This window comes from Schistocerca nitens, chromosome 5 (genome assembly GCF_023898315.1).
Source record: "Schistocerca nitens isolate TAMUIC-IGC-003100 chromosome 5, iqSchNite1.1, whole genome shotgun sequence".
NCBI classification, from domain to species: domain Eukaryota; kingdom Metazoa; phylum Arthropoda; class Insecta; order Orthoptera; family Acrididae; genus Schistocerca; species Schistocerca nitens.
Window position 1 is genome coordinate 808764185 of NC_064618.1, and position 144179 is coordinate 808908363.

The following is a 144179-nucleotide window of genomic DNA, read 5'->3' on the forward strand; positions in this document are numbered from 1 at the left end:
AACTGCTGCTACTTCTCAACAGAAACAATCAGTTGTTGAAAGCTTCGACAGAGCCAAGAGAAGGAAACAAGCAAAGGTCATGTCAGATCACCAGTGCTGAAATTTTTGCAAAAGCAACATTCCATTCAGAAAGCTCCATAATCACTTTTTATTTACAGGTGATTTCAAGGTACTAAGCTTTGTCTTCTGGTGGTTAGCATGACAACCTTTTATATTTATATAGCTGATCATTAAAAAAATACAAAAGAAATTAGATGCGAATTTTTCCATAAGTGGAGGCTAAATTTAGATTTATATATCTGATCACTTACAAAAAAAATAGATGCGAATTTTTCCAAAAGTTTTTCAGTTCCCTTATAACACAATTATTATTCATTTGCATGAATGCTAGCTGTCTGTTCTTTTAGACATGTCTGAAAGAACCAATACCATGTGGAATCCACAGCTGATATGTAAACTGATGGTGGATGGGGGGGGGGGGGGACAAGGAAGGGAAGGAGCTATCAATGTCAGTTGTGATGAGGACTTTAAGTGGAATCAGTGGCAATGAGTGAAAAAGAGTGGCACACCAAGGTTTGAACTCAGGATCTCCTGATAACTAGGCAGTTGCATTAACCACTGTGCCATCCAAACACAGTGTTTATCACAATTGCATGGACTATTTCAGCACACCTCTCGACTGACCCATATTCCCATATAGCGCCACCTATCTGCAGTCTCCATCCATGTCCTCCACTTTGAGACTCCCACAGGAGATCAAACTTAATTGTGCACCAGCACTAAAGGTGGTAAAGTCATTGCTCATCAAGGCAAATCAATTATATGAATTTGTGGTGTCTGTTCCTTAGGACATATGCAAAAGAATAGATACCTTATGGAATCTGCAGCTGTAATATATATTAACGAAGTGGAAGGTGGAGGGGGCGAGGAAGGAAAGGGGAGGAACTGTTGATGTCAGCTGCATTGGGGCTTTATGCACATCAGTGGTGATGAGTGAATGTGTGTGCTCGACTGGGATTCGAACCTGAGACCTCCTGCTTACTAGGCATTGTGTTAACCACTGCACCATCTCTGTGTGGATTACCTTGGCATGTCTCATAGCCAACCCACAATCTCACATAGCACCACTTATCCGCAGTCCCCGTCCAGATCCTCCATGATGATGATGTTTGGTTTGTAGGGTGCTTAACTACGCAGCAATCAGCGCTCATACAAAGTCCCAATTTTCGCACAGTCAAATTTTTTCACATTGAAATCTAACCACTGTCACGAATGATGATGATGATGATGATATGATGAGGACAACACAAACACCCAGTCTCTGGGCAGAGAAAATACCCAACCCGGCCAGGAATCGAACCCAGGAACCCGTGATCCACAGGCAGCAATGCTAGACACTAGACCACAAGCTGTGGACCATGTCCTCCATGCTCGCTACTTTGAGTTTACAACAGAAGGTACTGTGGTACATTTTACGTACATTAGCGAGACAAATCGATTATATGAATGTGTATTGTCTGTTTTTCAGAGAGGTTATAAAGAACAAGCAGTATGCATTCATATAACTGGTTGGCTTTGATGGGCAATGATTCCACCACCTGCAGTGCAGTGCACAGTTGTGTAGACCTCCTGCGGCAATCTCAAGATAGCGAGCTTGGAGGACCCAGAAAGCGTCTGCAGATAAGTAGTGCTAGGTGGTAATGCAGGCTGGCCGAGAGGTGTGCCAAGACAATCCACTCAATAGTGATAAACAATGTTTCCAAATGGAGCAGTGGTTAATGGAACTGTACAGTAAGCAGGAGATTCTGGGTTTGAATCCTGGTCTGGCACACATTATCGCTCATTGCCGCTAATTCTGTATAATGTTTTGAATGCAGTTGACATCAATAGTTTTTTCCCTTTCCTTTCCTTCCCTCCCCCCTCCCCTTCCACCTTCAATTTACATAATAGTATTCATTTCCTTTATCTCAAGATAAAACAAGACTGCAAGATTATTCAAAAAGATGGAACCAATTTAATTAACTGGCATTTCACAACATATATATGGAACATGAACAGCCTGTATACTGTAGGGAAGAGGAAGGTCCAATGTTTTTTTGTTTACCACTAGTTGCATAATATAATGCCCTACCCGCAATGTAATAGCGTACTATTTTCTATCCAAGTATTAAGATTTACCGATATAAACTAAGCACAAAGTCAAGAACTGTGCTGGAAGTCAGCGGATATGTACGCCAGCAATAATGTGAGCGGCGTATCATTATTATCTGTGTTTTGTTCAAAGTAAGAATGGGCGCCCGTCTATTCTCTCTTCTTCTTCTTCTTTTTTAATTCTCAATGTTGTGCGCCTTTCCGACAGCATCATACGCTATCAGGCTCCTATTTTCTTCCATTTTGTTCAAATGAACTAAACTTGTATTCCTGTTAGGAATTTATTTAATCATTCCATTATTATCGCCAATTGAGACTAATGATAGGATCTCATTATGAATACTTTATTCTTTCGCTCCAGAGTTGGGCTAAGATTATTGTAATTTCCAAGTATTTCGCCGAAATACGACACAATTCTTTGTTATGTTCAAAACTGTGAGAATTATTCACAAAATGTTAGACTTCAGTACAAAAAACTTATTTTATTAAATAATAATTGTTTAATTTAACATTTCTATTTTCATTTCGTAGTAGGAATCACAAATTCCCATTTTATAAATGTTATAGATTTTTTTACTACATTTTTTGTTACGATGCTGACATGATACTCACGAGATTAAATTAAATCGTTCAAAATCTCTCGCGAGGCGAGAAGCTAGTTAGAGAGTTCCTTGAGGTTACAAAAACACAAATTAAACGCTTTTCAGCACGCTACAAGTCTACTGACCTTCACTTCAAGTAATGAAAGGTAAAAAAGAGTAGAATAAACTAAGAAGTGATCATCTTATGCATTCGATAGTACTGTGCGCATTTTCTGATAAAAATAACTTTTGTTCGAAAAAACTAAAAAGTGGCATGTGTGAAATACTTAATTCGTTTACTTTTAGTTAATGATAAGAAGTGATATGTCTAATTAATCCACATTCTAATAGTTGTGAGAGATATTTAAGTAATAAAAATAACCAGTCTTATGCTCATATTAAAAAAAAGAGTCAAGAATAATTGGGACACATTAAGTTCAACAAATTTTGCTTGGTAATCAAAAAATGCTAATTTGTCCGAATTACGATAAGAGCATGAGATTTCGTCAGTCTGCTATTTCGAGACATAATTAGTTTGAAATATTTATTCAGTTACTGAATTATTACAAATATACTTAAGTTTATTTTACATCAATTACAATTTACGCTAGCTGGAGCCTAAACTTCCTTAATTCCACAATCATATCCACTCATATTTATGAAATACCATAGTTAAAACGTTAGTATATTTGGCGCTCAAAACGAGTGGCCACACGTAAGAATAAATGTACGTAAAAATTTGAATGTCAATTTCTAATATAAAACTTATTTTTTTATTTCATATATCCATCTGATGTACTGTACCACGACGTGGAAACAGTCAACCAATCCTGCTTATGACAAATTGTACATCCTTAAGACAAAAACTCATTCAAATGAATTTTTGTTCTCTCAAGATGGTAACTTTCTCCTATAGCATTCTTTTCCTTTGATTCCCTACAGAAAGTAAAATCGTAGTTAGCTGTAGTTTAGCTCAGTGATTTTGGAATGGTGTGATACGAAAAATCCAATCGATGTAAGATTGTTTTGCGTGTGAAGATAGAGAACATAAAATGGCCGATTTGGCCGCTCAATGATAAAAGAGCATGGTAGTCAGGAAAATCATTTATTGTATTAATATTATTTATTGTTATTTATATATTTATGTTACTGTTAAATATTACTAGACCTCATCAGATCCGAGTTAATGAATACGAAGCAAGGTTATGCACCAATTTTGAGCCAAGTCAATAAACTGGACAGTGATGTTGAAAATCTAAAAACTTCGCATTCGGCAGTGAAGTCGGATGTGGAAGACTTAATATCTGCCGTTACAAATCTCAAAGTAAATAACCAAAAGGTTTAAGACGAACAGCTAGAATCTCACAAAAAGCAAATAAATATTGGAATATCCAATTGGATAACCACTAAGGATGCAAAAAATAATGTTGCCGACGACAACGCTGTGCAGTGCGCAAGAGAAAAAATATGTTCTGCCGTACAAGCGAATTTAGACGCCGCGCACAATGCGCGAGACGAACAAAAAGAAACGAAGAAGTGCCTATGTGGAGACGGGAGATGAACGCTCGCGTCCGAAATTTGGAGAAAGCCGTTTCGACGGACAGCAGAACGGAAATGAATTTTCCTATGCAACCGACGAACGACGACAATGCACCGAAAACGACATTCGGAAATCAAAAATATTCCAAACGCCAGCAAAATGTAATTACGAAGACGAACGTATAATGAATTGAGCGAAGACTGAGCAAAGTCTACTCAAGCATCGCCATTTTCAAACATTTGCCGAGGACAAGAAGTCCATTCATCCAATTGTCTTTATACGTGCATTCAGGAATATCTTACCCAGATACTTGTCTGAATATCAATAAATTCAGTTCGTGATGCCACACATCACCGGTGACACGGCACTATGGGCAAGTGAAACCGCTAACTATGCAATACGCTTGCGAATTCGAGAAAGCTTTCCTCGCAAGATATCGGTCCACATGAAGTTTATACCCCGTAACTGTGCAATCCGAAAAAAAGGGAGTTTGCACAAGTATTTTGAACGATATATTGAGAAAAATAGGTAAAAAGACGAGGGCTAGTAGAAATCCTTGGGTAACAGAAGAAATATTGAATTTAATTGATGAAAGGAGAAAATATAAAAATGCAGTAAATGAAGCAGGCAAAAAGGAATACAAACGTCTCAAAAATGAGATCGACAGGAAGTGCAAAATGGCTAAGCAGGGATGGCTGGAGGACAAATGTAAGGATGTAGAGGCTTTTCTCACTAGGGGTAAGATAGATACTGCCTACAGGAAAATTAAAGAGACCTTTGGAGAGAAGAGAACCACTTGTATGAACATCAAGAGCTCAGACGGAAACCCAGTTCTAAGCAAAGAAGGGAAAGCAGAAAGGAGTATATAGAGGGTCTATACAAGGGCGATGTACTTGAGGACAATATTATGGAAATGGAAGAGGATGTAGATGAAGATGAAATGGGAGATACGATACTGTGTGAAGAGTTTGATAGAGCACTGAAAGACCTGAGTCGAAACAAGGCCCCCAGAGTAGACAACATTCCATTGGAACTACTGACGGCCTTGGGAGAGCCAGTCCTGACAAAACTCTACCATCTGGTGAGCAAGATGTATGAAACAGGTGAAATACCCTCAGACTTCAAGAAGAATATAATAATTCCAATCCCAAAGAAAGCAGGTGCTGACAGATGTAAAAATTACCGAGCAATCAGTTTAATAAGCCACAGCTGCAAAATACTAACGCGAATTCTTTATAGACGAATGGAAAAACTAGTAGAAGCCGACCTCGGGGAAGATCAGTTTGGATTCCGTAGAAACACTGGAACACGTGAGGCAATACTGACCTTACGACTTACCTTACAAGAAAGATTAAGGAAAGGCAAACCTACGTTTCTAGCATTTGTAGACTTAGAGAAAGCTTTTGACAATGTTGACTGGAGTACTCTCTTTCAAATTCTAAAGGTGGCAGGGGTAAAATACAGGGAGCGAAAGGCTATTTACAATTTGTACAGAAACCAGATGGCAGTTATAAGAGCCGAGGGGCATGAAAGGGAAGCAGTGGTTGGGAAAGGAGTGAGACAGGGTTGTAGCCTCTCCCCGATGTTATTCAATTTGTATATTGAGCAAGCAGTAAAGGAAACAAAAGAAAAATTCGGAGTAGGTATTAAAATTCATGGAGAAGAAGTAAAAACTTTGAGGTTCGCCGATGACATTGTAATTCTGTCAGAGACAGCAAAGGACTTGGAAGAGCACTTGAACGGAATGGATGGTGTCTTGAAGGGAGGATATAAGATGAACATCAACAAAAACAAAACGAGGATAATGGAATGTAGTCGAATTAAGTCGGGTGATGTTGAGGGTATTAGATTAGGAAATGAGACATTTAAAGTAGTAAAGGAGTTTTGCTATTTGGGGAGCAAAATAACCGATGATGGTCAAAGTATAGAGGATATAAAATGTAGACTGGCAATGGCAAAGAAAGCGTTTCTGAAGAAGAGAAATTTGTTGACATCGAGTATAGATTTAAGTGTCAGGAAGTCATTTCTGAAAGTATTTGTATGGAGTGTAGCCATGTATGGAAGTGAAACATGGACGGTAAATAGTTTGGACAAGAAGAGAATAGAAGCTTACGAAATGTGGTGCTACAGAAGAATGCTGAAGATTAGATGGGTAGATCACATAACTAATGAGGAGGTACTGAATAGGATTGGGGAGAAGAGTTTGTGGCACAACTTGACCAGAAGAAGGGATCGTTTGGTAGGACATGTTCTGAGGCATCAAGGGATCACCAATTTAGTATTGGAGGGCATCGTGGAGGGTAAAAATCGTAGGGGGAGACCAAGAGATGAATACAGTAAGCAGATTCAGAAGGATGTAGGTTGCAGTAGGTACTGGGAGATGAAGAAGCTTGCACAGGATAGAGTAGCATGGAGAGCTGCATCAAACCAGTCTCAGGACTGAAGACCACAACAACAACAACAACATTGGGAAAACGAGATACTGGTCTGAGCCTATCTCACACAAAGAAGTACTACGTATATTAAAGACAAAACTACCGATCAATCTTAGGAAGAAGTTAATAAATGTACCAGATGAAGATTTGAAGCATTTTCTTTCGGTGATCGACTCTTTAGACCTAATTCAAGAAGACGCAAAGTCCTACAAAGCGTTCATGAATAACTGCAATAGTTGTCACAGCGTTGATAATCCGAGTAGTAATGAACAGAGTAAACGTAATCAGCACAGAAAAGGTCAATACGGCAAAACGAATGTACCTGGTTACAACAACAATCCGAACCATGTTTCGAATGACGCGAATACCAGTTACGTAGCCAATAAACGGAATTACGGTGATGGTAACTCGGCACGAACTGTAAGCGCAAGTTCGGAAATGGAAATAATTACCACGACGCATACTCGCTATGTTGGCAGATTCGCAAATGTAGTCCATTTTCTGAAGTCTGTCTCCTAATTGGCTCACTAATCTGCGTCCATTGTTTTTCATATATTTATTTGAGGATGTGCTATACTATGTTTCTACACTGTGGCATGTGACAACGTATTGTTCTATTAATAAATAATCGCCGATCCGCAGCTATTTCCGATCTTTTGTAATCTCAGTCTACTAGGCCTAATGCGCCAGTTAATTTGTAATCACATTTTAGACATATGCGTATGGCATCCATGTGACATTTTTTTATTTATTTAGTCCTTCAAATCCTATATGTATAGAATATATACAAGGATATTGGACATGGTTAGGTATTTACAAGATAAAATACAGTTTGTATTTCAATCCTAAGGACTAGATATTGAAGTAATTTAGCACAGATTCATAAATACAACAAACATTACAGGCAACATACATATTAATAATGCATCTTTATTTTTGTTGTTTGGCTTTTATATATTCTGTCAGACTGTAAAAGCAATGATCAATTAAATATGCCTTTACTTCAGCCTTAAAACTACAGAGTTTACCTATTGATTTAATATGTTTAGGTACATTATTGAAAATCTTTATCCCAGTGTGTAGTGTGCCTTTTTGGCACAATGATGTTCTCACCTGTTTCACATGAAGGTCAGATTTTTGCCTTGTATTGTGTCCATGCATATCTTCATTTTTTAATAAGATATCTGGGTGTCTATCAATATGTTGTTTGATGAAAACTGACGTTTCATAGATAAAAATGCAAGGAAGAGGGGGAACTGACAGTTTTTTGAATATGGGTCTGCACAATTTCGTATTGTTTACCCCTTCAATAATTCTTAGTATTCTCTTTTGCATTCTCTTTCACGACGATGAGTAATTACTTGTGGCGGTCCGATTTTTTTATTTGCCTCGATACGTTTTATGTTATTATTATTTAGATAGGTCTATGAATAATAATTTTCATAAGTGTTACGAACACAAATTTATTTTATTACTAGAGAGAGGGTGGTGATTACGGTTTCTTGCCTATATATTTTCTCCAATTTGTACAGAGACTACGGATTGTAAGTGCGGTTTATTTCGTAATTTAACAGCTTGTAGTACGGCTCTTGCGCCTGGCAGTGAAACGTAGAAGAAAAGGGACTTTGAAACCGGCAGGCCTTTGTATTGGACTGTGACAGGGGTTGGGGGCGAAGGGGACGAGGGTTTGGAATAGGGAAATCCTGTCGGCGGCCGGTTTAAGGATAACAGCACTGAACAGAACCAAGTGGAAGGCTCTGCCGAAAAGCGAAGCGCGTACTGAGCGGCCAAAAGGGAATTGGACACTGAGCTTTTTCTAGTTTTTTTTTTTTTGTTGAAAAATCCAAGAATTCCCTGACTTTTCCGTGGACACTGGACACTCATTATTATTAATTTACGACTTTCAATATCTGAGGAAGGAAAGGAAGACAGAGGAGCACCAACAAAAATTACGTGTGATCCTGAAATATCCCCACAGCACCAATAAATGGTGGGCTCAATGTTTAACTGTCTTCTTACGGTGATGTGAATGAAAGTATAAAAATTAACTTACAAATTTTCAAACAACAATGAAAACTCCATTCTTACGTTTATTGCGGCTTACAGTCACAGGCACATTTGGGAACAAAAACAGCATTTAGTCAACATAGTGATTTTCAGTAACATATGATTTTTTTATCATATAATACAATATTTTGCAAGACATACATTTAAGTATAAAAATAATATTTTCTTTGTGTTTTCATGTTACTATGGAAATAATTTACAATAAAAAGATAGCTCTGTTATCTCTATTTTATATTTCATACTTGCTTCTTTTCTGGTAACAATTTTTCATATTATCCTAAATTCTGAAAAAAAAAATGCTTTGCATTTAAATTAAATCCACAGAACATAGTTACAAAAAATATTCAAGACGCGACACATTTGTAACTTAAATTTGTAGCAACCTTGTTGCCAATATGGAATAAATAACATTAATAAAATATTTACAAAATAAAACATTTCTGGAAAAAATACTGCTCTACAGGCCTTGTACAAATTTCACTACAAAATTATGGATTGTGAAACAAATACACAGTCTAAGTGATCTTTCAGCTATTAACCTTTCAGTTCAATTCAGCTATTAACCTTTCAGTTCAATCCCATAAATAATTACACAGTGTCAGATCTTACACAAGACTTCTTAGCTGATACCTTTCTTCATAAACTTTGCAAAAGTGATGTAAGAAAAATATATATCTATAAAAACCCAGAACAAGGCAGTAAAAGTTTTCTATCATTTAACATTCAATTACAAATTCCCTACAAGGCCAATTACAAATTAAATTCTTGTGCTGCTACACATTTGGAGTTCTCATTTGTAAACTAATGTATGAAAAATATCTGATATTTTCATTACAATTCTTTCATGGCCAAATTCTCTGCACTGATGACAATCTTAAAAACTCTCTTTTGACTCTCTAAAATGCAAGAACTCTACGACAATCTTACAATTAAGGAATATAGGCATATTTGAGATAAAACCATTCTATACTATTTATGGAACAGTGACTCAAGATTTTACACAGCAAAAACCTTTTGATTAATATCACTACACAGTAAACTGTGTTAGGAGAGCACCCCATGGGAAACTGAGAAATCTAACTCTAGCATTTTTCTAAATTTTCTGGAAATCTTGAAGACATGCAAACAATTGACATGTTGTACAGATTAAGTAGGCCACAAATAGCTGTAGTGTCAAATGATACAAGTAATGCAACAATTTATCAATTCACAAAGCTAACAAGCACAATATGCACATTCTTTAATGATCAAGTGGTGACAAGTATATACAACACAAATTTTCAGCTTCCACACTATATTTTTTATATTTAAGCACCAGTTTAAAAATCAATCTGATAAAAATATACCTTTCTATTGTCATCTTATAAGCAATACAACATTCCTTGCGAAGAAGATAATAGTGCCAGCATAAATATTTTGCAGGCAAGTACTACAAAAGTATCAAAAAAGCAATATTAAAGTTCACTGACACTGTGAGCTCTGGGAAAAAAATTATCGTACAACACAATCTAAAAAAAATTCCCTCTAGAAATTTTGCCTTTTCAACGAAGGCAATACAGAGCAATGTGTGTTGTCTTGGTCACTTCCACAGATTAAAGAGTTCAAAAAATAAGATTGCACTGACAAGGTACTAATTAGTTAAAATGTGATAAATAGGCCACAATTCAGTCAGCATTTCACAGAAATTCTTGCATCCTACAAGTTTAAGCATCCATAAAACAATTTGTTCCACACAGACAGTTATTTTGGTTCTAATACATCAATAGGTCCCATGATACATGGGCATAAATGATATTGCTACGCGAACATAACACATATTGTTATATTCTGAAAATTGTCAGAATTTTCTTAAGCTAACATGAAATAGTTGCACATTAGAAGAACTACTAACACATAATTCATTGTTCATGTATTCTAAAGAAATGTAAAATTGGACAGAAAACTTTCACAAGTTTATTGTGATTAAAACAATGAATAGCTTTAGGCAGTGTTCCCGCCAGACTGCGGCCATGTAATGTCCTCGACAACTGCCAATACTTTTGACAGCTGGACAATACATTTTTGAGGCACAAAAACTAGAGGTTGATGTACATGGCAACTTAAACCCTCAGTGGGCGGGGTTGCAACAACTATATAGAAGAGATGACATATGGAGAAAGACAACACAAACTGTAAACAACTTGCATCAACAAAAATAACAAACACCAAACACTATCAATAGTGAAGTTTTTGCTAAATGGTGCAGAAGTAATGTTACCTCTACTCCTTTGTTCCCTGAACAGGGAGAGAGATGGATTCTGGGCAGAATGTAACCAAAAACCTCTACCTCTATTGATTAAACTGGGAAGTCACCTTAGAAACAGAGGTTTTTGCTTAAATTCACGTAGAATCCTGCTCTCTCCCTGACCAAACAACAGAGGGAATAATTAGCACACTTCCTCATCTGCTGTTAATAAATACTTCACTACAGTAATGTGTGGCATTGGTTATCTATAGTTGCGTGTCGCCCCCAGGTGTTTGCAGTTTGTTTTGTCTTTCTGTACACAGTGTTTTGTTTCCGGCTGACGTAACACCATCCACAGAGGATTTAACCTTCTTTGCGCAGTTTCATCTGTGCCCCGAAAATAGCACGGTGTTCACTTGTTGAAGTATTGGCCTTTGTCAAGCATGTTACCTGGCTGCATTTTTTGTATGTTATGTGAACGTATGATACACTGGGAGATGCTCAAGTTTCACATCCTTCAGCAGTATTGATGACAGATAATGTAATAGTAAAATGAAGTCTTACAGGAAAGATTACTACAGGAAGAAAAAAAAAATTGTTTTCAGCACAGTGAAAATGATTGTGGGCTTTGTAGTGCTTAATTATTGAGTAAACTGCACGGTACACATTCTCAAACTTTTAATATGATGGGTGAGGGAAAGTGGTGAGATAGCACAGAGATTAGTCTTTCATATTTACATACATCTTTGTGACAAAGCATTTTAACAAAAATAAATTGTACATTAAGATAAATGAAAAAGTCTGAGTTAATATGTTTCACTGAATCTGTACAGAAATTTAAATCTGTAAGGACAATTTGGAAGCTCAATGCTTAAAACTGTACAGGAGATTCCTACCACAACAGGAACTCTCATCACATTAGACCAACTTGTCATGTACTATTCATCTATGTTAGAGAAGATAACATAAAACAATTACATCTTTTATCACATAACTTCCTCTTGAAGTACTTCCTTAATGATGTACATTTACTGTGTGAGCAAAAAGAAACCTCATGCATTTAAAATCAGATCACCTACAATACGAAGGAGAAGTGAAGTAATAAAGGAAAGAACAGAAACATTTCACTGCCACAGAAACATATTACACATTATCCATAAACAATGAACACAACCATGGTAGGGGGGAATCAGACATGGATTTCACACAGCTTCTACAAATAACTACACACCAACAATGTAAATAAGCTAATGAGGAGCTTCCTGTGGTTGCGGTAGCTGCTGAGGTACAAATTCTTCAACTTCTTTGTAGACAAGTTCTGGAAGCCAATCACAAACTAGTAAAACAATGTGAACTGCTACATGATGAAACACATATTTCAACAAAACTGATAAGATAATGATCTTTAGTAAGAAAGCCGTAAGTTACCTTTCCATTGTTCAACTGTTAATTCCATATCTTCAAAACTCTGATCATATGGTGCTGAAACAGGCTCATCAGTTGGATCAGCATACTGACTCAAGTACTTGTGACCCAGAGCTTGCTCTGCTGTGATTCTTTTGTCAGCATCCAGCTCCAACATTTTTTCTAATAGGTCAATAGCTTTAAACAAATATATGCTGACATTACTTGACAATAGGGCTATAAATCAGAATGAAAGATTATCTATATCTTTTCTCCACTATTAATTTAAAATCTATGCCTAAACTTCTGAAATCAACAAAATAAGTAATCTATTCCTGTAGTTTCTTCCACACATTTAAAGTTAAGAAACAACTGTACCAATCTTTACACCAACAATCACTGTTATTACACAGCTTCTGAGCGTTTACAGTCCATAAATATTAAACAAGAAACAAAATTCAATGGCATTTGGATACTGATGCTGCACCTGTTGAAATGAAAACAAACATTTAAATAAAATTAAGGTATATAAGGTTTAGGCAATAACGTCACCTTGGTGCTGGGCTCAAACGTCGCAGCACAACAGGAAAAGATTATTGCCGATAAAGAAATACCAGCAACAGACAGAGATCTGGCAATTCGGAAAGTACCAAGTGATACACAGAACATGCAACCAAAGTGGTGAGCAGAATAGACCGTAACTTACACATGACAAAGACCATAGAATAAGAAAAATAATGAGGAAAAAAAGAAATTAAAACTATACAAAGAGAAAGCAAATTTGAAAAACAGATAAATGTCTGGACAAGAATATGGGGGCATGACTTTGGCAGGGATAGATGTGCATGTAGATGTACATCAAGTTTTAAAATTCTATCAACAATGGGGTCAATAGCAATCAAGTAAAACCACTGACAGGGCAAAGACGGAGAAGAATATCAAGCATGTCTTTTCCAAAATAACAGCCTTTTTACCAATATCTAGCTGTTGATGGCAGATAATTGAGAGCCCTCACTGACTTTGTAGATGCCAATAAATGCACTAGAATAACAATACAAACTTTTTTAGTCACAGTAGTAAATGATATTGAAAAATCTTGTGACTTGACGTGCCTGAGATCATATAGAGTTCAATTTGTGAACTCGATTTCCCAGATTTTCTTTCCTTTAATGAAAGATGAATACTAATGACTCCTGACTGCCTCACTGTCCGATTTCCAATGCTGTTTGTGCAGAATTGTAGTGATGAACAAGATTCGAGGTTCATGTACTGCTCTACCTTAAGCTGCCTCACTCTTGCAATTTACGGTCATGCGCCCTTAACGTTGACATTTAAATCACATATACAAATTTAACTTAATACACACAAGATCAGTCTTGGCGTGTTCCAGTAATACTTGTGCGTTGCAGGCAATTGAAAGTGAGAATTGTTTAAAACTCGCCATTCATCCACTTCATTATGTTTTTTACATCATAAGTACCTAATTTATCTTAAAATTTGGACATCCGGCTGCATTCGGTTTCTGCATGACAATGCTCTTGTTAAAGTTCTGGGTATTGTGAAGCTAAGCAGGTTAATGCATATTTGCCAAGCCATTCCACCATTCTTAATTGGATGGTGTGTAGAGACACAGATGTAGCTACTACAACTGTTCCATTTCTTGATCAACTTAAAAGATTCCTGCATTACACTGAAAGCTTTTTGAATATAAAAAAGATGAGATCTTTTTAAAGGACCCCATAACATGTTTCAGAATAAAGGAAACATTTTGTAATAGCATATATTCTGCCAACAGTTCATTGATTTCTTCACCATCACTGTTCTTAGAGGTTACATGCCAAAGATTTTTGATTGGTTGGACATTGCTTCCAAAAAGGACATCCATTCCGCTGGATGTATTTTTAGGGAGATAAGAATCATTAAGATTCCACAAATAACTGGGGGAAATACATGTTGACCCAAGCAAAGTGTAACATACCTGAATAAACATTATATGTCTAGAGTTGGCATGTGCCGCTCAGATAGCTTGGTAACAATTGCTTCATATTAACAATCCTCTACCCAACTGGCACACAACATTCTTTGAATTTGAAGGGTTTTTACCAGCTCTATGATCTCATTGGTACAGTCAAGATCTCTGTTCCCTATGATGGACAACATTACGCTATTACTCTGCATGGTGCTCACTTCCGCCAGCTCAAGGCTATAGTTAGAGAGTATTCACAGAATTTACCACAGTCCAGCTAAGAAATTCTGGTTTCACTAAACTATTGGTTTGATTCATCTCTCCACACTACTCAATCCCCTGTAAAGCTCTTTAATCTATGCATATCTACACCCTACATAAAATTAAACATGCATACTGTACTCGAGCCTTTGTCTTCCATTGCAATTTTAACCCACGACACATCCCTCCATTACCAAATTTACTGTTCCTTCATGGTTCCGAGTGTGTTATCAACCTGGGTTCTTTAAATCAAGTTGTGTCTAAATCTCAAAAGTTCACCTGACTCACAGGGTGAATGGAAATGCTGAAAAATTTAAATTGGCAGACTCCTGAAAATAGGTGTCAGTTATCCCATGAAAGACAATTTACAAAGTTTGCATAACCAGTATTATGTGAACACTAAGAGATATTATTCATCCCGTTATCTATCTCTCCAGTAGGGAATGTGAACATAAGACTAATTACAGCACACATGGAGGCCTTTAAGTCACGATTCTTGTGCTTTATATGGGACTGAAATTGGAAGAAACTCTGAAATGTGGTATCATGCTAAGTGCTCTCTGACATGAACTTCACAGCGGTTTGAAGAGTATTAACGTAGATGCAGACCTACATGCACATCATCCAGTCAAGGAGGGAACCTCTACAAAAGGTTCTTAAGGGCAAGTACAGAAGTAACCAAGAGAAATGATATACAGTACGCAATGGCACGCACTACACTTAGAACATGAACCTAATAATATTTCAAGTCGCAGTTCTGGAAAACAACAAAAATCAAAGAAATTACCTAGTGGATTGGCTCCTTTAAAAACTTCTTTGAAGTCTTTCTTCTTTAATGGTGGTAATGACTGAATATAATTTCTTGCCTAAAATAGAAAAAACACAGGTGAAAAATATATTATACCTACAGAAATAAAGTAAACACAATTTAACCACAAATTACTTAAAACTAGAACAATACAGATGACAGTGGGGCCTCTGATACATGACACAGTATCTATGAATTTCAATGCAGAAACAAAAGATTACAAATCAACGTTCTTAGTTCTTATTTTGTTTCTGCATTGTTAACCATAATTTAAAGAGGCCAATGTCTACTTCATGAAATATAATTCAACTGAATTATTTACCATTTAATTTTTTCAGCTGGCTTTACAGTTTTTAAAAATGTCCCAAAACAAAAGTTAACTTTCTTTAAATTCAAATCCTGAAACGTGAATATTATTTCCCAGTCTGATTCCAAGAATAAATATACAAATCTGTTACAGACAGTGGAGGAACATCAGCTGTGATGTGTACCTCTGGCACCATTGCTATCATACAGTAAAGCAGTGAGACATTGCATGAGAAAATCCCGACCAGCACAGCATGTTAAAAACATGAAGCTGTGAACTGCAAACCTCATTTTTATGTATGCACCACTGTCAGGTACCCATGCTGTACAGACAAATCCATTCATTATTATGTGCACATTTTTGACTTCCTGGATAAAATTTAAGCTCATGCTCTTTGCATGGTTGGAAGGTACCATGTTAATGAGCTGGTTGGTTGGTTGGTTTGTGGGATTAAAGGTACCAGACTGCTACGGTCATCGGTCCCTTTTTCCAAATCCTAAAAACACCCACAGAGAAGAAAAACGACTAACAGAATAGAACACAGATGACACAGAACAAGAGAAACGGAGATAAAGACCAGGCAAAACTAATGAAATCACACAGAGTGTGACGGTGGCTGGCCGACCATAAGAACAAAAAAAGGAAAAGTCAACCACCGAGAACACATTAAAAACCGAGTTTAAAACCGTAGGCCAAAAGCCAGAATCAACACAAAACAATAAAATAAAACACAAACACTTAGATTAAATGATAAAAAACCCCTGCCCGAATAAAACGTAAAACTAAGCCAGCCATAGCAGGATCATCAGATAAAAGGGCAGGGAGCGTGTCAGGCAGTGCGAACGTCCGCCTGAGCACAGCTAAAAGCGGACACTACAATAAAATGTGCACCACAGAGAAAACGGAGCCGCAGCGACACAGAGGTGGGTCCTCACGGCGCAATAAGTGGCCGTGTGTCAGCCGAGTGTGCCCAATGCGCAGCCGGCAGAGGACAACAGACTCCTGGCGGGAGACCCGAATGGACGACTGCCACACAGTCGTCGACGCCTTGATACGACGGAGTTTGTTTGGTACGGGCAGGTTGCGCCATTCAGCGTCCCATAAATCGAAAATTTTGCGGCGTAATAGGGCCCGCAAATCAGTCGCTGGGAGGCCAATCTCCAGAGGTGGTTGACTGGTGGCCTCTTTCGCCAGGCGGTCAACATTCTCATTCCCGGGGATCCCAACATGGCCTGGGGTCCAAACAAAGACCACAGAGCGGCCGCAACGGTCAAGAGTATACAGGGACTCCTGGATAGCCATCACCAGACGAGAACGAGGGAAACACTGGTCGAGAACTCGTAAACTGCCCAGGGAATCGCTACAGATAACGAAGAACTCACCTGAGCAGGAGCGGATATACGCTAGGGCTCGAAAGATGGCGACCAGCTCAGCAGTGTAAATGCTGCAGCCAGCTGCCAAGGAACGTTGTTCGGAATGGTCCCCTTGAGTGAGCGCATAACCGACTCTACCAGCAACCATCGAGCCGTCAGTGTAAACAATGCCAGAGCCCTGATACATGGCGAGGATGGAATAAAAGCGGCGGAGGAAGGCCTCTGGAGGGACTGAGTCCTTCGGGCCCTGTGCCAAGTTGAGCCGAAGGCAAGGGCGGGGCACACACCATGGGGGCGTGCGCAGAGGAGCCCGGAAAGGAGGTGGAACAGGGAAAAACCCAAGCCCAGAGAGGAGCTCTTTGACGCGTACGGCGATCGGACAACCCGACCGGGGCCGACGTTCTGGCAGATGGACGACTGACTGCGGGAACAGGACACGGTAATTTGGATACCCAGGCACGCTAAAACCATGGGCAGCATAAGCAGCCAGTAATTGTTGGTGTCGTAACCGCAGTGGAGGGACACCTGCCTCCACTAGTATGCTGTCCACAGGGCTGGTGCGGAAAGCACCAGTGGCAAGGCGTATCCCGCTGTGGAGAATTGGGTCCAGCACCCGCAACGCAGATGGGGATGCTGAGCCATAAGCCAGGCTCCCATAATCCAGACGGGACTGGATTAACGCCTGGTAGAGCCGCAACAGGGTAGATCGGTCGGCGCCCCAGCGGGTGTGGCTCAAGCATCTCAGAGCGTTTAGATGCTGCCAACACGCCTGTTTAAGCTGCCGGATATGAGGCAGCCAAGTCAACCGGGCATCGAAAACCACCCCCAAAAACCTGTGTGATTCCACCACTGAAAGAAGTTCGCCGGCAAGATAAAGCCGCAGCTCCGGGTGGACAGTACTTCGCCGGCAGAAATGCGTAACGCAGGTCTTGGCTGCCGAAAACTGGAACCCATGAGCTACAGCCCAAGACTGCGCCTTGCGGATAGCGCCCTGTAACTGACGCTCAACAGCTGCAATGCCAGTAGAGCTGTAGTAAAGGCAGAAGTCGTCAGCATACAGGGAAGCGGAGACAGAATTTCCCATGGCCGCAGCGAGCCCGTTAATGGCTATTAAAAACAGGCAGACACTTAAAACAGAACCCTGTGGCACACCGGTCTCCTGGACGTGGGAGGAACTATATGAGGCCGCGACTTGCACGCGGAAGGTACGATACGACAGGAAATTTCTGATAAAGATCGGCAGAGGGCCCCGAAGACCCCATCCATGAAGCGTAGAAAGGATGTGATGACGCCATGTCGTATCGTACGCCTTCCGCATGTCGAAAAAGACAGCGACCAGGTGCTGACGGCGGGCAAAGGCAGTACGGATGGCCGACTCCAGGCTCACCAGATTGTCGGCGGCGGAGCGGCCTTTACGGAACCCACCCTGAGATGGAGCCATAAGGCCCCGAGACTCCAGTACCCAATTCAAGCGCCGGCTCACCATCCGTTTGAGAAGCTTGCAAAGAATGTTGGTGAGGCAAATGGGGCGGTAGCTGTCCACCTCTAAAGGGCTCTTGCCCGGTTTCAAAAATGGGATGACAATGCTTTCCCGCCATTGCGACAGAAACTCACCCTCGACCCAGAGACAGTTGTAAAGGTCGAGGAGGCATCGCTTGCAGTCCACTGTAAGGTGTTTCAGCATCTGACAGTGGAGGCGATCTGGCCTGGGAGCGGTATAGGGCAAGCGGCGAGGGCACTGCGAAATTCCCTCACTGAATGGAGCATTGTAAGATTCTCGGTGGTGGGTGCGAAACGAAAGGCTCCGACGTTCCATCCGCTCTTTAATGGAGCGGAAGGCTAGTGGGTAATTGGAAGCGGAACTAAGAGCAAAATGCTCTGCCAAGCTGTTGGCAATTTCGTCGGAGTCTGTACAAACTGCTCCATTCAGTGAGAGCGCAGGGACGCTGACAGGGGTCCGATAGCCGTAGAGGCGTCGGATCTTAGCCCAGACCTGCGATGGAGAGACATGGAGGCCAAAGGTGGACACATACCGCTCCCAGCACTCCTGCTTGCTTTGGCGGATAAGGAGGCGGGCTCGTGCACGCAGCCGTTTGAAGGCGATAAGGTGGTCTATGGATGGATGTCGCTTGTGACGCTGTAGCGCCCGCCGGCGATCTTTAATCACTTCAGCGATCTCAGGCGACCACCAAGGCACAGTCCGCTGCCGAGGGGAGCCAGAGGAATGCGGAATGGCAGAGTCGGCGGCCGTAACGATGTCGGTGGTGATCGATTGAACCACCGCATCAATGTCATCATTAGAGAGAGGCTCAATAGCGGCAGTGGAGGAGAACAAGTCCCAGTCAGCCTTATTCATAGCCCATCTGCTAGGGCGCCCAGAAGAGTGACGCTGTGGTAGTGACAGAAAGATCGGAAAGTGGTCACTACCACACAGGTCGTCATGCACTCGCCATTGGACAGACGGTAAGAGGCTAGTGCTGCAGATGGAAAGGTCAATGGCGGAGTACGTGCCATGCGCCACGCTAAAGTGGGTGGAGGAACCATCATTTAAAAGCGAAAGATCGAGCTGTGCTAATAAACGCTCAATGGTGGCACCTCGACCTGTCGCCACTGAACCACCCCACAGAGGGTTATGGGCGTTGAAGTCGCCCAGTAGCAAGAAAGGTGGCGGCAATTGGGCTATCAGAGCAGCCAGGACATGCTGCGCAACAGCACCATCCGGTGGAAGGTAAAGACTGCAGACGGTAACAGCCTGTGGCGTCCACACCCGAACAGCGACAGCCTCTAAAGCTGTTTGTAGAGGTACAAACTCGCTGTGAAGAGAGTTAAGGACATATATGCAGACGCCACCAGACACCCTTTCATAAGCTGCCCGGTTCTTATAATAACCCCGATAGCCACGGAGGGCGGGGGTTCGCATTGCTGGAAACCAAGTTTCCTGAAGTGCAATGCAGAAGAAAGGGTGAAGGCTGATAAGTTGGCGGAGCTCAGCTACATGGTGGAAGAAACCGCTGCAGTTCCACTGGAGGATGGTGTTGTCCATGGCTGAGAAAGGTGTGACGGGACTGGGAAGGCAGATTACGCCGTTGGGTCACCTGCTGCCTACGATTGAGCACCTGTGCTAGTGCTATCCATGGCGTCTGAGGGACCGGCGAGATCGAGGTCCTCAGCGGACGCCAGAATCTCCACCTCGTCCTCAGACGCAGAGCTTGTAGGAAGCGGCGGGACGGGTGCCACCGCAATGTCGGTATTCTTGGGGACGTTCTTCTGTTTCTGTTTCTGTTTCCCTCGTTGTGCCTTCGGTGGTTCAGGCTTGGAGGGCTTTACAGTGTCAGCCTCAGGGACGGACGACGACCGTGAGGCCCTACGACCAGGGACTGGTGGTTGTTTGAGCCACTTGCGGGGGTCAGCTTTTCCACTGGTCGGAACTTGCGAAGGGAGGTCCCCAAGGGACCCTTTCCTTGCGAGAGTAGCCGAAGAAGTCTTACGCTTCTCCGGCTGGGAAGGGGGAACTGATGCCCCCGATTGTTGGGGGGGGGTTTTGCTCCTGAAGTAGATGGAGCAGGAGCAACAGGTTGTGAAGTGCCCCCCACAAGCAAGGGGGCTGGTGGATGCTGACCGATCGTAGAGCCGATTCGTGATGGTGGGAGAACCGTCGTTGCAGCAGCGGCGTAGGTTGACGTCATCGCCACAGGATGGAGCCGCTCGTATTTCCGTCGAGCCTCGGGGTAGGTCAGGCGGTCCAGGGTCTTATATTCCATTATCTTCCTTTCTTTCTGGAATATCCTACAGTCCGGCGAGCAGGGGGAATGGTGTTCTCCGCAGTTAACACAGATAGGAGGCGGGGCACATGGAGTATCAGGATGCGAAGGACGTCCACAATCCCGACACGTGATGCTGGAAGTACAGCGAGATGACATGTGCCCGAACTTCCAGCATTTAAAACACCGCATCGGAGGAGGGATATATGGCTTCACATCACAACGGTAAACCATCACCTTAACCTTTTCGGGTAAGACATCACCCTCAAAGGCGAAGATGAAGGCACCGGACCCCGATGGACGCGCCGGACGAAGTGAACACCTCGTCGTTCTAGGTTGGTGCGTAGTTCATCGTCGGACTGCAGAAGAAGATCCCTGTGGAATATAATACCCTGGACCATGTTTAAACTTTTATGGGGAGTGATGGTGACGGAAACATCCCCCAACTTGTCACAAGTGAGCAACCTCCGTGACTGGGAGGAGGATGCTGTTTTGATGAGAACCGACCCAGAGTGCATTTTGGTAAAGCCCTCCACCTCCCCGAACTTGTCCTCTAAATGCTCCACAAAAAACTGAGGCTTAGTTTGCATAAAAGATTCACCATCGACCCGCGTACAGACAAGGTACCGGGGTGAATAATCTCCACTGCTGTCTTTAGTCATGTGTTCCTCCCATGGAGTGGCCAGGGAGGGAAATGATCTTGGATTGAATTGCTTGCCGTTGAGGTTAGACCTCGATCGCTTAGAGACTGCTGGTGGAGGCCCACCAGCGAGAGATGATGTACCACGCTTCATTGCGGGTCATCCGCCCTGATGCCACCCACTCCGACCAGGGGCTCTCCCCACGGGCACCACCCAGCCACAGCAAAGACCACCTGGCAGGATGGCCTTTGCTGGGAGTCCCGATGCCCCACAGGGATAGGCATCTACTCCTCGGCATACGTGGGGAGGTAGCAGCTCAGGCATCAGCAGTGCGATCCCTGTGTAGTCAGGGGCCTACCACCAAGAGGGTACATGACGACCCCACCACAACGGACTGGCTACCGTGCTGGATGTCGGGTGTCGAAATATCCATGTACATTATGAGGGCAAAGATGGAAGAGCACATTGGAGGGAATGTATGCCACCCAGAGCACACTGCAGTGGATGTGGCCGGAAGCTCGATGTAAGTCCAACTCCAAGAAAAATCAGGTGTGCCAGATCTTAGGGCAAGATGGATTTAAGATGCACCACGTAAGGTGTCCTTCCCCAAATGGTACGCACTAACGGAAAAATTTAGAAATGGAGTGGTCAAACCCCTTAGGGGACCATCACATTAAAGGCCGAAACAGTTGAGACTCCTTTTAGTCGCCTCTTACGACAGGCAGGAATGCCGCGGGACTATTCTAACCCCCGAACCCGCAGGGGGGTGTTAATGAGCTGACTATTCCCAGTGCAGTGTTTGGCTTATATCACAAAGACCTGCATAGCAAGTCTAATAGTGTACAGACCCTTAACAGGAATTGTTTTGATATTTATCATGCAATTAGAGATAATATTAATGAGACTTAGTAAAAGTAATTGAGAAGTTGCAGTATTTTGTGGCTTCAATACTGAGTTCATCTCTGACAGTACTAATTGTGGGCATCTAAAGTTACTGACATCCAGCTTTGGTCTGTTTACCACAGTAACACTGACAACAAGATCAGAAGGACATAGTGCAACAGCAGATGATAATTTATTTTTAAATCCAAAAGTGTGTCGTGAAGCATATGTGGTTCCACAACAAATGATCTGCCTGATGATGATGATCAAATAGCAGCAATGGATCACCCTTGTCAACTTAGTTTAGCTAAGAAGGAAGAAGTACAGTTTCATGTGAGCATAAATGCTGATTCTGTAACACTATAGAGAGAGAATTTAGTAGACAGACAATGTAAAGAAGTTAACCACGCGCACATAATAGGAATGTAATACTTTCCTTATAATATTCTGGCAATAGAAAGAACTTCCTTTTACAACAAATCAGGGACAGACAGTGTGTAAGCAGTGAGAAAGTTTGGGTAATAACTGGGATCAAATTATCCTGTGCCAGGAAGATATCAAGCATGAAATGAATCAACTTCATAAGGCTAATGACGTTCAGTTCCCTGATGACAACAATGCTACGACAGATGACATTAGATTCAAATTATTGACCACTAAATTAATTTTTTTCTAACGGTAGTAGAAAGCAATGGGACAAAAATATATCATCAACAATGATTTCATGAGATTTACTAAGGCAGGCCTTGCATATTCCCACAACGGGCATAACTTTTGCGAACTCAACTACTGGAAAGATAACAGAAAGCTTTATGTCACTGAGAAGCTATAGCTCTTCTGGAAGATATATCAACTACAGTACTTGATAGTGCTCTCCTTGAGTTATCTTTGTAATTACTCAATGTGTAAAGGTGTATTTGTTGAAATACTAAACTATGTAATGGTAACACCTAATTATAAAGCTTGGAATAAACAGCGACCTCTTAATTATAAATGTATTCCCCTCCTCCATGTACTCTCAAAATTTTTTAGAGAAGCTAGTTAATAACAGAATACTGAACCACTTTTTTGACAACCTTTAAAAGGTGCACAGTTTTGCTTCGGTAAGGACTTCTCAACAAACAAATCAATAAAAGATCACATGAACTCAGGTCTGGTAGAACTAAAGAAAATTTACCCCAGTACCATTTTCTGTGACATCGCCTAGGTCTTCAATACTCTGTGGATCATAAAACTCTACTAGGCAAATTACAGAATTTTGGCATTAAAGATATCTCCTTTGCTTGGATGGAATCATACTCAAAATGATGATATTAAAAAAAAACACAGCAATAAAAATTAATTTTTACTGGAGTAATGTTAAATAAAGAGTCTGATCTGGCTCACTCCTACAAATACTATTATGCTTGCGGGTGGTAAAATTATATCAATGAAAGACCCAAACACATCCGTACCTGAACAGTCAGGAGAATAGTGAAACAATCTTACAAATGGTTTATGGCAAACATCTGAGCTTTTAACCCTACAAAAACCAATGCTATGCAAAAAGAGAGAGAGAGAGAGAGAGAGAGAGAGAGAGAGAGAGACTGACTTACAGTACCAGACAGAAAGATCGATGGAAACACATTATGTGAAACAAAATGTATGAAACTTCTAGTCATTGAAACAGAAAAAAAAATGGGGTGGCACCAGCACAGGGATACATTAATGGGAAAGCTAAGTCTTACCTGCTTTGTAAATAGAAATCTTTCTCACTACAAAAGATGGGATTACTACCATACTTTTACCTAATAGTGTACTATAGCATAAATCCTTTAGGACAAGAAGCTGATAGCATCTTACAGAAGCCTCTTCATGGGCAGTAGGATTGTTACATTTGTTGACAATGGAATTACTCTGCAGAGGTATTTGTGATTAGTAATAGGAGAAAATTAAAGACAAACTGACTTTCTGCAACTTCTTCAGCAACAACAGCATCAATCAGAACTACAGCAAAAGAAGATCCAAGTGCTGCACAAACTACTGGAAGAAGTGGAATCTGCTCTGCTCCCATAATTTGTGATTAGCAATAATAGTGAATTAAGGATAAACTGAGTTTCTGCAACTTCAGTAACAACAGCACCAATCAGAACTACGATAAAAGATCTAATTCCTGCACAAACTATCTAAAGAAGCGAAACCTGGTCTGGTAACATAACTGCCCCCATTCAATGAAACAGTACCATTTTCACACTTTTCAGGAAATTTCCCTTTAATTGCTAATACCCAGTGACTCAACAATATAACAAGGACTTCTCGATTAGAGAAGTTGGTATTGCCAGACAAAAACATTCACTCCATGGGAATGAAGCTATTCAATACCACCTTGAAAAAGTTCTGACAATCATTTAAGACTCTGAAGTTGCAACATATTGCAAAACGGGGTATGGATGTCAATTACTCATATTGCTAAACAGAATCTACATAATAGTTGGAATGTTATAACACTCCTCATTCACCTACAGCACCTGTTACAACCCACTTATAAATGGACAGGAGTATACCCTCCAGAGGACTTAGGTGTAATATGTGGTACAGTCATGAAGCCACTGTTTAAAACCACACACATACATAGAGTATCCCTCACAGCAAGAACAGCAAAAAAAATTTCTCATCCAAGGTGGCCCTCTTGCCCTGGTCGCTTTTTAAAATACGTACTCCACAACTGACTGAACCATAACAAGGAATATGCATATTGCCACATGATATTTTATTTCTTAGTATCTGCCACACCTACTTTGCAAGATAACATCTGCCTTCCATAGGTGATACACCAACTACAAACATTATCAAGACAAGATGGTACCAGCATCTGAATACCAAACAAGCTCATTATTTATATGCAGATTAATATCTGTCTGTCTCCTACCAAATGGATATGGATGTATCAGGTTCTCTTATGGGCTGGGCAATGTATGTTCATGGATGTTCGAATATTAGTCTTTATAATTACGAGTTAAATTTTGGAAAATAAAATGACATTCAAAACACACATATCATGTAAAAGCCGTTGACAGTGTCTTGTTTTTTCCAAACCTGACTCATTTTGTACACCATTAAGGGCAATGATCAACTAGATCAAATCTAAACAGAGGCCATAACGATTTCCTATAAGGCCTGAAGATCTCAGTTTCCTTTCTGATACCAAATTCCAGCTTGTTCCTGATTTATCTGCTGTTGGCCTTACTCAGCCCCAGAGCTTGCTTGTCATGGAAGACTGATTGCTCAGCAACTATTACAGGGAAACCCCCACAATCCACCTGAAATGAGAACACTAATACATTTTTCAATTTCCCAGAATGGCCAGAACAGCTCCCAAAATGTGTTTTACTTCCAGAATGATGCAGAAGTCTTACATACCCTTGAGGACTTCCTGATTCTGACTGCCCAGATTGGCAACAGTCATAATGAACCAGTGTAATTTCGACAAGGGAACTTCCATTCATGGGACTTGTCAGTATTTTGAAAGAGAATTATATTATTTCTCTGTGAAATACTGCAAACTTTTCCCTCATATTTTGGCAATAACAGCAGACAGCTGAGAACTGCCTCATGTGTAGAATGATCAAACTGATTAGAGGATCAGTAAATATATCTTGATGGATTCTGAGAAGCATATACTGCTTGAAACAGCTTAAAGCAAAACAGCACAGAATCACTAAAGGAAAGCATAAATGGCTGTTTTCTCACACACAAATAATAAATAGACAAATGACTGACAAGCTGAGTATTATTCAAGTACTGGTGCTTTAGGATTCAGGTATGTTAATGCCTGTGCTCCCTTCAACATGATTAAACATCGCACATCACAGCTGGGCAATTTATTGGAATCTGGTACAACAATAGTCAGTCAAAGCATTAGATTAACTAATGTCAATAGTCATGATTGTAGGACTGCTTTCAAATAATTAGAAGCATTAAAACAACAACAGAGTACTGTTGTTTATGAGTAGCAGTTCCTACTTCTTGCTCACATTTCATTAGAACTCTTGCTCACATTTCATTGGAAATATGCCACAGTGAAACTCAACTGCGGTGAGCCTTGCAAACAGTAACATTATAACACTTCATCTCACAGAGCTTAACTGAAGAACAAACTGTGATGTGAGGAGGTTAATATAATGATAAGCATTCTCCCTGAACTGGAATCTTATTGAACATGCCTGTGATTCATTAGGAAGGTGCAGTGTACTACACAACACCTCTAATGATTGTCCCAGAACTTAAGCTACCCCTCTTTGAGAAGTGGTATAACATTCTCCAAAAATTCATCAAATCCTGACAGCAGGTGAGAATCAGTGTTGGCCAGTTATGATCATTGTGAACTATCAGGAAAACGTTAACTTTTGAAGCTTTGCAAGACTGCGAACTATTTAACTAGTCCAAAAACTATCTCACACACTAAGTCATATGGATACACAACAAATATATGAATATATTTCAACATATTCTAAGCATCTCTTCCTACAACGGTTGATACCTCCGCTGAGTTAACTGTTTTCACCACTGTACAATTGTTATGTAATAATGTATGCCAGCAGCATGCACATACTGAAATAAGTTAGAACGTATACCACGTTACTTACATTACTTTACAATTTACAGACAAGAAGCAAACAAAGCATCATGTGATTTACCTGAATTACAAACATATTTACAAAATGCAAAATAAAACTGTAAAAATAGCTATTAAAAATAAGTTAGCTAATGACAGTTACCTCCTCACTTGTTATTTTATCAATTGTCTCCTTAGTTGGAGTTCCACAAAGCACTAGAATGCGTGTTAAATGATCAATGTCTGCAGAAAAACTTTGTTAAGGATTCTAAGCATTACTAGCTACAATGGTTAAATATGTTAAAAATAATCTGATTCATAATGTTTACCAGTTGTAGTATACTCCATACAATGTGTCTGCACCACCTACAATCCTTGAAAGAGCATAATTCTCACACAGTAATTCCAAATATGGTCAGGGAAAACATAAGCCATTTATAAAATTATGCCCAAAGGTTATCGAACACACAAAATCCAATGTAAAACTATGAAATAGAAAATTGATATTGCAAGCTCTTATTAACCATCTACATCTCCACTTGATGGAACAAAAAACCGCAACCAGTGGAATATCTGCACGCAGAGAAAATGTCTAAAAGACTGACACTAGGTGAGTGCTGCCTAGTACAATGCATTTGTCCGAGACACACTAATCTCACCCCAGGCCTTACGGTCTGAGGTGTGATAACAACAACATTCTTTCACTTTTGGTGTTCCTGGAGGGGACACTGACAAGCGCTCGATATGTGCATAATGTTGTCAGACCCGTTCTTTTGCCATTCTTGCTACGGGAAAGTGACGTGTCGTTCCAACACGGTAATGCTCACCCACACAGTGCCTGTGGAACTCCGTGTGATCTGTGCTCTGTAAGACGTGCAGCCACTTTCCTCGCCTGCACCACTATCTCCGGACCTGTCTCTATTGGAATACGTGTCAGAAATGGTGGGACAAGAATTGACTCTTCCATCAAATTTCGGGTGTGCAGCCGCATACATTCCACTTCTTCTGAACACCGACCAGCCGAGGTGACCGCAACCACTGCGCATTCGGCCACAGATATACGAGGTGCCACAGACATTGATCAGCAGCAAAGAGGTATGACACGTGCATGGGATATTTACGCACAAATAGCTGCCACCGTCCTTCGTAGATGATGAGTGTACTCAGAACTCTGGTACACAGAGCACACGTCATTGCTGACGAGCTTCTACACCTCAGAAGAGTTTTTGAAGCCAACGGGTACTCTCCACAGCAGATACATAAGGTACTACAAATGAAACCAACAGTCGAAATAAGAAAAGCAGAAGAAGACATGGAAAGTTTTTAATCCATGACTTTTCTGTTATACGTGGGAAGCCTATTGTCAAAAATAGGACGGATCCTCAGTAAACACAAAGTGAAAGTGATTTTTCACCCTCCACCAAAGACAGCAGCACTGCTGGGTTCCATTAAAGATGATTTGGTGCTTCGGAATCCTGGGGTTTACAAGATCCCCTGTGAGTGCGGCCGTTCAAACATCGGACAAATGACACGTACAGTCCAGGAGAGAGGCACAGGGCACCGCAGGTACACCCAGCTCTTACAACCTAATAAATCTGTAGTGGCAGAGCACTGCACTGTCACTGGGCACTCGTGGTGTACAATAATGTCGAAATTTTAGCCTCAACTTCATCTTTCTCGGACTCAGTAGCGAAAGCAGCAATTGAAATTTGGTTGGCAATGAATTTAATTAATAGAGATAGTGGCTTCAGCTCAGACAAATCATGGAATCCGGAAATTCCATAATAAACTCGCAAAGACATCACGACGGTGCAGCTCGCAGTGATACATTGATATCACTGTATGGATCGACTTCGCAGTCATACAGCTAATTCCATACGTATGTCATACCTCTTTGCCACTGATCAACGTTTCTGGCGCCTCATGTATCTGTGGCCACATAGGCAGTGGTGCGATCTGCGGGTTTAAAAGGATGGAGCAAGTGCTGGAGTGTCATTCACCTCGACTCACTCTGAAGATGGCTGGATGGTATTCAGCCGAAATATTAGAAGATAAAGTCGAATGTATGCGGCTGCACGCCCGAAATTATTGGAACAGTCTTTGCACTGCAAAAATATGAAGATGCACGACAAGAATTGACTTGAGCGACTCATCAACCAACAACTCTTACAGAAACATGTGAACAGGACGAGCAGGCATGGCGCAATGTATCCCACGACAGGATTAGCCACCTGTACAATGCCAGAGTCAGCGTCTGCATTACCACACACGGAGGCTACACCACATATAATATGGGTGTTTCACCATGGGTTGATACCTGGTACATCAGAACTGCTTGTGCTATTGATCTGTAAATGTAATCATTTTATGCACTCCATATGCACCATGCAACAATAAATCTTGAGTGGGTTGGAATCATCTAAAAGGGTGTAATAATTTCTTTTTTGCAATATAGATCAGATCATGCATTTAATAAGTTCTAAAACAGTTACTGTGTGAAGCAGCAATCAGCATACATTAACATGCAAGTGTGTGAAGAACACTAATCGAGTATAGTGAAAAATTAAATTTAAGTGAATTTATGTACTTTAGCTTGATTTGTAACACACTGGAGTTCACATCTTCATTCAGTGCTGCTGCAGATTTTATCCTCTGAAGAAGCAATCACTGTGGATGGTGGACGGAGGGAGAAGGTAAAAGGGGTGGAGTAGGTAATAAATGAACTGCTTCTCACAAAAACACTGACCCAAGTTCTGTTTGTGAAAAACAAAGATGCTGTAACTTACCAAACGAGAAAGCGTGGTATGTTGATAGACACAATAAGAAACACACACACACACACAAATTTCAGGCTTTCGTAATCCAAGGTTGCTTCATCAGGAAAGAGGGAAGGAGAGGGAAAGACGAAAGGATGTGGGTTTTAAGTGAGAGGGTAAGGAGTCATTCCAATCCCGGGAGCGGAAAGACTTACCCTAGGGGGAAAAAAGGACAGGTATGCGCGTGCACACACACACACACACACACACACACACACACACACACACACACACACATCCACCCGCACATATACAGACATAGGCAGACATATGTAAATGCAAAGAGGTTGGGCAGAGATGTCAGTCGAGGTGGAAGTACAGATGCAAAGATGATGTTGAATGACAGGTGAGGTAAGAGGGGCGGCAACTTGAAATTAGCGGAGGTTGAGGCCTGGTGGGTAACGTAGGCAGCACCTATGTTTTATATCAAGAAAATTCTACTATTTGCCCTGTGCATAGAAAAAAATTGAGACCCTGAGAGACAACAGCCTTCTTGAATGATTGAATCAGTGTCATAAACACAAAACAAAGTTACTCCATTGTTAAATAAGAGAGACATAAATTTCTATAAGGAAGATTCTATATTATACGGAAGTGATTATATGGGATCCAGTGGAAATTGTAACTGATACACAAATAACAGCCTCATAATCTTGAAGAGGCACTTTTTTGAGAATTTTGTGTCCATTGCAAATAAAATGGAGGGTTTGATGAAGTAAGAAGCAATACTTCCTTTATGTGGAAAATCCAACGGACACACTGTTCAGTTTTTTGGGATCTGAGAAAGAAGAAAAAGAAGAAGACAAACAAGTTTCATTTTCCAATAAGGTGCATAAACTAAAACATAAATGAAAACTGTCATATCAACTGAATGGGTGTGCATCAAACACAGATAATGCCCGCTGCTAATATGCGCTGTTCCTGCCTGATCTCACTGAGATTTCTTTCTGCAAGCATCTCAGAACTTCTGATGATGGGGTTTAGTGAGAAAGGAATTACTTACATTTAAGGCTGGTGTAAACAATGAAACATATTTTTAAAAAGTCATGGCAGCATAATGTATTTATATTCAATATTGGCGAAAATTGGTCATATGAAATTGTCCCTCAATTTTAATCACTCTGTACAGTATTCTTTTTGATTGCAAATGATGGAATCTCAAGAGAGTAACTACATCAAACAGTTTCATCATTCACAGAAGTCTCATAAGCTATAATGAAAAATAACTGTAGCATAGAATATGTCGCAATGAGCACGAGAGGTGGGTGGCACATACATAGTGATGATAGGGGAAGATTATAAGGACACACCTAAACTACACTTCCAAATACTTACTTTATTCCAAGACTTCGCAGATTTTAGCTCATCACATAAGGATTGCTTGAAAGTTAATCTAGTTACCATTTAGCCAATAATGAATTTCCACTCTGTAGCACAGAGTGCTGCATTGATTTGAAACTTCCTGGCAGATTCAAACTGTGAGCCAGACAGAGGTTTTAATGTAGGGCCTTTACTTTTAACATGCTTGTCTACCACGAGGCCACCAGCAGCAAAACTGCATGCTCAATGCTGTGTGGCTACCACTAGTCGTATCAGAGCCTCATGCTTAGTGCCGTGTGCCTGGCCTGGCAGTTAAACATCCATCACTAAGCATGCAGCAATCAACGTGTTACAGGGCAAGAGCTCCAATGACAGAGCTATCCGAGTGTGACTCCTGACCTGCTCTTACAGCTTTACTTCCATCATTATGTCTGCTATCTTTCAACTGCAAAGCCTTGAGGGGCTATCACTCCAGGAAAGAAAGGATATTGTGGAGAAATTTCAGGAGTGCTACACAAGATATGCACGAGAACTTCTGTGAAGTTTTGAAGGTAAGAGAGATGTACTGGCAGAAGTAAGGCTGTGGGGATGGGTCATGAGCTGTGCTTGGATTGCACAGTCAGTAAAGCAAGTGCCCCTGGCAGGCAAACGTTACAGGTCCACACAGTTTTAATCTAACAAGAAGTTTCATTTTTCACATGTCTGTCTGTGTTTTAGAATGACTGATATTTTGTGGGTAATGACCTAACTTCATTTTAATATTTTGCAGTGAACACACAGTGCGTAGTGGGGCAATCACTCTGATGTAGAAATAATTCAAAAGCCAAGATCGCTTAAATAATGTTTACTGGATAACCGGTTTCAACACATTAAAGGTGCCATCATCGGATCCGAATGGTTTATAAATGTTAATCTACATTCAGATCCGATAATGGCATATTTAGTGTGTTGAAACCGGTTATCCAGTAAACAGTATTTAAGTGATCTTTGCTTTTGAATTATTCCTCAACTTAATATTTAGATTCCATCCAAGATTTCAAACTGATCTGGTTGTTCTTATGAATGACTTGTACAACTGCTGCTTTGGACTTTAAATTATCTGTATGGTGATGTTATCAATAAACACATATGAGATAGATAGTTGAACCCAACCCTTACCTACCACGATCCATGCTCTTACAACTTGAGCTGTCAACATACGACAACCTACAACCAACCTTCACACCCTCACTTCTACCATTACCTCTTTCATACTTTAACTCCACAGAAATTCCTCCGAATTCCTCACTGAAATAGCACTCCTGGGGAAAAGGATGCAGTGGCTTAGCCAAAGCCTAAAGGCCATCCTCAGCTTTAATTTCACAGGAAATATCTTAATAGTGGGTGTCTGTGTGTGTGAACACACATACTTTTGCCAGAAAAAGAGCAGGAGCTCAACAGCTAGTGAGAACGCTGTTTCGTGTTACTTCTTTCTGTGCTCCATGTATCGGTCGAATGTTGGTGAGTGGTTGCCCTTCCTTATTTTACGTATTACATAAAAAAACACAAGATATTGTGCACTAAAACAGCACTGAAAATATTGTAGAACACCCTATAGACTTGTTTTCATTGGTATACGGTAATACTTTGAATACTGCTCTCTTTCCTCCCCAAAACACAAACATTCAAAACCACAACCTCAGCATTACATAATTTATGTAAATGAGTTGAAAATAAAAATGAAAAGAATGCAGCATAGATAAACCTCTTGCAGAATGTGGACAGAGCTGTTGCATCAAGAACCGTAGTTATTTTGAAGGCACATAAGCCCTATGACAATCTTTCCAGGTGAAAAATTATTGTTCTGAGGACTATAGCTAAACCCCTAACAATAAACACCCAGTGAAATATTCCCTCTGTTCAGGTTAATCTTATTTTTACAATAACTAACTCAAGAATGTAATGTATTATGTTATATCTGAAGTTCTCACCGTGATTGTCTGATGATATTTTTCAAGTTTACAATCAAGTTCATAAATCCGTTTTTGTGTACTGTCTTTCAATAACTAACCTAGCTTTATCTTCTTCAGGTGTTGCAAGCTCTGGTTTGTGTTACAATGCCTTCAATTTAAGTGAGACTGCGGATTTGACACCATGTATACGTGGATCTTTCTTGCCTTTTCAACTGTTTGATGTGGAAAAAACGAAGGCGGATGTTTCACAGAACAACAAAGGGCACAGAAAAAATTATCTTTGAAAAGATATAGAAGATGTCAGCAGATAAAAACTGTGATAAGTAGCAGTGCGATGCAAACAATTCACAGTCTCCTTGGAGCCCAGGCATACAAAAGACCATCACTTGCAGCATCTGATCAACCATCCAAATAATGTGCACAACAGAATCATCAACTCAGCTGAAAAACATTGTATCAATCATGTAAAATATGCTGTAGGATTTAAGAGTATGTTTAAAACACATAAATGTATCTGTATTTCAGCAGATTATGAAACAGAAAACTTCGTAATACTCTCCTTAATTCCAACAATATTAGTAAAGGATAAATTGCTACTCTCTGTAAAGATGACATGTTGAGTTGCAGGCAGGCATGATGAAAAGAGAGTTACATATAAGCTTTTGGCCAAAGCCTTCTTCAGAACACACACACACACACATTCACACAACTGAGCACACCTCACACATGCATGATCGTACCTCTGGCTAGACTGCAACAGAAACACAGTAAATAAGAGCATCAATGAGTGTGGCAGGGAAGTGGGAGGGATAGTAGGGTATGGGGGGGGGGAGGAGGAATCGGTGCAGCCTGGTGGTGCATGCAGGGACTAGAGGTGGTGGGACAGGGCTGACAGAGGTGTGGATGGAGCCATCAGACACACATTCCCCACTCCCAAAACCATTCTGGCCTCAACCAATGGTATCCTACTGCCCCACACCCTCCACAAGCAACTGTTTCCGCCTCCTCTGTCCTGTCACCACCTCAAAATTTGCCTCCCTTCATCCTCACTGAGTGCTGCTCTCTACCAGTGCATCAACTTATCTTTCCCCCTTCTCTGCTCTTTTCCTTTCCTTCTCTGCTCCTCTCCTTTCCGTGCCCCATTTTTTCCACCTCCTCTGCCCCCCCCCCCCCCCCCCAAATGCTGTACCTGCCAGCACCATCCTCCCACCTCTAGTCCCTTTATGCCTTTATGCCATGCCATGCCAGGCAGTGCCAATTCCTCTTCCGTCACTCATACACTGCTCTCCTTCCCCCTTTCACACCACACTCTGGATTGTCTTGCTCTGGTTCCAGGCGTTTGTGTTCCAGTGGCTGGAGGTAGTGGTCATGTGTGTGTGAACTGTGCTTGCTTGTGTGAATGTGTTTTCATTTCTCTTTTCTGAAGAAGGCTTGGCTAAAAGGTTATTTGTAACAGTTTTTTCATCGTGCCTGTCAGCAACTCAATGTGTCATCTTGATGGTAAGTAGCAATCTATCCTTTTCTAATATTGTTGATATTCCTACCTGGACTTTTCATTGTTTGTTTTCTTCATTTTAGTAATTCACCGAGCTATTGCTCATCACCCATTATCATTATCTGTACACCATTAGAGAAATCCTAATATCAGGAAACATCATAACTTCCATTCAGACCTCTAAAAGAATTTATCATTCATCACTGAATTTTATTACACATGAAAAGACACAAACTAACTGGAAAAAAAAAATCTAAAGAGCATTGACATATTTAGAAAACTGTGTCCCACGGGCATACTGCTCCTTTTAACTTTCCATTCTGTCTCAATGTGCTCCATCACCTTCTATCAACATAGTGAATCAGACTTTCCACATCCAGTTCAGAATTTTCCTTCTGTTTCAGTACTTTTATGTCTTTCCTTCTCTTTGTTTATTATCTGCTCCTGATAAAAAGAGGTAAAAAATCCTGAGAACTACAGATTAAATTTTGGCATTTTCATTTGTACGCCTGATATTTGCATTTTGCAATAAATATTTAAGTTTTGAGTGAAAATGCAATTTTGTTTCTGTCTGAGGAATGTCGCTTTATACTTGCCCATCTTGATTACTTAGTTTTTTTGTTTAACTGGTGTTACTTCTTGTGGAAATTTGTTACTTTTTAAAGTGTCACTGATTCGATTATTGCCAAGCTAATTCTTTGCTTTCAACCCCTCACCCTCAGTTATAACTGATAAGTTACTGGTGGGCAACCTCTGAAAACTTATCAAAGAACATGGACAGATTCACTCTCTTAAACTTGGCTATTCATTGACGGTTAATGAGAAATGCATGAAGCAAACCTGCAGTATAATTTCAATGCTGTATTTTGTAAATTTCGAAGTGCCATGATATGAAACTGTGGAAAATAGATATCAGTACCATAAAATAAAACTTACAAATGGTTTCCACATTCAAATAAATTGACACCATAGGCACAGAAATTAACTACAATGTATCCTTACGTAATTCTGAATGGACAAAAATCATATTTTCATTTGCTATATCTTCCTGGAAAAATACTGTACCATAATTAACCAAATAATGTGAAGTGAAGTGATTTAATGATTAATTCGTGCCTGAACAACAGCACTGTGTGAGGGGAAGGAACCTAGTGTCTTTGTCCAATATCTAATTTGAGCTAAATCTGGCATTTGCTGTAAGTTGTCACACTTATCTCACAACTTAATAGTCAGGCAGGATCTTGGGATTATTGCACTCATTATACATCACACAGTGCAGAAAGGTGAGGACTCCATTAACTGGTTGATGTTGGAAAGTCATGGGTACATGCTTCACAAGTTGTTGTTTGAACACTACCACACTCAAGTAAGTACACACACATACATGTCAAATTCTAAAGCAAGGTGAGTCTTATTCCCCAATTGTAAAATAGAGTTTTTTTATGGATTATGTGACACAAAATAATAACAAGGTACTTTCAGCTTGATCATAACCCTTAAATTCTGACTGTCGGAAAAACACTAGTAACTGGAAAAGTTTCTGCACCATGAATAGTTCCTGTACACTTCTTATGACAGAATCTGTTGTTTCAGTCCAACCTTAGTTCTACATCAACAGTCACCAAATTTGAATCAGTATAGTCACCCCCCCCCCCCCCCCCCCCAAAGTGAACTGGTAGCTTTCACCTTGAGAAAAAGTTCTTTTACTAGATAAGCTTTTTGGATGTGATACATTAACTGTACAGTCTTACTAGCAGAAAATTTCCCCTTTATCCATTTCTGATTCTATCTGCCCATTTCCTACTGCAATATGTTCAACATTCATCATATGTCACTGCTCTCCAATAAGTATAATACAAGGCCACAGTAAATACCAACTATGGACAGCATGTCAGAACATTCACCTGCTATTCAATGGTAATCTTTCCTCTGTAAGAAAAGCAATGTCAAACTGACAAATACTTTTCAGTTTTCCATTTAGTGCTTTCTATCCTCCAATTACAGCTAATGGCATAAGAATCTTTATGCTAATAAAAGCAAGTCTGCACTGACTAATTTATTCCCCAATTGATTTTTTGCCAGCTCAGAACATATTCCAATGGAGAGTGCTACAAAATAGTACCAATTTTTATTTAGCAATTGTGCCTCAAATCTTTGTTGTGGCAAACTACAGTTTCAACTGGTTTGTTAATCTATGTCTGCTATTTCAATATCTCTCTACAATTTGTCTCATATTAAATTTCAGACTGTGTCACTGTGTTTATTAACACTTTCTCATACCACTCTTACCAATTATGCAATAAAGTGTTAACAACAGTCAGATATTTATATATTTATTTTTTTATTTACTGCTTCACTACCTATCAGTAATTTGTTTGGGTAATGAAGTCTTAACATAAATATTTACAAGTCAATTTTACATGAAGTCTTCTGCAAGAGCATCATCACCACCATTATATCTTACTTCATTTATAACCTTTCGATAAAAACGTTCAAAAATAAATTTTGAGTTTACTCTTTTCACTCTTCTTTAAGCTGGTATATGCCGAAGTTTAACACAGCCCACTTTTATCAAACGTCAATCCTCTAATAAAATATCCATCAAGCTGCTTATATCTACAGACTCTTTCATATTTAATAGTACTGAGTGAAATTTTAACAACTTTTTTGCACTTAAAAAGATTTTAGACTTTGGCCACTTACTTCCTAAAAATCAATAAAATGATAGCAAATGTCTACTGGTACCCAATGGCTCCCAACCCAATTACTGTTAATCTGTCCATAATTATCATGAAAGCAAAACAGCACACTTTGTTGTGTATCGTATCTCCCCTCAGATTGCTTCTACAAACATTTGCCTTTCAATCTTACACAGGCCAAACAAAAATCCTTAAACAATTCACAGACGATATACTCCATGAACAATTGTACTGATGCTACATTCGCTATGAATTTTACATCTTAAATTCTCATTCTTATTCAATCATACTCTGAATTTACTCCTCATATGTTTTAAAAATAGTTTGGAATCAGTAGATCTTTTCTACAGTGCTTGCACTCTTTGCTGGGCACTTTTTGAAAGTCATACGTAACTTTCCCCTGCCTCTCACTTCTTTGATGCTTCATACCTCATTTTATCACAAAGGACCATGCCCATGCTTCTGTAAATCAACTGCCACAGCTAAATACATGTCATCAAAGAATGGTGGCCTCTGAGGCAATACTGACCCTACAATTTATATTACAAGGAAAGAAGGGTGGGGTTGACTTTATGAAATCGGGTATTGCATCCTGCAGACTTTCACCTTGGTGGGCCCTCATTCAGGAGTAATTGATGAAAAAGAATTTCTGAATGTCTTATGATCTTCTACAGCCTTTAAAACAGCACTGAATTAGAGGAAGGTGCCATAGCGTAGTGGTTAAGTTACTGTATTGATGAAGATTGTGGGTTGGAAACCTGTTGAGTACAATCTACTTTTTTATATCCTTATCAAAATAGCTGCAATCACTATTTTTATTTAATTAATTGGTTTAAATACAATATTTTTCATTGCTCATTCTTGACCATATTATTTTAATAATCCTATTAACTTTGTTTCTTTTTATTTCCCTTTATTTTTTTCATTTGAATTTTTGTCCAAGCGATCCTAAATATTTTTATTTAGCTATCGTGAGTCTGTCCCCTACATTATTGAATCTGTATACTGAGCAGCAAACAGTAGGAAATCAAGAAGAAATTTGGAAAGGGAATTAAAGTTCAGGGAAAAGAAATAAAAACTCTTCAGTTTTGCTGGCGAAATTGCAATGGTCAGAGGATTTTGAGCAGCAGCTGAACAGAATGGATAGTGTCTTGAAAAGATATTATATTAGGTTGTTGCATAAGTTCATAGCATCTTTCCTTATGTTTAATAAACACAACACATAATAAAGACTTAAGTCATCGATAATATATTCTCCTCCACTTTTTACATCAGTCTACTAATGCTGGGGTAACTTTTTGATTCCGTGACTTTAGAAATCACTTGGTTTTGAGGAGGAGAACTCAACGAGTTTGGAACATATTTTCACCCATAAAGGAAGTTCCTTGAAGGTTGTTTGATAGAGAATGGAAAAGTTGCAGATCTGAAGGCACAAGGCCAGGTGGATAAGGTGGGTACGGAATGACTTCCCAACCCAACTCCTGTATAGTGTTTTTTGTCAGTCTAGCATATAAATGTCAGCAGCAATGATTACACTCTGGGGAAGCAATTTCTAGAACACCACACCATCACTGTTCAATCAGATGCATAACATTATATTTTGGGGATGCAGTAAGGTCTCTGACGGGGAATTGCTGCTTTGTTTGGGCTCAATCATTCCTCTCTTTTCCTTATGTTAGCATAAAGACACCAGTAATGATACAGGATAGGAATGGTCAGTGTTGTTTGTAAGCCAACTGATGATGAGCAAGCAGAGCTGCACATATGACCATCCACTGATATTTGCAATTTTGGCTTAGTGCATGTGATACTCATACACCCAGTTATTGAACCTTCCCCATTGCATGCAAATGTCACATGATGGAATGATGACAGTTCATCACATTCACCAGTTCTTGAGCACACTGATGTGGATTGTTGTGGATTAAAGTGTTTAAAGCTCTTCATCAGACCCCAAAAGTCTTCTGAATGTGGAGAGTCACTATTGCCAAAACAATCCTCCTTAAAACAAGAAAACAATTTTTTTTGCTATGCCTTGTCCAATGACATTATCTCAATATACTGTGCAAATGTGTGTGACTATCTCCACTGCTGTCACCCCTCTATTGAACTCAAACGGAAGAACAGTTCCAATTCTCCATTTGGCACTCCCTTTTCTAGCATCTACTGCTCCACTCACTATCCCTATGTGACAAAATGAGTATATGTAAACTGAAATAGCAGCAGTGAACCACTAATAAAAATATTACAATTGATAAATGAACCATATCAACCGGAATACCAACATGCAAAACAAAAACACTACCAACTTGTGCACCAACCTATTAAGATGAACACTTAACAAAGTGAAACAAGGGTAATGCAATGTAGTCAAATTAAATCAGGCACTGCTGAGGGATTTAAATTAGAAAATGAGACAATAAATGTAACAGATGAGTTTTGCTATTTGAACAGCAAAATAACTGATGATGGCTGAAGTAGAAAGATCATAAAATGCAAATTGGCATTAGCATGAAAAACATTTATGTAAAGAGAATATTGTTAACAGTGAATGCAAGTTTAAGTGTTAGAAAGTCTTTTCTGAATTTATTTGTCTGGAATGTAGTCTCGTACAGAAGTAAAAACTGGATTATAATTAGATCAGACAAGACGGCAATACAGGCTTTGAAACTTGGTGCTATAGAAAAATGCTGAAGAATACATGGGTAGATTGTGTAACTAATAAGAAAGTACTAAATAGAATTGGAGAAATAAGCAATTACAATGAAATGAATACCCCTAGCTGCACACAGGCATTGAAATACACTGCTGGCCACCGTAAATGCAACACCCTGAAGGAAGCATCCGAATCAAGTGAAATTTACACCATGAGTTTGCAGCGATGAGATATGCAACTGATTAGAATTTCATCCCAGACGCACATCACGCGCGCCTGTGGCGCCACCTCATAGCGCCATTTAAGGCTTGGCGATTTCGACGCGTGTACGTTCGGCACGTGTGTTTACCTTGTGGTTGTTTCACAAGACGATCAGTTATGCCTCGTAGACAACAGCGAACATCTTTTGATCAAGTATCCGAGTTCGACAGAGGAAGGATAGTGGCTTACCGAGATTGTGGATTATCATACAGAGAAATCACTAGTCGTGTTGGACGAAACCAAACAACTGTAATGCGGATATGTGACCGTTGGATGCAGGAGGGTACGACGGACCGACGTGGTCGATCGCATTCACTTCGGTGCACCACAGCACGTGCTGATAGGCAAATTGTGCGCATGGCAGTGACGGATCGCTCAGTGACATCCCGAACCATAGCACAGCACATTGCGTCTGTAACGCATCATCCAGTGTCTGCGCGTACCATTCGACGCCATTTACAGCAGAGTGGTCTGTCCGCAAGACGTCCATTGCTTCGTCTACCATTGACGCAGAACCACAGACGTCTCCGTCACCAATGGTGTGATGACAGACGGATGTGGACGGCAGAATGGAATGACGTTGTCTTTACTGACGAGGCACGCTTCTGTCTGCAGCACCACGATGGTCGGATTCGAGTGTGGAGACACCGTGGAGAGAGGATGCTGGACAGCTGCATTATGCACCGCCACACTGGTCTTGCACCGCGTATTATGGTATGGGGCGGTATTGGATATTACTCTCGCACACCTCTAGTACGCATTGCCGGTACTTTAAATAGCCGGCGCTACATATCCGAGGTGCTGGAGCCAGTTGTCCTTCCTTACCTACAGGGCTCGGCCACAGCCATATTTCAACAAGATAATGCGCGACCACACATGGCACGCATTGTCCAAAGGTTCTTCGTCAATAACCAGATTGAATTGCTTCCCTGGCCGGCTCGCTCTCCGGATCTTTCGCCGATAGAAAACATGTGGTCCATGGTTGCTCAACGAGTGACCCAGATTACATCCCCAGCTGCCACACCAGATGATCTTTGGCAATGTGTGGAAGCTGCTTGGGCTGCTGTACCCCAGGAACACATCCAATGTCTCTTTGACTCAATGCCGAGACCTGTGGCAGCAGTGATCTCCAACAATGGCGGCTACTCTGGCTACTGATTCTGGCAGGAACCACATGTCACAGACGTCTGTAAACGTAATCATTTGATACTTGGTCAACATGTTATCTACAAAATAAATTTTGTTGTGCTACCTCTTGTCTTTCTTGGTGTTGCATTTACGGTGGCCAGCAGTGTAAGTCAACGGGGACAGTTGAAAATGTGTGCCCCAACCGGGACTCGAACCCGGGATCTCCTCTCTATCCATCTCAGCCACCAAGGACACAGAGGATAGTGCAACTGCGGGGACTTATCTCTGACATGCCTCCTGTGAGACCCACATTCCCAACTTATTGTCCCACACTATATTCATAGTGCTCCTGCCCATTATACTCATTACTCGCAGCTTTTTGCTGATTCCCGTAAGATTTCGGGCACTGTTTGTGCATCCCCACAGAAGAAGATGGTCAAATGGCTGGTGAGCCTTTTATATATAGAGACGGTATCTGTTCTTTTGGACATGTCCGAAAAGTTGCAGCAGCTATTCAGACATGATGAGGCTTACACAGGATAGAGTAACATGGAGACCTGCATAAAACCTGTCTTCGCACTGAAGACCACAACAACTCTTCAGTGCTTAATTATTGATAGCCATTTTACATGTTTCTCACTTACTTAGCTGTTGAGTGCATCTCCTGTAGCTCTTTACTTATCAGCAGTCCTTTATTTGCGGAATAATGATGTTTGTATCTGATGATGTACTACTTGCTCACAGCTTCAATCTTGCCATAAACTTTTTCAAGCTATAGTACGCGGGGCCTCCAGGACTGTTGGGTTTATCAATTTTGAGGAGCATGTTGGGTTTGGTGTATGGGGTGATGAGGCAGATGGACTTGGGGGAGAAGCTCTGTGATGACTAGCAATTTCAGAAGGGACTGGAAGTTATGTTAGACTTCTGGGATGGGATCATTATGACAGAGCTTGTATGTAGCTGGAGGAGTCAGAAAGTTGGCAGAAGCCTTCAGTCAGATAGTCACTGTAATTCATCACGACAGTGGTGGAGTCTTTGGCTGCAGGGAGGATGATTAGGCCAGCATCTGTTTTGAGACTGTGTATGTCTGTCCTTTCTTTTGCTGAAAGGTTAGTGTTTGTCACAAGGAACCCTGGGAACGCTTCTGTTATTCGGTGAGTGGTCTCCCTTACTCCTGAATTATTTACATTCCACTAGAACTTTCTTACTATAGTAATCACTTAGACTGTTCTTGCCTTTACAGTATGAGACCGCACTAATCATATTAGTTACAGAGAAATCACAACCATCGTCTGATGGATATGCCGTGGTAACATATAACTGTTATGTGTTAAATATTATATTTATGATACAAATTGGTGTCAAAAGACTGAACACAGAAAAGATTCAGCAAAGACAAAAGAAATAGGTTCACATAAAGCAAGCAAGGTATCGTTCAATCATGTCTCTCAGAACTTACCGATTCACTGGAAATTTTGTTCATAAACTCATCACAAGGGGTTCCAAGTATCTCCATAATAAGATTTAACTGATGGATATCTAAGAAGTGCTAAGGGTACCTCAAAGAAATGGTGCAGTATAAGTCATGCTTAAACAAATTCATATAAGTGCGGAAAAAATAATACTACAAATATACACAAATAAAAATGGACTGGATTCACTACTAGAAATATGAAAACGCTACAAAGCAAACTATAACATAGTTTTAATGAAAAAAAAAGCATTCAAGCTATTTTGAAATTTATTGAATATGTTACTGACGTATTCTGAAATACAGTTCTGCCCACTCCAGGGAGCTGTGAGTGCCTACATTGTGCTATCTATCCAACAGTCCATATCTACAATGAAATATGACTATCATATTCATTACATTGTCCACTACAAAACCTCTAAAAACTGGCCAACACAAAAAAACATTTACACTATAAAATGTGTAACAACATCACTAACATGTATTAAAACTAGCATGAAAATTTTCTACAGTGTAGTCCACACTTATATGAACATTAGTGTCATATGTGCCAAAGCATTAAAGCAATGTTATATAAAAATGAATCAACATGCTTGTAAGTAACAAAACCAATGCTAAATATTAATTAAAGCTGAAAGAAACAAGCGAAAACACCTATACACTGTAAATCCATCAATAGCATGCTGAATTCTTTTTATAGCAGTAAAATGAGGACCATCACATCTACTGAATCTGTATGATTTAACTTCATCAAGATCAGTACAGAATTCTTCATCTATATTCTAAGATTTTGTTGAATGATGGTCAGAATTCTTGCTGCATAGATCGTGATCAATGTAATCTTTAATTCAACAAGCTGACACATGCAAAATTCTTTTTCACACACAAACATCACGCCTCCACCCCTCTTATTGCCAGCAGTATAAGGGCAGATTTTTAAATTACATTGTAATGTTAGATGATGCCAAGAAGAGCCAGAAATAGCTATCGCTAAGTTTAAAACTCTGTAAGAATTGCTTCACAATATGTTAGCCATATGACAGTCTTCCAGTTCTGTATAATCAAAGAGTCACCACAGTTTTCTGCAGCGTAGCATCTGCTATGTAATTAAGTATAATAAAGTAAATCTGCATGTGTCCCACAGTTCATAGTTACTGGAGTACAATGTCGAAATATACCAACTCCTGATAAAAAAAATAAAAAAAAACTAACTTTTACTGAGGGTTCACAGAACAGTATCTGCAGAAACAAAGAGATTCTAATAATAAGAAACAGATAAGTTCACCACATATGTTATTGATACATCAGTCCATTTCCTTTGACATATCGTGTATGTAGCAGAGCACATTTACATTTCCTACAATTGTTTGTAATGAGCCAGTTATGATCATTATTGTTTGCCTCAATACAGTTCCGTCTATTATGGCCATAAGCAAAAAAATAACCTACAATGCAATGTGAGCACGCATTTTGTTGTTATGAAGCAGCCACTTTATGAGACACAATTATTCTTCCTCTTACAACAGGTATCAACAGAGAGGTGTAGTTCAAAAGTTGGCAAGTCCTTTAATTTATTTTTTAGCAGAGAGACAATACATTGCAACCTATTTTTCATTTCTGCTCAATTGTTTGGGATCTGTACCAGGCCAGATTAAAGCAAGAAATTAAGAAATTCAGAGGCGAGCTGCTATACTTGTTACTGGTAGGTTTGAACAACATGTGATACTGTGATGCTTCAGGAACTCAAATGGAAATCCCTGGAGAGAAGGCAACATTCTTTGAGGTATGTTACTGAGAAATTTCAGAAACGCACCTGAAGCTGACTGCAGAATGATTCTGTTGTCTCCTACTTTCACTGCACAAAAGGACCATGAAGATATGATCCGAAAAACTGGGATTCATGTGGAGGCATACAGACAATCATTTTTCCCTCATTCCATTTGTGAGTGGAACACGAAATCAAATGACTGGTAGTGGTTCGGGATACCCTACATCACATGCCATAAGGGGGATTGCAGAGTATCGACGTAGACGCAGATGAACAATCTCAAGTACATACGCAAGATTTCTATGCTCATGTAGCTTCCAGTAATTACATTTACACACTTATGTCCTATTGACATGCATCCTAAATGAAACAAGACACTATGTGTACATTATTAAAAATTAAGTGGACTTATCAGTTTTGAAGTAACATTTTTGGCACTCTTTCACAGGTTTTATGGAAAATTTAAAAATGTATTTTCACTGTGAAGTTAACAATTCTTCAAAATGTTAAAAGAGTCTTTTTTTAAAGAACATGGACTTATAATTCATGTATGTTAATTACTAAGGGAATGAAATGATATCACACAGCAGTGATATTACACTGTCAATTTTCACACCGATCAGCCAGAACATTATGACCACCTGCCTAATAGCTGGTATATCCACTTTTGGCACAGATAACAGTGGTGATGCATTATGGCATGGAAGCAATGAGATCTTGGTAGGCCACAGGAGGGAGTTGGCACCAAATCTGCACACACAAATAACCCAATTCCCATAAATCCATAAATTCCAAGGAGGGATCTTGGGGGGTGGGGGGGACGCAATGAGCTCTGATGCGCCATGTTCAATCACATCCAAGATGTGTTTGAGCAGGTTCAGATCTGGTGAGTTGGGGGGGGGGGGGGGCAGTGCACCAATTGGAACTCGCCACTGTGTTCCTCAAACCCCTCCATCACACTCCTGGCCTTGTGAAATAGCGGATTATCTTGTTGAAAAATGTCACTGCCATTAGGTAACATAATCGTTATGAAGGAGAGTACGTGGTCGGCAACCAGTGTACAATACTTCCTGGTGGTCACGGTGCCTTGCACGAGCTCCACTGGACCCTTCAATGCCCACATAATGAAGCCTTCGCTAGCTTGTCTCCGTCCTGTAGCGCAGGTGTCAAGGAGCTGTTCCCCCGGAAGTGATGGATTCACGTCCTGCCATTGGCATGATGAAGGAAGTATTCATCACACTGTGCAACACTCTGCCACTGCACCAATGTCCAGTGCCGATGGCCACACGACCATTTAAGTCATAGTTGCTGAGATCATGGTGTTAACACTGGCACATGCCTGGGTTGTTGGCTGTGGAGGCCTGTCATTAGGAGTGTTCAGTGCACTGTGTGTACAGGCACACGTGTACTCTGCCCAGCATTAAAGTCTGATGTTAGATGCACCACAGTTCGCTGCCTGTCCTGTTTTACCAGTCTACCCAGCCTACCACGTCCGACACCTATAACGAGGGATGGTTACCCGACCCACAACATCTGGATATGGTTTCATCTTGGTTTTGCCATGTGTTGAAGACACTCACCACAACACCCCTGGAACAACTGACAAGTCATACAGTTTCTGAAATCTCATCCCAAGCCTCCAGGCCATCACAATCTGCCCTCGGTCATACTCAGACAGATCACGTGCCTTCTCCATTCTATACACGGACAGCATACTCACTGATACAGCACACATTGTGCGTGTGTCTGACTAGCAATCATTCCTCGCCAGGTGACACTGCTATTGCCCGGATTGGTTTATATTGATAGGTCAGTGCTCATGATGTTCTGGCTGATCAGTGTATATGTGCTATTATAAGATAATAGTATCTGTCTGGCATGTAGCTGTAAACCTCAAACTCCTTAGTACCCATCACCGACTACAGCTTCTTAATAATACTGTTAAATGTTAGTGGCTTCAAACAAATGAGTAAGCACAACACATTCAGAATATTGTAACAAGATTTTTGTCACAGATATTGAATACTACTTCACACAGTTCCCCGATTCCCTTCGAAAATTCCACAACTGATAACAAATTTTCATTTTGATAATGTTTGATACAATGTGTGTTGAAGATGACATCTGTTACTGCTTCCCCCACCCCAGCCCACAGGTACAAGTGGTAATCATAAATTTCTCACTACTACTTAAAAAGAAAACTGAGTTAATTAATCAATTTATTGTCTGTTTGTGGGCACATGGTGCAGCCCTGACACAGACTGGAATCCTTGCACTACATTAATATAGTATGCTGCCAAGAGCAGCCAATTCAAAATTGTGCAGTCTATTGGTAGTGTGGAGTACTGTGCAGTAATTCATTTCCACTACTGATGAAAATTAATTACCACACAATACTCTGCATTATCGATGGTTTGCACAATTTTGTTTTGAGTGTTCTAGCAGCTTGCTGCAATATTATGGTATGAGGATATCAATATGTACCAGGACTGCAGACAGGCACCTGCAAATAAACCAAACAAAATAATTATACAACCTTTTTTTAAGGTGACAATTAAAACTTTATGAGTAGCCTCCCATAGAAGAAGGGGAGCTTAATTTTTTCTATATTCCGATGTCTATGTTTATAAGGGAAATATTTTTCTGGTCCTTGTTGAAAAGGTGCTTCCTGATATTCCAAAACCAACATTTGTTACGATAATGAGCCTATTTCTTTCAAAGTCTGACCACTTCCACTGCAGATTTTCTGTAAAACACACACACACACACACACACCACAGAGAGTGCATGTTGCATTCAGTAACAGATCCAACAAATGTTCTTATAAGATTCCTTAACAGATTATACCAATACTTTTCTACCTGACATCAAGGTTATTAATTTTCTTGTAGGGAGCAGACTTTGCTTTCGTAAGTCGCTGCGGTAATTTAATTTTCTACTTTTCATATCTGTTAGTGTAACTACAGCTTATAGTTGCACACACAGATTTTAAATACCTTTAATAACTGTAAAGCAACTATAGCCAGAAAATTAAGAACTTTATACTGCTCAATTATTGTAACATAGTGTTAGAGCATTAGGAATGGAGATGATCTTTACATAACTTATATCATTGGTTTATTTTTAAGTGAACTGTGTAATGCAACAACTAATATTTTATATGAAATATGCAAAATGTACAGGTTGCAAGCTGATACTTACAATAAATGCAACATTTTACAACAATTAATTAAAATGAAGCTTCATACACAAGCCAAGGAACAACAGTGCAAACAAGGATTTAATTTTCTCTCACTGCATCAATGAATAAGTAGAACAGGAGGGGCATACAATAGTATTCCAACCTTAAGTTGTGTATTAAAATTCTGGTGGACATGATTATCCTTGCCGTGATGTAGCATTATGACTTGTGCCAGACTTCAAATAATAATTGCTATTTGTAAATCTTTTCCTTTCCTCTAAAAACAAACATACTAGAAACGTACCTACTGAAGTTTCAGTTGCATACAAACAAACAGATCATCACCTGCATAAAAAACACTACTATCATGTAAAACAAAGCAGTAATACTTGCATTCAAGACCATGAACTATTAAATCTTAAAATATGTAATTTTCTGAAAAATACTCAATCTGAGGTATACAAAAATATCACCTCCAAAGCACTAAACACCAGCAACTCCACTATTAATAACAACAAAAAGGGGAGGGTGTTAAGAGTAACCTCTACTTACTGGAATGAGGAAAATTGTATACATCAAATAGCCAACATTTCATTTCACACTTACACAGAAAACAATAGAATGTACAATGGCATCAACAATTATGTACCAGTATGCACTTTTTAAATATAGTTAAATTTATACTATGATAATCCACCCATTCTGAGAAAATCAGTTTTTAAATGTTCATCATTCAATAGCAGTCTCCTAAAAGCAAAAGGGAAATACAAAGACCCACTAAATTTGCTGCTCAAAACTTTTTTTCTGACTGTTGATGAAGCTATGTAACCGTCTTTGACACTGTTAGCTTATGAACTGAGCTGCTTACGAGTAATAATCACTTATCAGAAGTGAAATTAGCATTATTATACTTACCATGCATACCACTCTTTCTCTTTATGCAGGGAATTCAAACTGCCAAATTTTCCAAATCAGCACAATGCAGAAATTAAGAACAAGAAACACAGTTTTAGAAATACTGTATCCAACGTACTTAAAAAATTGAAAGAAGCTGCCACTGCAATACAAATTTGCATAATGAGCAAATGATATTATTGAAAATGCAATGATATGCAAATGATGCTTACTCCATTTTCAAGAAGAAATGCCACATTAAGCTAACTGGCCTTTTGTAGCAGAAATCTTGTTTGGTAATTTGAGTTGAAAGTTAATCTTTCAAATACTTCAAGGGTTCTTTCTCACATGTACATTAGTCTTTCAATTAACTCAACTGAACATAAATTTTATTTAAACAACAAAATTTATTTTTTACCCTCCTGTAATCATTCAAAAGAGTTAGTGTTACACTTCCCACTGGTTCCGTTGTTTTTGTAGTAACTTTCTTTTCTATTTTTTCTTTTTAAGAAATTTTACTGAGGCTTTTCCTTGATACTCTGTTATCTTAAATTGATCTCATCAGTCGCATAACTGTGTAATTACAGTGAAGAGCATGGACGAATAGTATTTTCTTAGAACCTGCCAACCAAGAAATGAAGGAAGATAGCAAATTAACATCCTGTCAACAACAAGGTCAATAGAGACACAGTATGGGCTACGATTTGGGAAGGATGGCAAAGGAAATGGCCGTGTCCTTTCCAAAGGAGCTGTCTAGGTATTTTCTTTTAGCAATTTAAGGAAACCACAGTGAGCCTAAATCTGGCCAGCCAAATGGGGATCTGAACTGCTGTCCTCCTGAGTGCAAGATAGTGTCTTGCCACTAAGTCATCTGGCTCGGTGCTCACCATGGGTCCATAAATAATACATTAGATTGACTGAAGTAACCAGTCCTGGTAATTGTCTCAACACGTGAAATGCAACCTCAAGCCCTCTGCAGGAACCTACAGAAGTTGTAGAAGCTGCAGTCACACATAACTCTGCTCACTCTACTTTTCCAGATGCTGGTAGATAGTGAAACTAGAGCTGAATGCTTTTCCTAATTTCTGGAAACCAAATTACATGGTTCCACAATATCACAAAGTGAACACAAAATGATTTTTTATAGAATTCATACCAGAAGGAAAATAGTATATTGTTCTGAACAAGGAGACGTATCAGAGTGAAACTTGTAAAATACTAAATTCCAAAAAATGTGCTCAGAAAATCACTATGTTATGCAGGACTTTTACATTTGTTTTGATATAAAATCTCTTGTTTTACACAAACTAGTTTCAGCAAGATCTTTGGGTCATCAGTAGATTTACAATTGTTTTCCTTCACCTATCCCATTTATCGCTAAACCATTTAAAAAGCTTGTGTTTCATGATACAGAATCCCGTGTAATTTAGTTTTGTTGGTTGGTGAATAGTCAGTATCTTCACTAAGATGAAATTTTGCTTTTATCGACACGTTCACAAACATAAATGTGTGACTGACTATCCATCACAGCTGCAGCATCAACATGGGAAACACCTTAGGATAAAATCTAAGCATTTTGCAACATAGTAGACAAATCAATAACAACATGTTCTATCGGCCCAGATAACGCAGACAATTCACAATGTCTGTAACAGACTTGGCCTGTTGTACAGTGTGTGTCGACGAATTCTAGCCAATGAACTGAACATCAAATGAACTGCAGAGGAGTTTGTCCTGTGCATTCTCAGCATTGACCAATGAAACCACAAAATTCAGACGTGCACTGAGCTGCAGTAAGATGAATCTTGGGTCTACAGTTATGACCCTGAAACGAAGCAGCAATCCTCACAATAGGAAACGACATCTTCTCCAAGACCAAGAGAAGCTTGATGAGTTCGCAGCAACATGGAGTCAATGCTGAACTTTCAACATTCAGGGAATAGGGCTTAAGCAGTTTGTTTCATCTGATCACACCGCTGATGGGTAGTTTTACTGCACAATATTGAAGTGACTGAGGGAAAATGTTTGGCACAAGTGACTAGAGTTGTGGAAAAAGAAAGACTGGTTGGTGCATCATGACAATGCACCCCTGCACACCTCGCTTGTTTAGAAGGAATTCCTGGTCAGAAACAACATGGCACCGGTCCCCATTGCTCCCTCCTCACCAGATCTAGCCCCGTGCCACTTCTACCTGTTCCCGATGATGAAAATTACATTAAAAGGGTGATGTTTTGACTCAATTGAAGACCTCCAAGTAGAACTGCAATGGGTTCTGAATATCTTTCATCCTGTAGGCTTCCAGGAGTGCTTCCAAAAATGAGAACAACACTTGGATCATTGCATACATGCCCGTGGTTACTAATTTGAACATGGCAGCGGAAATTAGGATGTAAGAACAGTTTTCCGATTTTTACAATGAAATTCTCAGATATTCTGTGTAGCACCTCATACATAAAACAAAGCGTCTCAACAAAATTGAAGGGGTGAAAAGATGCTGCACTCCACCATACTGGTTAGGCCTTAAGAGAAACACAAGGATTCATAACAATAATGGAAATTCTTGGCTGGAACATCACATAAAATAAGGGAAAGGCAACCAGTTACCTACAGCAGACTGGTATGGGACACACAGACGCACATGACAGCAAATAGTATTCACACTAACTTCAAGCTCTTGTTTTTTTTCTAGCAAAAGTGTACACATACATGCACACGCCCCTGGGACACACACACACACACACACACACACACACACACACACACACACACACACACACACAACCAATCTGTCCACTATAGGAGCATGGTGCCTTACCATTGAATCTTTAGTATTATTGCCCCATCTGTGTTCTTCCAGTGTTAACAAAAGAGAGGAAGTTCAATGAAGACCAACATTATTTGCCTCAAGATAGATTAGTGTACAATATTAGACGCTGCCCCAACATATGTCAAATACGTTCAAAATAAGTGAAACCCACTCTTGAAATTCTAAAGCTGATCCTTCTGTCAGTGACAGAAAATACCACTGAACTATGTCTTATATCGAAAGAAATATTTCAGTGGCAAAATTATAGAGTGTAGATCAAATGTTCATAATTCACTATTATAACATACAAAGTTCACTACGGCACATAGGAATGGCAGCCCAGTTTTCATAAACTGGCATCCGTTGGAATTACAGTTTCTTTGGTTCATTTACAACGTAAAGGTTTGCAATGATAAGGTACATTTTTACAATAAATGATATTGCTCAGAGCATAAACTAAATCAAGAACTTTTTGGTAAAGGATACGATCTGTTCCTGGAAATAATGTCCTTCCTGTCAGCAACTCTGCCATTATACAGCCAACAGACCAGATATCAACTGTTAAGATAAATATCATCATTACATTTACATACTTTCTAATATATAAAAAAATAATAAATTTTTGAAAATAAAATATAATTCAATTGATAAAAAACTACTCACCAAGTGGTGGCAGGAGATTAGACAAATAAAAGAACTGTGCAAGGCTTTGGAGCCACTGGTTTCACCTCCTGGCAAGATTGAAGGGGAAAGAAGAGGGAGGAAGGGAAGGAGTGGCGAGGTTTAGGGAATGGGGATAGTTCAGAAAAACTGCCCAGAACCCTGGCTCAGGGAAAACTTACCAGACAGGATGAAAAGGAAAAACTGATAGTTGGTAATTGTACTGGATGAGAGTTGAAAAACTGATAGCTTTACGTTGCAAAATAGGGCAATAAGCAAGACAAGTTACTGACAAAACATCATGCAAGAGTTAATAAAAATGGAAAGCTAAGCGGATCATATGTGGTAGAGGTGGGGGTGAGGGAAAAAAGAAAGGCATAAAATAAAAGATATAGAATGCTGAAAGTGAATAATGAAAGGAATATTTGCTGAAAAACAATTCTGAGGCTTAAGAAATTATTAAAAAATTAATGTAAATTAAGGCCATTTGTGAGGCAAGAACCATGGACATTTGTAATGCCAGTTCCCATCTGTGGAGTTCTGAGAAACTGGTGTCTGGGAGAAGAATCCAGATGGTATATGTGTTAAAATGGGCACCAAGGTTTTGGCTGTCATGTTGTAGAGCTTATTCTGGTAATCCAGTATGTTGCCAGTGTACACCTTCTGTCAATGCCCATTTATCCTAACTAATAACTTGATGGTAGTCTTACCAGTACAGAAGGCTGAACAGCATTTACGTAACAGCTGGTACATGACGAATGTCATTTAACAAGTGGCTCTCCTTTTGATAATATATGTTCTGCCAGTTGCAGGGCTGGTATAGATGGTGGTAGGAAGGTGCATAGGGCAAGCTTACAGCAGTGTGGATCACAGAGGAAAAAGGCATGGGCGCAATAGAAGCACAGGGTCTGAACAGGATAATGTGGAGATGGGGATTTGGGGGGGGGGGGGGGGGGGCGAAAAGCTATTCTAGGTGTGGTGGGAAAAATGCCTGATAGAATGGACCTCATTTCAGGGCATGATTTTCGGAAGTCATAACCTTGTTGAAGTAGGTGACTAATAGATTCAAGACCAGGATAAAACTGAGTGACAAGAAGTGCATTCCCACATTGTTTTTTGGTGGTATCAGCATTACCTGGACTGGATGTAATGGCCTGGGAAGTCTGCTTTTCAATTAAGCCAGTGGGGTAATTATTTGACATGTAAAGGATGGCAACAGTCAAAATGTAAGTACTGTTGTTTGTGTGTAGTTTAATTTGAAGAGAAGCGGGTAGCTGACACTTGGTGCAGATGAGGTCAACATCAAGGAAAGTGGGATGGGATTCAGAACAGGATCTTGTGAAATTTAATTGTGAGAATGTATTAGGAGATTCCAATAATTGTAAAAGGGTTACCCTCACCATGAGTCCATGTGGCAAAGATGTCCTCAATGTATCTATACCAAACCTAAGGCTGCAGGCTTAAGAATCCCAGGAAAGTCCCCTCCAAGTGACCCATTTTAAGGTTGGAATAGGAAGGATCATCATGGTTCCCATGGCTGTGACCTTAATTTGTTTGTAAATCTGCCCCTCAAAAGTAAAGTAGTTGCTGGGAAGTATAAAGTTGATTAAGGTGAGCAGAGAGAACATCATAGGTTTGAAATAAGATGGACATTGGCTGAGGTAATGTTCATCAGCAGACTGACCACATACATGGGGGGATGTTGGAACAGAGAGAGCAATGTGTGTGGTGGGAGTGGGTGGGTGGGCACAGATTTTGGATGATCTCGGAAATGGTTAGTGCCTTTAATGTAGGAGGGAAATCTTTGTAGTGTATGTTGCAGGTGTTGATCAACTAAGGCAGATATACATTCAGTGGATGCTTGGAAGCCAGCAACAATGGGACGACCAGGGTGATTGGGTTTGTGGATCTTAAGAAGAAGGTAAAAGGTGAGAGTGTGTGGTTTGAGTGGGGTAAGTAGTTCTATGGACTGAGGTTTTAGTCCTTGTGAGGGGCCTGAGGTTTTAAGGAAGGACTGTAAGTCAGTGTGTACCACATGGATAGAATCTTGATGGCAGATTCTGTACATACAGGTGCCAGAAAATGGGTGTAGTCACTCACTTACATGCTCCCGTAAAATGTATCACAGTGGTAGATCCTTTGTCCACAAGCAGGCTATAATTGAGTCATCAGATTTTTGTGAACAAAGAGCCTGGAGTTCAGCAGTGGGCAGGATGCACATTTCTTTAGCCCTTATTTGTGTTTTATCCTGCCACCACTTGGCGGTATATTTTTATCTATACAATTATATTATATTTACACACTTCAACAGAAATTGGTGACTCCTACTATTTAAAGACAATTTAACAAGTGTTTTTAGTGTTCTTTGGTGACATGAAACACTTGTGATATATTCTGCATACAAATCACTTAAAACTTCACAGATTAAAAAAAAAAAAGATATCATTAAAGAGAGTTAGAAGAAGTCTTATCAAGAGAACACTATATTACCTGTTTGATTGTAGTGCATCCAATTAAGCATTATCTCTGGTGCTCTGTACCACCGCGTAGCCACATATCCAGTCATTTCACTCTCTGTTGGCCGAGCTAAACCAAAATCTAGTATTTTCAATTCACAGTCTTCATTCACTGCGATATTCGATGGCTTAAGATCCTATTTAAGACCATCACAACAACATTAATTATCTTTTATTTAGTTTTATTATTATTACTTTTTCATAATGAAAAATTCACAATCAAAATTCTCATTCCACATAGGCAACAATATAAGGCAAAACAAATTGTCTCATCTCTTAATATACAGAAGTCATTTATGTTTGTTTGAAGTAAAAATTTGTGGAACTAACACAACACAAAACATGATATCACATGCAATTAAAACTGTATTTCTAACTTAGTAGTAAACTAATGGAAGAGGGTTTGATTACAAAGTAGCATGCACGACAAACCCAGCTGTGAAAAGCAGATCATAAAGTATGGAGAAGTATTGAACAGGCCTATGTCCAGCAGTGGATGATAAATAGTCAATAATGATCTCAGATGAAATGCTATTTTGAATGTGCATATAATTCAAGAATAAGGTACAAAGGAATTTGGCTTTCAGGACCAGGTTTTCTGAGTTTCTGGTAGCTGAAGGCAATGGATTTTTGTCAATAGACATTTTATATTAAAAAAAAAAGGTGTGTGTGTGTGGGGGGGGAGAAGAACTTCATAAGGCCTCATAGAGATATATGATTCAGTACAATTTCAACAATAACACAATTATTTGTTAAGCACAGTGGCAATACTGGTAAACACGATTGTCCGCCTTCATATGCTCCAAATAGTATAGATGAAATTAAGGGGCTTACTGGTATCAAATTATTGAAAGAGTACATGACAAACAACACACTATAATAATCTCTGCAATTTATGCTGTCTACAGCTGCACTGCCACAGCAACTGGCAATTCAGTTACATTTGCTATATTTTGTGAACACTCATTCTTTTTATAGCATCTTTATCAAAATTTGTATTGGAGTTTCCTTTCTTTTGTGCCTGGGGAGGGAGGTATCAGGGGTAAGTGTGCAGAAGATATGGCAAAAAGGCAAGGATCACACCTAATTAGCTTCAGGAGCATTAATAAACTATTGTTTTGTTGTGAGAGTGACTCTGATATTCTTATACTGTGATTTAGGAAATCTCTGTCTAATTGCCTGTCTTTGTCACTATGCAGTCTTCAGAATAACCAGTCTTTCACTGTTAATCTACAAAACTTGATAGGCACGACGATAGTATCTTCTAATTGTCCCATATCAAACTTTATAAGCGTAAAACTATGAATGTTATACATATTGCAAACTACATATGTAATGGAAAGTCCCGTGTGGAAATAGTAAAGGTAGCACCTCACTGTATATTTATATTGAGCCATCAACACACACACACACACACACACACACACACACACACACACACACACACACACACACACTGAAAATGTAGACGTATTTCTCTGGGCCCATGGGACAATACAACAGCCATGCAGGTGTGTGTGTGTGTGTGTGTGTGTGTGTGTGTGTGTGTGTTTTTCTGTCACCAGATCTGAAAAGTGTTCGAAAGCTTAGTAATGTTTTCAGTCTTGTTTATGTGACTATTGATGGACCAAAGCCTCCTCTATATGGTGATTTGTTACCTTTATTCCTTCCATCACATACTGCTAACTCTGCTATATAGACTATCTAGACAGTTAAAGTTGATTACAGAAGTCGGATCTATACCACTATCAAATAATTACAACTGTAAGTACTCATTAAAGAAACAAAATAAGGAAATGTGGAGAAGATTTACATGACATAGTGGGGGGGGGGGGGGGGGTGAGGGGGGGGGGGAGGGGGACTGAGCACACAAAGCCACAAAACTCAAGGGCCATGCAACCATATAAAATAGTGAAAGTAAACTCACCCTATGAATTATTCCAGCGGAATGGATGTATTTCAGACCTCTCAGTATCTGATAAACTAGGAACTGTACGTGGTCATCAGTCAGTTTTTGTGTTCTAACAATATTGTTTAGGTCAGCACCCATTAAATGAGTCACCAAGTAACTAAAACAAAAATCTTATTACAAACTGAATTTCAATATAAAAACATGCAATGTAACATTACATAACATAAAGAAGACAACACGTCACATTACTGCAAACAAAAGATTAAATAGCAATAAGTAAAATAAGGGTAAGGCGGCCACAGATTGATGTGTGGCACATAGACACATCTAACGCACAATTACATTCACATTAGGTTTTGATCTTGTTCTTTTTCTAACAAAAGTACCCACATTCACACTCAACTAGACTGCCACCCAAATGCATGCCCCATAGCAAGACTGTTTATTGATTATTGAGAACAGTTGCCTGGGCAAATAGTAATGGGGGGAGTGTAGTGAACAACACATGAGGCTAGGAGGGGTTAGAGGGATAGTGCGAGACAGGGTTCTTGATGCATGACTTGGCAGCTGCACAACAAGACGAAATGAGTTGATAAGGTAGGGCATATAATACATATAAAGAGGTGGAAGGAAGGGTGGGAATGAGAGGGAGAGGGGGCATGAGAGGGAGAGGGGGCATGAGAGGGAGAGGGGGCATGAGAGGGAGAGGGGGCATGAGAGGGAGAGGGGGCATGAGAGGGAGAGGGGGCATGAGAGGGAGAGGGGGCATGAGAGGGAGAGGGGGCATGAGAGGGAGAGGGGGCATGAGAGGGAGAGGGGGCATGAGAGGGAGAGGGGGCATGAGAGGGAGAGGGGGCATGAGAGGGAGAGGGGGCATGAGAGGGAGAGGGGGCATGAGAGGGAGAGGGGGCATGAGAGGGAGAGGGGGCATGAGAGGGAGAGGGGGCATGAGAGGGGGAAGGAGAGGGGGAAGAAGAGTGAGAGGGGGGAGTAGAGGGAGAGGGAGAGGGGGGAGTAGAGGGAGAGGGAGAGGGAGAGGGGGGAGTAGAGGGAGAGGGAGAGGGGGAAGGAGAGGGAGAGGGAGAGGGAGAGGGAGAGGGGGAAGGAGAGGGAGAGGGAGAGGGGGAAGGAGAGGGAGAGGGAGAGGGGGAAGGAGAGGGAGAGGGGGAAGGAGAGGGAGAGGGAGAGGGGGAAGGAGAGGGAGAGGGAGAGGGGGAAGGAGAGGGAGAGGGAGAGGGGGAAGGAGAGGGAGAGGGGGAAGGAGAGGGAGAGGGGGGAGGAGAGGGAGAGGGGGAAGGAGAAGGAGAGGGGGAAGGAGAGGGGGTAGGAGAGGGAGAGGGGGTAGGAGAGGGAGAGGGGGTAGGAGAGGGAGAGGGGGTAGGAGAGGGAGAGGGGGTAGGAGAGGGAGAGGGGGTAGGAGAGGGAGAGGGGGTAGGAGAGGGAGAGGGGGAAGGAGAGGGAGAAGGAGAGGGGGAAGGAGAGGGAGAGGGGGAAGGAGAGGGAGAGGGAGAGGGGGAAGGAGAGGGAGAGGGGAAGGAGAGGGAGAGGGGAAGGAGAGGGAGTGGGGAAGGAGAGGGAGTGGGGAAGGAGAGGGAGTGGGGAAGGAGAGGGAGTGGGGAAGGAGAGGGAGTGGGGAAGGAGAGGGAGTGGGGAAGGAGAGGGGGAAGTAGAGGGAGAGGGGGAAGTAGAGGGAGAGGGGGAAGTAGAGGGAGAGGGGGAAGTAGAGGGAGAGGGGGAAGTAGAGGGAGAGGGGGAAGTAGAGGGAGAGGGGGAAGTAGAGGGAGAGGGGGAAGTAGAGGGAGAGGGGGAAGTAGAGGGAGAGGGGGAAGTAGAGGGAGAGGGGGAAGTAGAGGGAGAGGGGGAAGTAGAGGGAGAGGGAGAGGGGGAAGTAGAGGGAGAGGGGGAAGTAGAGGGAGAGGGAGAGGGGGAAGTAGAGGGAGAGGGAGAGGGGGAAGTAGAGGGAGAGGGAGAGGGGGAAGTAGAGGGAGAGGGGGAAGTAAAGGGAGAGGGGGAAGTAGAGGGAGAGGGAGAGGGGGAAGTAGAGGGAAAGGGGGTGGGAAAGGGGGAAGGAGAGGGAGAGGGGGAAGGTGAGGGAGAGGGGGGGAAGGAGAGGGAGAGGGGTTGAAGGGGAGGGAGAGGGTGAAGGGGAGGGAGAGGGTGAAGGGGAGGGAGAGGGTGAAGGGGAAAGAGAGGGGGGAAGGGGAAAGAGAGGGTGAAGGGGAGGGAGAGGGTGAAGGGGAGGGAGAGGGTGAAGGGGAGAGAGGGGTCGAAGGGGAGAGAGGGGTCGAAGGGGAGAGAGGGGTCGAAGGGGAGAGAGGGATCGAAGGGGAGAGAGGGGTCGAAGGGGAGAGAGGGGTCGAAGGGGAGAGAGGGGTCGAAGGGGAGAGAGGGGTCGAAGGGGAGAGAGGGGTCGAAGGGGAGAGAGGGGTCGAAGGGGAGAGAGGGGTCGAAGGGGAGAGAGGGGTCGAAGGGGAGAGAGGGGGTGAAGGAGGGAGAGAGAGGGGGGGCGAAGGAGGGAGAGAGAGAGAGGGGGGGGTGAAGGAGAGAGAGAGGGGGGGTGAAGGAGAGAGAGAGAGGGGAGGTGAAGGAGAGAGGGGGGGTGAAGGAGAGAGAGGGGGGGTGAAGGAGAGAGAGGGGGGGTGAAGGAGAGAGAGGGGGGGTGAAGGAGAGAGAGGGGGGGTGAAGGAGAGAGAGGGGGGGTGAAGGAGAGAGAGGGGGGGTGAAGGAGAGAGAGGGGGGTGAAGGAGAGAGAGGGGGGGTGAAGGAGAGAGAGGGGGGGTGAAGGAGAGAGAGGGGGGGTGAAGGAGAGAGAGAGGGTGAAGGAGAGAGAGAGGGGGGGCGAAGGAGAGAGAGAGGGGGGGAAGGAGAGAGAGAGGGGGGGGCGAAGGAGAGAGAGAGGGGGGGAAGGAGAGAGAGAGGGGGGGCGAAGGGGAGAGAGAGGGGGGCGAAGGAGAGAGAGAGGGGGGGGCGAAGGAGAGAGAGGGGGGGCGAAGGAGAGAGAGGGGGGGGGCGAAGGAGAGAGAGAGGGGGGGCGAAGGAGAGAGAGGGGGGGCAAAGGAGAGAGGGGTCGAAGGGGAGAGAGGGGTCGAAGGGGAGAGAGGGGTCGAAGGGGAGAGAGGGGTCGAAGGGGAGAGAGGGGTCGAAGGGGAGAGAGGGGTCGAAGGGGAGAGAGGGGTCGAAGGGGAGAGAGGGGTCGAAGGGGAGAGAGGGGTCGAAGGGGAGAGAGGGGTCGAAGGGGAGAGAGGGGTCGAAGGGGAGAGAGGGGTCGAAGGGGAGAGAGGGGTCGAAGGGGAGAGAGGGGTCGAAGGGGAGAGAGGGGTCGAAGGGGAGAGAGGGGTCGAAGGGGAGAGAGGGGTCGAAGGGGAGAGAGGGGTCGAAGGGGAGAGAGGGGTCGAAGGAGAGAGAGGGGTCGAAGGAGAGAGAGGGGTCGAAGGAGAGAGAGGGGTCGAAGGAGAGAGAGGGGTCGAAGGAGAGAGAGAGGGGTCGAAGGAGAGAGAGAGGGGTCGAAGGAGAGAGAGGGGTCGAAGGAGAGAGAGGGGTCGAAGGAGAGAGAGGGGTCGAAGGAGAGAGAGGGGTCGAAGGAGAGAGAGGGGTCGAAGGAGAGAGAGGGGGCGAAGGAGAGAGAGGGGGCGAAGGAGGGAGAGGGGGCGAAGGAGGGAGAGGGGGCGAAGGAGGGAGAGGGGGCGAAGGAGGGAGAGAGAGGGGGGCGAAGGAGGGAGAGAGAGAGGGGCGAAGGAGGGAGAGAGAGAGGGGGGTGAAGGAGAGAGAGGGGGGTGAAGGAGAGAGAGGGGGGGTGAAGGAGAGAGAGAGGGGGGGTGAAGGAGAGAGAGGGGGTGAAGGAGAGAGAGGGGGGTGAAGGAGAGAGAGGGGGTGAAGGAGAGAGAGAGGGGGGGCGAAGGAGAGAGAGAGGGGGGGCGAAGGAGAGAGAGAGGGGGGGCGAAGGAGAGAGAGAGGGGGGGAAGGAGAGAGAGAGGGGGGGCGAAGGGGAGAGAGAGGGGGGCGAGGGAGAGAGAGAGAGGGGGGGCGAGGGAGAGAGAGAGGGGGGGCGAAGGAGAGAGAGGGGGGGGGCGAAGGAGAGAGAGAGGGGGGGCGAAGGAGAGAGAGAGGGGGGGCGAAGGAGAGAGAGAGGGGGGGCCAAGGAGAGAGAGAGAGAGAGAGAGAGAGAGGGCGAAGGGGAGAGAGAGGGGGGGCGAAGGGGAGAGAGAGGGGGGGCGAAGGGGAGAGAGAGGGGGCGAAGGAGAGAGAGGGGGGCGAAGGAGAGAGAGGGGGGCGAAGGAGAGAGAGGGGGGCGAAGGAGAGAGAGGGGGGCGAAGGAGAGAGAGGGGGGCGAAGGAGAGAATGAGAGGGGGGGCGAAGGAGAGAGAGAGGGGGGGCGAAGGAGAGAGAGAGGGGGGGCGAAGGAGAGAGAGAGAGGGGGGCGAAGGAGAGAGAGAGAGGGCGAAGGAGAGAGAGGGGGCGCAAAGGAGAGAGAGGGGGGGCAAAGGAGAGAGGGGTCGAAGGGGAGAGAGGGGTCGAAGGGGAGAGATGGGTCGAAGGGGAGAGAGGGGTCGAAGGGGAGAGATGGGTCGAAGGGGAGAGAGGGGTCAAAGGGGAGAGAGGGGTCGAAGGGGAGAGAGGGGTCGAAGGGGAGAGAGGGGGGCGAAGGTGAGAATGAGAGGGGGGCGAAGGAGAGAATGAGAGAGAGGGGGGGCGAAGGAGGGAGAGAGGGGGGCGAAGGAGAGAGAGAGGGGAGGGCGAAGGAGAGAGAGAGGGGGGGGCGAAGGAGAGAGAGAGAGGGGGGGCGAAGGAGAGAGAGAGAGGGGGGGCGAAGGAGAGAGAGGGGGGGAAGGAGAGAGAGAGGGGGGAAGGAGAGAGAGGGGGGCGAAGGGGAGAGAGAGGGGGGCGAAGGAGAGAGAGGGGGGGCGAAGGAGAGAGAGGGGGGGGCGAAGGAGAGAGAGGGGGGGGCGAAGGAGAGAGAGGGGGGCGAAGGAGAGAGAGAGGGGGGCGAAGGAGAGAGAGGGGGGGCGAAGGAGAGAGAGAGGGGGGCGAAGGAGAGAGAGGGGGGGCGAAGGAGAGAGAGGGGGGGCGAAGGAGAGAGAGAGAGAGAGGGCGAAGGAGAGAGAGAGAGAGGGCGAAGGAGAGAGAGAGAGGGCGAAGGAGAGAGAGAGAGAGAGAGAGAGAGGGCGAAGGAGAGAGGGCGAAGGAGAGAGAGAGAGAGAGAGAGAGAGAGAGAGAGAGAGAGAGGGCGAAGGAGAGAGAGAGAGAGGGCGAAGGGGAGAGAGAGGGGGGGCGAAGGAGAGAGAGGGGGCGGAGGAGAGAGAGGGGGGCGAAGGAGAGAGAGGGGGGCGAAGGAGAGAATGAGAGGGGGCGAAGGAGAGAGAGAGGGGGCGAAGGAGAGAGAGGGGGGGCGAAGGAGAGAGAGAGAGGGCGAAGGAGAGAGAGAGAGGGCGAAGGAGAGAGAGGGGGGGCGAAGGAGAGAGAGGGGGGCGAAGGAGAGAGAGGGGGGCAAAGGAGAGAGAGGGGGGGCGAAGGAGAGAATGAGAGGGGGGGCGAAGGAGAGAATGAGAGGGGGGGCGAAGGAGAGAATGAGAGGGGGCGAAGGAGAGAATGAGAGGGGGCGAAGGAGAGAATGAGAGGGGGCGAAGGAGAGAATGAGAGGGGGCGAAGGAGAGAATGAGAGGGGGCGAAGGAGAGAGAGAATGAGAGGGGGCGAAGGAGAGAGAGAATGAGAGGGGGCGAAGGAGAGAGAATGAGAGGGGGCGAAGGAGAGAGAGAGGGGGGGCGAAGGAGAGAGAGAGAGGGGGCGAAGGAGAGAGAGAGAGGGGGCGAAGTAGAGAGAGGGGGCGAAGGAGAGAGAGGGGGCGAAGGAGAGAGAGGGTGCGAAGGAGAGAGAGAGGGTGCGAAGGAGAGAGAGAGGGGGGGCGAAGGAGAGAGAGGGGGGCGAAGGAGAGAGAGGGGGGCGAAGGAGAGAGAGGGGGGCGAAGGAGAGAGAGGGGGGCGAAGGAGAGAGAGGGGGGCGAAGGAGAGAGAGGGGGGCGAAGGAGAGAGAGGGGGGCGAAGGAGAGAGAGGGGGGCGAAGGAGAGAGAGGGGGGCGAAGGAGAGAGAGGGGGGCGAAGGAGAGAGAGGGGGGCGAAGGAGAGAGAGGGGGGCGAAGGAGAGAGAGGGGGGCGAAGGAGAGAGAGGGGGCGAAGGAGAGAGAGGGGGAAGGAGAGAGGGGGGAAGGAGAGAGGGGGAAGGAGAGAGGGGGGGAAGGACAGGGTGAGGAGGATGGGGAGGAGTAGTGGGGGAGAGGGAGGAGTAGTGGGGGAGGAGGAGTGGGGGAGGAGGAGTGGAGGGGGAGTGGGGGAGGAGGAGTGGAGTGGCGGAGGGGAGGCGGAGTGGGGGAGGAGGAGGGAAGGGGGAGAGGAGTGGAGGGGGAGTGGGGGAGGAGGACGGGAGGGGGAGAGGAGTGGAGGAGGAGGAGTGGGTGGGAGGAGGGGGAGGAGTGGGTGGGTGGGAGGAGGGGGAGGAGTGGGTGGGTGGGAGGAGGGTGAGGAGTGGGATGGGGAGGGGGAGTGGGAGGGAGAGAGAATGGCAGGAAGGAGGAGGGAGAAGAAAGTGGCGGGAGAAGGCAGTGCATAATCTGGACGGGGAAGGAGTGGTGCACACCAAAGAGAAGGGAAAGTGAGGTTGTGGAAAATAGGCTAGCGGTTAACTAACAGTGAGTAACTTCAATGGTGTGGTTCCAGGTGTTCTGCAGAGTGGTTGTTTTCATTTTATGCACAATATATAACACAATTTACAGCTTGTTTTACAACTCAATCACTACATAAACAGCTGAATTCATTGTTGTAATGATTACACCAATGCCCTCTCAAGATCTTACCTCAACCAGTAAAATATACATAAAATTCAAATACCCAATTTCACAGCCAATCCCACTGTTGAGACACTAGATTTTATGTCATTGGCAGATGGTGAGAAATGGACTAGACTCTTTATTGCAGAGGATGCACCACTTATTATAATAGCAAACACTCACACTTACAATACTCCTCTGAGGGACACACTTCTCCTCCAAAAAAATTACCTGAAAAAGAATTCTTATCCCCATAACAGAATAACTGTGCAGACAGAGACTTTTTTTTTAAATGCCAGCAACAGCCCTCAACCAACTTAACATTGTAGACACCTCAAGAAGTCAAAACACGAGTTTCTTGACTGCCAAAACTGATGTCCACATGCTGTTCCTTCCATAGAGAAAACTCTTGTGCCACAGTTTATATCTGAGTCAGGTTATCAAGAGTTCAATGGTATGGGCATTCAATATGTTACAAATCATTCATCAACATTTAATAAACTGTTGTTATACAGAATTCATCAGAGCATTCAATCATAAAAACATGAGGTGGTGGGAAGAAATTCTCTGTATGTTAAGTAACTGGATACATAAAAAAAATTACTATCCAAGTGGCAGCAGCAGAAAAAACACACAAAAAAAAGGTTTACTTTGCAAGCTTTCAAATCCAGTGGCTCCCTCTTCTGGCAAAAGAGTTGAAAGGGAAGGAAGAGGGGTCAAGGAAAATGACTGGATAGGTTTAGGAAAACGGGTAGAGTTCAGAAAAGTTACCCCTAACCCCAGATCAGGGGACACATACTGGGCGGGATGATAAGGAGAGACTGACTGTTCCTTCTCACCCTGTCCAGTAAGTGTCCCCTGATCCAGGGTTCCGAATTCTACCCCTTTACCTAAGCCTCTCCCATCCTTTTCCTTCATCTCTCTTCCTTCCCCTTCAACCTTTCTGATGGAAGGAAGAGCCACTGGCTTCAAAAGCTTGCAAAATAAAACCTTTTTTTATGCATCAGTTCTCATGCTGCCAATGGTGAATAATTTTTATTTTTTATTTATTCAGTTACATTCTATATTTTTAAGTGTAAAATTTGTTTGCACGATCACAGGTGGCTAGGCTGTATGGTAGGGACTTCTCGGTATGGAATGGGTGGCAGCTGTCAAAGTAGAAGTAGTACTAGTGCTTAGTAGGATTGACATAGACAGAAGAACTGATGTAGCCATCTTTGAGGTGGAGGTCAACATCTAAAAAGGTGGCTTGTTGGGTTGTGTAGGACCAGGAGAAGCAAATGGGGGAGAAGTAGTTGAGGTTCTGGAGGAATGTGAATAGGGTGTCCTCGATCCAGATTGAAAGGATGTCAACAATTAATCTGCACTTCCTTCCAAAACTAAATTTGGTGATCCCTTGCAATGTGTCCTACTAACCGATGCCTTCCTCTAATCAAATTGTGCCACAAATTCCTCTTCTCCCCAATTCTATTCAGTACCTCCTCATTGATTACGTGGTATACCCAACAATTTTCAGCATTCTTCTGTAGACTTCCTGACACACAAATCTATATTTGAAGTTAACAAATTTCTCTTTTTCTCAAACACTTTGCTTGCCATAGCCAGTCTACATTTTACATCCTCTCTAATTCAACCATCATCAGTTATTTTTGCTTCCAAATAACAAAACGTATTTACTACTTTAAGTGTCCCATTTCCTATCTAATTCCCTCAGCATCACCTGATTTAATTCAAGTACATTGCATTCTCCTCGTTTTGCTTTTGTTAATGTTCATCTTTATCCTCCTTTTAAGACACTGTCCATTCCGTTCAGCTGCTCTTCCAGGTCCTTTCCTGTCTCTACAAACCTGAAAGTTTTTATTTCTCCTCAATGGATTTTAATTCCTACTCCAAATTTTTCTTTTGTTTCCTTTACTGCTTGCTAAATATACAGATTGAATAACAATGGAGATAGGCTACAATCCTGTCTCACTCCCTTCTCAACAACTGCTTCCCTTTCATGCCCCTCAACTCCTATAACTGCCATCTGTTTTCTGTACAAATTGTAAATGGCCTTTTGCTCCCTGTATTTTACCCCTGCCACCTTCAGAATTTGAAAGAGAGTATTCCAGTCAACATTGTCAAAAGCTTTGTCTTAAGTCTACAAATGCTAGAAACATAGGTTTGCCTTTCCTTAATCTATTTTCTAAGATAAGTCGTAGGGTCAGTATTGCCTCGCGTGTTCCTACATTTCTACAGAATCCAAACTGAACTTCCCTGAGATCATCTTCTAACAGTTTTCCATCTGTCTGTAAGGAATTTGGATTAATATTTTGCAATCATGACTTATTAAACTGATAGTTCGGTAATTTTCACACCTGCCAATATCTGCTTTCTTTGGAATTGGAATTATTATGTTCTTCTTTAAGTCTGAAGGTATTTCGTCTGTCTCATAATATTGGTCACCAGATGGAAGAGTTCTCTCCAAAGGCTATCAGTAGTTCTAATGGAATGTTGTCTACTCCCGTGGCCATGTTTTGACTTAGATCCTTAATTGCTCTTTCAAATTCTTCGTGCTCTTTCAAATTCTCAAGCAGTGTCATATCTCTCATTTCAACTTCATCTACATCCTTTTCCATTTCCACAATATTGCCCTCAAGTACATTGCCCTTGTATAGACCCTCTACATACTTTCCCTTCTTTGCTTAGGATTGGTTTTCCATCAGAGCTCTTGATATTCATACAGGCGGTTCTCTTTCCTCCACAGGTCTCTCTAATTTTCCTGCAGGCAGTATCTATCTTACTCCAAGTGATATATGCTTCTACATCCTTACATCTATCCTCTAGCCATCCCTGCTTAACCATTTTGCACTTCCTCTCAATTACATTTTTTTAGACGTTTGTATTTCTATTTGCTTGCTTCATTTACTTCACTTTTATGTTTTCTCCTTTCATCAATTAAATATCTCTTCTGTTACCCAAGGATTTCTACTAGCCCTCATCTTTTTACCTACCTGATCCTCTGCTGTCCTCACTATTTCATTCCTCAAGGCTGCCCATTCTTCTTCTACTGTATTTCTTTTCCCTGTTCTTGTCAACTGTTTTCTAATGCTCTCTCTGAAACCCTCTACAGCTTCTGGTTCTTTCAATTTATCCAGGTCCCATCTCCTTAAATTCCTACCTTTTTGCAGTTTCTTCAGTTGTACTCTACAGTTTGTAACCAATAAATTATGGTCAGAGTCCACACCTGCTCCTGGAAATGTCTTACAATTTAAAACCTGATTCCTAAATCTCTGTCTTATCATTATATAATCTATCTGAAAACTTCCAGTGTCTCCAAGCCTCTTCCAAGTACACCACCTTCTTTCCTGTTCTTAAACCAAGTGTTAGCTATAATTAAGTTACGCTATGTGCAAAATTCTACCAGATGGCTTCCTCTTTCATTCCTTAGCGCCCCCCCCCCCCCCAGTCCTTATTCACCTACTACTTTTACCCAAGAGGACGCCATCATCATTTAACCCTCGGGAAAAATTACAGCTGTAGTTTCCTCTCACTTTCAAGCGATTGCAGTATCAGTACAGAAAGATCATTTTGGTTGACATTACAAGGCCAGATCAGTAAATCATCCAGACTGTTGGCCCTGCAACTACTGAAAAGGCTGCTGCCTCTCTTCAGGAACCACACATTTGTCTGGCCTCTCCGTTGTGGTCGCACCTATCTGCATCGCTGAGGCATGCACACCTCCCTAACAACAGCAAGTTCCGTGGTTCATGGGGCCACAGCATATTACCTTGAAAAACAAGTAATGAAAAGGCTTAGGTCACAGAGATTGCTGCTGTTTGATATCACAAGCAAGATCCTACACAGAAATTGTTATGTGCAGAAACATGATTTGTTATAGTCTACAATTATCTGCTACCACAGATCCAATAAGATGACAACACTTCATCACACTAAACCATTAGTGTTCCTGAAAGAAAAACTATTTCCAGTAGTTTGGTATCCTTCAATATAAAAATGAACATGAAATTCTAATGGGAGAATCCCTTGAAATATCATTTCATATAGGCCTCACCAACTTTACAAGTTCAATACTCTCACATAAAACAATTTAGAAATAGATTTTCCAACTGTCAATAATTATCACTGAGCTTGGGCCCGAATTGGCGGTCATGTGTGCGTGAGGTGTGCTTGCTTGTGTGAATGAATGGTGTGTGTTTCTTTATCCGATGAAGGCTGAGGCCAATAGCTTATGTGCAAGTGTCTTAATTGTGCCTGTCTGCCAATCAGCATGTTATCTTTACGGTAAGTAGCACCCTATCCTTGTCTACACTGTTGATATTCATAATGGAGTTTCCTTTCTTCAGTATATCAAATAAGATACTCCAATACATCATTCACATTATCCAACTCAAATACATGTACACCCAATCAAGCTTCAACTATCTGTCAGTGTTTTCTTACAAATCACCTAAAATTCACCACTTGTGCTATTGTATTTCTGCACTATTTTTTGCTTCTGTTGTTTCTCTATACAAGAGCAGTACCTGACTATCACTTCCTAACATCATTTTGTCATTCAAATTTATCTTTTGTCAATTTTCAACACAACTGTTACCTTTCTAAAAATGTATTGTTTCCTTATTTCTAAATATTGTTGCACTTAAATAATAAGCTATGCTCACACACGAAAAAGAAGTGAAAGTACATGATATGGTCAAGAGTGTGATGTTGCTCTTCATTTACAAGACTGTTTAGTAATGATACATCCTGATATGTCAAACAAACATACTAGCTGATATATAGGGTGAAGTGAAATTCGCGCACTTGGGCTTCGCAGGGCGATTCCTCACATGACAGGCGATAAAAAAAATTCTCTCACAAAATTACGTCTGGCACGTATATCCAGTGAAAACGAACATTACATAGTGGCAATCTGGCAACACATATGGTAACTACCTCTGAAAGCACATTTTAATCATGCTGCATAGTTGGCGCAGTGGACAGAGTTTTGGGTTAGCATGCAGGAGGTCCAGGGTTCAATCTTGGGTTGGGGTGCATTTTTTTTTCCTAATTTCATTCTGACATTTCATACTGTAATATACACCGTTTCTTACTTCACATGTACCCTAAATTTAAAACATTTTGTAATGCTGAACAAAACAAATACGTGGTTAGACAAATAAGAAATAGGCAGTTGATACAATTAATGGGACCATAGTAATAACACATACAAATAGTAACCGAGTTTTGACATTATTCGCAAAGCACGTTGCTAGTCCTACTGGTAACGTAAGGTCCTAACGAAATGTAATGGACCTGAATGAGGCAAGAATAACAGTTGGTACTAATCTATGTGACCATTAGAGGAGGGTACAAAGAAAACAGGTTTTGCTTCTAGTAGAGGAAGTGGTGCAAATAAACTCAAGCCCAAAAACATATTCTTGAACCCAGGATCGAACCCTTGACCTCCTGCATGCTATCCACGGCACCAACTGTACAGCACAACCTTGTGTGTTGACTGAGCTAGTTACTATACATGTAGTTACAGTGTTGCCAGATTGTAACTCTTTAATGTCCTTTTCTACCGGATTACTCGAAGGACGAAATTTTGTGACAGACATTTTTATATTGCTGGCATGTGAGGAGTCGCACTGCAAAGCCCGAGTGCGCAAATTTCACTTCACCCTGTATATTACATCTGATTTTACTTCAACCAATACGATATTTCAATAAAATACATCACTGGGTAACACAACTTATGTGTTTAAACAATGCCCCATAATGCCTACACTTTATTTTCCACTTCACTTAATTCTACTGAGTCCACAGGTTCTTACAGGTACTGGACTTTTCCAAGTAATTAATGTAACAAAATTAACAACGTACAATGGTCACAATTAAGATTGTCATGATAATCACAAAAATCTAATTGCAGGCAAGAAAAAATTGTTCAATTCGAATTGTGAACTTACACATGTTGAAAGTCAGTTAAGGAAGTTCCTGGATGAAATACATCGAGAAGCCCAATCACCTGCAAAAGACATTAACAGAGGTTAATGCGAATACTGGAGACGTATTTCAATACTATTGGTAATACTGACAATAAACATATACAACGGTATAAGTATTTTCTAAATGTCAATTTAACGTTTTACTGTTACTTTAACAAAAATGATATTTCTACATCTACATTGATACTCTGCAAATCAACTTAAGTGCCTGATAGTGGGTTCATCGAACCACCTTCACAATAATTCATTATTATTCCACTCTCAAACAGCATGCAGAAAAAATGAACATCTATATCTTTCTGTGCGAGCTCTGATCTTCCCTTATTTTATTATGATGATTGTTTCTCCCTATGTAGGTCAGCGTCAACAAAATATTTTCTCATTCAGAGGAGAAAGTTGGTGATTGAAATTTAGTGAGAAGATTCTGCCACAGCAACAAATGCCTTTGTTTTAATGAAGCCCATCTCAAATCCTGTATCATGTCTGTGACACTCTCTTGCTTATTTTGCGATAATACAAAACGTGCTGCTCTTCATTGAACTTTCTTGAAGCATTCCGTTAATCCCACCTGGTAAGGATCCCAGCCACACAGCTGTACTCCAAAAGAGAATGGATAAGTGCAGTGTAGGCAGTCTCTTTAGTAGATCTGTTACATTTTCTAAGTGTTCTGCCAATAACACGCTGTCTTTGGTTTGCCTTCCCCACAACATTTTCTATGTATTCTTTCCAATTTAAATTGTTCGTAATTGTAATTCCTAGGTATTTAGTTGAATTTGCAGCCTTTAGAATAGACTGATTTATCATGTAATCGAAGTTTAACCAATTCCTTTTCCTTTTATCACCCGTGGATAACCTCACACTTTTCATTATTAAGGGTCAATTGCCAATTTTCACACCGTTCAGATACCTTTTCTAAATCTGTTTCACAATTTGTTTTGATCTTCTTGTGAGTTTACTAGACAATAAATCATCTGCAAGAAACCTAAGACGGCTACACAGATGGTCTCCTAAATCATTTACATAGATGAGCAACTGCACAGGGCCTATAACACTACCTTGGGGAATGCGAGAAATCACTTCTGTTTTACTCGACGACTGTCTGTCAGTTACTACGAACTGCGAGCTCTGACAGAAAATCATCACAAATCCAGTTACAATAACTGAGATGATATTCCATAAGCATGCTATTTCACTACAAGCTGCTTGCGTGGAATGGTGTCAGAGGCATTTTGGAAATCTAGAAATATGGAATAAATTTGAAAGCCCTTGTCAATAGCACTCAACTCTTCGTGTGAGTAAAGAGCTAGTTGTGTTTCACAAGAACAATGTTTTCTAGATCTGTGTTGACTGTGTGTCAATAGACCGTTCTCTTTGAGGTAATTCATAATGTTCCAGCACAATATATGTTCCGAAACCCTGTTGTATATCAACGTTAATGATATGGGCCCGTAATTTAGTGATTTACTTCTACTGCCTTTCTTCAATATTGGTGTGACATGTGCAACTTTCCAGTCTTTGGGTATGGATCTTTCGTCAGGCAAATAGTTGTATATGATTGTTAAGTATGGAGCTATGCACCAGCATACTCTGAAAGGAACATAACTGGTATACAGTCTGGGCCAGAAGACTTGCTTTTAATAAGTGATTTAAGTTGCTTCACTACTCCTACGATATCTACTTCTATGTTACTCATGTTGGCAACTGTTCTTGATTCGAATTATGGAATATTTACTTTGTCATCATGGTGGACGAATTTTGGAAGCCTGTGCTTTTGCAGCACCGTCGTTGATAGTATTTCCATTGCTATCATACGGAGAAGGCATTGACTTTATCTTGCCGCTACCATACTTCACATACAATACAAAATTCTTTGGATTCCCTGCCAGGTTTCGAGATAGAGTTTCGTTGTGGAAGCTATTATAAGCATCTCACATTGATGTCAGTGCTAAATTTTGAGCCTCTGTAAAAGATTGCCAGTCTTGGAATTTTTGCGTTCATTTGAATTTGGCATGCTTTTTTCGTTGTTTCTACAACATGTTTAGTGCACATATCCTGCGGGGAGCATCTTATTACAAGAGTGGTACATCAAATGATTAAAAAAAATCATTAAGAACTTATAGATCATAACAAATCAAAGCAACTGGCAACAAATACTGTTGTTTTAGATGACTGAGGGGACAGAGGTAACAGATAGTATAAATACACATCAATTTGTTCTAAAATGAATTCATTACATAATATTCTGGATATACAATGGCTTCCAAACTTCAGAGATAACAGAAGCCCTTGTGGGAACTGACACTCAATTATAAGTACAGGTAACACACTATAAAAATTAATTATGGTTCTGTAAGTTTTGTTTTCTGATGAGGGGCTAGAGGCGATACTAGCGGAAAATTGGTGCTTCAATGTGCTTCACCTCTTGCTTTTCTGGTTGCAATATCACTCAGCTGAAAAGAATAGGTGATCTGAATTATCAGGTAATGCTTAGTCACACGAGTCAGTTTCTCACGCCCATCATATGGAGATGACGGGAGGAAGCAGTCATGATAGACTTTAAATGTTGTCTATTGGATGTAATATTAAAAACTACTATCAATGAGCAAGGGATGGGAGGGAGGAGTTGGGTTCTCTTAGAGGCCTGTATGTAGCACAAAACCGCTATCCACATCCACAAGTCCTTCACCTGCATCACCAAGTCCCTCACCTATCTTATTCAAATCTGGGGATATCAAGGTCAACATTTGGGAAGATTAAGATATTGTTAATCATTTTAACACGTTAAGTATGAAAATGAACTTAAAAAAAAAGGAGGTATGGGTGACAAAACGGAGAGGCGTATGTATTTAAGTTATCAATAACACTGCTGAATGAAATAAAATGAAAAAAACTTCGCTCACTTTAACAACTTTCTGAGTAAATCATATACTAGTTTCAAACAGCTATATCCTTTTGTACAATAAAAATTTGAAAACAGGACGCAAAAATGCAGAAAGCTGTATCACCAAGAGATGACCTTTTCATTACTCTTTGATTTTTGCAAACAATATTTACTACTTTTATTAGGCAAGTGTAACACATTTATATTTATGTTAACATTAAAAAAATCAGCTAAAATTTAAAGAAATCAATACTGCCAATTCTACTTTCCCTTCTGGTGCAACAAAGTAATCAGTGAATTCATTTTTCACCTCAAACATTGGAAAATCCAGGATGGAATAATGACAATGTTATGAAAAAGTGTAGAGTGCTACTCACCATATAGAGGAAATAAAGAGTTGTAGACAGGCACAACAAAAAGACTGCTAAACAAGAACCCTTTCAGCCAAAAAGCCGACTCCTGAATTTGGCAAAACACATACACACACAAAGTGCAACTTCACATATATGACCACTGTTTCTGGCTGGCGAGACCAGACTGCAAGCAACTGTGCATGATGGGAGAAGCAACCTGGGTGATGGAGGTAAGGAAGAAGCTGGAAGGTGGAGGGATAGCAGGGAAGGGATATGGGATGGTAAAATACTGTTTGTGGGGGGGAGCATACAGGGATGATGTCGTGAGAATGTAGGGCAGCTAGGGGCAGTCGGAAGGTTAGATGGGGGGTGGGATTACAGGAGAGGGGGGGGGGGAGAGAAGTAAAAATACTGGGAACGTGTTTGTGAAGTGAAGGCTGCGTATCTGAGTAATGCTGCAAATGGCAAGAGGGACGGGGATAGGTGGGAAAATGACAATGGCTAATGAGGGTTGAGGCCAGCAGGGTTATGGGAACATAGGATATATTGCAGGGAGAATTCCCACCCACACACTAATGTTAATAGGAAGGACCAGGTGGTACAGGCTGTGAAGCAGACACTGAAATGAAGAATGTCGTATTGGGCAGCAACTATGTGGCCCAGCTGTTTCTTGGCCATAATTTGTCAATGGTCATTCATGAGGACCAACAGCTTGTTGGTTGTCATGACCACATAGAATGCAACAAACCACTGTGTGACAGTTGGGAAGGATAGTGAGTAGGCTCTACCACTGTTTTGAGCACAAGGTTTACCTGGCAGAAGGACTCCGCCAGAAGTCAGATTCGTCCACTTACAAACCCTGCCAACAATGACACATTCCAGACATTCAGCAGGATTCCCAGTCTCTCCTCAAATCCTTAGACCCATCCCAGAACCTCTCCCCAAAGGCCCCCGAGAATCTCTGCTCTCATAAACTATAACATTCAGCCTACTACCCGCAACCTACCCTCCTATGTAGAAGATACCAACCAGTTCCTCTAACAACTCTCCATACTTCCTGTTCCTTTACCACATGGTGCCCTGCATGTCACTACTGATGCCATCTCCATTTACACTAACATCCCTAATGCCCAAAGCTTTGCCACTATTGAACATTACCCTTCCCAACACCCAACAGATTCCAACCCTACAACCTTCATCCTGGTGATCACGACCAACTATGTCCTCATCCACAATTCCTTCCCCTTTGAAGGCATCATCTACAAACAAATCCAGGGTATAGCAATGGGGACCTGAAAGGCAGCATTCTATGCTGACCTATTCATGAGCCATCTAGAGGAATCCTTCCTGACCACCCATAATCTAAACCCCTCACCTGGTTCAGATTCACTAATGACATCTTCATTATCTGGATAGAGGGTAAGGATACCCTATCCACATTCCTCGAGAATCTCAACACCTTCTCCCCCATTCACTTTACCCGGTCCTCCTCAACCCAACAAGTCACCTTCCTTGACGTTGACCTCCACCTCAAAGATGGCTACATCAGTACCTCTGCCCATATCAAACCTACCAAACAGCAATATTTCCACTTTGATAGCTGCCACCTATTCCATACCAAGATTCCTTTCCGTACAGCCCAGCCACCCGCAGCCACGGCATCTGTAGTGATGAGCAGTCCCTTTCAAAAAACACCAAGCATCTCACTGAGGCCTTAACAGACCATAATTACCCTCCCAGTCTTGCACAGAAACATATCTCCCACACCTTATGTCTTCAGTCACCCACCACCTCCCAAAGTCCCACCGTCTGGCCACAGAGTAGCATTCCCCTCATGACTCAGTACCACCCAGGACTGGAGCAACTGAATCACGTTTTCACCAAGGTTTCAACTACCTCTCGTCAAGCACTGAAATGATGAATTTTCCTGCCCAGTATCCTTCCCCACTGTAACAGACGTGGATGCAAGACCTGTCCCATACATTCTCCCACCACAACCTACTCAGTCTGGTTACAATAATCACCTATCCCATAAAAAGGAGGGCTACCTGTGAAGCCAGTCATGTGATCTACAAGTTAAGCTGCAACCACTGTGCTGCATTTTACGTGGGCATAACAACCAATAGGCTATCAGTCTGCATGAATAGCCACCAACAAACTGTGGCTAAGAAACAGCTGGACAACCCAGCTGCTGAGCAGCACTGCCCAACACGACATACTTCATTTCAATTACTACTTCACAGCCTGTGCCGTCTGGATCCTTCCTACTGACACCGTGTTTTCTGAATTGCGCAGGTAGGAATTCTCCATGCACCACTTCTTTAGGTTACCTTAATCCTCCTGGCCTCAATCTTTGTCAGTCATTGTCCATTGCCCACCTATACCTTTCCTTGCTTTCATTCCAGCACTACATAGCTACACAGTCTTCTATTCCACCAAGGCACCCACAGTCTTTTTACTTCTCTCCTTTTTTGCCCTGCCCCCCCCCTCCCCTTTGCCTATCCTCCCACTTGCACCTAGCTGCCCCACCCACTCTCCATCTCATCCCTGTATGCTCCCACAAGTGGCACTTTATCATCCCCCATGCATATCCTGCTATCCCTCCCGCACCCAGTCTCCTCCTTAGCCCCAGCACCCAGAGTGCTTCTACCACCAAGTGCAGTTGCTTGCAGTCCGGCCTCAGCAGCCAGATGCAGTGGTCACATGTGAGATTTGCATTTGTATGAAATGCATGCATATCATTTTTGTTTAATTCAGAAGAAAGCTTTATGGCTGAAAACTTATCTGTTTAACAGTCTTTTTGTTATGCCCGTCTGCAACTCTACATTTCCACTATAAGGTGGATAGCAATCTAACCTTTTCATAATATTGTCGTTTAGCACTTCCTTAGCTTTGATGGCAAATTATAAATGTTTGGAGGTTCCAATGGCACTTTTGTTTCGGCCCATCCACCTTTGCACGTTTCTCCTTTTCAGCATTAACATTTTTGTACCAGTACTGAACACGCTAAACTGTTTCAAGTTTGAAAAAACTTCAATTGACAAGTTTGGCAAGTATTTGCTGAAGACACAAAAAAAAGTTTCCACTAACTTGTGGAATCTACTTCTGCAGCTGACAAAACAGTCATGATCTGAATGAGGAATGAGCAATATGATGCTGCCAGGAGATTATGTGAAAGGAAACATATGATTGATCAACTATTTTTAATCTGTCTGTGAACACTTCAATCACACCGGACTACTGAATGCAGAAGACTTTCACGAATATGTTGCTAATTTTTTATGTTTCCTGTTCTGAGAAGAGATTAATGTTGCAGGCAATGAGTAGCTCATAAAAAGAAATTTTGAAATGTTGGTTTGTTCATTGAACTGGACAGTAATAAAGCATTCCTATTAAAACATGATTGCTATTCACAAGCGAAATTTCTTTTTCAACAGTGAAATGATAATTTGTCTTGAGAAGCTAGTGTAGGTGTCCTAGTTTCTGAGTAACTGAGTGCTCAAAAATTTGGATTCTCCACAACAAAATATTATCTGCTTCATACATTTAACACCTGTGGAAAGACACTTCTGCTGTTTTATAGAAGAGAGTCCAAGGAATCTCCTGGTCCCACTTACTGAGAGTAAATCCCAGCTTCATCTGTACGTGCTAGTGAGTGATACCCTAATTTGACAGTTTTTGTCAGCCAGTAGTCCAGTATTACAATAGGAATTACATTATGATACAGTCTCTGGCATGTATCCTCAAGAGATGTGGCCACTGGGTAAAAGTGAAAATTGTCTGCATATTGATGTGTTTAAGGCATCCTGCCAGAGAAGTATGGATATCAACAGTATATATACAGCACATATTACTGGGCTAACAATAAACTTTTGAATGAAACCATGCGATATTTGATATGGGCCTATTACCTCAATGCTCAATCAATTGTATCCTCATTGAGCATGAAGCAGCCTGTAAGATGCCTGTGGTGCTGGTATCTGTAATTTTAAGAGTATGTAGCATATATGCTATGCTGGAAATAGCACCTAATAATACACAACTGAGATATCAAAGAAAAGTGTGGCGAGATGGCAGAACTGGACAAACACAGTCAAGATGTCAGTCATAAATACTTAATGATTATCGCAAGTCTACTTTCCCTTTCTGGAGCAATTTTGAGTACTAAGAAGTAAGTGCAAAGTCCCAAGTGACTGGAAAAAAGTGCAGGTGACTCCTATTCATAATACGGGTAAAATAAGGGACCCATACAATTACAGACCAAATCCTTAACAATGGTTTGCAGCAGAATTCTTGAACATATTCCAAGATTGAATGTAACAAATCTGCTTCGGGTGCAAAAGCTTCTGTCCACAAATTAGCATGGGCTTACATGCTGACATGGTGCCCCACTGCAAACTATTAACAAAGGTCTAAACACAAAGAACAGGTTCCTTAATATGTGAGTGGATTGAAGACTGTAATAGAGCTGAGTGTGTTGTCCTCGGTGGTGGATGATCATTAGTGACAAGGGTACCTGGATGGAGTGCCCCTGGGAAACATGATAGGACCACTCTTATTCCCTGTATAAATGACCTGACGGACAAGGTGAGCAGCGATCTGCAGTTGTTTGCTGATGAGGCTGCGCTGCACAGGAAGGTGTAGTTGGTGAGTGACTACAGGAGGATACAAGATGACAGAGACAAAACTTCTAGTTGGTGTGATTAACGGCAGCTTGCTCTAAACATAGAAAAATTTAAGTTAATGCTGAAGAGTAGGAAAAGCAGTCCTGTAATATTCAAATACAGCATTAGTAGGGTGTAGCTTGACACAGCCACTTCAATTAAATATCTAGGCTTAATGCTGCAAGGGAATATGAAATTGAATGAGCACTTCTGGTTGGTAGTAGGGAAGTCAGATACTCATCTTCGCTTTATTGGAAGAATCCTGCAACGTTCAAATACAATATAATAGTCACATTGGTTAAATATCTAGGTATAACACTGCAAAGTGACATGAAATAGAACAAGCATGTATTGATGGTAGTAGGGAAGCCAAATACTCATCATCGGTTTACTGAGAGGATTTTAGGAAAATATAGCTCACCTACAACAGAGAATGCTTGTAGAATAGTAGTGTGACATACTCTTTAATGCTGCTAGAGTGTTTGGGATCCCCATCAGGTCAGTTTAAAGGAAGACATCAAAGTAATTCAGAGGCATGCTGCTAGATCTGTTACCAATATGTTCGATCATCATGTGAGTATTACTGAGACGCTTCATGAACTCAAATGGCAATCCCTGGAGGGTTGATGGTGTTCTTTTTGCGCATATTCAATGATGATAACTTCACAATCTGGACTCAGGGCCAAGACAGCCTATCTTTGTTCCTTCACAACCTCAACACCTTCCCTCCCATCCACTTCATATGGTCCTCCTCAAAGCAGCGTGCCACCTTCCTAGATATTGAATTCCTCCTCCGATAGCTCCATCCACACCTCTGTCCACATTAAACCCACCAACTACCAACAGTACCTGCATTTTGACAGCTGTCATCTCTTTCACACCAAACCATCCGTCCCATTCAGCCTGTCCATCCGGCAATAGCATAGCTGCAAGGACAGAAACTCCCTTGCTCAGTATGCAGAGGGTCTCACCAAAGCCTTCACAGACAGGCACTATGCTGCAGACCTAGTCCGCAAACAGATCTTCTGTGTCATTTCCGTTCACACCCCCAATCCTCCCACCAACCCCAAGAACCAGCCACAAAGGAGTGTCCCTTTCATCACCCAATACCATCCCAGACTGGAACAACTGAACAACATCCTTCACCAGGGCTTTGATTCTCTATCATCATGCACTGAAATGAGAAACATCCTATCCGTGATACTTCTCAGCCTCCTAAAGAGGTGCTCTGTCACCCAGCCAATCTCCACAACATAGTCCATCCCTATGCCACTCCCAATCCCAACCCCTTTCCACAAGGATCATATTCTTGTGGCAGACCCAATCCACTCATCCAGCACTTCCAGTCCTGTCACAGTTTTATCCTATCCCATCGGGGGCTGAGCCACTTGTGAAAGCAGCCAAGTCATTTATCAGCTCTGCTGCGACCACTGCACAGCTTTTTATGTTTGTGTTACTACCAACCACCTGTCCACCAGAAAGAACATCCACTGCCAAACTGTGGCCAAGAGCAAGACAAACCACCCTGTGGCACAAAATGCAGCTGAATGTAACACACTACATTCCAATGGCTGCTTCACTACCTGAGCCATCTGGACTCTTCCCTCCACCACCAGCTTTTCTGAACTGTGCAGGTGGGAGTTATCCTTACAACACATTCTCCACTCCCATAATTATCCCAGCCTCAACCTTTGGTAAAATACTGTCCCCAAAACCTCCACCCAACAGTTTCCAACCCCTCTGTCCTACCAGCTCCTCCCCATTCTCATCTCCCACTCCGTTTATTTGCAGCCCCCTGTCAAAGCAACCACATGTCTTTCCCCATTCCTCTCCTTTTTTCCCCACCTCCCACCCCCACAACTTCCTGATGGGATGCCTGTTGACAGTCTAGTCCCTGCACACTCCAACAGACAGCATTCATTTCTCTCTCCACCCGTACACTACATATCTCCCCTTTCTTCACCTCATCCAGATTGCTGCTTGCATCCCAGGTGATAGATGCATTCCGGCCTAAGATGCTGGAGTTGGCAGTCATGTACGCATGAGGTGTGCTTGCTTGTGTGTGTGAATGGTACGTGTTGCTCTTTTACTGATGAAGACTGTGGCCAAAAGCTTTATATAAGTGTCTTAATTGTGCCTGTCTGCAACTTGACAAATTTTTCCTGCACTGTTGATATTCCTGTCTGGAATTTCCATTGTTTGATTATATATATTGTATCAATACTGAGATAAGGAGAAATCTGGTCATACCATATCATATAGTCCTTTCTCCCTAAGCTCCTACATCATCAAAACTCTGAAAAGTATTGTTAAAGCATGACTGATTGGTATACTAGCTGTAACACAGCTATGTTTACATACACACTCTGAAAGCCACTGTATGGTGCATGGTAGAGGGTAAATTTTTTCTATCTGCGAGTGGAACAGGAAAGGAAATCACTACTAGCAGTACAAGGTATCCTCTATAATGCACCAAACAGTGGCTTGGAAAGTATGTATGTAGAAGTAGCTGTGTTCCAGCTAGTATACCAATCAGTCATGTTTTAAAAATACTTTTCAGAGTATTGATGATGTAGGAGCTTGGAGAGAAAGGACTGTAAGATATGGCATGATCAGACTTCTCCTTGTCTCAGTACTGGCCCAATGTCTTTGTGATCTGTGTTGATTACGGAGGCCACATTTCATTGAAGACATGTAGCAGAAGTGTTCAAACTCCTGATGGCACATACGTGAGCATCAGGTAAGAAATGTCAACCCCAGGGGAGATGTTAAATTTTTGCTCAATTTCCAGTTGAAGTTCCTGCATACTAACATTTTAACGGGTGTGCATAAAAATCAATTTTCCACCATGGGACCAAATAAAACTTCTTGCAGGTTAATAGATAAGGGGTGATTATGTCCACAAAGTCTTCTTTTAAACTTGAAACTCCATTTATAATGTTACGAGCATATTTTCTGTTCATAAACCTCTTAAGTTTCCATCATATGTCTTATCATGTTAGAACTGTAGTTTAGTAAGGTACAGAATGACAGCAAACTGTCTCTTTTGGCATTGTTTCAAGAATTACTGCTATCAACATGTTTGTATTTTGGAAAATGTGTGTGGATTGCTGTCTAAATACTCTAAATATTGCTCTAGCCCTCACCATACCAAACAATAAGACTGATTACTGCAGTGCAATGTTTTTGGAATGGTCATAGAAGTTGCTCTCTCTAATGTAAAAATAAAGCAGGTGCCTGTCATACATCTAATGAGTTAGGGAAGGAGATTAGTCATTTTCTTTTAACCATGTCAAATGGCCTTCACTATTCCATTTGTCAACAGTTCATTTGACTGGATCAAGTATCTGGTGCAGGGGAGACAAGTTTGCTATTAATGTGATCGGAATGAAATAATGATTCAATCACATGAGGTTTTTAAAGAGTTCACAGTCACATATCAGAGTGAGAGATGAACAGATAAAAATAGCTGCAACTGAGCTTGTGAAATAATAAGTTGATACCAAAATGTGGAAAATGTCACTTAAGAATAAAGATTTTTGCTTTGTGTTGGTAAGAAAATTAATGAGTCATTAAAGTAACAATATTGTGAGAAGGAAAGTTGCTACTTGCCATATAGTGGAGATGCTGAGTTAGTCAGAATCACAAATGTCTTTCACCTGGCAACCTCCAGCTGTAACATGAGCACTGAGGTTGCTACAAAGTAATTGAGATGGTTGGATCTTTGTTAATATTTTCTGCCATACAAAATTTAATGTAGCTGATCTATGTGGGCTGCTAAGGGTTGAAAATACAGTCTTCTAAATGTAACAAGTGGTGTGGCATTTGGTTCCAGTTACCTCAGTCAGCTTGATACAATAGTCTTAAGCTGAGCTTGCATACATCAAGTCTTGGGAATTATTTTGAGTCAGAGTATTGTCCCTAAGGTGCTCCAAACTTGGCTGATATGTTATGGACAGTGAATAGTTATGGCAACAAATCGAGTACTGTTGAGTTATCTGGAACCATGTTGTTCTCTCCTCCTGCCATTTATGAATAACATGGGCTTGTGGCACCCTCAAAAACATGCTTTTGCCCATCACTTGCAATCTCAGGCAAGGGTAGGCTTTGATGGCTACACTGCCAGGAAGTGTTACTAATCTCACACATTTGATGTGACATCTGGAATTTGCCTACTACTTGTGACATTTGAAGCCGGGAAATAATGTGGACCACTCTTAACTTTCTCACTGTATGGGTAAGAATCTGCCACTCTAGACCCCCTTCTATTCTGGTACTGTGAACTACATTCACATTCTGAGCCATTCTTCCTCTACGATACTCTATGCCCAGTCTGTCTGCGGTGAAATGCATGCCATTTCTCTTAGCACATAGCTGTAGGTTAGCAGGGGAGAAGAAGAGGGGGAGTCTTACCACATTCCAAATGCTCAATTAGGATGTACTCGCTAGCTGATACGTCAAAAGTAGCAATAATTACAGCACAGCCTTAAGGTGGTAAAATGTGTCGATTCAGGTTTTACGTCACTTTTTAAGAAAATGATTTTTGTAATTCTTGTGCATCAACAGTCAATAATATATGTGAAGATCAAAATATGGGTTTGCTTATCTTTCATTGGCTTCTTGGCACATTGCTTTATGCTAACAACAGTAGCAGCTGGCTGTTGATTTAATTCTGTAAGCAGGCTTATTTCTGTCAACATTTTGGAGGACTCCTTGACTGGAGAACCACATGCCTAAGAACATAGGCATCATCAAAATATTTTTCCTGGCATATACTTGCATTCACTAACACGTTAACACTTGCAGATGATTTCATTTCAATGGAATTATGTTCTTGTCAGTGTTATACATGTAAACAATATCATTTATGAAAGGTGACTGAGCCTTAAAATAATTTCCTAATAATCACAGGGTGTAATTTCCCTCAGTTCTTGTCCCTTCCCCCCATCACAAACTTCCATGATCCCACACCCATGACTGCACATGCGCTTCTGAAATGCACTTCAAGGATCAGTATTTGCTATGGGAGTAATCACACTATTCACCATTTCATCCTGGCTATAGGATGAGGCACTGGCTGGAACAACTACTGAGTCCTCATATCTCCTCCATGTTACTTTATTTTGCACTGCGTAGCATGGCAGCATTCTTGCTTGGTCATTTTCAGCACTGGTCAACTTGGATTGGGTCTGACATGGCAATGCCCATGGTGCATCCAATGAAATGATATTGGTAGATGCGACAAATACCGGTGGGTTGAGAATCCGCAGGATATCACATAATTCTTTCGCTAACGAGTTTCCGAGAGTTCCTGCCAATGACTGTAGGTTTGCATCATACCAACAGATTCCAGCTAACATAGTGGTTTGCTGAAAGTATGGGAACATTACTTTAATATTGTAGTATCAAAAAACCTTGGGTGTGAGTAATAATGACTGGTTGCTTTCGTACAAAGCCTTCAAAAGGTGACGGAAATTGGGAAACCTTGAATACGATGATGGGAAGTCAGTCAAGTAATAATGCTCTACTAAGAGAGAGAATTTCAACACCATGTACAGACTTTCATGTGAGTACTGACATTCTTGTTAATATATTATGGGGTACACACTATACTATACTTTCACTGTCACTCTCCCATGAACATGTCTGGACACCTCTTAACCATGTTTCCTTTAATAACAATCTGGAAAGGAGATATTGCTATTCACCACATAGAGGAGGCATTGAGTCATTGACAGGCACAATAAAAAAGAACAATAGAAATATTTCATCTTTCGAACGAACGAACAAACGCGCGCGCGCGCCCACACACACACACACACACACACACACACACACACACACACACACACACACACACACACAGCCATTGACTCTGGACACTAAGGCCAGACTGTGACTGAGTTTAACATGAGCAGCAATCAAGTTGAGCTGAGTAGTGGAGGTAAGGCCAGTATTACACTATCAAATTTCTTTGTCAAAGATTTGATCAAAGATGTGATCAAATATTCCGTCAAATATGTTTGACAAAGAACTTTGACGTATCGCTAGAAAGGGTATTACACTGTCATCAAATTTTTTGTCAAAGTTCAAGATGGCTGACAACAACTTGTTATTAACTGCAGCAGTTGCACATACCGCAATTGCATTGTGTGCACATGCGGAAAAGAAGTGGGGGAAAAAAAGGAACCATACATACGATGTTGACAGTCTTAAATTCCTGTGATTACAACTCGATAATAAATTCAGTTGGGAGGAGCACACCACAGAACTGCAGAAACGCCTTAACAAATCTGTATTTGCAATTTGATTGTTAGCAGACATAGGCAACATAAAAATGAAAAAGCTTGCATACTTTGCCTACTTTCATTCCATAATGCCATATGGTATAATATTTTGGGGTAACTCTTCAAGTCAAACAAAAGTTTTGAGTCCAAAACCGTGTAATACATATTATTTGTGGAGTAAATACATGGACGTCATGCAGAAACCTCTTCAAAGAACCGTGTATACTAACTACTGCCTCTCAGTATATTTACTCCTTAATGAAATTTGTCCTAAATAATATATCTCTTTTTCCAACAAACAACTCAGTTCATACATACAATACCAGGAACAAAAATGATCTGCACAAGGACTTAAAAGCACTTACTTCAGTTCAAAAAGGGGTCCACTACTCAGGAACACTCATCTTCAATAGTTTGCCAGCAAACATAAAAAATTTAGTTACAAATAAAGATCAGTTTAAAAGGAGCCAGAAAGAATTACTAGTGGCCAACTCCTCCTACTCCATTGGCGAAATTTTTAATAGAAACAAATGATGTATTGTATTTGTTCACACTATGAGTATTGTTATTTCAGCTTTAAAAAAATTGACATGTTCCACATCCACGAGGATCTCTTCAGCATGGATCTATGGAATGAAAAACTACTCTAATCTGGGTGAAGCCGTGGGTTTTACGACGACACGATAAAAGCATTCAACAAAACTTGTTACGTGAGCTTACAGTGGAAGACGTCAAGTCGTACATCAATTACTTAAGAATGGATGAGCATACATTTCTGTATGTGCTCAGTGAAGTGTATCCTCATATCACAAAGCACAATATTCACTTAAGAACTGCTACATCTTCAGAAGACAGGCTCACTGTAACACTCCGATTCCTTGCTACAGGAGAGGGTTAGGTCAGGTCAGGTCAGGTCTCCAATCTTCTTAATCTATTTTTGTATTCAGGATGCTAACTTTTTAAAGCACCTCATCAGCTTCATACATCTCCATTAATTTTGTAGTTGTCAGCACACACCAATTGTATTTACCGGCAATGTTTATAAAAACACTACAGACGACAGAACGCTGCAGCGATGCTAGCGCCCCATGTGGTAACATGTCACAACATGTCACATTGCAGTGAACAGAAGACAAGCGATTTCTTTGATCAAATCTACAGCGAGGCCCTAGATTTGATCAAATATTGGACGACATTTGACAAAGTTCCTATTACACCATCAAATATCTTTGACAAAGATTTTTGACAAAGATATTTGACACAGAAATTTGATAGTGTAATACTGGCCTAAGGGAGAGATGTGAGATGTGGAGGGCGAGGGATAGCAGGGTAGTGGCGGCGGAAGGTGCTACTGCTGCCAGTAGAGTGCGCGGGAATATGAGTAATGGTTGACAATTCATAATATGGATCATCATAAGATAAGTTAAAATAATTTTGCAAACACTTCATTTCACTAGAGTAAGACAATAGACCTATAACAATAGGAAGAATACTTTCGGATTAATCTGTAACAACTAACTCACTGCTGTTACGTTGATCTTTGGCCTATAGAGAATACTGATACTGGTTGTGGCACCTTTGGGTTCTTTCACCTGCTGTTCTTTCTTATTTGACTATGTTTATTGATTTATTAAGTGGTGCAGCTCCACAGTTTCATTTGTAGGTACAAAAGCAGATATTAGTAATGATATAAAAGTTTCTGTGCTGGCAATTTTGGAGTGATATGTTTGGCCACTGTTGTCGATGACTTCATACATGCAATGGGCTGTGCTGCTTTGTGTCTCTCTGTGGCATCTGCTGATTATTTAGTAGATTCTCTTTCTGTCCATGAAGGCTGGACACTGTCAAATATGGGCACTGTTTACTTTACTCTTGGTGGGCTTGTGTGCAGCCCCAAATGTAATAACACTGAACCATCTACATCGAGCAATAACAGTCTGGTAGCTTTGTCCACTGGAAGTGAGTATGCTGTTCATTCTTTTCTTTATATTTCTGATATCCACTACTCTATCTTCCTCCACCTTCTGTAGTTCTTTTGTGGTGCTGACCAAAATATCCTTACATTATGTGACTCCTTTATTGGAATTACGTGAGATGTGCTATTGAGGTGGCCAAATTACTTCATCTTTGGGAACTAGATCACTGGAGGCTAGTCTTTCATGGGACCCATTCATTATTATTCATTCATCTTCCCTTTTTATCTAATTGCGCAATAACAAGTCTGTATAAATTTTAATTTATTTTTATATGACTAGTAATTAAAAGTAAAAGACATTATTTCATTAAAAATGTAATTCAGTAATCGGTAATTAACATGTCCATATGTTAATTTATGGATTGGGGGTGAGAAATGAAAGAGGAAGCTGCCTGGTAGAATTTTGCACAGAGCACAACTTAATCATAGCTAACACTTGGTTCAAGAATCATGAAAGAAGGTTGTATACATGAAGAAGCCTGGAGATATTGACAGGTTTCAGATAGATTATATAATGGTAAGACAGAGATTTAGGAACCAGGTTTTAAATTGTAAGACATTTCCAGGGGCAAATGTGGATTCTGACCACAATCTATTGGTTATGACCTGTAGATTAAAACTGAAGAAACTGCAAAAAGGTGGGAATTTAAGGAGATGGGACCTGGATAAACTGACTAAACCAGAGGTTGTAGAGAGTTTCAGGGAGAGCATAAGGGAACAATTGACAGGAATGGGGGAAAGAAATACAGTAGAAGAAGAATGGGTAGCTTTGAGGGATGAAGTAGTGAAGGCAGCAGAGGATCAAGTAGGTAAAAAGACGAGGGCTAGGAGAAATCCTTGGGTGACAGAAGAAATACTGAATTTAACTGATAAAAGGAGAAAATATAAAAATGCAGTAAATGAAGCAGGCAAAAAGGAATACAAAGATCTCAAAAATGAGATCGACAGGAAGTGCAAAATGGCTAAGCAGGCATGGCTAGAGGACAAATGTAAGGATGTAGAGGCTTATCTCACTAGGGTAAGATAGATACTGCCTACAGGAAAATTAAAGAGACCTTCAGAGAAAGGAGAACAACTTGTATGAATATCAAAAGCTCAGATGGAAACCCAGTTCTAAGCAAAGAACGGAAAGCAGAAAGGTGGAAGGAGTATATAGAGGGTCTATACAAGGGCGATGTACTTGAGGACAATATTATGGAAATGGAAGAGGATGTAGATGAAGGTGAAATGGGAGATATAATACTGCGTGAAGAGTTTGACAGAGCACTGAGAGACCTGAGTCGAAACAAGGCCCCGGGAGTAGACAACATTCCATTAGAACTACTGACAGCCTTGGGAGAGCCAGTCCTGACAAAACTCTACCATCTGGTGAGCAAGATGTAGGAGACAGGTGAAATACCCTCAGACTTCAAGAAGAATATAATAATTCCAATCCCAAAGAAAGCAGGTGTTGACAAATGTGAAAATTACCAAACTATCAGTTTAATAAGTCACGGCTGCAGAATACTAATGTGAATTCTTTACAGACGAATGGAAAAACTGGTAGAAGCCGACATCAGGGAAGATCAGTTTGGATTCTGTAGAAATGTTGGAACACTTGAGGCAATACTGACCCTACGACTTATCTTAGAAGCTAGATTAAGGAAAGGCAAACCTACGTTTCTAGCATTTGTAGACTTAGAAAAAGCTTTTGACAATGTTGACTGGAATTCGCTCTTTCAAATTCTGAAGGTGGCAGGGGTAAAATACAGGGAGCGAAAGGCTATTTACAATTTGTACAGAAACCAGATGGCAGTTATAAGAGTCGAGGGGCACGAAAGGGAAGCAGTGGTTGGGAAGGGACGGAGACAGGATTGTAGACTATCCCCGATGTTATTCAATCTGTATATTGAGCAAGCAGTGAAGGAAACAAAAGAAAAATTCCGAGTAGGTATTAAAATCCATGGAGAAGAAATAAAAAATTTGAGGTTCGCCGATGACACTGTAATTCTGTCAGAGACAGCAAAGGACCTGGAAGAGCAGTTGAATGGAATGGATGGTGTGTTGAAAGGAGGGTATAAGATGAACATCAACAAAAGCAAAACGAGGATAATGGAATGTAGCCAAATTAAATCGGGTGATGCTGAGGGAATTAGATTAGGAAATGACACACTTAAAGTAGTAATTGAATTTTGCTATTTGGGGAGCAAAATAATTGATGATGGTCGAAGTAGAGAGGATATAAAATGTAGACTGGCAATGGCAAGGAAAGCGTTTTTTAAGAAGAGAAATTTGTTAACATCACGTATAGATTTAAGTGTCAGGAAGTCATTTCTGAAAGTATTTGTATGGAGTGTAGCCATGTATGGAAGGGAAACATGGACGATACACTGTTTGGACAAGAAGAGAATAGAAGCTTTTGAAATGTGGTGCTACAGAAGAATGCTGAAGATTAGATGGGTAGATCACATAACTAATGAGAAAGTATTGAATACGATTGGGGAGAAGAGAAGTTTGTGGCACAACTTGACTAGAAGAAGGGACCGGTTGGTAGGACATGTGTTGAGGCATCAAGGGATCACCAATTTAGTATTGGAGGGCAGTGTGGAGGGTAAAAATCGTAGAGGGAGACCAAGAGATGAATACAGTAAGCAGATTCAGAAGGATGTAGGTTGCAGTAGGTACTGGGAGATGAAGAAGTTTGCACAGGATAGAGTAGCATGGAGAGCTGCATCAAACCAGTCTCAGGACTGAAGACCACAACAACAACAACAACATGTTAATATATATGGAAATGCAAGTAAAAAGATTACAGTTAGTGAGATCTGAGAAAGTAACTTCACATTTACAAAACTGCTACGCTACACAATCAGCTATTGGTACCTATACAGACAACAAAATTGTTTTAGTATTAACAGAGTCCGATATCTCCCAATTTTCAAAGCCAATTTATTGAGATTTTTGACAATTGCTTAGTGCTGCTTGAGGAAATCTATCTTGGGAACAAACTTTCAAATCCTAAAAGTAAAGCAAATCAAAATACAACAATCTGTAAAGTCCTCTCATTAAATATCATTTGTGCGTTCACCTGAAGACAGAAACCGGAAACAAAAAAAGTTGGAGCAGATTAGAATGGACCTGAGGTAGTCAGACTGCCCTTTAATCCCTTCAAAGGATTACCAGCTCTGCTCAGAAGCTGAAAAGTGAAGGTGACATAGGGAACTGTTTTGATAAATTCACTTAATTTCATGCTCCACTTGCCTGTCCTCGTCCCTGCTCCCATTTTAGTACTACACGTACCTTTCCTGCCAGTGCACCTGCATAGTACTTTCCCCTTCTCTGCTTACCTCCTCCCCCTCTCCTCCTGCACCCCTTCCAAGCAGACCTATCCTGTCTCCACTACATCCCTGCACACTCCCACAAGTAGCACTAACGTCTTTCCCCACCTTACCCTGCCATCCCCCCTCCTCACTGTCCCATACCTCTCACGAACACCTACTATCCACCCCAGCAAACATTGCTGGCCCTCTTAGATGCAATCAGCCCTTAGTGCTGAGGAGTGACAGTGGCCGTATGTGTGTGAGTTGCACTTGTGTGAATGTGTGTAGTGTTCTACATCTGATTTAGGACTTATTCTGACAACTGAATGTTTATGGCATTATTTTTCATTGTGCCTGTCTGTGAGCAAACATATCCTCCATGTGGTGAGTAATAGTTTATCATTTTCATATTGTTGTTATTACAGCCCAGATTTTGCATTGCTTGATTCCAAACTAAAATAAAGTTACAGATAAATGTTATTTGTAAATGCCAAAGTGGCATTTCATTTTCAAAAACATGCACTGGCACATAAAAAATAAAAAAAATGCAATGAATAGTGAATTGTTGTCTTACTTTCAATCAACAATTAAAGCAAAATAATAAATTATCAGTCATGGATGCTGAACAGAGTAAAAGAACTAGACATAATGGTTCTGAGAAAGGTTTGAAATTGAACAAGAATAGGTGAATGCAACGAATGAAATGAGCTGCAATTGAATATAAGAAGTGTGCAGCTAACACTACTAATGAGTGACCACCAAAAAACACGAGACAACAAACAGAACCAAGACGGGAAAAAGGAATGGCAGTGCAGGAACTAGATCAAGACCGACCAAACAAGACCGAAGTGGGAATACGAGGGACCTGAAGGGAATAGGGAACAATCGTTTATTAGAAGTCATTCCTCAGTTCTTCCTTTCAGTTCAGTGAACTGTTCCCTAGTGAATGACCCATCTGTAGTGTGTTACAATGAGTGTGTAGCACACTCCACAGGCTGTTTAGCACCCAAGAACTATGGTACTTGATCGGCCACGTTTTTTTGAATGAGAACATAGGTTTTTCATTCTTTTCAACAATCCCGATACAGTTTCCAAAACTTAGTGCACATTGAAGGGCGACAGTTATTCATAGGTGCCTCTGTCTCTTTTAAGAAAAAGGCAAATGTTCATTACAACTATGGCTGACCTGTTACAACTATTTTTATACATGAAACTTCCTGGCAAATTACAACTGTGTGCCAGATCAAGACTCAAACGTGGGACCAGTGGTAGAACACTTGCCTGCGTAAGGCAAAGGTCCCAAGCTCGAGTCTCAATGCGGCACACAGTTTTAATCTGCCAGGAGGTTTCATATCAGTGCACACTCCGCTGTGAAGTGGAAATTTCATTCTGTATTTTTATACATGTTAAATCTGTTGTCTTGAAGGCTATCTATTTGATCTCATTTTGGTTGCTGGGTGTTGTACTGCTGATAGTAAACTCTTACCATTAACAGTGGTTCTGGCTAGGTTAGTAGAATCCATAGTTATTCCACAAGCAACAGCTGGGGAAAGGGTGTAAAATCTATGCAAAGCCCCACATCTCTGGACAAGCCTAAAGAGAACTGCAATGTGACATACCCTAAAGTTGCACACTAATGACTGTTCCTCCTCAGAGCCATGATCCACATTCGCACACAGCTCACCTTGAGGTTGTGGTTTATATACACCCTCAAGTGTTTACTGAATTAAGCTCAGAGCTTAAGGCAGAAGACAGCTGACAGTTTTGATCTGCAACCCCCTTCCCATCCCCCTCCCCTTTTTTTTGGAAACCCCAGAGCCACCAAATGCAAGCTCCTTGGGGAAAGAGGAAGTAGAGGACAGTCACAAGCTCGAATTATATTGCAGAATAGGTAATACCATTGCGATGGCAAGGGGCTCATGTTCGCCAATCGTGTGCTCACAGTCAAACTGTGAACCCCCTTGCACAAGAATCATTTAGAACTATATGTCTTTTTCTCTTGACAGGGAAAGAGGGAAGGTATGAAAGACAGAGGGGTGATCAATCAGATTATCCCTGCTTCCTTTCACTCACCATCCACCATATTGGGCTTCCTAATCTCTCTGTGAAGATGGAACTGATTCTAACAAAAGTTGGGCTTTCCTTGAGTGTGTCTTGTACACATATTTCTACAGGATGTACTTGAAGTTGAAAATACTGTATTTCTTCATGCAAAATTAACATTTCTGTATTCCAATTTTCTTGTTTCATGAAATTAGCATCTACTACTTACATTTTCATGGTTCATGTGCTTCAACATTCTCAATTCCCTATATGTTCTTTTCGCGTGGATTGCAGACTGGAACGGACGTGCTAGTTTTTTTATAGCAACCTTTATTTGAAGTTTTGTATCAAATGCAGAGCTGAAAAAAAAAAAGAACAATAAATGATTAATTTGCAAGGTGCATCAACCAAAATCACTGATAACACAACCACATATTGGAAGCATAAGAACTGATCAAACAATAAGACTTCTGTCCCATAATTATGCTCACACCAGGGTAATTCCATGAGAAGCAGAGGTTTTATTACATGTGTAACATTTACTGTACGTTTGTTTAGTGGCAAATGAAAACAGCCTGTTTCATCAAACTTTGGCTATACATTGTTCATATTTTGGTCTATCTGTTTATTTTCATGTTAATACATCTTAGTCAATTGACAAATGTAATGTCCATAACCACAGCATCACCCAGCAGCAAATTAAAGCAAAACAAAATGTTAATAAGTGGAATGTGTCACAGTTCAGCAATGTATAAACCCTACAGTCAGAAGATCATGTGTACAACTAAGTTAACACTAATATTACACACTTTTAATAAGAAAATTTGAGTATGTTTTTCGTGCAATTGATTTAAGAACTATGACAACAACAAACTTTCTCAACTTTGATAATATAATTTGCACAACATAAAAGAACTTTGACTGCAAGAAGGTTCAAAACACAGAGCATAGAAATTTTCATTCACTTGTTATCAAGAGAAAGGTGGGTAAAAGTTTCTCAGATGCATGAATCTACAAGAAGTTTGAGGAGTTCTGATATTCAATTATTATTTTGAAACATTGTTTCCTCTCAAAACACAGGGGTTGGGAACAAAAGTCCAAAAGTACAGAGATGGATAACAAGAGGTATAAAAGTCTCAAGCAGCACAAAAAAGAGAACTGCTGAATTTTTAAAAATAAGTACCACAACGTATCCCCTCTCCTTAACAATTATAAAACAAAATATATTCAGATACACAAACAAGTCATACAAAAAACAAAAAGAATGGATAATGATAAGTTTATGTCAGAGTCAGAAAATAAAAGTACTGGAGAGTAATAAAACAGGAAGGAAATAGCAAAAAGGAAAATATCACCCTGAACTGTGACAACAAGAGATTGCAAATCTCTTCATTCAGTACTATGCAGACAAAACAAAAAATCTAATAATCAGAAGTAAGAGAGGTAGTCCACACATCCACCAGAACAAAGTAAATTCTTGCCTCTATGCAATCTATCTCTACGAAACAACCCCAAAAGAAATCATTCACGTAGCAAAAACCATCAAAACATGTCCTCGGGAACTGATGATCTTTCAGATTTATAATTTACAAACTGTAGACCAGTCTCTTTATTATCAGGTTTGGCTAAAATCATTGAAAGAATCATGTGTAACAAGGTTAATGAAATTCCTGGACAAGAACATATTCCTTACTGATGGTCAGCATGGCTTCTAGAAAAATAAATCTATGATTAACGCACTCTATAATTTTTTACAAAACATGCTAGAAGCAATGGACGAAAAACAAAATGCTGCTGGAATTTTCTTAGATCTAAGTGAAGCTTTTGACATTTTGGACTACAAAATCCTGCTGGAAATGCTGGAAAAAAGTATGGCATTACAGGAACTTCATTATAATGGTAAATAACTGATGATGGTCAAAGTAGAGAGGATATAAAATGTAGATTGGCAATGGCAAGGAAAGCGTTTCTGAAGAAGAGAAATTTGCTAACATCGAATATAGATTTAAGTGTCAGGAAGTCGTTTCTGAAAGTATTTGTATGGAGTGTAGCCATGTATGGAAGTGAAACATGGACGATAAATAGTTTGGACAAGAAGATAATAGAAGCTTTTGAAATGTGGTGCTACAGAAGAATGTTGAAGATTAGATGGGTAGATCACATAACTAATGAGGACGTATTGAATAGAATTGGGGAGAAGAGGAGTTTGTGGCACAACTTGACTAGAAGAAGGGATCGGTTGGTAGGACATGTTCTGAGGCATCAAGGGATCACAAATTTAGCATTGGAGGGCAGCGTGGAGGGTGAAAATCGTAGAGGGAGACCAAGAGATGGATACACTAAGCAGATTCAGAAGGATGTAGGCTGCAGTAGGTACTGGGAGATGAAGGAGCTTGCACAGGATAGAGTAGCATGGAGAGCTGCCTCAAACCAGTCTCAGGACTGAAGACCACAACAACAACAATTATAATGGTTCTGCTCATACTTAACAAATAAGAAACAGAAAGTAAAAACAACACATGAAACTAACTGATAGCACTAACAAAATATTTTTCAGATGCAGGAAAAATAAAAAGTAGATCCCTCAAGGATCCACCTTGGGGGCCTAATCTTTTCCCTTCTGTACATAGCCAACTCGGATCTAAGCACTGAATCACAAATAAATACCATGTTAGCAGATGATACTAGCATCTTTGTTACAGTGAAAACGTCCAGACAACTACCAAACATAAATAAAGCTACAGACTGGCTAAATGACTGGATAGATGGAAATAAGCTAACAATAAATACATCCAAAACAACTTTTTTAAACTTCTGTTTAATGGGGGAAGTTGCCATAACTTATGTGACAAATGTCAGCGGAGTGATGACACCCTCATTGGAAACATAATGTTTAGGAATATGGCTTCAACATGATTTTGAATGGTGAATACACTTAACAAAAGCAAATGTGACACTGAAAAAGAGTATGCTCCAACCTACATTTACTTTCACACAAAGCAAGATTCCACACTGTTTCAACTGCATACCTTGCCCAGTTCCACAGAATTCTAAAATATGGGACTACATTCTGGGGTAGTGCAACTGTTAGCTCCATCATCATCTTGAACCAAAAAACAACTACTGTATAAGAGCAATGCACCATGTATGAAAAACAGATTCCTGCAGACCCCTCTTTCAAAAGTCTTCAGTCCTCCCCCTTCCTTGCATCTTTTATTTCAGAAAAACGTAAATAAGTTACAAAGAATTTAAAAGAGACAAATAAAACATAATATCACGCAAAATACAAACTCCATGTCCAGTCAGTAAGGACATCAACCTGGGAAAAACAACTGTCTGTATGCCTCTGTACAAGCTATAATTCTTCTTATGAGCCCCCCACCCCTTTCTATCTAAGCCTGGTACCTAGACTGAAGAAACTGGCAAGTAATGTTGCTAATGCAGATTTACAGATACAAATGTGCACAAATCAGGCAGTTCAAATGGACTTTATATTTATAGCTTGTTTTGATCCAGACTTTCAGCAACATTTACTTCACTTTGCTGTTTCATTCTTCACTTTTCTTAGCTCTCACATCTTTTACCCTCAGCTCTCAACCAAAGAGCTACTGACCAAACAATCAGAGAAAAATAGTGTGGTCACTAATGAGTCATGTCAACATGTGTAAATGATGGAATATTAACAGTGTAACTGTTTTGAGATACACAATTGTGTGGCAAGTATAAACTAAGTTTAAAGAGTATCACAGTTTTTTAAATTTGTTACACTCCTGCAACTTCAACTTCATCATTTTTGAACTATTATAACGAAGTTTTTGGTATCTCAAACAGTGCCCCAGCTAGAACTGTTTCAATACTTCATACATTTTTCACATTGAGAAATAGGTATATATAACTCTGGTAAAACAAAACAAGACATGTAGCAAGTATTCAGATTGGAAATATAAGTCAGGAGGCATAACGCAATAAGCCTGATGGATAAGCAGTATCTACGAGGGGAGACTATCTCACTTATCACTAAATACACAGTAAAAATAAACTCACATACAAACATGAAAGATAACATGTGATTAGCCTACTCAATGCATGTAATTCATACTCTGACACAAGAATAGCATCTTTCCAGTGGACCATTGGGTACTTTAACTAAACATGATTCTGATTTATTCTCTGCCAGGTCTAAAGAATAATCCATAACCCAAACAATGGTTTGTGTCCTAGCATGGTTCAACAAGCAAAGTCTCATTTGAAGTGGTATATAACTGCATTCTCCTAGCAAGTTATGAGAGCACCCCCCCCCCCCCTCTCTCTCTCACTGCTAGGCATCAAAGTTCTATCAAGTGCCTGGAAAAAATTGCCAATGACCTGACAGTCATGTCTTTAACCTTGATTATTACTAATATGACACTTAGCTGACAAAGAACACCAACCGACAACACAGGGCAATTAGTGTAACCAAATATCTGACAATTTGGTGCTGTAAATACAAATTACAACCAGCTTTGCAAATAACATTGTGTCAGGTATTTTTCTCTGAAATCCGCAACTTTGTTCTAGAAGTACAGCTGGTGATATAGCCTAATGCGTGAAAACTTCCGAAATGGAATTTTCAACCCGTAACACAGTGTGAACTGTTGAGTAACTTCCTGATAGATTAAAACTGTGTACCAGACCAAAACTCAAATCTGAAACCTTGCCTTTTGTGAGCAATGCTCTGACTAACACTGTTTGACTATCACACCTGGATGAAAGGCCAACACTGAGAATGGGTTAGGTACAGTCTATGATTTGTTGGTTAGAGCATTGATCACAAAATGCAAGGTTTCAAGTTTGGGTTTTGGCCTGCTACACAGTTTTACCCTGTCAGGAAGTTACTCAACAGTGTGTTTGGGAAATAGCTGAAAAGTTACTGACAGAATTAAAGATGCTGCAGTGGATCATGAGATGTGCTTGTACTGCTCAGATGGTAAGAGAATTGTTGATTCGAGTCTTGGACTATCATACGGTTTTGATCTGTCAATGTTTCATGCTTCTTTTAAAACCTTTACCAAATGTCACTTTGCCACAATAAGTGTGGCAAAATAGTATATCAAAACACCTTTATCTTCTATATGATAAACCATCCAGACTAATGTACTAACTCTCATGTACCAACATCACCCAATCATGACAAAAACTTTCATATCCTCATCACAAAGTTTCAACACATTTGACTAAAAGAACTCCAAGAAGTATGTACTGCATACTGAGAGCTACAATGTTGTACAATTACCTATAACAAGGACAGAGAGATACATGTCCAATATTTGGTAAACAGAATCCTAAGTTGTAAGGTGGGGATGATTTCTAAAATGAGACTTGACATGGAATAACTCATTATGAATGTATTCAGTAGACAAAATCTTAGTCGCACTATCACAATAGTGTATCAGTTGAGAGTAAAGCGTTGCTCAGACCCTGTTAGTACATATAGTAATAAAAAAATACACACACAACCCAGGAAAATATACCCGCAAAAATGTAATTTTGAGTATAAACACTTTAGTGTAAAAATTCCATCTGGGCACCTAGTCTCACTGGAGTGAACATTCATTCCAACCCTGGGTCATTAAATTCATATATGCTCAGCCCAGCACCACGAAGAACTGTTTAGTATGGATTATGATTATAATGGCTGTTCCCCAATAGCAGCTCAAAAAAATAGATAAGCAAGAACACTGACTGGCAACAACAGCAACAGTAATAATATTTTCTAGGTAGTTCTAGTAATGAATTGGTGTCATTGTATTGCAAAATATGGCACTCTAGCCTTAGCACAGCATCTCTCATGATGGGGATCATCTAAATAGTTCAGGTAGATGATTCTTTGCAATTTGTGACTAATACTGCCTTAGCCTATTTTGGAACTGATAAATGCTTTGCAAAGGTTACAGAAGGCTATTCAAATAGGACCAAGACATTATGCACTTTGTTCTTGGATCTGAAATTTGAGAACGACCATTTTAACGTGGGTCCATGGTGGTTGAAACCAGTCAGAAAATTGATGAAAAAATTTTAAATTGGCTAAATTTCACAACCTTTAAAGTGGTATCCACCATACATAATCCAGTTAGGTTTAAAATGCGATGTGGTTGCTTAAAATCTACATGGATTGTTTACTCAGATAAAAGATTAAAATCCACTCTTTTTGGGCCACTCTTCCAACCAAATATTATGAACTTCATTTGATATAACGTAGTTGAAAATGGCTGGATGTTTAACAGAAAAATCAACTACACTCTACAAACTTTTAACAGAGGGTGAAACGCTGTTAGCAGCCATATAAAAACAGATTAAGAGTTTAAACATACACTTGAGGATCAATACTCCCTCACATTAAAATGTGCGACAGCACTTGACATCACCTGCCAGTCCAAGTAATATGCCGCATGAGAAGAATAGAGTAGAGTAAAATGAGTAAGTATCTTGGAAGCCCAATTCATGAAACTATTACAGCATATTACACCTCAAGGCAGTACAGTAAGGTTATTCTAAACACGGGAAAAAACAAACACCAAGATGGAACCCAAAACTAAAGATTTTTTCCTAATCATTAGCAAAAGAGTCAAGTATCAGATGGAGAAGAATATAGTCAAATCTTACAGTGAACAAAACAAATATGATGAGTATTCATTCATGGCTATCATTCTTCCAAACCTCCTCCCCCCCCCCTTAGGTAGCCAAACCAACACTACTATAGCTACAGAGAATCTCATGGTTTTGATGAGCTCTCAGAATGAGGATCAATATTAGCCCCATTGGAATCAAGCTATATCTAACATGAAATTTGTCTCACACACTGAAGCAAAACCCAAGTGGCTTTAGAATGTGGGAGGCATACATGGATTAATGTATTTTGCCTAGCTCTGAAGCTGTCCAAGGATGATACACAGATTCTGGCAGAGGAAGAATGCAAGATTACAGTGTATTACTGTCAATAAAGTCATTAGAGATGAGTAGAAACCCAGTTGTAAAAAGGGTGGTGAAAAATTAGGCATGTATCTTTCAAAGTACCTATTTCAGAATCCATCTCAATCAGTTTAGGAAACTATACAAAACCCAGATGGAAGGATGAGAAATTGGACCAGTGATGTCACCATCTGATTTCTTTTTAAGACTGAGTTGGCAGGACTGATCTGTAGCACAGCTTGAGGTCTGTGTTAGTTGAGAGACAACTGGCTGGGAGTTGGCTAAGCCAACAAATGTGATACAACACTAGGTTATTTCTTTGATGAAGCTTATACTGACACGACTAATAACATAACACAACATAAACCAAAGTCTAGCTTATCTAGAACATGTAGAATAGTTTAAGAATTACCTCTACCACATCTTCTTGGTCTTTTATGATGTAATTTTGTCTTCATAACCCTAAAAGCTGCATGGTTTCTTATTAACTGACTCCACTTGAAACAACTCATAGATGCACATACTTGTCTCTGATTGGCAAGGGATACTCCTTGCTCCAACAATCGAGAAGATGTATTCTGAAATGTCCGAATGATTTTGGAATGTATGCAATAATGGCTTAATCTGTCAAAGCCTCAATATAACCTACCACACACTAGGTACAATCTTTATGCTGAAATACAGGAATCTGCCTATACAGAATCCAGTACGCCTAGCTAAGCATACAGTTTTGCGTTTTATGATGATCCCTTTCCATCACAGCTTAATAAAGAAAAGTGGGTGGTCATTTGAACACAAGGCTTGCTCTGTTCCAAATTGAACAGTGTCCACAGAAGCAGAAGGAGAGATCAACTGTTAATGTCTATCTTTTTCCTATGGATGCATTTCATCTGTTTAATTTAAAAGGTACATATTCTTTAGATGGTCTCTGGGGAAAGGGCAGGGGGGGGGGGGGCGGGGTGGGGGTGGAGAAGGGTGAAGATGATGAGGAGGAGGGCATGCACAAAATGGCATTGTCTTTAATGCCCATGAAATGGATGTGTGATCACTGATATTTTCCAGAGCCCAAGAGAATAATACCCACGTATGTGCCATAAAGCAGAGAGGTGAGAACAGAACATGAAACATGTAAATAACTAACTTAGTCTCCTTTCACTCCAGTGAGACATACTTTTAATATGTCCCTAAATTCGAATGGGCTCATTAAGAATGACATACTGTTACAACTACAGTGGTAATTCCACCTTACTATGGCATGTAAAATACTCTCTACGATTTTGTTAATCACACTTGGAAAATGTACATAGAACATCCTGGTAACTACCCAACAAGCGTCTGCAAGGTATCAACAATGAGTATTAACTGAGAACGTGAGGTGCTGACCATTTGGGTGCATTATGGAGGCATATGTAATCATCACACTCCTCTCTTGTAGTCATTTGTAAATGACACATTTATTTTAAGGAAGCTATGGGAAAAGTTAGTACATCTAATATTTTTATTGACACAATCACACAAAAGTTTTCTACTGTTACTGGTCACCAGTGGCACCATCAGAACAACTGAAGCACATCAGGATTTGGCTTCAGGTAGTGCTTCTAATGGTTAACAGTATAAAATGTTTGTGCGCCTGTGTCAATGAAAATTTCGATTGTACAAAATGAAAGAACCAATCAGTCTCCTGACAAGACATACATATTTTTTCCCCATGGAAAAAAATGTGATGAACATCACAAGGACTTGCACAAACTTTTCACTGCATTTAAAGATACAAATGATATAACCCACCAAAAGAGCCTTTGCAGTTATCATGAAAATGTTTCAAGCACTCAAAGTGCTGATTAAACTAACATAATTGGTGGCAGCCGAAGAGGTAAGTCAGAGGTTTCAAATGAATTGCAAGCTCAGGTGCAGTGATGCGTAAGTTTACTCAATCTAAGGCTGGAAAGGGTCATCAACAACACAGACAGAACTAGTGCAACAGAGTAGAGTTGAAAAAGACATCGTGATCTGTGAATCAACACAGAAAACCATTGTGAGTGTTGAACTAAGACAAAGATAAACTGAAAAGTATGACAGAAAATATTATGCAGCATGCTGCAAAAGTGAAATTATGGACCAATGAATGAGAGACTGTGTGTGTGTGTGTGTGTGTGATGGACTACATTGTCTGAAAGTGGACTAAGGTTAAAATATGGAATAAATTCAGACAACTGGGAGTTTAATTCACCACTTTTACTGAACTGGTCCTTAATTCAGCGCGCGCGCGCACACACACACACACACACACACACACACACACACACACTTTGAGAGAGAGAGAGAGAGAGAGAGAGAGAGAGAGAGAGAGAGAGATACAGTTGAGTTGTACAGAACAACATCAATATCATTCACTCAAATGAAACTAACAAAGATAAGGAAAGTAGCTACTCACCATATAGCAGAGATGCAGAGTCACAGATAGGCACAACAACAAAAACTCGCAATTAAAGCTTTTGGCCATTGGCCTTCGTCAACAATACACACACATAAGAGTGCGCACATGCGCGCACATGCGCGCGCGCGCACACACACACACACACACACACACACACACACACACACACAACTGTAGTCTCAGGCAACTGAAACCACACTGCGAGTAGCAACACCAGTGTATGATGGGCGTGGCGACTCGGCAGTAAAGAGGAGGCTGGGGCAGGGAGAGGGAGGGATAGTATTGTGGGGGTGGCGGACATTGAACTGCTGCAGGTTACACGGAGAGTGGGGGAGAGATGGAGGGAGGGGGAGGGGGAGTAGAGGGAAAGGAGAGAAGTAAAAAGACTGGGTGTGGTGGTGGAATGACGGCTGTGCAGTGCTGGTACTTAGTCGAATCAGTGCCACGCTGGCAAATCATGCTGTAGTCAGTTCTTGAAACTAACCCAGCACATTGAAGATGGTTTTGAACATGGTGAGATTATTGGAGTCACTTTTGTTGATCTAACAGCTGCATAAGACACTGTGAAGCATAAGAAACTGTTAAAGAAATTGTACAACCTTACTAAGGACTACCAACTAACATCCCTTATTAGTACCATCCTTCAGAACAGAAAATTCTAAGTTCATAACAGGATAAGAGGAGTAGATGGTGAACACAGAAGAACAGACTTCCCCACGGCAGTGTGCTTGCTCCAGTACTGTACAATATATACATAAATGATCAGCCAATACCAGCAAGTAATACGCTCTTTCATCTATGCCAATAACACAGCAGTAGCTGTTCAGGGGCCAACCTTTAAAGAAGTAGAGGGAAAACTGTCTCTAACAATGGATGAACTCTCCAAGTTCTATGATGCCAACCACCTGAAGCCCGATCCCAGTAAAACTCAAGTGAGAGCCTTCTACTTACGAAACAGGTAAGAGCAGCGAAAGCCGGACATCACATGGCGAGGAGAGCAACTGAAAAATTGCCCAACACCAGTCTACCTAGGTGTCACACTGGACAGGGCTCTAGCATACAGGCAGCAATGTCTAAACATAAAGTCATTGCTCGCAGTGGGATACTTAAGAAGCTGATTGGCAGCAGCTGGGGAGTTGATCCGCACCTCGTAAGGACTTCAGCACCTGCGCTTCGTGTATCAGTCACTGCGTATGCTGCTCCCATGTGGAACGCTTCAGCTCATGCTAAGCAAGTCGATATTGCGGTCAACAATACTGCAAGGATCATCTCAGGATGCTTGAAGCCAACACCAGTGCAGAAACTGTATCCGATTATTGGAATAACCCCACCCAATATCCAGAGGGCCACTGCTGCAATCCCAGAAGAGTTTCCTTCCTAGGACTGTACCACTGGAGACAATTCGTCTTGCAACATGGAAGAGCTCACTGCCTGTAGATGTATCACCAAAAGAACTAGCTCCTGGTGCAAACCTACAATAGCCCAAGAGTGGGCATCCATCCGATGCAAGACCAATCTGACGAAATGGGGAATCCTTCCAGCGAGTGCAGACACCTCTGCAACTGCGGGGCTGAAGAAGATCCAAGCCACCTACCTGTATGCTCCCTCCTGCACACTGGAAAAACCATGCTCAATACAAGATGTTTACGAAGGAAATGACAAAGCTATCGCAGCTGCTATTTTTTGCAAATGCTGACTGGAAACGGGAATGAATGAATGAATGGATGGATGGATGGATGGATGGATGGATGGATGGATTGATGGATGGATGAGTGCTGGAGCGGGAACAGGGAAGGGACTGGATAGGTAAGGACAGTGACTAACAAAGGTTGAGGCCAGGATGGTTACAGGAATGTAGTATGTATTGCAGGGAAAGTCCCTCCACTTGTTTCTTGGCCACAGTTTGTCAGTGGCCATTCATGTGGACAGACAGCTTGTTGGTTGTCATACTTACATAGAATGCAGCGCAGTGGTTGCAGCTCAGCTTGTAGACCACATGTCTGGTTTCACAGGTAGCCCTGCCTTTGATGGGATAGGTAATGTTAGTGACCGGACTAGAGTAGGTGGTGATGGGACAATGTATGGGGCAGGTCTTGCATCTAGGACACCACTAGTACTAAACTGGTCCTTAATTAAAGGAGGCAAGGCAAATGGAAGAAATACCAGTTTTCAGTCCTGCTGCCCCCACCCCCTTCACATGCTTCCTAAAGTCCATAAACCTCACCACCCAGAACGCCTCATTGTGGCCAGTTACTGTGCTCCCACTGAGAGAATCTCTGCTCTCATAGACCAACACCTTCAACCTATTACCAGGAACCTACCCTCCTATATAAAAAGATACCAACCATTTCCTCCACCAACTTTCCCTTTACCACATGGTGTTCTGCTCGTCACTACTGATGCCTGAATTACATTCTCCACCAGGGTTTCAATTACCCCTTGTCATGCCCTGAAATGAGAAATGTCCAGCCCACTAACCTTCCTACCCCTCCCACAATGGTATTCTGCTGTCCACTGAACCTACACAATATACTTGTCCATCCTTTCACAACTCCTGTTCCCAAACCCTTACCTCTTGGCTCATACCCCTGTAGACCTAGATGCGAGACCTGTCCCATACATCTTCCCACCACCATCTACTCCAGTCTGGTCACTAAAATCATCTATCCTATCAAAGGCAGGGCTACCTGTGAAACCAGTTGTGGTCTACAAGCTAATCTGCAACCACTGTACTGCATTCTATGTAGGCATGACAACCAACAAGCAGTCTGACCGCATGAATGGCCACCGTCAAACTGTAGCCAAGAAACAAGTGAACCACCCTGTTGCTGAACACGCTGATAAACATGATATCCTTCAATGACTGCTTCACAGCCTGTGCCACATGGATCCTTCCCACCAACACCAGCTTTCTTGAATTGCGCAGGTGGGAACTCTCCCTGCAATACATGTTACGTTCCTGTAACCCTCCTGGCCTCAACCTCGTTACTCACCGTTCTCACCCATCCAGCCGCTTCCCTGTTTCCAGTCTATCACTATACAGCCGTCATTCCACTACCAGACCCAGTCTTTTTATTTCTCTCCTTTTCTGCTACTTCCCCTTCTGCTGCCCTCCATCTATCCTGCAGCACCTCACTGTCCGCCACTCCCACCATACTATCCCTCCCCCTCCCTGCCCCAATCTCCTCCTTACCCCACCCAATTGCCACTCCCGTCATGCACTGGTGCTGCTGCTCGCAGTGTGGCTTCAGTTGCCTGAGACTGCAGTCGTGTATGTGAGGTAGGTGTGTGTGTGTGTGTGTGTGTGTGTGTGTGTGTGGTGAAGGCCAATGGCTGAAAGCTTTAATTCTGAGTGTCTTTTTCTTGTGCCTATATGCAACTTGGCATCTCCGCTGTATGGCGAGTAGCTACTTTCCTTCCCATAATGTTGTTACATTCCATCCTGGATTTTTCAAGAGATCTTTTGAAATCTGAAACATCTATGTGTGATGTATATGTGCAGACTGAAGTGACGAATGAAAATTTGTGTCAGGCCAGGTTTCAAACTCAGGTCCCCTGTTCATTAGGTAGATGCACTTACCATTATGCCACCCTGGCACAGTGGCTTTGCACAACTGCACGGATGCCTACCTCCTTAGTCCAAATTCCCATTCGTGTCTCCACCCACATAGTGTTTCCCTTAAAGTCTAACAGCATTTGATCAAATCACCTATGCCCGGTTTCAATCCTCAATTTTGTTCGATGCATAGGCACTATTCCAATACAGTTGGAGAGCCTCTACACTGCTGTTTGAATTTAGGGGGAATATCTAGTGGGCTGAGGTGTGAATGGGAATTTGGGTTGAAGAGGGACGCATGCTAGGGCAGTTTTAGCAGTTGTGCAAAGCCAAGGTGCCAGAGTGGCATAATAGTTAGCATATGTGCCTAGTGAGTAGGAGACACTGGGCTTGGAACGAATTTTCATTTGTCGCTTCAGTCTTCACAGATACACCATTCACCCAATTGTAACCTTGAGCATGAAACTGGCACACCATGAAATTGGATATCTTGGAAATAAGAATGACAAGAACGACCTTCAAACCTAATAAAGACAGAGAAATACTTAGAAAATAGAGAGAAGAAGAAGTTCTGTCACAATGTCATCCACGGCACTGTCACAATATTCGCACTACTGTTAGGAAAAGTAATAATTAACACTAAGGCTGGATTGCAAATAATACCCATTTTGAGTTACTGAAATCCTCAATGTGTTTTGTTACTGAGGTTTCAATAATCGCGGGACAACCATCTAGGTATTAATGCTAATTCTTTGTGGATAAAAAATACATACATTAAACTATGGTGGCAAGAAAATGCATTGAAGTTTCTCTCTAGAAAGAAATCAATCACAACATACAAAAACAGTGCTCTAATTACTACACACCATGTAAAACTTCCATCATTACAGGTAAAATATCCCCATTTGTATTATGGTTTGTGAAAGATATTACCTACCTGTAAGTATGGCCTTGTCATACTGAGAGAGTATTTAAAAATTATATCCATAGACCACAATGGACAATGAGGTCTAAAGTCTAAATTACAGCCTGTGTAAGACACAGCAGTGTTTCTCTACTGCTCACAGGTTGGCAACATCAGTTTTGTGTAGCTGATCGGATAATACTTTCACATACCCAATGAGAGGAAAGGAAAGAGGCAATGAATTTATAGTGACAAAATAGGAACCATTCTCTTCCTAGACTTTTTTCTGGTGAGTTATGAATTATGAGGCTGTGTTTGGCTGGGACCTAATAACACAGTTTAAATAGCTGCGATTTAAAGGAGCAGCAATTCACTGTCACAAACGTGACAGTTTTTTCCAAGCATGTCATGAATTACAACGTTGTGGTAAAGTTGGAACGTGGTAGTTTGGTTGTGAGCTGGTGTAGCCAACAAATGTGAAAGCTAAAAAGCGGTGTGGTGACAAACTGATCTGTAGCTTAGCCTGAGATTTAGAATACATTGGAATGTGAGTTTCGTTGTGAGTTGGCGAAGCTAAAGAATGTGAAAGCTTAAAAACCTGGCTGTGGTGACAGACTGATCAGTATCTTATCCGAAGGCCTAGGTTGGGTTAGAATACAACACTTTCACTTCTCATAAATACCTGACATTGTCATCTGGATAGTGATAAGTTAATTCAATGTAAATAAAACTTCTGATATGAAGTTTTTTGTTGCCTTCTCCATGTGTATGTACACTGGATTACTAGTTCTGACAGGACTAAGTTGCCATCTCAAGATCCACTGAGAACAGGTTATGAAATCATAGTGTGCAATAAACCACACATTTATGTCTGTACCATCATAATGGGTTCATAATAAAAAGTGGGTAGAATATTAAAATAATATAGCTGTGTCTTTATGGCAAGACAGAGTCATAAAAGTGTGACATATCAAGAAGTGCCACATGTGTCTGGCTTGTAGCTGGCAGCCAAACCAGATACACGCAGCACTTCTTGATATGCCACATTTGTATCACTTTGTCTTGCCATGAAGACACAGCTACACTTTTTAATGTTCTGCTCTCTTTTTATCATGAATCTGTTATGATGCTACAAATACAAATGTGCACCTTACCACACAGCATGATTTCATAACCTGTACTCAAGTGTATCTGAAAATGGCAGCTTAGTCCTCTCAGAACTAGTAACCCATGTACATACACAAGGTCAAGGCAATAAAAAAACCTTCATCTCAGAAGCTTATTTTACTTTCACATACATTGGTTTCTGCCATATACATAACAAATTATGAGGTTGTGGTTAGGTTATACCCTAACAGTACATCTTACATTAAATTAATCATCTCAGGTGTCAAATAATATTTACCTGTTCGTTCCCAATGTGTTTACATTTCAGAGGTTGTGATCTACTGCCATGAGAATGTGACAATAACCCTCTAAACACACCGCCTGTCAATCAAAACACAAAGTAATTAATGACATTAGCTGGCAATGGCACTGATTTAAATCAATGTGGAAAGTTGAAAATTTTGTGCCGAACTGGGTAAACAGGAAGTCAGGCTCTGAATCCCACCCTAGCACAAATTTTCAACTTTCCCCATTGATTTAAATCAATGGCCACTGGCAGCTAATGTCATGAGTTCCTTTGTGTCCTGACAGAGTCAAAATCGTGTGTGTTCTTTCGGACATGTCTGAAAGTTGGACATGTCCAAAAGAAAAGGCATCACATATATATCATCCGTCTGCTGTTCTCTCTTTGGCTAGGTAGACCCAGCAGCTGACACTCCCCTTTGCTTCCCATCACAACTCACTAACAGCAAAGACAACATCGCTGTATGAAACAAGCACGCCACTAGCCCTGATGTAGAGTTTAATCAACAATAGGAGTAACAGTAAAGAGAGAAAAGGCAGCTACACATTAGAATAATTAGATAACCATTAATGATTAAAACTAAAGGTACTGGAAATTACATGCCTTTATTCTAATTCAAGGAACTGAATCCATCCCGAAACAGGTTTTGTTAAATACTCACTTTACCTGAACAAAGAGGCTATACTGGGGTGTTCCATGAAAAGCAGCAACCACATGTATACTTTAAAAATATATTTTTGAGTGTTACAAACTGTATTGAAGAGTAATGAAATATACCAACAGCAGTGCCCAACATAATACTTCAGGAATTTTCATTTTATGAGTTGGCAGCATTATGTTAAAGATGGCTGCCCATCAGCTGATTTGTGCATGCTGAATTAGTGTATCTTCATCAAGTCATACAGCTGCATACCTGGGGTGTGAAACACCAAAAGTGGTTCTAGTTTCTGATAATAGAAAGCACGACAATACTCAGCATGCATATTTTATTAACATATCTATAGCTTATGACCACACGATTTTGAGTTCATCCAAAATCAGTTGTTCCGCATGTGACAAAAATGAGGTTATGATTCAAATTGCATCCAGAGAAAAAGTTTAAAAAGGGGCTGGCCCTGTTTCCTAAGACAGAGTGGAAGTACTGACATATGACTACAACAGTTCAATTACGTGTTCATATATATCTTAATTTTACTTTTGTCCCACATGTGACATCATATGCATATGAATGTATGTAAAGGATACTAATTTTACTTAAACAATGCTATAAGAGTATGAATTTACTCCTTTCTATCCATATTTAGCTTCTACCATGGGCAAATAATTTAATTTTAAGATGTTCGTAAGTCCAATTTGGATTACATTTTGACAGAAATGGCAGAGCAACCAAAGAAGATGCTCACAAGTGCAGCCAGAATGAGGAAAATGAGAAGTAGCCACAAAGAAGAAAATCCACAGTTTCAGAAAGAAGGAAATAAAAAAGATAAATAAAATTAAAACATAAAGAATGTACTGTATGACAGAAATGGAACTCTAGGAGCTTCAAAAGAAGGAGCTTGTTTGAGAGCGCCTTCAGAGGGCGAAAAAGAAGAATGCTATTCTTCTGAACATCCCAATGCCAACTATATCATCATACCGATGTCCTCAGACATTTGGCATGGCTTTATCATAGCCTATCCAGGCACTTCCTACATCCCCTTGGAAAAATGTAGCTGTAGTTGAAGGACTTGTGAAGAAAGTTGGCCTGACCCCTGCAAATGAAATGCACAAGAAAATGTCCTCTAATCGCAATAAAGATTATTCCAAGTTGCCATGTTGTTCTTTCGCCCAGATATTTTATTACGGAAATACGGAAGCGTCCGATCCCGCCCGTCTGCTTTGACCCATGACGTCACAAATATGGCGGAAACAAAAACAAACACACACACTTTCCACAAGAAGCCTAATGACACTAACGGGACAAGCGCGGGAAATGGGGTGTTTTGGGTGGGGGGCAAACTAAATATAAACAAATTTAGATGCCTTGCGTAGCTACAACGTGTAAGTGAAGACAGCCATGCATGAATACCCACCCACCTCCCCAGGGGTCGTAACCCCTGCAACCCATAGAAGATGCTTCAGTAGCTGATTAGTGTTTTTTGTCTTAAAAAAAAAAAAAAAAAAAAAAAAAAATCTCACGGGATAGAACGAACAGATCAGAAAGATAAATATAATAAACTAAAACAGAAATTGGAGGAAACAGATAATTAAAATAAGTAATAAGTGTTTTTAAATTAAAAAAAAAAAAACCCTCACGAGATAGAACGAACAGATCAGAAAAGTAAATAAAATAAGATAAAACAGAACTGGAGACAGCCACACTCAAACCAAACTCCGCGCCGTCATGACGTCACACACGACAACACCCTTACGTCACGGGTCAAAGCAGACACGTGGGATCGGACGCTTCTGTCGACCCTTTATTACAAGTCCAGGGATGAAAGAGGCTAAATGTGTTTGGTTAAACAGAAAGAAACAAATTTTGCAGAAGTATTATCTGGCAATGTTTTGACGAGAGGACTTCCACATCTTTAAGGAAGAGCGTAGTACAGATTTACATACAGGCTTTTCAAAATTCTGCTCCTCAAAACCACTGAATGTTCTACTTCTGAAGTCTACTCATCTTGACCAATGCTAATGTAAAATTCATGAGAATTTCATTCTGAAGTTGAAGAGTCTGCAATACCACTACAGTGATGACTTTTGAAAGTCCCATTTTTGTTGTTCTATTTTAAATTCTAATTGTTGGCAAAATAAATGTTCCACATGTAGTTCTGGGAGTAAACTTATGGCGCCAAGTGAGCCTGAAAAAGAAATAGCTTGGAAAGACTGGAGAAAAAATGAAGTTTCAGCTCCTCTGTGAGGAAGGGTGTTTGGGAGGATTGTTTGAAGTACTCATAGCATAATTCCCTAAAATCCTGTATAACGTGAACATACAGCATGCAGTCTTTGAAAGGGATAAAACAATACATAGTGGGAGAGTAGTCCCTCAGGTAGATTTTGCTATGTCACACTCCTGCACGTATCAAAATGAGATTCAGAGTGCATTGTGGACTAGAAGTGTTCTTTTATTTACTGCAGTCACATTCTACTAGGGAAAATGTAAAACTTATATGTTCAAATATGCACAGAAAGGCAGAGACACAATATTTGTCTTTATGAATACACTGTATGATACTATTTGCCAAAATGAACTTTAACCTAATTCTGAAGAGGTGGTAATTTGAAGTGATGGCCCATCCTCAGAATTTAAAAATCAATTCATGGTTAGACTTCTTCATTTTTTTGTTTGCAAAGCATTCCAAGAAATTTACCTGGAAATATTTCACCACTTCACAGGGAAATGATGTAGTGGATGGAGTGGGTGGAAATGCAAAGCATCTTGTATGCCAGCAGAGCATGGCCCAGGATGAGGAAGCAACAACTGTCCAGTCCGCCAAGGACTTCTACAAAGTGGCATCTGAAGCTTGCAAAAATACTACCATACTCTATGTGGACCAGGAGACAATTAAACAAAACACTGAACAGGAGAAACCTTGGAAAAAATGTTCCTGAAACTGCAGGAGTATTACAGTCTCATGCAACTGAAATAAATAAAGAAGGAATAATATTCCTTAGATTGCAATGTAATTTACTCCTGCAGGCACAATCAACATGACAGCTGGTCAGCTGGAGATCGGGTAATTGTGTCATACAATGGACAAAAATATCCTGGAGAGACTTGTAAAACTATCCCCAAGGGACCAAGATATCAGTTATGCACAAAGCTGGCTGAAGTACCTTCAAGTGGCCAGTTCCCCCAGACTGCACTTATTGCAATGATAATGGAATTGTGAAGATTGCAATACAAGAAATTGTAAACAACCATGGACACTTCTGCTTCACAGGATACATTTAATTGTCACTGTCTGTATTATCTGCTTTCACTTCATATTAAACTGAAACTAACAACCTTAAAAAGTGTGAATTTTAAATACTGCATTTTGTTTATGTCGGCGTTTTTACAAAATAAATGTCAGACTGATGACACTGTTTTCGAAACTGTACTCTAACAACTTCCTTCATCTGTAGACCTCACATCCTGCATACACTAGACATGTGTCGTCTTGGGATATAGTTACCTGATCCCATCACGTACCTGCATCCTACCAGATGTGTGTAGAGTCCATACATGTGACAGAAGTAAATTGTTTTCTAATTTCCAGGACTCATAAATTTTAGCAGTATTTCATTTATATGATGTGAGAACTCTATATTCTCAGAAAAAATTGTCTTCTTACAGTAGTATTTTTCAATTAGCAGAATTTTTTGACTAACTCTTTACATGTACATGTATTTCATGCAATGTCCTGCACGTGGCATCTGTATAGAGCATGTCTTCAAGAATATGTAAAAGTACAAGACCGTAATTTATAGCAAGAAAAATAAAGAATGTGCCCTACTTTAGATATGCAGCACTGTTTTGATAATTTTCACATTCAGTAACACTCAAGTGTTTTATGAAAAGAGACAAGAAAAAAAAGATGCTGTACAACTGTCCTATATGTGACAGTGGAATTCCCCACTGTCTGCACACAGTACACACACAGCAACAAATGAAAATTTCACTTAAAGTTGTGCGGCATGATTGGTTGGGAGACCTCAAAGAGCAGATTAAGCCACTAATTGGAGAGGCTTTACTGATCATAGATGACTGTAATATATGTATGTATGTGTGTGTGTGTGTGTGTGTGTGTGTATTGTCATTTTTGTACTGTACGATGATCAGAGAATGAAGAGGGTGAAACCCAGCATTGTAACAGAGCATATTCCTCTCGAATAGCACCAAGGGGGCTGCCAAGCTTAGTACCCCATCTGATGGATGGGTCACTATCAACAATATTGCAAGCCCTCACTCCAAGAGACTCTACACAGAGGTTTGGAATTAAATCTGGGGCATTAATGCAGAGTCTAGAAAACATCACTTGAAACGTATCTCAATAAATTCTATTCTTGATCCACAAAATATGGAAGTTATAAATTTCCAATGCAATTATTGGATTTCTTTTATATCTCAATATAAGTTGGGGTAGCTCAATAGTTATGTTATGACAAAATCAAAATAGTGGTTTCACGAGTGTGTAATTTTAACATATCCAGGTCTCTGATACCATACGTACAGTGCAGACATAATAATTTTGCTACATGCAACCACAATATTATAATATGAACTATGAAGCACCATCCACACAGATTGTGAAAATGGTTCAAATGGCTCTGGGCACTATGTGACTTAACACCTGAGGTCATCAGTCCCCTAGAGCTTAGAACTACTTAAACCTCCACTCTCATTGTGAAAATGGTTCAAATGGCTCTGGGCACTATGGGACTTAACATCTGAGGTCATCAGTCCCCTAGAGCTTAGAACTACTTAAACCTAACTAACCTAAGGACATCACACACATCCATGCCCGAGGCAGGATTCGAACCTGCGACCGTAGCAGTCGCGCGGTTCTGGACTGAAGCACCTGCAACCGCTCGGCCACAACGGCCGGCTTCTCATTGTGACTAACAGCTCTTTCAGTAAAGGACATTCTGAGTTTCAATCCTAAATTGCCAAAAGATGGAACAAATACAACTTAAATCGAGTCAGAGTGACCATAAATCCGGCTATCACAGAATGAAATACCTAGCAATCGCATACAAATGAGGTATGATAACACAGTGGTTGTCTAGTAGAAAATTGAATATTACTGCATCATGGACAAAACAACTTTCTTTAAACTTGATCATTTGTGAATAGAAAAGCTGAAATGGAGCAATAATAATATTGCACATTCCTACAGTAATAACAGTTGTATTGCTTGGATAGCCTTATAGGACTGACTGGAAAATGTCAACTTTGCTATTGTTGTAGGAAAGGAATCACTGATAAAGCCATGAGCAATATTGGAACAACTAAATATCTAGGCTCCTATTAATTAAAAGGATAGGTTTTTATGTTATGCCTTATTAATGGTAACAAATCAACATAAATTTGACAATCATAGTACATGTATTATTTCATGTGAAATTCAATTAAAGTGCGAAAATGTTTCCGGAATTTTCAAGAAGGGCACCCATTTTTTTGATACTGCCCCATGATTACAAGAGTGTCAATCATCTTCCTGATGCAGTCACAGATAAGTGATATACATTGGAGATCACACAAAGAAATGTGTCTGAAAAGCGTGTAGACATTCTGAAGCAAATGAAATATGTGAGAACGGAGATGATGGTCGGAGGGAGGCTGAAAGTGTGAAGCAGCGAGGAAAGGTTAAAGGAGGCGGAGGTGACAGGAGCCGAAAGAGAGTGGAGGATCAGGGGGATGGAATGTGGGGAGAAGACGCAAACTGTTGAACTGCGAAATGATATGCATATACTTTGAGCATGACGAAATTATTCGTAACTTAAATTTGCACAGCTCTCAGACATTAAGTTGGACATTTTATTTGACGCCGTAATAATAAAACTAAAGTGCCAACTGAACGCTGATAAAATAGCTTTGATAGCCTAAATAACGTTATGAAAATTTCAGCTCTGGTATTCTTTCATTAATTGCACAGACACTGATAAAACTATAAAGTATAAACGTTCTTTTCTGCACATACCAAACTTGGCCATAGGCACCTGAACCTACTGCAGTAAGCATCTGGTATCGTTCTGGCACTTCCCATTCCGTCCTGTTGATTTCAATTTTATAAAAGGAGGGCATTTTTTAATATTTTGGGTTGTGACAGTAATGATACTTTTCAAACAACAGAATCAACAACACCACAATCACATCCTACACCCTACTCAAAATCCTACGGGACAACAAAGATATTACGTACTAGAAAATATTCCATAACTCCCGCAAAAATTGGCACCTTATTTTGTCGCAAAGGTGATAAACAAATCTCGATAGTCGCAAAGCAAAATTTGCTCCCTTAGAACGAAGTTAATTATTCTCTCATATGTCGCTAACATGCAATTCATATCAGAGATCAACTCGATAAAAAAGCGGTCTGACAGAAGTGCAATCTTTAATTAATCCTTAGCCAACTATAAATTATCTCCGTCTGCTCTTGTTAGAAAGCTACGCAAGGATCCGCTTCTAGAACGGTGTAAGTGTTATCTTATTATTCGTCATTACACTGAAGGAGCTATAAATGGCATCAATCATTAAACACGTATCAGAAACCGACGAAACTCAGTGACATTTGGTAATTTTTTTTTTAGTTAGGGCGTCTCTCCCAAGAGCCGTCAAGCGCATTTTCACTGCTGTTTCGGCATAAACTTGCAATTTCTTTTTTGCAGCATGTGGCTGGAGTCAGCTAAACCATATACTGCTCATCACGTGTTAATCGACTCCCAGGTTCCATGGAAAGCGTCGGTTTGGTTCCCGTTAGAAACAAAATGGTTTTTAAAACGGAATTCTACGTGCCCATTCGATACAGCTAGTAAAACACGAAGAATAACTAATGTTCCAGCGGCGATAGCACCATTCTGGCCTGCACTGACTGCTACTGTTATGCAGTCGCTGCTGGAGTACTGATTATTCTTTGTGTTTCACTATTTCTGTTAATACATATAGATAAAACGAATAACGCACTACACTAACTTAGGACCGCTCTATCTAATGGGCTCACAAAATTCCGATTTAAAAAGCGTGCTGTTTGTAATTTCCATCGACACCTGGTGTCCTACGTAAGAATTGGTGAGCAGTTTTTGTTTGGGTTCAAATGGCTCCAAGCACTATGGGACTTAACAGCGGAGGTCATCAGTCCCTTAGAACTACTTAAACCTAACTAACCTAAGGACATCACACACATCCATGCCCGAGGCAGGATTCGAACCTGCGACCTTAGCAGTCCCGCAGTTCCAGACTGAAGCGCCTAGAACCGCTCGGGCACGATGGCTGGCTTTTGTTTGGGCTGACTCCTGATATGCACTGCAAAAACGAAACTGCAAATATCTGTCGAAACACCAGAGAAAATACGCTTGAAGACCCATAGCAGAGACACCCAATATATTTCAATTTCATCTTATCCAAATGGTATCATACCACTTTCGCCATATTATCAAGTCATCATCAGATGATTTCACTATTTTGCATAATAATCCGTCAACTGATCAGAACAAGAAATGTGCTCACAGTTTGGTTGACTATTTATTATGTTAAGTTCAAATCATTCGATGACGATTTGATAGTAAATCTAAACTGCTAATGATGATCTGAGCATGAAATAGATAATACAAGAAAAAGTACATGCATTTAATTTTTTGTGTGATGCCTGATGATACCTACAAAATCTTTTGTGAAATTGAGAGAACAATGTGCTGATAAAATATAAAATGGATAATGACATTGTCAATACTTGCACTGGGTTCCTTGACATCAAGAACAGAACACCTCAGTGTTCTGTACATGCGCCATTACTTTTCATTCTTTACACAAATGGCCCAAATGTTGTTGAGGGAGACAAAGTCATTATGTAAGCTGACAACGCTTCTCTTGCCACTTACTGTAACACAGTAGAAGTACTTCAAAAACAGCCATATCTGAGTACTGGAAAAGCAAACATATAATTCAGCAGAAACAATAGTTTAAAAATGGAAGCAAAACAATGTACATCCAGTTACACACCAGCACAGTAGTCTACACTGATAATTCTAGCCTCAGTCTTGGAAACTCAGCGGTACAGGCAGCAAACAGACATAAATTCTTGGATGTGGTAGTGGACAGTTACGTGACATGCTAAACTCATCTAGATAAGATTTGCATAACAGTACTACTTTTATGAGGAAAACGTCTAGTACAGTAAATAAAGACACTTTATCAAAAATGTGCTACAGTCTCATACACACATGCCTAACTGCGTTCTGGTCTGGGATTGTGCTACAAATGTGCATATACAAAGGTTGTTAAAACTTCAAAAGAAAGCACTTAAGTGTATCACAAAAACAGGTCTTACACATTTTTGCAGAGAGGAAATTAGAGATCTCCAGAAATTAAATGTTCCCGCATTATACATAAATGAAATCATCGCAGAGGAAAATTTAAAGATCTCCAGCTTATGAAACCATTCCTTTCTTTAAGTATCACCGCTCAGCCAAATTAAACCAAAATATACATGATTATAACAATATAAATGGGAATGATTATCGTATAGAAAGTAAGCTTTTAAAAGTAGTGAATAAAAATCAAGTGAAGGTAGTAAGAGATTTTAAAGAATAACTTTTCATACAACATAAAGAATGCAATAGTGTTGTTTGCCTTAAGAAATAAATTGAAGCAGCACCTCAGTCTGGTTCACCTGTACATCTTTATGAAAGATCTAAATTTATACTTATTACAGCAGACAAGTTTTGCATAACTTTGGTTATAAGAATGCTCACTGTTTCTATTTTTCATTTGCACTTTTCTAAGATACACTAGCAGCTATACCTGCCACTGCCAATGGAAGAAGAAATGTAGTTCAAATATGATACTGAGTGATGGCGTGATAAGTTCCATTTCACTGTTATCTGTGATATGGGTCTACCTGATGTTACCATTGATATCACATCAAATGTAACATACATTGATGTGAGCAACAGATCTTCATGAAACAGTGTCCGGCAGTGAAACGCAGTTTCTATGAGTGGACTTTACGTGCCCTTGTAGCATGAGATTTGACATTTACATATATATTTTTTTTCTCTACATTTAGGTCAATTTATGTCTATAATGTCTTTGTTGACATATCACCTATCACTGTTAAAAAGAAGCAAATAAGCAAATAAATAAATAAATTTGCTTAATTGACAGCAGTAATTTCACAGTATGCTGTTACACTGAGATGACTATAAATTCCAAACAAATTGTAAAATATGCACATAAGTTACATCCACACACTATTAAGGATGATCTATGTTGCTGATACTGAGTCACTAATCTTCCTATATGATTTTTTTTAATTTCAGGTCTCAGACAAAGAAATGGGTCTTTTTTATTGTCTTAAGAATGTGCCACCATAGTTTGTCATCTTTTGTTTCCTTAGTTACATATCATTTCTGAAATGCCTTTGGATTTCATTTGTGAACCTTTGATTATCTTATCACTATACATTGCCTTTGCTTTCGTAATCACATTGTTTTTAAGCCTTTCATAATATTCTATCTACTTCATTAGTTCATAATGTTTATGGTAATCATAATAACAATGGTGCGTTCCACTGAGCAATGGCAGGCAACAACAAATATATGTCATAATTTGTATTATAAATTTTACATGAAGCACTCTATTAAAATCCTATGTTTGTTATTTGTTTCATGTTATACGATCGACTTGAGACAAGGTTCCAGTGCTGTGCTCACAACATGGAAACAGGTACTCTGGGCTCCATTAGAGTCCAGCCAATGATCAGTGGGTGGCAGCGAACTTAGCAGACATTGTCAAGATCTATCTTTTAATATCAAGATGTCTCGCTAATAGAAGTAAATGCTTAATTTGTACTCGCTATCGTACATGATGTCAAACTGTGAAAATTGTTTCCTGTGAGATATGTTTCTACTAGTGGTATCTAACAAGTAAGAACTCTTCTCAAGAAGTAATGAACTAGTTCAAATGAGATAAATATATAATATAAAAAAAATGTAACTTTGAGGGATTCTATTCGAAGGAAGATTTGTCAAGTAACTTTTAAAAAAAAATTAGAGTCCAGAAGAAGTCTATGGAAGTTCTGACTGAAGAGAAATGACGATAAGTGCTGTTATGCATCATGTGTGATTGGACGTGATAGCACTATCTCTGATTCTAAACAGTGAAAGGACTTGAATGATAAATTAGCATGTCACTTTTCGGTCAGGTACTGAATTGTGAATGAAGCTTTCAAATTGTTGAAGCTTGTTTAGCTATAATGAGTAATGATTAGCTAGTCAAAGAGGACCAACGAATAATATTAAATATGGCCGCCGATATGAGATCACAGGTATTTTCTTCGTCCGCTAAAAGAACTTATTTAAGAGGAAATAGTGTCAGATTAAAATTTTCTTCGTTTTGTATACTTGCTGCAGTGTCTGTTCTTGTCACACAACTGAATATTAGCGTCACAGCTGAGATTGTCCTTAAAAAAGCTTGTTCTTTAGCTGAAGTCCCGATAATCGCGACATAACCCGATATTTTGCGTGACAAACACAAAACATTCTATTCAAGTTTTCTTGATAGTGCAAAATTCGTTTAAAAAAGACAGCTACTAGTTTCATCAGTTTCTACCGTCGCAATAAAAGTGTAATTAAACGCTTCTAAATCGTATTTAATTAACACATTTCGTATTGTTTACTAGACGCGATCTAGGCCTAAATTTTCCGAATTATAAACGTTTAAACACCTCACCAAACACGCCTGATAACGTAAATTCTCTAAAAGCAGAGTAATTACAAATTCATTCTTCTGTCATTGTATCTCTAAATCAGTACATGAACAACAACCACCGCACATAAGACCTTTGTGTCGTTTTTTGTTTACACACAGCCAATCTCGCATCCTTGACAAATTTAAAACATTCTTTAAACGCAATTATTCTTTCGAAACTGACCATTAGTGAGAAATGTGGGAGCTGTTGTAGGGTAGTGAGTAGAGGGATTTCTTGCCAGTCTTGTAGGAAATATTTTCACTGGGGGGGGGGGGGGCGGGGGATGCAGTGGGGAGAATGTTGGGAGAACAGAAGAGGCTCTCTCCTGGAACTGCAGAGTATGCATTAGGAACATTTTGATTGAAGAACAGGAAAGGAAGGAAAATCTGTGCCCTTCAGGCACAGTTGGAGGAAGCAAGGAAGGAACTGATAAGGATTAAGGGAGATAGGGGGGAGGAAGGTCATTGGGAACTGGCAGCTGGTAGGAGGATAGGAAGAAAGAGGACGCTATCTGACAGTTTTACCATCAACACCAAAAATAGGTATCTACCACACCCAGAGTTAAGTGGAGAAGAGCCTCAGGTAGAACGAGGAGCAGGAAATTGCAGCACACTACAACCAACGCCAAGAAGCCTAGGAACATACAAAGGAAGAAGAAAGTGCTGCTGCTACGTAGTAGCTATGGGCGAGGTGTAGGCCCTCAGTTACAGGAAAGTTTAGGGGCAGCGTACCAGGCCACCAGTATCTTCAAGTCAAATGCAGGGCTAAGTCATGTGATAGAGGACCTAGGGACTTTATGTAAGAACTTTACAAAAGAGGACCATGTAGTGATAGTGGGTGGGGCAGGAAACAGTTTGGACAGTGATGGGGCATATGATATAGATGGTTACCTGGAGAAGATAGCTTCCCTGACTCATGGTACCAACGAACACTTTGTTGAGCTGTTTCAGCATCATGATCGATCACACCTTGATGGAGCTGTGAGGCGAATCAGTGTGGGGTTAGGGATAGCTCTGAGGACAGTTAACTTTGCTCATGTTTCTGTGGTGCCCATTGGGACTATCAACAGAAGGAGTTTCACTAGGCATGGCCTACACCTAAACAGGACTGGGGAGGGAAGATTGGTGCAGCTGATGCATGAAAGTATAGGGGGTGGATCTCGGGCCACACATGGTCAAATAGCTGTCGTCATTGGTAGGAAAAGTAGGTCTTTTTTAGAATAAATCCAGACAGCAGGTTCCCCTGCTTAAATAGTATCCCCAGCAGTTTTAAAAAATACTGAAACAATCACTCATAAGACTGATTTTAACACTTCAAATATCACACATACCAGATGTCACAAAGAAAAACAAATCATTGGAAACCAAAGTGCATATGAAATTCTCTACATTCTCCACATTGTTTAAATTGAACTTTGAAAAGGCATTCATAAAAGTATGCACGTCTGTATCAACATCTCACAAAAACAGATGGATAACAGCAGGTAATCAGAAGTCCTCCCAATCACTTAAACACCTCAGTTCCATGAAAAAGATTTGCAATGATCCAGAATTCTTAAATTTCTATCATAGATAAAAAAAGGTCTATAGGAAGGTGTTGATTGCTGCAAAAAGTCATTTAATGACAAAATAATACATAATGCAGAGAATAAAAACAAAGCAGTGTGGGATGTTATAAAAAAGGAAACAGGGAGAGGCAAACAATCACAGAATAACATACTGCTAAGGGAGGTGGATAAGGTGATAAATAGTCCACAACACTTAGCAAACTATGTAAATGAGCATTTTTCAAGTATTGCAGAGAAGTTACAGCAAAAATTCCACCAAACAAATATAACACCTGTAAATAACGTTGAACTAAATACAATGACATTACTTCCAACCACAGAGAATGAAGTCAATAAAACTGTTCAAAAAATAAAAAGTCAGTAGGCTTGGATGAAGTACCAATGTGTGAACTGAAATGATGCATAAGGATTATACAAGGCCCCTTAACAAATTTAATAAATGAATCCTGTCATCAGGGACATTTCCAGAGCAGTAAAAACAGGCAAGAGTTGTATCTTTGCTTAAGAAAGGTAATGCAGAAGACATAGAAAATTACTGACCCATTTCCCTGCTGTCAGCATTCTCAAAAACAATAGAAGCAATTATGGAAGAAAGATTAATGAATTACCTGAATAAATACAATCTTTTACGCGAATTACAGTTTGGTTTCCGAAGTGGCAAAAATATGGAGTCAGCCATAGCAGAATTCACAAAAGTTGTACTTGATGTTCTTGATAAAGAGAAGTGTGTCACAGGCATATTTTTGGATCTTTCTAAGGCGTTTGATACAGTCGACCACAAGATTCTCTTAAATAAATTAGAAGCATTAGGAATAAGAGGGGTAGCTAATGACTGGTTTCAATCATACCTAGCAGAAAAGGTACAAAGAGTAGAGACAACGCATACTTCCAATAGATCTAAACAATTAATAAAACACTTATCAGAACCAAAATACAATAATATAGGGGTTCTGAAAGGTAGCATATTAGTACCAATACTATTCCTGACATACATCAATGACTTTCCCAGTAGTGTTACTCTCTTTGCTAATGACAGAAATACTACAGTCACTGAGAAAACAAGAGAACTCCTTGCCGAGAAAGCAAATGAAACTCTCAAGGAAGTTTATGATCGGTCAATAAGCAATAAAGTGACATTGAACGTAAAGAAAACTAATGCCATGAATTTCAATTTGAAGAGGAAAAATGACAATGATAAATTAAATGTAGATGGCACATCTATAGACTGTGTAACAAATGCAAAATTTCTAGGTATGAATATTGATTCTCAGTTGAAGTGGTGTGAACACACAAAGATACTTGCAAACAGAATGTCATCAACATTATGCCCTTAGAATCCTATCATCAATGTGTAACATGCAGTGTCTTTTAGTTTCATATTATTCATATGTACACTCAGTTCTTAGTTATGGCAATCTTTTTTGGGGAGCAAATGCACAAAATATGAACAAAATTTTCAAACTCCACAAAAGAGCCATAAGAATAATAACCAAAAATACTAGTCGAGCTCATTGTAAAGATCTGTTCAAACACTGGGGATTTCTCCATGTGAATACATTCACCAGTCAGTTACACACATCAAAAATAACATTGTTAATTTCTGCACAAACAGCTCTGTCCATGACCATGCCACAAGAGATAGACTCAACTTACATTTACCAAGAAAAAAGAAACATAAAACTCAAAACAGCAGTTTCTACCAAGGAATAAAACTGTACAATAAATTACCAAAAGAGATTAAAGAAATTGCAAAAATACACTTATTTAAAAAGGCAGCTGAAAAGTACCTCTTGCGCAATACATTTTATATGTTGAAGGATTACTTAGATAAAACAGAGTAGGGGTTTAAAAATATGCTGTGTAAATAAATAATAATAATAATAATGATTATAAAACATCCAACATTCCACATAACACCTTCAATTTATGTTTTTCCCTTTTTTTTTCCTTTCTAGAAATACTTAAACCCAAGCTATGCATAACACAATACCAACACCTCTTCCTCTTTCTGAGCTCAGCATCTCACTCATTATGGCGGATTGCTGACTCAGTTTTTCAGGATAGCAAATTGGAAGTTGTCGTACAGCAAACTGCCCACAGATCACCAGTGTGTGTGTGTGTGTGTTTGTGTGTGTGTGTGTGTGTGTGTGTGTGTGTGTGTGTGTGTGTGTGTGTGTGTGTGTGTGTATGTGTGTGTGTGTGTAGTGAGTGAAGTTTTACAAAACAATGTGTGTGTAGTGTATGCAGTGACTGATAGTGAGATGTGAGTGAACGGTGTGGCATTACATTATTTTAATAAGTTATTTGTAAAAAAAAGTATTGTATACCAGGAGTGAATCTAATGATTATGTCTAACTAGAAGTCTGTAAGTATATGTGTATGCGAATTAGCTTATTTTAAATTGATCTAAACTTGTAAATACTTTGTCATGTCCTATATCCTTGTAAAAAGAGACCAATGCATGAATAAAGCTACTACTACTACTACTGCTACTACTACATTGCAAAAGTTCAGCATTTCAGTTTTTGTGAATTTTAGCTGAGTGATTTGAATTGAGCTATTGTCAGCAATTATAGTCAGATAAAGGACTTTATGACTGAACAGTGAATGTTGCAGGTCAGCTGCAGTCTTTTAAGTCATCTTCAACAAATAGCAGAATTTTTTTTTTGGTACACATTGTCACAATTCTTGGTGAGCATGCTGTCTCTGATGGCACTTCGTATCTAGCTCGAACATTGACTTTAACCTACATTAACGAAGTTTGGGAGATGTAGCAAATGGAGGCATTTATTTAAGCGCTGCTATACTCTGGAGAGGCATGTTGGAAGAAATTATCCTCATAAAATGTATATGAAAGGAGAAATTGCAACCAGAGATTAATGAACTGAGTCAACATCGATTTACTGAGATGTCGTTTGTTTCACAAAATTGCAGACTTTTTACCCACGATCGTTAAACTTAGGAAATATTTACTTCTTGTTAGCGAAACTGGTCTGCTGTTGAAGAATTGGACTTCACAGAAGGAGAATTAATTGCATGTCGTCTCTTTTGTGGTTAAACTATGATTGTGCACCTGCGACGTGGCGACACATAGTCATATCAACTGTACAAGAAATAAAAGTCCTTATTCATTAAATAACTCATCACGGGGTGCCTGTAGATGTCATCAGAAGCTGGCCAGAACAGCGCAAGTTGTGGATATTTGCTTAGTCTTTAATGTTCATCAGATATTTCAGTATTTGGTTTGAGACTGGTATGCCATATGTTATTTACTGTTTGCTATTTCTTTTACATAGTTTAATTTTTATCAGTTTTTTTGGAAAACACATTTTAAAAAGTCACACAAATGTCATCAATAAAGTACTGAATGCTTTGTCAGTGTTAATTCTTAGTATACTTGGTTCCATTTTTTTAGTAACTGAATAAACCCTCTCTGTTTTCAGAGATGTTCTCCTTGTTATATTTCCAAGAAATTCTAGTTGCCTTTGGTAATGTAGAATACTAGTATAGGTTCACTATTTATAATCTGTGGTCAAAAAATCCTAAGTCTACATTTATTGCCTCAGCAGCACCGTATTCAAAGCTGATGAAAGTGTTGTCTATAAAAGAAAATGCATTTTCATTTATTCTAGTGAGATTTAAAGTAAGAGGTTTTGTGCAGAACCTGTTCAGAATACCATTTGTTCACTTTTAGATTAACATTAAACATCCTACATATTATTAATTTAGGTCTTTTATTATAAAGGTATTCAGGGTAGTGCACAGATTCATAAAAAAATATTTTTTTATCTACAAAGGAAAATCTGTATAATACTGGGGTTATTACATTTTAGTCTGTTTCCAGTTTTTACTTCTATAGTGGATGTTATAAAATGCTGTTCGGTACTGAGATGACGAACGATGTTGGATCCCACAGACAAGCTAGACATTCTGAGGGTAATGAATCCGAAAAATGAGATATCTTCTGGCTTTCATGTTACAAATAATATATTTCAAAGACACTTTTCTAAAGAGATTAAAATTTGCCAAAATAGGGCTCCTACTTAAAAAGAGAGACGTGACAGAGGTAGGTAACTACATACCCATATCAGTTCTGCCAGTCTTCTTAAAATCTATAGAAACTATCTTGGAAAAAAGTATCAAATTTCTTGTAAAATCTTACCCTCTTCTCTATATTTCTATACGGTTTTCATAAAGGCAAGAATTCTGAATAAGACAGCTCAAAATGGTGTTACCACATGAAATTACTTTTATCTGGCCACAACTATAAATTCCTTGATTGCTGTGGGAGAAGACTCATCAAACTAGAATGTGAAATATTAGTTAACTTTGGCTACGGTCGCAGGTTCGAATCCTGCCTCAGGCATGGATGTGTGTGATGTCCTTAGGTTAGTTAGGTTTAAGTAGTTCTAAGTTCTAGGGGACTGATGACCACAGATGTTAAGTCCCATAGTGCTCAGAACCATTAGTTAACTTTATTTCATTAATGAATAAAGATGTACTCAACTGTGACACACTAGTTTGCGACAGGAGTACTGGATAATTTACGACTACCTTTTTCTAAAAAACTTTCTCTTGATGCACTATGTAACAAACTGTTGTCTTGAGGTGCAATATTCGACGTTTATGACAATACAAATTCATTTGAAACTTTAACAACTCGTTGGTCCTACACCACGATGATGACTCCTTCAGATGAGGTCACAGACTGTCAGAGCTCTTTCATGCTCAATACAATATTGACCTCAGTGCGAGGGAGCTGCTACGCTGAGATGGAGGTGGGGTCCTCTGAAGTGTCTCCCACTCATTATTGCAGATTGCAGTGAGCCCTCGCTAATGTCTGTGGTACTGGTTTTCGTTGCTGACTTTGTATGTGGCACTGCGATCTCTGGACGATAACACACAATTCATGAAAGGTATTTTGATAAGGAAATATGAAGAAAATTGAAACAGTATGGTACAACATCTTAAAATAATTTCGACTGAAATTCAGAGTCTCAAATAAATTAATATCAAACAACTAACCAGTTGAAGTGGGAGTTCAATAGGCTCTACAAACAATGCACAAATTACATCGCTTACTGGTGACACAAATTTTGTAATAAAAGAAGTATATAAGGTGTTATGAAATACTGCCAGTGGAGTACTGGCGTATAAACAAGACTGATTTGACTAAAGCTGGTCGACTGTAAATGTTTCTAAAACGAATTAAATTCTTTTCAAAAATAAAGTCTCAGCAAGAACTCGTTATCAGTAATAAGTATGTGCCAACAGAGAGAACCTATCACTGAATTTTGGGTTTATATCTATACTACATGACAAAAATAAGCTGAATTCACTTTTTGACTTTACGTTTGATTACAATTAAGTGGAGAATAGAATGCACAGGGGCTTCATATTTTTCATATTTCCGTTCTGTGGTACAGGATTGAAACACTTTATAAAAATGAGCTGTAAGAAAAAGCACAAAGACTTTCCATACTAAGATCTTCTAAATAGGTTGTTGTTCAACTAAACATATACTGTTTGCAAAATATTATCGAGTCCGGACAAACACAGTTGCAAATCTGTGCCTTGGAAAATAAAAAACTACTTCAGAAGTATGAGAATCTTTTTTATTGGGCTCACAACAGGTTTTGTGGCATCACAAGCACATCTGTAGGTTATTATGTAGATATAAACATGTAACCACTGTATTTTCCCTATAGTATAAATCCTCAGTCCTAAAATGTACCTGTAATAGTGGGTAGTCACATATCTCAAGTCATAAAATGAGCAACAGTAGATTTATATGAAAGAGTGAATATTCGTCATCAATTTTTATCATTAGGTTAATATACACTTGCAATAATTTATACATTTTCCTGGAAAAAAGGAAAACAAAACTTTTTTCGCTATTCCCATTCATCTTCTTATATTAATAACTGAAGTTATTGAATTGAACCTGGCCAATTCCAGACCAGTTAATATTCACATCTCTAACCATGGCTGCACACACACTTTTGTATATAGTGCATGCACTTCACTTCTTAGTCAGCTGATTATTTTTGCATCTTTAGTATTAGGCTACCCAAGGATGTGTCCACTGGACCTCGTTGGACTGAGTGCCTGAATAATGGTGTTTTCTCATTTGGGTTCATTGTTTTCGCCATTCCTTCCTACTGACAGCACTATTAGTTTATTTCTAAGTTCTGGTTTTTCTACAATGGAAATCCAGTTTTCGACCTATCACTGGCTTTCACTATTTATCTTCTGAACTAGCTGACAGTTATACCATCGGATTATAGCTTTTCATGAGTTGTTTGTATTTAATACTACATTTTATTTTGCTATTTAACTACATAAGGTCTGTGTGATTTTTTCAGCTATCACACAGCATGTTACTGTGTTTATTAGGTATTATCAGTTAATCATTCGTGAAATCTTCTCGGGTGATCAGCCGAGTAAAGGCGTCGTCTTCTCGCAACGTTTCGAAGGGTTTCGTACCCATCATCTTCAAGCGAAGTGTCGAGATGCTGCTGCTGCTGCTTACATCTTATACTTTCTCCTCTTTGGAGAAGTGTGAGGGGGAGTTTGTAGCCTTGCGGCTTTTACTCCCCTGTGAACATGTGTGTGTGATTTTTCTATAGTTTTTTGGTGTCTGTGACTTGTGATGTTTGTTTGTGAGTGAGTCTGGTACTTGCCTGGGGTAGGCGAAGAGATTGGTGTTTTGTGGGAAGGAACTGGATTAGGGATTGGGTATTGGGATTTTCTCTTCGACTTAGTCGTCGAAGATCGTCATAGGGCGCTTATGTTTGTCGCGGGACATGTCATACCGACCTAGGGAGTGGATGAGTGCGTTTCCTGATCTGGAAGAACCCTCATAGAAGGCCCTTGCCAGATCCTGGAAACGCTCTCTCAGGAGTGGGATATCGGCTGCGGCGTGCAAGTCGTCCGTGGGGAATCCGAGAGGTAGGTGCAGTGCCCTTCTGAGGGCGCGGTTCTGCAGCCTCTGGAGTTTGTCCAGGTGCTGCTTTGCCGCGTATCCCCAGACAGGGCACGCATACTCCATTACTGGCCGGATCAGGGCCTGGTATACGTTCACTCCTACTGTGCATGATAGGGAGCTGGATGAGTTGAGGATTGGGTACAGGATGGACATTCTGGCGCAGACCTTCCTATGGACCTCGTCTATGTGGGGTTTCCACGTAAGACGAGAGTCCAAGGTTACGCCAAGATACTTGGCGGTTCTGCGCCAGGGGAGTTGGGTTCCGTTTAGGTGAAGGTGGAGGGGGGGGCGTTGAGGATGTTCGCGCCTTCCGAGCCTACGGGTAATCAGCATTGCCTGCGTCTTTTCAGAATTGATGGTGATGCGCCAGCGACGGGCCCAAGTTTCCGTGTCATCTAAAACCCTTTGTAGCCTACGAATGACCAGGTCCTTGTTCGCGTTTCTCGTGTAGAAGGCTGTATCGTCAGCGTACTGTGCAGTGTGCACCAGGGGGGCCGTTGGAGTGTCCGCAGTGTACAAACTGTACAATACGGGCCCCAGGACCGATCCCTGTGGCACCCCAGCACGAATACGCCTTCTGGTGGAGGTGGCAGTTTCGACTTTGACGGAGAAAGTCCTATTGGTGAGGTAGCTCTTGATCAGCTGAACTATACTCCCGGGAAACCCTTGTGTGTACAACTTGTAGAGTAGCCCTCTATGCCATACTGAATCAAAGGCTTTGGCTACGTCTAGTAGCACTATCCCGCAGTAGCCTCTGTGGTTGAAGCCCTCTGTGGCCGCTTCAACCACTCTCATGATCTGTTGTGGGGCAGAGTGGTTCTGCCGGAATCCGAATTGGAAATCCGGCAGAATTTGCTCTCTGGTAATATGTTCTTGTATGGGTCTTAGCATGAGGCGCTCATAGATCTTGCTGAGAGTTGGCAAGAGGCTAATCGGCCTGTAGTGCTGCGGGAATAGAGGGTCTTTCCCTGGTTTGTGTATTGCGACCAATTCCGCGTGTTTCCAGCAAGCTGGGAACTCGCGGGTACGAGTAATCTCGTTGAAGACGTTCGCGAGGTGTTCGATCGCCGTGGGTGGGAGGTTTTTGACCAACTGGTTGGTGACTTTGTCATGTCCTGGCGCCCTTTTGGAGGGGAGGAACCTAATTACTTTTGCCACGTCTTCAGGGGCAAAAATTGTGGGTTCGTCTTCTGGGTCCTCCTCTGCATTGAGGAAGACAGCCAGTTGACGACGGACCACTCTTTCATGCTCATCATCCTGGGGTTCAGCCGCTTGAAACTGCTTCTCGAAAGTGTCGGCGAGGGCGTTGGCCTTTTCAGCATGGCTGTAGGCCATACCCCGCTCGCCGTGCAGTGGCGGCATTCTAGCGCGTCTTTTTGTGAATTGTTTGGTTGCTTGCCAAAGTGTGTGATCGTCTACTTTGAGGGTTGTGAGGCGGTTTTGCCATTGCTGGTTTCTGTGCTCATTGAGCGCTGCCTTAAATTCTCTCTGTAGACGATTGAGCAGCCTCCTTGTGGCCTGGTTTCTGGTTATCTTCCACTCTTTTGCCACTCTGTTCTTATGTCGAATTTGAGCTAGCAAGTGTTCCGGGAGCTGTATTTGCGGCGGCGGGCCATCCCTTTGTGGGGGGGTGGCCTCTTCTGCTGCCTGCAGAATGGTACCTGTTAGGTCTTGTAGCGCTTGTTCTACTGTTTCGGCAGTAGGTGGCGGAGCGCGAGCGATATCAGAGGCGACAGTTTCTCGGTATCGCTCCCAGTTTGTACGTTTGTAAGACGTCTGGTACCGTGGGAGTGCTACCCATTCTCCCACGTCGACTTCTAGGATCACTGGGTTGTGGTCGGAGGACATTCTGTTGATCGTCCTCGCGGTCACAAACCCCGTAATCCTCCTAGTGAGAGCTATGTCTAACACGTCGGGCCTGCCTCCATTTTTTGGAAAATGTGTGGGCTCGACTGGACCCCATGTTTCGAAATGGTGGTTGCGCGCTAGTTGTTGCAATCTGGCGCCTGCTCTGGAGGTTACTCTAGAATTCCAATCAGGATGTTTGGCATTGAAGTCGCCCCCTATTATGAGTTTGCCTTCAATTTGCCCTAGAGTAGCTATGTCTTCCTCATCTATCTGGTCTTGTGGGGGTCGGTAGATTGCAACGATTGTTAGGGGTCCAGTGGCAGTGGCTACTTCCACTGCCACTGCTTCGATTTTATTGGTAGCTGGTAAGAATACCTGGTGGTGGGGGATCCCTCTTTTTATGTATATGGCCACTCCACCGCCATGGGTTGGCCTGTCTTTGCGGTCGAGATGCTGTGTTGCGCGGTCCTATAAAGGTTCCTGGACCAGTGACTGATTCCGGGCGCCGACCAATCAGGTACCTGCGGAATCGGCCGCCGCGCCAGTGGTGGGGGGTTCGCGGCGCGGACCGGGCGTCGAGTCCCTGCCGGTTCCAAATACGTCTGTGGCCGCTACCGTCTTCGTGCCGGAGCGTTCTCTTCTAATTTTAGTTATTGCGGGATTCCACGCTGTACTGAGTTGGAAACCAGTGTCTCGATTGATCAGGTTGCTGTTCAACCGAATTTCTACAGCCTCTTTGAAAACTGAATCCCAAAATCCTTTAGCGTCACACAGCTTCTTCGTACCCTCAAAGAGGAAGGTGTGTCCTTCGTTAAGGCTATGTTCCGCTACCGCCGATTTTTCTGTCTGACCAAGGCGTACATTTCTAATGTGTTCCGAGCGCCTCTGCGTGATGCAGCGCTGCGTTTGTCCGATGTATTTCGTACCACATTCACATTCAATACTGTATACGCCCGGAGTCTGCAGTCCTAGGTGGTCTTTGACTGAGCCAAGTATGTCCTTAATTTTACTTGGGGCATGAAAAATTGTATTGATGTTGTGTTTCTCCAAAATGCGGGCAATCTTGGCTGTTGGTGGTCCCGCGTATGGTAGAAATGCCAGGCATCTGGTCTCATCTTCTTCTTCTGGTGTGTCTACCTTCCTGCTCTTGTGTAGGGCGCGCGAGATTTGCGTCTCATTATAACCGTTGCTGCGGAAGGTCTTCCTTAGGTGTTGTAACTCTGCACAGGTAGGCTGTCATCATCACAGATAGACTTGGCCCTGTGCACAAGTGTGTTAAGCACTGAGTTGCGTTGTGCTGGGTGGTGGCAACTCTGTGCATGAAGGTATAAATCCGTATGTGTCTTCTTCCTATACACAGCGTGACCCAAGGTGCCATCAGGGTGCCTCTTGATTAGAATGTCAAGGAAGGGCAAGCTTCCGTTTTCTTCCACCTCCATGGTGAATTGTATGTTGCTGTGTATGCTGTTGAGATGTCGCAGGAAGTCTTGCAGGTTCTCTCTGCCATGTGGCCACACGACAAAAGTGTCATCCACATATCTGTAAAAGGCTTTAGGGGACCGCACCGCCACTTCCCAGCAAATTAGGGACACTGTTGCTCCTGGGGTGTCGGCGAGGACCATTCGCAACCGTCTCCATGAAGCTGGGCTACGGTCCCACACACCGTTAGGCCGTCTTCCGCTCACGCCCCAACATCGTGCAGCCCGCCTCCAGTGGTGTCGCGACAGGCGTGAATGGAGGGACGAATGGAGACGTGTCGTCTTCAGCGATGAGAGTCGCTTCTGCCTTGGTGCCAATGATGGTCGTATGCGTGTTTGGCGCCGTGCAGGTGAGCGCCACAATCAGGACTGCATACGACCGAGGCACACAGGACCAACACCCGGCATCATGGTGTGGGGAGCGATCTCCTACACTGGCCGTACACCACTGGTGATCGTCGAGGGGACACTGAATAGTGCACGGTACATCCAAACCGTCATCGAACCCATCGTTCTACCATTCCTAGACCGGCAAGGGAACTTGCTGTTCCAACAGGACAATGCACGTCCGCATGTATCCCGTGCCACCCAACGTGCTCTAGAAGGTGTAAGTCAACTACCATAGCCAGCAAGATCTCCGGATCTGTCCCCCATTGAGCATGTTTGGGACTGGATGAAGCGTCATCTCACGCGGTCTGCACGTCCAGCACGAACGCTGGTCCAACTGTGGCGCCAGGTGGAAATGGCATGGCAAGCCGTTCCACAGGACTACATCCAGCATCTCTACGATCGTCTCCATGGGAGAATAGCAGCCTGCATTGCTGCGAAAGGTGGATATACACTGTACTAGTGCCGACATTGTGCATGCTCTGTTGCCTGTGTCTATGTGCCTGTGGTTCTGTCAGTGTGATCATGTGATGTATCTGACCCCAGGAATGTGTCAATAAAGTTTCCCCTTCCTGGGACAATGAATTCACGGTGTTCTTATTTCAATTTCCAGGAGTGTATTAAGAACATGGAACTCATTGGTTCTAGAATGCCACTCATAAATTCCTTGTCTATAAACAAGTAATATTTCTGAAGCAGAGCTACTATATTTAGTCTGAATGATTGAGGCATTGAGATAAAAAAGGGGGTATGTCACTCAATTGACGTTCTGAGATATACTGAAAAAACTGTATAATTCTGAATAGTGTTATTCCCAAATCTTGTAGTTAGTCCCACAGGCTCGTGAGGAAGAATGAAATGTTACACCAACAACCTGTAATAATAGGATTAAGGCAACTAATAGAAAATGACTGCCATATACCCTTTTTGATTTAAACAACAGTCATTGTACTGAAATATTGTATAATGAAGCAAAATACCACATCTAAAACCAAATATTGTTTTTAATCTTTTCAACATATTCATACACATGTAACATGGGAGAGTTAATTCCACATGTTTTACTTATTAAACAATACTTTTTACATTTGTCTTGATCACTGTCCCAAACTTCACTTCCAGATTCATTGACGTTCTCTCCACCAGTCAGTTTATTAATGTCACATTGTTTTAGAAAGCTATCAAAATAATCACGAAACTGCAAAGGGATAACGTCAATCACGCGTGCAATATCCTTCAGTTTCTCAGATTTCAGTTGAATGATGTCCATGTATGCTCTCGGCACATTATGGATATGAGGGACTGTCCCAGCCTTAACCAGACGACAATCATATTTCTCAATTCCAGTGCTACTGGGTCGAACAGAGACGCATTTTGACTGGTCAGTGTAATCTAATAGTTTGTAGCGTGTAACGGCTCATTTTTCTCCATTCACAGTTACAGACTTTATGACAATTAAGAAATGCGTCTTGTGTGCATAGTTCAATATTCATGCATTTTCTTGCTTTCTGTAGTACTGTGAACCATTGGTGGGGAGAATACACTGTGTCCAGTTTCCTTTCCCGTAATTCCAGACTTGTAAAGTCCCTATCACAAGAATTTTAGGAATACCCACTGGTTGGAAACATGTGGAAAACGTTGGAAAACCTACCACTATGAACTAAAGTGTACCAACATTGAACCATTGTGTGTTTCCTGTTCTGTCCTGCACAGGCATCTGAAAATGTATACAACGTTTTCACTCTAGAGGCCAAATGTTTAGTTATGAAATCCATAAGGAGAGAAACCATTGCATTAGGACCGTTCTTAGCAGTTACTTCATTAAAGATATAAATGAAAGCTTTGTTATCAGAAAATCTATGAATACCAAATATAAATACCCATGGCTGCCGCAAATAGAACATATCAGTTTCCGGTATGCGTGGAACAGGCATGTTCTGCATGAAATCGAATGTGATCATTTCTGATTTTTCCACCTCTTCTCCTTGTACAAGTTTTTCACAATGTGCAATGTTATCATAGAACTGCCATGCCTGAAGCTTATGGAGTTTCAACTCATTTTGCGCTGCAATCTTGATAGCAGGGTTGTTCTCTCCAATTGTACATGTAAGCCTTTCACATTCACCACAGACATCCACTCGAGGACGACAAAGCCATAGTTGTAATGATTCTTGAAATAATCATAAAAATGACATTATCATACCTTTGGTGAGACCTATAAATTATTTACATTTCAGGGTCATATTTTTCAAGACACATTTCCCACATGGTTTTCACAGATAAAGAACTTGAGAGGTATCTCTTCTTCCTACCACAATGTGCATACTGTGCTACCCTTACTGGAAACGACTCAATGAATTCCACTATCATGACAGTGGTATTTTCTGGAACAGAATAATGATGTTGGTGTCTACTACGACCATCATGTGGTGAAATTACTCCTCCTTGACTTAAGCTGCACAGTCTCTCCACTCGGTGTGGAATGCATTAAAAGCTTTCTTGCAGACCATAGTTTCCTTGAAGCCAACTTTGACCTGCAGATACAAGTGAATTAGCAACATAAAACAAAAATCTACATAATCGTAATACTGTAACCCTATTAAATATATGCCTTAACTAATTAAGGATTTTACAAAACGTAGATCAAAGACGTCCATCATTTGGGAACGAAGTAGTTAATAAAGTAATATTACAGTTGTCATGCCAGTTACCTTATAATAATAGTTTTCTGTCCTTCCACGATTGGTAACGGAATTTGGGAGTGGTCTCGTTGCTTTTGGAATGAAGGGAAGGATGTGAACACTCAAGTACCTATCCTGTCCATCTTCGTTAGTCATGTTGTTGAATTCTGTCAAGAATAGTTCATCAACAAATGAGAACATCTCAAAAAATTTACGCTGGCATCTGTAAACAGATATTAGCGCATTATTAACCTATATAATCGGCAAATAACATATTTTTACCTATTTCCTGTATTACAACTGAAACGACAATTGAAACTTTGCCTCCATGAATGGAATTTATATTCACATTTCAGTACAATGTTTCTACACAACTTGCGTCTGGTACAGAATATTACATTGTGTACAGAGAATTCAAACAATGAACATTGTATGACTATTTACCTGCAATCTGCACCTGTTTCCCTCCTAGGAACCATGTGTCCTTTCCAGTTGGTATGCTCCAAACCCTTGACCTTATTTTGTTTAATCACATTCCTCTTCCACAATTCAGGGCGTCTTTTCTTCCTTCTAAATTCATGTAAATCGCCTTCGGACTCGTCTGACGGTTCCATCACCAAAGCCATTTTCAAATCTCACAGCTGATTACTGCAAACCGCTACACAGTTGCCCTCAAGCCTCACGTTCATTCATGTAATATAGGGACGTGCCTTTGTGACAAGTCCTCTTTCTGCACGAAACGTAATTTCAACACTGAGTTTGACAGGAAAAAAAACACTGAGCAGGTCCCATTTTATAACCAAAAGATGCGGAATGGTGTGAAAATACCAACTACAGTAATAACGCATATACCCCAAAACTGATGACAAGACCTGTTTCTGATCTCAACGCCTCAGTTTCTGCGGAGACTTTAAGCTTTGAGGTTTCTACTGACATTGAAGAATACCAGTATGTTTTACACTATTGTGTCCTTGAAGCAATCACTGGTCAGTGAAAGATACAACAGTCTAATAACATGACTGGTAATGATATTTTCGTCATAAAATTCTTATCTATCTTTTTCGATAAATCATTACTAGTGAGAGGGAGACACACAGCGAGAATGGTGGCTATAGATTGTGCAGTCTGTAACATAAAAGCTGACTGCCAGCTAACCACCACAGAAACTAAGTCAGAGTTGTTCACATTAGGGGCCAGTTATCTTGCCCATCTCTGAAAATCCTATATCCCTCAGTCTACATGACCTGGCCACACTATAGGATGTGGAGGCAGTGTTTGCGATTGCTCGAGCTGTTTTTGTGTTGAAATCTGCTTATAAGGGTCGTGCCATGTTACCACAAAGTCAAGAGTTTGAACGCACTCCTTTTTTGTTATTTTAACCCGTAAATCGTCTGTAGGCTTCGTCTAATAATGATAAGAAGAAAGTGCAATTTGCAGATAAAATATGTCAGTTCAGAAAAGAGATGAATAGGGTTCTTCTATAGTGCCGTACATATTGTAAAATTTTGTCATTTGTACTGGACGAATGCCCTATAAGTCGTATGTGAATGAAATTTCTCGAAAAAAGTAATGAGAAGAATGGGGGAAGATTACCGACTGTCTGTGCCAAGTTAAATGTTACATCTTCAAGTGTATTTGCACGATACTTGTAACCAGTGCAGAATGGAAATGCATGTGCATTGACGAATGTACTAACTAACGTCATGTGCAGTTCAAAGCATGATGTGCTAGACATCACCACTGTATGAGGCGAGGCTAGCATTCTTCAACAACTAGTTGTTAGTTATTAACCAGTGCCCAGACGAACTCAGTGAAGTTGGATTCTTTTATACCAGTAAAGATGATCAAACTTTGTGTTTCCTTTGTGGTGAAGGCTTGAAAGGCTGGGAAGAAAACAAGATCCATCGGTTCAATATGCTCTTTGACTTTCTAAGTGTTTGTTTGTGATCCTTGTGAAGGGTAAAGATTTTATAGATCTGTGTGCTAGAACAAACCTCTATTAATTACAACAAGGGATGCTGCTATGTAAAGCTTACTCTGAATCTGTAACTCTGTAAAAGCATCGAGTGAATCATCAACTGAACTGCGTGTGACTATGAGGGTTCCTGACAGTAGTCGGCCATGTAAAACATTTTCCTTGATGAGACTGGAGTGCTGTTCTATCCCTGCAGGCATATTTCTGTTTGAGTTAAATGCGCCCCTTCCATTTTATGTTGAAGTCCAACTAGAGTAAGAGAAATTTAGTCATAATAAACTTAGCAGCAATGAATAAAAAATGGCTCTGAGCACTATCGGACTCTACATCTGTGGTCATAAGTCCCCTAGAACTTAGAACTACTTAAACCTAACTAACCTAAGGACATCACACACATCCATGCCCGAGGCAGGATTCGAACCTGCGACCGTAGCAGTCGCGCGGTTACTGACTGAGCGCCTAGAACCGCTAGACCACCGCGGCCGGCAGCAATGAATATTTTACTGCATTATTTTTATTAATTTTCCTTCTAATAATGAAGTCCAAAGTGCAGCAACAACTGAAAAATGTATGAACTGCTATGTCTCACTCTCTGACATTGTAACATTTGAACTGTTAAGTTTTATCTCATGTAAAAATTTACTAACTCTTCGACATAGCAACAAATGGACTGCAAAGTCTCTCTGACAATGCTAATGTGTTGAACTACAACGACTCTCTCTCCAACAGATGAACTGTTATGTCTCATGAGAAGTATGTATGATGGAGTAAAACATGCAACTTGTCAACGTATAACTATTATTATACAGGGTGTTTCACTAAATGTGTTTGCTTCTGTAAGTTACGAAGTAATAGGCGTCGGAAATATGTATTGCAGTAGTTGACCATAAGAAATGTTGCACTGTCTGCGGAGCTTTGAACACAGTTTATTGTGTTATTATCCAAAGAGTTAAAGCAAAAAGATACAATCTTTAAAATGGAACAATAGTTGTTTCTATCATGCACTGTAATCAGTAACACCAGCTGTGTATACATCAGTTTAAATTACATTCCTATCACTTTTAGTTTGGGAGCTACATCCCTTCAAAGTTTCAGGGGCAGATACTACACACTGTACATAATACAGGGCTGTCTGGTGGGTGATGGATGTTCTGGCGGTGGGAAGTTTGTTTAAATGATATGTTCAAATGTGTGTCCATGTTCCTGAATGCACAATGCAATGCGGCTTCTAAAGGATCTGTGACGAGATGTAACATCGCTGGTGTCACAGAGCAACTTGCGTCCTCGATGCGCCGTTTTAGATCATCTGGAGATGTGGGCTCAGTGACATAAACACGATCCTTTAGATATTCCCACAAAAAGAAATCTAAGGATGTTAAATCGGGTGACCTTGCGGGCCATGAATGAGGACCATGGCGCCCAAACCACCTTCCTGCAAACCTGTTGTTTAGTTCTTCCACAACAGCACACACAGAATGGGCTGAGTGACCATTGTGCTGCATCCACATATGGACTCCTGGATGTAGACACACCTGTTCAAGGAGACCACCCAAACTCTCGACTACAGACGCGCTATATAACTCACCTGTCAGCGTTCCTGGGAAGTAGTGTGGACTGATGATTTCATCTCCAAGGATTCCACACCATACATTAATAGACCACCTATGTTGACAGACGACAGGTCATACCCACCGAGGATTGTCTGCGGCCCATTAGTGCATGTTATGGCGATTCACTGCACCATAATTTGTGAACATGGACTCATCAGAGACCATAACACCTTGTAAAGACTCCAGCATGAAATTATGCATGCCCCATTCACAGAATGTAACTCAAACACAGAAATCGTTCCCATGCAGCTCCTGGGTCAGTGACAGGCTGTACGGGTGAAACCTTTGGCCGTGTACTATATGCCACACAGATATGAGACTGACACCAGTGACTGCAGCAACGGCTCGTAAGCTGACATGAGGATCGTGGTGTAACTGCAGCTAAAACAAACGCCTCCATCTCCTCACTTCTTGCAGTTCTTCATCTGTTACTGCAGTGCATTACCAAGCTGAGTGTTTCCCAAAGATGTTGTTCTGCATGTAAGAATGTAATGACTCCCGGAGCCCTTTGCCTGGGATATCTCACGACGTACGCCATGGCTGCTTCAGTGGCATCGTGTCGGCACACGCCAAGCATCAGCAACATGTGAACATACTCGTTACTCGTGTATACCATCTTCATCCAATGTCAGTAACTGTGGTATATTGAGCCCCGTTTGTTTGTGTGGCTTGAACTGTCGGGTTTACGGCCGAGTGCGGCGACAGTCGATAGTCTAACAGCGCATCGAGTAAGCTTCTCGCTCCGTGACACCAGCGACGTTATAACTCAGTCGCACCACATTTAGAAGGCGCATTGGGTTATGTGCAATGTGTGTAGTATCTGCCCCTGAAACTCTGAAGGGTTGTAGCTCCCAAACTAAAAGTGATAGGAATGTAATTTAATTGGTGTATAGATACCTGGTGTTACTGATTCCAGTGCATGATAGAAACACCATTGTTCCATTTAAAAAATTGCATGTTTTTGCTTTAACTCTTTGAATAATAACACAATAAACTATGTTCATAGCTCCACAGACAGTGTAAAGTTTCTTACGGTGACCTACTGCAATAAATATTTCCGTCGCATATTACTTTGTAACTTATAGAGGCAAACACATTTAGTGAAACACCCTGTATATATTTTGATGTAACTTTTACACACTGTTGATATACATTTTTCTTCTTTCTTAACTGTGGAAAACAGAACACTGTCGTTAAAACATAGTCATTCTTTTTTCTTCATGAAACATATTCATCACTCTGCAATATTTTCCAAATAACTGTCTTTTATATTCTTTAAATTCAGTTTGTATTTCATCCAGACCAACCGGAGCATTAATAAAGTTACACACACTGTCTGTAAACTCTGCTGTATGGGATTTCTATTTATAGGAGCAATAGTAATGGACTTAAGTATAGATAGCGAATGAGCATGTTAGGTTGATAGTAGGGGCGATGAGTGGTGCACTTCATTTTATTGAGAGAATTTTTGGAAACTTGAGCTCAGCTATAAAGGAGGCAGCATGTAGAACACTAGTGTGACCCATTCTTGAGTTACAATTTAATCTGTAGTAGGGGCATTCTGATACAATTTTTGCTCTAGCATGGAGAATTTTGTTACAATTTTTGCTGTAATATAGGCCAATTTGTTACAACACCACTGTTACACAGGCGATACTTGTTGAAATTTCACTGTAACCTAAGTGTTATCAGTTACAATGTTGCTGCAACATGCAGCATTCTGTTACTGTTTTACTGTAATATATTGTAATTTGTTATAATTTCACTGTAATAGGAGAATTTTGTTATAATTTCGCTGCAACATGTGATAATTTGTTACAGCTTTATTGTACCATAGAAATAATTAATTACCACTTTGTTGTAATGTGTTACAGATTTGCCCGCAGCGTGGTCGTGTGGTAGCGTTCTCGCTTCCCGCGCCCGGGTTCCCGGGTTCGATTCCCGGCGGGGTCAGAGTTTTTCTCTGCCTCGTGATGGCTGGGTGTTGTGTGATGTCCTTAGGTTAGTTAGGTTTAAGTAGTTCTAAGTTCTAGGGCACTGATGACCATAGATGTTAAGTCCCATAGTGTTCAGAGCCATTTGAACCATTTTTTTGTGTTACAGATTTCCATCGACATCACGTACAACACTGGTGGTTCTCGTTTTCTGAGCTTGCAGTCCTCACGAATTTGAATAACATAGAGTTCTACGATTGTCGGATCTTGTTCAAAGTCTAAATAAAATCGAATATATTTCAATGTCTCTCACTCTAACGGATGAGAAGAATTGCCCCTATGGGAATGGGGTCGTTAATCGGGATATAGAAGACTTAATTCCCTTGTATGTCGTAACTCGTATATACAGGGTGTTACAAAAATGGTACAGCCAAACTTTCAGGAAACATTCCTCACACACAAATAAAGAAAAGGTGTTATGTGGACATGTGTCCGGAAACGCTTAATTTCCATGTTAGAGCTCATTTTAGTTTCGTCAGTATGTACTGTACTTCCTCGATTCACCGCCAGTTGGCCCAATTGCAGGAAGGTAATGTTGACTTCGGTGCTTGTGTTGACATGCGACTCATTGCTCTACAGTACTAGCATCAAGCACTTCAGCACGTAGCATCAACAGGTTAGTGTTCATCACGAACGTGGTTTTGCAGTCAGTGCAATGTTTACAAATGCGGAGTTGGCAGATGCCCATTTGATGCATGGATTAGCACGGGGCAATAGGCGTGGCGCAGTACGTTTGTATCGAGACAGATTTCCAGAACGAAGATGTCCCGACAGGAAGACGTTCGAAGCAATTGATCGGCGTCTTAGGGAGCACAGAACATTCCAGCCTATGACTCGCGACTGGGGAAGACCTAGAACGACGAGGACACCTGCAATGGACGAGGCAATTCTTCGTGCAGTTGACGATAACCCTAATGTCAGCGTCAGAGAGGTTGCTGCTGTACAAGGTAACGTTGACCACGTCACTGTATGGAGAGTGCTACGGGAGAACCAGTTGTTTCCGTACCATGTACAGCGTGTGCAGGCACTATCAGCAGCTGATTGGCCTCCATGGGTACACTTCTGCGAATGGTTCATCCAACAATGTGTCAATCCTCATTTCAGTGCAAATGTGCTCTGTACGGATGAGGCTTCATTCCAACGTGATCAAATTGTAAATTTTTACAATCAACATGTGTGGGCTGACGAGAATCCGCACGCAATTGTGCAATCACGTCACCAACACAGATTTTCTGTGAACGTTTGGGCAGGCATTGTTGGTGATGTCTTGATTGGGCCCCATGTTCTTCCACCTACGCTCAATGGAGTACGTTATCATGATCTCATACGGGATACTCTACCTGTGCTGCTAGAACATGTGCCTTTACAAGTACGACACAACATGTGGTTCACGCAGGATGGATCTCCTGCACATTTCAGTCGAAGTGTTCGTACGCTTCTCACCAACAGATTCGGTGACCGATGGATCGGTGAGGCGGACCAATTCCATGGCCTCCACGCTCTCCTGACCTCAACCCTCTTGACTTTCATTTGTGGGGGCATTTGAAAGCTCTTGTCTACGCAACCCTGGTACCAAATGTAGAGACTCTTCGTGCTTGGATTGTGGACGGTTGTGATACAATACGCCATTCTCCAGGGCTGCATCAGCGCATTAGGGATTCCATGTGACGGAGGGTGGATGCATGTATCCTCGCTAACGGAGGACATTTTGAATATTTCCTGTAACAAAGTGTTTGAAGTCACGCTGGTACGTTCTGTTGCTGTGTGTTTCCATTCCATGATTAATGTGATTTGAAGAGAAGTAATAAAATGAGCTCTAACATGGAAAGTAAGTGTTTCCGGACACATGTCCACATAACATATTTTGTTTCTTTGTGTGTGAGGAATGTTTCCTGAAAGTTTGGCCGTACCTTTTTGTAACACCCTGTATTTACACTTGACACTGCGTCTGTACAGAATGAAGTATAACAAAGAACTGACTAAAGTAAAGTTAAGGCTCGACAGAGTTCACAGATATTAAGTTTCGTGGTCGATACGAGCTATCGATGTCACACAGAGCCCCCCCCCCCTGCAGTACGGAGTACTACAGATTAGAGATGGGGGATCCGCTCTTGAACTAATTCATAGAGTTCAATCTTTCAAAGGAGTGAACAATCAGTGATTCAGAAAAAAAGAACGGTAGCTCCAAACTTTTCCCACGGCAGAGAGAGAGAGAGAGAGAGAGAGAGAGACGGAGCATATCAGCAGCGCCTCTGCTGGTCAGAGCACACCGCACGCCACACAACACAGCCAGCGCCAGCCTCTGCCCTGCTTCTACCTTGGCTGCCTGCATTGTGCAGTGCCCCATTGGATTTTGTGTTTCACATATGCCGTGCCGTCTCTGTGCGTCGTCTGCCGTGTGCAGTGTCTGGCGCAGCTTAACTTCGCATCGCACTTTGTCGGCGATCGTTTCAGTCGCACGTCCTGCCCTCTGGGCAGTTGATGCGAGCAACAGGACAGAGAGCCACCTAGCGGATAACATAGGAACTACTTGCAAAAACCTGCTCGCAAGGGAACCGACGATTTGGCTCGGAGCGGGTGAGCTCCCCCCACCCTCGGAACTCGCCCGCTCAACGCTCACCCCACCGTCTCGACTCTAGCCAGAGCGTCGAGCAAAGCGACTCTGGTGTCACTCTGGTCTCTGCGGTCTCAGCTCACGCAGTAATAAAGCTCGCGGCTCGACCTGCTCGACTCAGCGCCTCTGCATCGGAGTTTGTCCCCACTGGATATTGTTCTTCGTAGTAATACCGCTATGTATATTACATTATTATGTTATGTATACATCAATTGTTTTTATTTTATTTTTATTTGTTTAAACTGATTAGATTAGGTTCCTGATGACTCCTCTTACTATAGGATTTTTATTATGGACACTCGAATTTACGCTTTAATTACGAGCGAACCGATAAACGTATCGCAAAATGTGATACACCAATATTTTCCTTGTTTTATTCTGCGTAAGGCTATATGCATCACTTTCGTTTTACAGTCAAATTTATATATTTTTTTCTTATTCTGGTACGGATTTTGCGATTTTAGGCGTCTTCGAAAGGAAAAATATATGGCTTGCGATGTATTTGTATGAGGTTAATGAAATTTTAATACATTATAGCCAAATATATTGTTAATGTAAATCTCAAGTTACAACATTTTCCGATCACCCAAAAAACCACGCTAGTGCAAAATAAATCAATAATCAAAAACTTTGTCATATCGTGGAAATTTCAATAAACAATACAAAATTCTTACTCATTATCTGTGTTACTTCAAAATAGGATCAAATAAGATCAAAATACAGGTATAGTACTGGAATAAACCAAGTTTAAAGGGCAATGTGCCTTTCATTTATTTTCTTTTGTAAATGAGTGGTGAGTCATGAAAAAGAGCTAATTCATTTCAGGGAGTGAACAGTTCTGATCCAATCTCTGAAAAGAACAGTTTTGCCCATCTCTACTACAGATGTCCAAGGGTGAGGGCGTGCGGACGTCGACGTCGGTGGAAATCGTGCGCACAGGCAGGCGCACCACATGTACTTCCATCTCAAACGAGGTGGGTTGTGCAGGTGGAGCGGCGAGAGGCAGGTCCACTTCATAGTCAGTCAGCCACCGTGGCCAGATGAGACTGCGGCCGGCCCGGGAGTAAGCGGGCTGGGTGGTCGCTGGCGTCGTGGAGGCGTGTGAGGCCTTTAAGTGGATCGAGCCGTCCGTTCAAAATGGTTCAAATGGCTCTGAGCACTATGGGACTCAACATCTGTGGTCATAAGTCCCATAGAACTTAGAACTACTTAAACCTATCTAACCTAAGGACATCACACACATCCATTCCCGAGGCAGGATTCGAACCTGCGACCGTAGCAGTCGCGCGGTTCCTGACTGAGCGCCTAGAACCGCTAGACCACCGCGGGCAGCGAGCCGTCCGTAGAAATGAAAGCACGTAGAGATGCTCGGCCACACTAGCGCGGGAGTGTGAGGTTGTGTGCAATGTTGACGTGTAAGAGACCGTCCTATGGAGTGGCCTCGGTATCTGTCAGTCGTCGAACGTCACTATAGACACGTCGTTCACTCGGTGCGGCGGTATGCTGCAGGACAAACTGATGGTAGGTGTGTGTGTGTCTCCGACGTTGGAGGTGAGGGTGCGAAGCCTGCTGAAACAGGGGGGCGAGGTCGGGAAACCAGTGAACGATGGCGAACAGTCTTCGGCAGAAGAGGTGCGCAGTGAGGTTGATGAGAGCATGTCTTCGTACTCGATCAAGGATGGATCGTCTGTAGAGTCCGACTGCGACGGTGTGAGACCATCAGGGTCGACGAAAGCCGGTTTCAGGCGATGCAGAGAAACTGTCTGTGTGCGGTCTTTAATCAGGATATCAAAAGTATTTTTCCCCGCGCCGCAGGACCCTGTAGGGGCCAAGATAAGGAGGTTGAAGAGGCTGCCTAACTGCATCAACACGAAGCATGACGTGGGAGCAGTCGGAGAGTGCGGTGGGAACAAAGTCTCGGGCAGTGAGTGACTGATGGGCGGGTGCAAACGCGTTTGTTGAAAATTCGGGCGCATCTGGCTAATGAAATCTGGCGAGGGGGGAAGATACTCGCTAACCTGGGGAAGAATAAGTTCCCCTGGTAGGACCAGATTCTCGCCGAAAACAAATTTGGATATAGTCCCCTGCAGGTCAGGTTTATAGGTCGATCGTAGACCAAGTAGCACCCACAGGAGAGCTTCTGACCAGAGACAATAATGACATCGAAGGGCCATCTTGAGGGTGTGGTGCCATCTCTCCACCAACCCATTGCTTTTTGGGAGATAGGCTGTAGTGTGTATTTTTTTAATAATGCAGGTATTTCAAAGGATGGTGAAAAGGGAGGATTCGAACTGTCGACCCTGATCGGTGGTGAGAGTGATCGGACACCCGAAACGAGCGATCCATGAGCCAATGAAAGCTTTGGCTACCATCTCGGCAGTAATGTTAGGGAGAGAGACAGCCTCGACCCAGCAAGACAAATGGTCTATAGTTGATAAGATATATCTATGGCCCTCCAAAGGAAGAAGAGGCCCTATCAGATCAATATGCACGTGACGGACAAGCGATGCAGCTGCGTTCCCAGGTTTCACAGCCCCGTTTGATATTCTTCCAAACAAAACGTTCTGACACGAGACGTGTGGTGGCTCGAATGCCCGGGTGGGCTAGGTTATGCAGGGCATCGAAAATCTGTCGGTGCAGCCCATGTGGGAGCAAAGGGCGTAGGGTGCCGGTCGAAGAATCACACCACACTTCGTCGGAAACGCCAGGAAATTTAGCCTTTGTGAAAACAAGTGATGTTTGTGGATGTTGTAGGAGAGCCTGAGAATCTTCGTGAGAAGCTTGGAGGGAGGCCAGATCGGAAAGGTCAATGATGCAGGAAACAGCACTGATCCACGAGAAGAAATCCGCAGCGACGTTATTTGCACCCTTGATGTAATGGACGTCCATTGTTAATTGAGAAACCAGGACAAAGTGGCGGTAACGTCGAAGGGGTGGGTCCTCAGGTGGGTTGCAGAACGCTTCTGCCAGTGGGTTATGTTTGGTGAGGATGAAAGTCCTTCGACGCCGGGGCGAAAATGTTTGATTGCCTCATAAACAGCAAGGAGCTCTCTATCGAATGCAGAATATTTTATCTGAGCCGTAGATATTTTCTTGGAGAGGAAATGAAGGGGAGAAACTGTGTCGCCCTTGCGTTGTTGCAACACTCCCCCCAAAGCGATGTCGCTGGCATCTGTAGTGATAAATAACTTGGCCGAGGGGTTGGGGTGGGCGAGTGTCACAGCGTGAGCTAAAGAAGACTTCAGAGCCTTGAAGGCCTCTAGCATCAGAGCAGTCCAAGAGACGGGTTTGATACCTAAAGTTTGTTTGCCTAATAGCATGTCCATCAGGGGTGCCTGAAAAGCAGTGGTGCAAGGTAGATGGCGATGATAGTAATTGATGGTGCCGAGGGAAATGGCGTAGCTCTTCATAAGTAGCTGGGGGCGGCAGAGACATGATAGCCTGCACACGAGATTTTGGAGGCTGTGTTCCGTCGTAACCTAGGAAGGAGACGGACGCCTGGC

At 41.3% G+C, this 144179-nt stretch overlaps 1 protein-coding gene across 2 annotated transcripts; it reads right to left on the bottom strand.

Annotated features, from left to right (window-relative positions):
- Nucleotides 1-8795: 8795 nt before the first annotated feature.
- Nucleotides 8796-112972, bottom strand: LOC126259359 (mitogen-activated protein kinase p38b). 2 transcript variants are annotated; one of them, XM_049956094.1, is made up of 10 exons: nucleotides 112768-112972; nucleotides 91073-91202; nucleotides 69303-69361; nucleotides 56546-56687; nucleotides 54593-54755; nucleotides 51929-52000; nucleotides 27159-27238; nucleotides 15417-15495; nucleotides 12427-12600; nucleotides 8796-12316 (listed from the first exon to the last, which is right to left on the bottom strand). In XM_049956094.1, exons 1-10 carry the CDS (start codon nucleotides 112869-112871, stop codon nucleotides 12246-12248), a joined length of 1074 nt encoding a protein of 357 aa, XP_049812051.1. In that variant the 5' UTR covers nucleotides 112872-112972; the 3' UTR covers nucleotides 8796-12245. The 2 variants fall into 2 exon arrangements, with proteins under 2 accessions (XP_049812051.1, XP_049812049.1); XM_049956092.1 differs by lacking the exon at nucleotides 27159-27238 and adding an exon at nucleotides 42782-42861.
- Nucleotides 112973-144179: the final 31207 nt, after the last annotated feature.

Coding starts and splice junctions, on each gene's coding strand:
- LOC126259359 (XM_049956094.1), bottom strand. CDS start 112,871: ATGCCCTCCTTTTATAAAATTGAAATCAACAGGACGGAATGGGAAGTG. Junction 69,362..91,072: donor AGCACATGAACCATGAAAAT/GTAAGTAGTAGA, acceptor TGTCTTTTGCAG/GTGATTGGGCTTCTCGATGT. Junction 54,756..56,545: donor CCGCTGGAATAATTCATAGG/GTGAGTTTACTT, acceptor GGTCTTAAATAG/GATCTTAAGCCATCGAATAT.